We start from the raw sequence: 144,179 nt of genomic DNA, 5'->3' as shown, positions 1-144,179 counted from the left end.
CCAGGGATGAGTACTTAGGCTAATGGCCTGTGGGTTTCTGGGAAACAAAAGGGCAGGTGATGGAGGACAGCCATCAGAAATTGGCAGGAAACAAGGCTCTTTTTGAGCAAAACCATTAAGAGGAACATGAATCATATAGAAAGAATCTCAGAGGCTCTGGAAATATGATTGTGTCCCCATTTATATCTCTCAAGTAGAAAGAAATTGAAAGAGATGGCTGGGATCCCAAATTCCCAAGTCCTTGACCTCCACTGTCACAGGAACAGGAGGAAGAGATGCAGCAGGGATACTTAGGGCAAATGAGCTCTGTAACCCAACCTAAAACTTCAGTTCCAAGTCCTATGTTCTGAAACAATAAAGGATAAGCCAATTTTTTTCCTACATAACAATACTTTATGAATTTAAAACAGGTGATCATGACTCCCCTGAGTTCGAATGAAGGTTTGAAGGTTGAATCAGGAACAAGTTCTGAGGTTCTTTGGCCCATCAATGAATCAGTGATATATATGAGGTATGTAGTTAAGTTCCTAGCCTTATGTAGATGCCAAGGGGGATACAGAATATTAATAACCAACACCATGTAGTGCTTACTTTGTGCCAAGCACTGTTTTAAAGATGTAATCCTCACAACAATCCTTTGATGTATGTACTATTACTATCCGCATTTTACAGATGAGGAAACTGAGGCTGAGAGAGGATAAGAAACAAGATCCAAGATCGTATGTTAAGGGAGTCACAGTGCTAGAATTTATACCCAGGCGTGCTGGCTGCCTAGCCTATGGTCTTAGCTACCAAACTAATGCTGCCTCCCCACAGAAGAAGTGAGAGATAAGAATTCTCCTTCAAGGATATTACACATGAGAGAATATTAAATATACGTAATGTATGCAGTCATGTCCTAAGAGAGATCATGGTCTGGGCTGAAATGGATAAAGAAGATGAAGTGTGAAGGAGCCAATCCTTGGAAAGTGTGCAGGATTTCAATAGGTACAGTGGGAGATGAAGGTTTAGGAAGTGATTATTTTGGGACATTTAGCATCCCTGCCCCACTAATTGCCAGTAGAGATCATCAAGCTTTGTAACAACCTAAAGCTTCTCCATGCATTTGCAAAAGTCTACTTGTTGCAAACAGCTGAGCTACACGTACAATGGCTTAGAGCAGTGGTCTTCGTGTGTATCAGACTCGCCTGGAACGTTTGTTGAAACACAGATTGCTGGGTCCCCATTCCAGAGTCTGATTCAGCAGGTCTGGGGTGAGGGCTGAGAATTCGCATTTCCAACAAATTCCTAGGTGATGCTGATGCTGTGAGGACCTCACTTTGATGACCATTGGCCTTGAAACAGAAGCCAGCAGCACAAGAGAGAAAGGAGAAGGGTATGGCTGAGGGCAGTAGAAGATAAAAATGAAGGAATAGAATCACTATCTAATAGTAACAGCCAACCTCAGTGATAACTGAGAGTCAGTACTGTGCAAAGCACTTGACACATATATTATCTCTTTTAATCCTCGCCACAAATTACAGATGCTATTACTATTATTTCCAGTTTACAGCTTAGAAAACTGAGGATTAAGTACATTAGGAACTTTTCCAGGTTACGTATCTATAGATTTGAAACCACATCGAGCCAATCTAGGTTGCAGTGACTGGTCAGTACTGCTGTCCCGCAGCTCCGAGAGGTGTTTGGATGTGATGTATTAGGAAGAACGTGCTCTGTCAGAGTTCCTAGTCAGTGACGTAGCAAGACAAAAGTGATAATTAGGGTAAATTATTCTAGTAGGATTGTACAGAGCTTAAAGTCTGAGAAGATAGCCATGGCTCTATTATGGCAATACAGGCATGATCAAAATTTCAGGAATGGAACTTTGCATCCTATCTATTTTCAAAGGGAGTAACATGTCAAATGCCACCACCAGGAGTTTCCTTAAGGCTGGATTTCTTTCTGTTTCCATATCTGATATTTAAAAACACAGGTTTTAGCATCAGAAGGCTTTCATTTTGGATCTGTTGCTTACAATTTATTTGTTTATTCAAAAAATATGATTAAACTCCACTAAAAATGGCAATAACTTTTTCTTTTGAAAATTTTGATTGGCTATCATTTTGTTCTGAGATGACAAACCAAACTCCTTAAATTTTTCTTGCTGGCTGCTTTTGAAACCTTCTCTTTGCCCTTGGTGTCATACGGTTTTTTTTTATGATATGTCTCTGTTCATAAGTGCCATTGAGGCGATTCCAGTTCCTAGCGACCCTGTATACAGCAGAGAGGAACCCTGAGTCGTCTTTTTGCACCATCCGCTCACCTTCCAGCGCTGTATCAGACAATGCTCTGCTGCTATTCACATGTTTTTCACGGCCAATATTTTCGGAAGGGGGTGACCAGGTCCTTCTTCCTAGTCTGTTTTAGTCTGGAAGCTCCACAGAAACCTGTACACCAAATACCATGGGTGACCCTGCTGGTATTTAAAATGATGGTGGTATAGCTTTCAGCATCACAGCAACATGCAGCCACCACAGTATGACAACTGACAGATGAGAGGTGTGGTTCTCTGACCCGGAAGCAAACCTGGGCCATGGTGGTAAGAGCACTGAATCTGGACCACTAAGCCACCAGGGTTGGCTATGGTATGTCTGGGTATAGATTTATTTTTATTCTGCATGTGTCTGAGTTGGTGTCTTTCTGGAAAATTCTCCATTATTTTTTCAAATATTTCTTCTTCCTCATTGTCATTATTATTTCCTTCTGGAATTCGGGTTAGAGTATGTTGGACTTTCTCATTCTGTCCTCTAATTTTATTAATCTCTCTCATATTTTCAATATATTTCTTTCAGAAACATTCTGGATAATTTCTTTGAAGCTTTCAAGATCTCTCTTCACCTATTTATAATCTGCTCTTTCACTCATTCATTGTTTAATTTTGTTTACTTTATTGCCACTGTTATTTTCAAATTATTTTTCTTCAGATCTATTTTTTATAGTCTCTGTTTCTTGCTTATATTTTCAGACCTCACTCCTTGAAGTATATCAAATATTCTTATTTTATATCCAGCATCTGATAATCCCAATATCTGGAGTTTTGTCTGTCTGATTCTGCAAAGTTATTTCTTCTGACTTTTACTCATGGTTCTTTGTTTACATGTGTATTTGCAACTTTTGACTTTCAGCTCATATCCCTTGGATCATTATCTGAGAGAATTTTTTCAGGTCATGTTGAAATTGAACTCCTTCAGAGAGGATTTTATTTTGCTGCTTCTATCACCTGAGGGCAGGCGCTAAAATCTAGGACCATTTTACATCAAAATTTCTGTTTGAATATTTTTGGACCACCCAGAAAGTTTTAACTTCATCCAAAAACCCGTGTGAGGGCTGACTTATAGTTCCAAATTCTTAAGAGAGATTTTTTTTTTCCCTCTACACTCAGTGCCAAAGTAAAAAGAGATGCTTCCTTCTGTCTACTTCTAGGAGGAAATTTTATCCCAGTGAGATCTCAGCTTAGACTTTCTACTTTGGGGGTGACCCGGTGTTTGTCTACTTTCTTATGTGCCTTATAGAGTCTTCAAAATATGTGTTCAGGTTCACCAAGTTTCCACAGATTCTCTCAGGGTCAAAGCTGGAATCTGCACTTGCTTGCTTGCCTTCCACCTCCCCATATTACATTGCTTTTGGCTTTGGCATATTACATACTTTCTTGCCAGCTCATCAATGCACTTAAAATATTTAAACACACACATACACACACATAATATTTTAGCTATTTTCATCAGAAAAGTTGTTCAGGATATCTGGTTGTCTAGTCTGATGTATTGCAGAAAATGCAAACTCTAAGTCAAACTCATAATGTGTTTCAAATTATATTAAAAAGAAAAGGAGAAAAAACAGTCATTTTCATTGAAAGATATCATGAAATAAAAATGGGAAATGAGCTCCCTGAGGACAGGAATAATATATTTTTCATTTGTATCTTTAGAGCTTACTGCTATGCCTAAGCTGCAACAAGAGCTCCATAAATAATGAATAAAATAATGTGAGCATTTATATTGCATTGAAGGCTTCAAAAAGTTCGATCAGAATAACTCTCTGTTAAACGTATATGGTTGTATACTTAACTAGTTCCTAAATATTCAGATACGTATATGTATACACACTTATGTATTACATACGATATATATGTATCTATCTCATGCATTTTATACTAAGTAGTTCTAGCATTATAACATAGTCACAGTTATTGCTCAGTCTAGCACATCTCTGAAAAATCCATTAACAGATAAGAACATACTTCAGCAACCTTAGTTAGAGCTAACCCATTTCAGATTCTGAATTCTAAACAGGTCCTTCCTACTCTAGACGATGATTCATTTACCTGCATAAATGTTATCTGTGGAAGTTCCCATGACTCTGCTTCTGTGAACTGAGAGGAGGGTGGGCTGTTGATATAAAATCACTGAATGGAGTAGAACTGAGGAAGGGAGGTCCCTGCCCGTGGTAGTCCCCGTACAATTAAGAAGCTCTTCATAACTTGGCAGAAAAGGGAGATATGGAAGCAGTAAGAGTTTCAAATTTCTGTCAGGTCAGGTTCAGAGGTGTGTGGCTAATTCTGCCAAGCTGGCAATCTGTGGTGTCGCTAGGGACTAAAAATTACATTAGTTTGAGACCGGGAACTGCTTTGATTCTTAAAAGGAGTTTAGAAAAATGTTTACACAGATATTGGAATTAAGCAAAAACTAGTTTCAAACCTGGCTTTGTCACTTACTATCTTTTTGCCAGCAAGAAGGCTATTAATCCTTTCGAGTCTCTATTTCACCATCTGAGAAGTGCAAGTAATAACACTTATAAGATTGTGTTAAGATTAAAAAAGATACGTAAAATCATTAGAGCAGTTCCTCATACAGTGTAAACATACAATACAATTTGGATATTAATAATGGCTATTATTTTTGTCCTTCCTGGAGAAGCCTAGTGTACTGCACTTCTTGCACATTAGAACACTTAGTAAAAGTCTGCAAACTAACTAATAAGGCCAGCCAGCTTTACTTTAAGGGACTGCTCACATTTCTTCCCTGCCTTCGGCCTTCACCATTGGGAAGAACAAGAAGCAGGATGATTCTTTGTTCAATGAAAATAAAGCCATCTAGACATCTATTCATTTCAACCGCTAAAGAACTTAAGCAGTTATTCAAAGGAGGCAAGAGCTAGTTTCTTGCCCCATCAAGGGAAAGAAAAATTCCCCGTCACCTGACGCCAGCTTCAGCCTGGAACCAGCAGTCTCCATTCTGTCTACATTGCCTTGGCAAAGCTTGTGTGCTTCCATTGAATCAACATGCTGACATGCAGCTCTGCTGCCACTGCAGCCACTACCCACGTAATGTCTCTCAAGAAGCCCTATGTATTCTTGCCAACTTCCAAAAAGAGGTTAGAGATAAAGACCAATTTTCTGGATGGCCTGCTTTGTGGCCTTGGTGAGGGTCCTTCCAACTATTTACTTTCTTTGCTTGAGGAACTCCCACCTTGCCTCTAACAATTCAGCTTGTTCTCAGAAAGAAATATGGAGTCCTCAAAAGAATTTCAGTAGACCTTCTGATTCAGGGAAGCTATGCAATATAGGCACACACGGTCAAATAGCAAGCAGAGAAATATTTCTATGGCTAGGGTTACGGGGGGATAGCGGTTCTGTGGTCAGAACACAAAACCATTAATGGAGGTACAGGGTTTGTTTCAAAACTCACCATTCTCCTCCTCCTCCCCATTTTTTACCTTGATTTGTGACTTTAAGCTAATTACTTAGATGTTCTGTACTTTAAGTCTCTCTTCTGGAGATTGGAAGCATGATATTTCTGCAAAGGCATTTTTGTTTTCCTGCAAAATGTCTCCACATCATGTACATTGCTCATTGCTCATTGTATGGGATAAGTTTTTGCCGCATGCACTTTCAGAGCCTCCTACAAATCCCTAACGTCCAGGATAGTGGGTGTAAAGTCAGCTGCTCAATGAGAGGGGATCTTTAGTAATATTATGCAGAGTGTAACATGGCACCCATGATTCTGCCCAATGGGTGAAATTGTCTTCATCTTGAAGTACGCTTATGAAATAACTCTTCCAATAAGAATAGGACAAAATATGCTTCTCAATGTTTTATTGGAGCAGGAGGTGGCACTCAGATGCTATCAGAACAGACAAGAGACAGGGATACCTGACTCTTCCACCTTCTAGCTATGTGAAGTTGGATAAGTACTTATTTTTTCCTAATCCTATTCCCTTATTTTTATATGCTTTATTTTACTAGATAGGACCTCTAGCACAGCGTTGACTAGAAATTTTGCCTTGTCCCCAAATTAAGGAAGAAAGAGTTTTTAAAGACGTCTTTTATCAGTTTCTACCTCTTTTTTCCTGAAAATGGATGATAAATTTTATCAAATATTTTTTCGAGGTCTATTGATATGATCACCCTAGAAAAACTAGGGCTTCTCTATTTTGATTTGTTAATATGGAAAGTTATATTGATTGATATTGAATATTAAACCAACTTTGCGTTTCTGAGATAAACTCCAGTTGATCACAATGTATTACTTTCTATATGTTGGTGGATTTGGTTTGCTACTATTTTTGTTAAGAACGTCTGTGTTTATATCTGTGAGGCATACTGATTTGTAGTTTTCTCTTACAGTTTTTTTGGTTGGTGTCAATGTAGTGCTTTTATTTTCTACAAAAGTTTGTATAGAATTGGTATTATCTTACTTAGATGTTTGGTAGAATTCCATAACACCAGTAATGCCATCTTGTGCCTAGTGTTTTCTTTGTAGAAAGGTTATTAAATACAAATGCAGTTTCTTTAATAGATGCATTACTATTCAGATATCTATTTCATCTTGAACGAGCTTTGGAAATTTGTGACTTTCAAGAAACTTTCTACTTCATCTCAATGGTCAAATGTATTGGCATAAAGTTGTTCATAATATTTCTTTGTTTTCCTTTTAAGGTATCAAGATCTGTAGTGACATTCCCCGTTTCATTCCTGATATTGGTATTTTGTATCATTTCTTTTTTCTCCTGACCTGTCTTACTGGAGGTTTATCAATTTTATTGATGTTTAAAAAGAACTAATTTTGGTTACATCAATTTTCTCTATTATTTTTCTTTTCTATTTCTTTGACATATGCTTTTATCTTTATTCTTTCTGTTTATTCTCTCTTTTTTTGCTGAGAAAGACTGGCCCTGAGCTATCATCCATGCCCATCTTCCTCTGCTTTATATGTAGGACACCTGCCACAGCATGGCTGGACAAGCAGTACATAGGTCCGCACCTGAGATCTGAACCAGCAAACCCTGGGCCGCTGAAGCAGAACGTGCAAACTTAACCGCTGCGCCACCTGGCTAGCCCCAAGTCTTGCTTTTTTATTCAATATAAGAGCCCCTCTGCTTTACAATTAGATTTAATATAATTATTAACTTTAATGTAGATTTCAATAGATCTGGATTTAAATCTACTATCTTGCTATTTGTTTTCTATTTGTTCTATCTTTTCTTGCCTTTTTTTGATTAATTTTTTACAACTTCTTTCTAATCACTCTTATCACTTTCTAGCCAAATCTCTTTGTTTTTTTATTTATTTATTTTTAGTGGTTGCTCTAGAATTTACAAAATGCATCTTTATATTACCAGAGTCTACCTTTAAACAATATTATACCACTTCACATGTGGTCTGACATCCTTATAACTGCGTACCTTCATTTTCCTACATGCTGTTTTTATCATCCATTTTACTCTACATATGTTATAAACTCAACAATTCATTATTATCATTTCTATTTAAACAGTCAGAGTTCTTTCAAAGAAATTTAAAAATGGGGAAAAAAGACTTGTATAATTACCCACAATGCATTTTCAGTGCCCTCATTCATTTATGAAGGTCTGAATTAGCAGCTGGTGTCATTTTCTTTCTGCTTGAAGAAATTCTTTTAATGTTTCTTATAACGAATTAATTACAATGAATTAATGAATTCGTTACAACTATTTAATGGTAATGAATTCTCTTAGCTTTTGCTTATCTGAAAAATTGTTTATTTTGTCTTCATTTTTGAAAAGTATTTTCCCTCGGAATAGATTTCTAGGTTGACGGTTTATTTCTTACAATACTTTAAAAATGTTGCTCATTTGTCTTTAGCTTGCCTAGTGGCTGATGAGAATTTGCTTTCATTCTTCTCTTCCTTCCTCTTTGTGCAATGCGTCTCTTTTTTTCTGTCTAGATGCTTTTAAGATTTTCTTTTTATTGCTGGTTTCCAGTAATTTGATCACGATGTGCTTTGGTATGATTTTATTTATTTTTATTTTGCTTGGGGTTCATTGAGCTTCTTGGATCTACGCATTTATAGTTTTCACCAAATTTGAAATACTTTGAGCTCTATTTCTTCAAATATCTTTTCTAATCATATGCATATTAACTACTTGATTTTGTTCCACAGATTGCAGATACTCTATTTTCTTCTTGTGCTTCGTATTGGACAGCTTTTTGCTGTGTCTTCAGGTTTGCTGATCATTTCTTCTTCAGTGTCTGATCTTTTGTTAATCCCTCCCAGGGTATTTTTTATTTTGGATATTTCTAAAAGTTTTACTTGGATCATTTTTTATATCTTCCATTTATCTCTTCTTTATATTCATGTCTCTTTTATCTTCTTGAACATGTGGAGTTTATTTATAATACCTGTTTTTATGTCTTTGACTCCTAATTTTTTCACCTCTGTATTTTTTTGTGTCTGTTTCTAATGAGTAATTATTCTCCTGATTGTATGTCATATATTCCTGGCTTTTGGCATTCCTGGTAAATTTTTATTACAAATTATACTATGTTTGGTGTACAGTTTTTTCTTTTTTTCTTTTTTGGTCATTCTTTTGAATAGTGTTGAATTTTCTCCTGGCACCCAGTTAAGTCACTTGAAATCATTTGTTTCTTTTGAGGCTTGATTTTCAGCTTTATTTATTGTGACTTCAGAGCAGCTTCTAGTCTGGGGATAATTTAACTTCTATACTAAGGCAATGTCCCTCTGAGAATTCTACTCAATATCTTTCCATTTTTGCTGTTGGGAACACAAACTATTCTAGCTTTGTAGAAGAAATTTTCAACCTCCTGCTTTCTGGTGATTCTTTACCAAACCTTGGTGGGTTTCTTCTCATGTCTGTGCAGATAAGTACTCGTCTAAAGATTCAAGGATACCCCTCTGCAGATCTGCAGAACTCCCTCTCTCCCCTCTCTAATGCTGTGTCCCTAAAACTCTGGCCACCTTGGCTTACTCAAACTTTGATTCCTCTCTTCTGAACTAAGTGAGTCCACTTGAACTATCGCCTACAAACTACCTCCAGTGGTAATCTGGGGATTTGTAGGGCTTCCCTCATTTCTTTTATGTTTCTCAGAGATCACAGTCTTCCACTCCTTTTTGTCCAACATCTGAAAGCCATTGTTTCATATATTTTGTCTATGTGGACTGCTGCCTATGGTTTATGAATATCTGTTTTGCAGTTGCCACATTAGTTCTTGGTCAAAGTCATTTTCTCCTGAAATCCCCAGATGGGAGATCCTTATTATTCATTCATTCATTTATTCATTCATTCTTTACATCATTGCTGGAAAACTATGTGAGGCACTGGGGAACAGAGTGAGTGAGATGCAGTCACTATCATGGAGAGCTACCTGAGTGTGTGGGAAACAAGCTTTCAAAATAATAATTGGGCTATATGGCTACAATGTGCTCATGCCTGCTATTATGGGAGGACGAATGAAGCATAATAGGAAACCAAAGAAGGAATTAATCATAACTAGAATGTTTTAGGAGCAGGGGGAAATAGTTAAGAAATTCTTCACCTAGGAGATGACTCAACTGTGGCACAATTCAATAATTAGTATCCCACAAAAACTAAAAGCCGTAGCATCTGAGATAATGGGTTATAACTCTGTTGGCATTCTTAGTGAACATAACACACTTGAACCTTAAAACTCATATAATAATATTATGAGGGTTTAACCACACTGCACACTTTAATATGGGAGAACAAAACAATTGAGAGATGCAGTACTATGGAAAATTTCAAAACTGCATTTCAATAGTAATTAATAATTTTTGTTTGCTCAACCATCACATGATTATTCCATTTAATCTTTACAACAGCTCTATGAGATAGCACCATTATTATTGGCTTTCTTTTGCAGATGAGGAAGCAAAAGTACAGACAGGTTAAGTAAATTGCCATAAGCCACGCAAATACTACGTGGTAGAGCCGGGATTCAAGCTGAGGATGTCGAGCACTAGAGTTGTGGTCTTGACTACTACACTAGCTGTTTTTGCTCTCAAGTCCAATAGCTGTTCATATCTTCTTTCACAGACATCTGATAAAAATCTTTGAAAATAATAAGCTCAAATAAATATATTTTAAATATTTAGCCATACATTTGCCTATGCTGTGACTTCTATGAATATTCCTATTATTCGTTTATGCTTTATAGAGTGGATTTCCTTTTAGAAACATGCATAGGAGAACAGACACATATAGGATACATGAGTAATCAAAGAAGTTCAGATAGGATCAATATGATATACTGTTTTTCCATCTGTCAAACTGATAAAGATCAAAAACCATATTGATAACTAACGTTGAAAGGGTGGAAAGAGTATGGAGAAGATACTTTTATATATTCATGGCAAGATTGATAATTGATCATTTTCTCAGGATGATTTGGAAATGTGTGACAAAAGCCTTAAAATTGTACCTCCTTTGACATAGTAATTTGTGTCCTAGGAGTATGTCTGAAAGAAATGATCATAGGTGCACACAAATAACCATAAACTACAAAATTCATAATAATGTTATTTAAACAGTGAATAGTTATAAAATTTTTTAAAATATTAAAACTAAAAAATTGGTTAAATTAGCTATTATTCAGTACTTCTTTTTGAATCCTATGTAATAATAAATGCATTACATAATCATACAGTAAATAATGCATCATTTCAATTTTGTACAGATACACACAACAAGTAGCTATCAATGGGTCATAAAATTGTATGTGGCATGTTTTTATTTGTTTTCTCTTGTATTTTCTAAAACTACAACCATGAATGCTAATTATTTTTGCAATCAGAAGCATACACAGACAAAATAAAAATGAATAAATCTAGCATCTACATTCAGACTAAAAGAGAGCCAGCCCTGATGGCCTAGTGGTTAAAGTTTGGCACACTCCCATTAGGCAGCCCCAGGTTTGGTTCCTTGCCACAGAACCACACCACTCATCTGTTGGTATTATGCTGTGGCAGCGACTCATATAGAAGAACTAGAAGGACTTAGAACTCGAATATACAGCTACATACTGGGGCTTTGGGGAGGGGAAACAAAAAAGAGGAAGACTGGCAACAGCTCAAGGCAAATCATCCCCAGCAAAAAGAAAAGCCTAATAAATCCAGACTAAAAGAAAATTTTTGAACTTAGGAAAGTATGACATTCAAGAAAATGCAAGGGGAGAATTCTACAGTAGTCTGCTTAATATGATCAGTTTTCAGGATTACATGGTTAATTGTGATATGGTATTTCCCTTCCCTCCTTATATCAGAATTATTAGATACTTGAGTTTTCTCAATAACTTGCCCAGTGTCTTTATATCCCTGTGAACATGTTTATGTAGATGGTGAAGCATCTTCATTTAAAAGACAAACCCATCAATTACATGCAGTCTCATCTCCACAATTACAAATACTCAGATATTGGGACATCTGTTGATATTATACGACGAGGTTTTCTAATTCTGATGATTCCCTTGTTATCCCTCCATCGCGCTTGGGAACTCCTCATTTCAGGCATTATAGAAAGAGGGCTTAGAGAACAAAGGAGTCAATTCTCAGCTTTTGAATTAAAAATAGAATTTTAATGAGTAGGTTCAAAGAAATGGCTTATATGTGTGCCATAAACAATAATTTTGGGAAGAATGCTGTATGATTTAAGAGCCAATTTTTCTGCCTTAGACTTGCAATAGATTCCTTAAGCTTGGGGAGAAGGCATTGGGAAAGGAAGTAACAGAGTTAGATTTGGGGAAAGAGCCCTGGTACCTTGTTACCTTTTGCCTCAGGGATGTCTCCAGTGTATGTGTGTGTGTGTGTGTGTGCATGTGTGTGTATATGGGCATGGGAATGACAGTAGGGAACCTCAGAACATAACAGATCTTGGAAAGCAAGGAGATTTGGGTCTCCCAAAGGACACGTAGGACCTTTGAGACTATAGCAACATGACTAGACGTGGTGGGAAGTGCAGATGGCTCTGGAGGAGTGCGGGCATGCACCACGTCTCCTACAGCCCCAGAATGGCCGAAGAAATTGGCTCAAAGGTGTGCGGGTAGATTCAGATTATATGGACCCTGAAGCTTATATAATTTGGGGTAATCTCCTGAGGAGAAAGAGTGAAAATTATAAATATAAATTTAGGAATGGGTGTGAATAATTATTTGAGACTTGGAAAATAAATCACAGCAAATTATAAAATTTAAAAAGCCGACAAATAACATAAACATCATCAAATCCAGAAAAGTAATATCAAATGTTTGTTAATAAACTACCTGACATGCCCTTGTACTAATTTATTTCTATAGTACTTGGCTTCATATACTTTGCCCCTTCGCATGACAAAAAATTTGTAATGCTATTCTATAGAGAGAATACAAAGGTGATTTAGTCCTTTCTCTAGGTGCTTATTAATTTTTTTTTATTGCTAACATGTGATGTCACACAGATGTGCTTACTGCGTACGAAGTTCATGGTCTACAAGGAATTCTGATAATGACAAAAATTTTGATAAATTTTATTTTTTTCAAGAACCACTAAAAATGAAAAAGACTAAAGTACATTTATAATTGTAGGTGTTGCATTAGTGAATATATTCCTGATAGGAGAGTTTCCATTTTGACCAGATATTGAGGAGAATCAAATTTTCTGCTTGTAATTTTTCATGTCTGATGGCTGGAAGAATTTTTCACAGACTAGCTTCTGTTCCATACTTTTCCAAACTTTTTTCTCGTCCATGCTACACCTATCTTTGATGCCAGGCACCTGAAGATACGTTTTATATTGCAATACATCCTGCACCTTTGTGTCACTATGCCAGATGAGTTGGCACAGTGGGTGCAAGGAGTATTTCTGGAAGGCAGTTGGGGACAGTTAGAAATAACTGCACATGGAAGTGACTGTGAACTACATAGATACTGGACCAAGTATATCGCTGACTCAACTTCCCCTTTTCAGGATACTAAAAGTGCCCATTGCTACTCTAATACACCTTATGATAGTGAAAATATGAAAAAGAGAATGCAGTAGCCTGTGAGAAAAGAAAGGCAATGTGGTAGACACTCCATTAATTGTGATTTAGTAATATTTGTGACTTGCCTTACTGTGAGTAATAAGCTGGGTGCTTTTCAGAAAATATTATCAATATTCAAAGAGAATTAACTATTTATTGTCAGTTCTTCCTCTGGGTGAGTAACTTGATACATATCAATTATAAACCTACTAATTATCTTGAAAGGGACAATCATCTCTATTTACTAATCTAGGAAACAGAGGCTAAAAAAAGGTAAGTGACAAGTCATAAGGGCTTGTCTTAAGCATACATCACCTATGCTTTATGCATTTTATGAAATTATTGACTTTTTCGTATTTAAATTTTCAACAGCTATGATATTCTTTGTTTAATTTCATTGACTCTTCAGTTATCCAATTCATAGTTCTCCAAGGATGACCAAAAATTGAGCGAAAAAATATATCTTTGGCTTCCATTCCTAATCAAAGTTCTATACATTTTTGAAATATATAGAATCCTCAGAAGACTACTGTTTAAAAATTATGGATTGACAAATTACAGACCTGGAGTTCTCTTTGTGGACATTTTTGAAAATGAATTCAGTTTGTTTAATGAAAATAGAGCTATTCAGATTTTCTGTTCCTTTTTACATCAGTTTGGTAAATTGTGTTATGAAATTAATAAGCCCATTTCATCTAAATTGTCAGATTTATTGGCCTTAAGCTCTTGCGAATAGTATTTTGTTTTCCTTTTAATGTGTAAACCATCTGTAGTGATATAGTTTCGTTCATTCTTATTAATACATTGTATTTTCTATCTTTTGTTAGTCTTGCTAGAGGCTTATTAATTATATTATTTCTCTTGGAAACTTATTTTTGCTTTATTAGTTTTCTCCATTGTTCAATTATTTTTTTTATTTCATTGAATTATGCTATCTTTTTTATTTATTTTTGAGGAAGATCAGCCCTGAGCTAACATCTGCTGCCAATCCTCCTCTTTTTGCTGAGGAAGACTGGACCTGAGCTAACATTCATGCCCATCTTCCTCTACTTTATATGTGGGTCATGTGCCACGGCATGACTTGCCAAGCAGTGCCATGTCCGCACCTGGGATCCGAACCGGCAAACCCCTGGCCACCAAATCGGAACGTGTGCACTTAACCTCTGTGCCACCGGGCCAGCCCCCTATGCTGTTACCTTTATTATTTACTTCCTTCTACTAACTTTTAGTTTAATTTGCTCTTCTTTTCTTACCTTTGTCAGATGGTGTCGTAGAGCATTAATAAGAAAAGGAAGAGAAAAAAGAGAAGAAGAGAGAAAGAAAGAAAGAGAAAGATTACTAAGCAAGAAATAAAATTGTTCCCATTCACAGAAGATACGATTGTTTACTCAGAAATTCCTATGTAAGAAAAAAAGAATTAAAGTCTTAAAGAACAAATAAATGTGTTAAAAATACACAGAGAAAGGTTAGAAAATAAAACTAATGAAATCTGTCAGGAAACAAATATAAATATCACAAAAATAGAAACTGAGAAAAGAAAAATGAAAAGATCAGTTCATGAGGTCTCTCAACTACCAGCAGTTTGAGAAAGAGAGGAAAAAGAAAGTAGAAAGGATATTATCATGGAAATAATACAAGAAAATTTCCGAGAAATGACGTGTCTAAGTCTCTAGAAAGGTCCTACTCAATGCCTAGCACTCTTCCAAGTTAATTGAAAAGATATAAAAAAAGCAAATATATATATATTTATTTATACATATACAAATATACATACCACACACAGACACATATATTCTTCCAAGTTAATCAAAAAGTATAGAAAAGCAAGTGTGTATATTTGATTTGATTTTTTATACTTTTCTATTTTTCCAGTTAATTTTAAAGAGTTTATATATGTGTGATATTTGAAAAGTATAAAAAAATAAATATATATTCACACACACCAATATGTTTGATTTTAAAATTTTTTATACTTTTTTAATTAACTTGAAAGAGTGTATATGTGTATGTGTGTCTATTAAAAAGCATTATTTATTGCCTAAAGAAAGACCAGACAGAAATTCAGGAGAGAGCTTGTTAATCAGAGAATGAAAAGAGGGAACATGGGTACTAATGTTTATTGAGCAGCAGGAACTTATATACGTATATATGTATAACTCTACCTTCTCAATAACTCTATGCGGCAGGCATTATTTTCCTCATTTTAGAAACATTAAAATATGGGTAGTTAATAATCACCTTGGAATTTAAATTCAGATCTATGTGATTCCAAAACACTTTCTCATCCTACTTCAGCAAAAGCCAAGACTCGAGAATTGCCTTTAAGAATAGTTAGGTGTAAATACTATCTAAGTACTTTTGAATATTAATTAGCATAACTTAGAGTATTTAATATATGAGGAAAATCGGAACTTTCTTCAATCATTCATTCATTCAACAAATGTTTACTGAATTTCTCCTTTATGCCAGGCACAGAGACGATCGGATTCAATTCTGCAGAAGGCACAGCCCTTGCTGCTGAGGGGCTTCCAGCCCCGGAGACTGGGGAGAGAACACCGGCGTGTCAGTACAGTGTGGTGGTGAGCACTGTGACGGGGGAGTACGGTGTGCAAAGGTGCCCACAGGATGGGGACATAAACCAGGTGTCAGAATTCACAAAGGCTTCCAGGACAACTTGCTGAGACAGGAAGGATGAGTATACGTTAGCCAGATGAGTGGAGGTGAGCAGCAGGGCTGAAGGGGGTGGAGGTGGTGGATGATGGAGGTGTTCTGGGCAGAGGGATCTAGTCATATGGAGATGACTGATGTCACAGGAGCCTCAAATGGCCTGACACATTGTCTGATACTTCTTGGAACATGGGTGGGTAGGCAGAGAAGCAGCTATTGGATGGCAGAATAATTGGGTAGCATAATCCAGTAATTACTGTAGGAGCACGACGTGAGAGTTATTGACCCAGAAATTTCCCTGTAAAAGGGCTTTCTCTGTCCTTTCAGCTCCCAGAGACAGACTGTGCTGATGTCGGAGGGAAACGTGTGCTTTTCTCTCTCATATCTAAGTAGGTCAGTATTTGCTAACACTCAAGGAGTCTGCATTATTTCCCAGTCGGCTAGAACATTGTGCTAATGAGGAGCAGGTCATAGGTTTAATCCCCTTATGGGCCTCTTAGCTTTGCTCTGTTCTAGCCACAGACAGCACCGCTCACCCCGGGCTGTGCTTTCTCCAGTGCCAGTTGCTGGCAGAGAAGTCTGGTGAGACTTTTTGGACAGATTAGAGAAAACTCATCACCACGCACCCCCTCAGAAGGGTACAGCTTCCAGCGAATGTTCCACTGACAGCACATAATCGATGTAATTGTGGTTTTCTAAGAATGCTTAAAACATTTAATGTTACTCCCACTAAATCTCTAACCTCAGCTCCTGTGGAAAATTTGCAGCCAAGGAGCTGCAATCAGCTAATATTCTCTTCTTTTTTCTCCTCTTCAGAGGAAACTAAGAATATTTATTAAACACCTAGTGAATTGGGGTCCTACGATGCTGGAGCAAGAGGGCCAGAGATACAATCTCTCATGTGTAGAAGTTTAAGTCTAAATACCCATATATTTATTCAGCAATTACTTTACCGTACAATCTATAGACCCAGCTCCATGTTAAACATCTAGAAGAAAAGATGCACTAATTAGCACTTATTGGATATGACTTGTGTGCCAAGCACATAGCTAAGGACTTTATAAGGATTATTTCGTTTAATGCTCAAAATAACATTTCAAAACTCAAGCTGGCCAAGTCCTCCCCCATCCATTGCCTTCCACTATCCTGGGAGAGGAGGTTACAAAGTATAAAAATATGTGGCCATAGCAAAAAACACTATGAGAAATTCTCCCAGAAGAAATTTCCAGGCGAAGAGGTCTAAATAATTACAACAACTATAACCAATATTTATTGCACGCTTATTATGTGACGGGTATTTTTCTGAGCACTGCATATCTTTCAGACTCTTTAATCCTCAATACTATGAAGTTAGGTCCTATTATTATTGACAATTTATCTATGAGGACATTGAGGCAAAGAAGGCTAAAGAGGTAACCTGTCCAAGTTCACATGAGAAGTAAGTGGCTGAGCCAGGATTGTCACCCAGGCGTTGCCTTGGTTATATTGAGCATGTTTTATTGGACTGATCTGCAATTTATATATATTCTTTGGTGACATGTCTATTCTGATCTTTTGCTCCTTTTAAAATCAGATTGTCTTATTGTTGAGTTGTAGTGGGTTTTTGAAAAAGTTTTTTCTGGATATGATTACTTTATCAGGCATATGATTTGCAGATATGTTCTCCAAGTCTTTTTGGTGTCTTTCAAAGGCAAAACTTTTAAACTTTGTTGAAGGTCAATTTATCAAATTTTTTGTTTTATTGTTCATGCTTTTCTTTGTGTCTGAGTTAAGAAATCTTTGACTACCTTAAGGTCACAAAGATTTTCTTTTACTTTTCTTCCTGGAGTTTTATAGTTTTTGTTCTTATCTTTAGGTCTACTTGAGTTAATTTTGTACAATATGTGAGGGAAAGGTTAACGTTCTTTTTTGTCCTCAAGGATATCCAGTTTTTTCCAGCAACATTTGTTACAAAGACTATTCTTTCCCTATTGAATTACCTTGGTAGCTTTGTTGACAATCAATTGACCTTAGCTTCTTTTAGTAATATTTTGTAACTTTTGGTATACTCATGTTTCACATTTTGTTAATCTATCTGTAAATGTTTCTCATGTATGTGGGGTACTATGGAAAATAATAATTTTTATTTCAATTGCCAGAAAATTTTCTTCCCAGGATATAGAAATGCAACTGATTTTTCTTCATCATGACCATGCTCAAATTGCTTGGCATCTCTCTTAAAAATCAATTGCCAAGGCAAAAAAAAATCACTTGCCAACGTATGCGTGGGTCTATTTCTTTACTCCCCATTCTGTTCCGTTAATCAATACATTTATCTTTACACCAATACCAAACTGTCTTGATTATTAGAGCTTTGTAGTAAATCTTGAAATTAGATTGGGTAAGTCCTCTAACTTTTTTTTTTAAAAAAAATTACTTTAGTTTTCTGATTTTCCACATAAATTTTGATTTTCCACCTAAATTTTAGATCAACATGCAAATTCCTACAACAAATTCTTTTTTTTGTTTGTTTGGGGTTTTTTTTGTGTGAGGAAGATTGGCCCTGAGCTAACATCTGTTGCCGGTCTTCCTTTTTATTTTTTTCTCCCCAAAGCCCCAACACATTGCTGTATGTCCTAGTTGTAAGTCATTCTAGTCCTTCCATATGGGATGCCACCACAGTATGGCTTGATGAGCCGTGTGTACGTCCGTGTCCAGGATCCAGACTGGTGAAGCCCGAGCCACTGAAGCGGAGCATGCAATCTTAACCACTTGGCCATGAGGCCAGCCCCTCTACAACAAATTCTTACTGAAATATTTTAACTGGGATTGCCTTGAATCTATATATCGTGTTCATGAGAATTGACATTTTAATAATTTGTTTCTTTTAATTCATTATCTGGTTTATCTCTCCATTTATTTTGATGTATTCTCTTATTATCCTCTCAAGTCGGTAGGACCTGTCATGATAACATCATTCTGATTCCTGATATTGGCAATTTGTGTTCACTTTCTTTCTTTCTTTTTCTTTACTTCCTGCCTTCCTCCTTCTCCCCCTCCTGCCCTCCCTTCCTTCTTTCTTTCATTGTCTAGCTAGATGTTTGACAATTCTATTGATGTTTTAAAGGAATAGCTTTTGACTTTTTAAATTTTCTATAATGTCTGTTTACTATTTCATTGATTTCTATTTTTATCTTTCTTTCCTTTTAATTACTGTATTTTGCTCTTTTTTTCCAGCTTTCTAAGTTGGAAACTTACTTCATTGGTTTTAGATATTGTTTTCTAATATAAGCACTTAAAGCCATAAGCTTTCTTCTACACAGTGCTCTAACTGTGCCACACACATTTTATGTTTTATTTTTATTGCCATTCATTTAAAAATATTTGCTAATTTCCCTTATTATTTTTTCTTTGCCCCATAAATTATTTAGAACTGTGTTGTTTAATATCCAGATATTTGGGGTTTCCTAGATGTCTAACTGCTTTTGCTTTCCAATTTAATTCTGTTACAGGTTGTGATGACTAATTTTATGTGTCAACTTCGCTGTACCATAGTAACCAGTTTTTGGTCAAGCACTAGTCTAGACATTGATGTAAAGCTATGTTTTAGATGTAGTTAACATTTAAGTCAGTAAACTCTGAGTAAAGTAGATTACCCTCATACTGTGGGTAGACCTCATCCAATCAGTTGAAGGCCTTAAGAGAAAAGACTGAGAGGTCCTTGGAGTAAAAAGGATTCTGCCTCTAGGCAGCCTTCAGACTTGAGACTGTAACATCAGCTCTTCTCTGGTGTCCAGCTTGCTGGCCTGCCCTGCAGATTTTGGACTTTCCAGCCCCCCACAATCGTGTAAACCAATTCCTTAAAATAAATAACTTTCTTCCCCCTTCTCTCTCTTTATACACACGTATGCACACACAAACACATACACACCCTGTTCTATTTCTCTGGAGATCTCTAATACATACATAGAAAACATACTCTTTTCAGTTTTGATCCATTTATATTTATTGAGATATTTTATGGCCAGCACAAGCCCTATCTTACTGAATATACCATGTACTCCTAAAAAGTATGTATATTCAGCTGCTATTGGATGAAGTGTTCTATACATGTTAATTTGGTTGTAGCGATGTTCAGATCTTCTTGATTATTACAGATTATTTTGCCTAGTTAATTGTAAGAGTTTCTGTGATGGGGATATTAACAATATCTTACTATGATTGTGTATATCCCTTAAATTTTGTCAAGTATTGCTTCATCTATTTTGAGGCTCCATTATTAGGTGCATACTTTTTATATCACCCTCAAGGATAGTCCCTCTTGTCATTTTGAAATCTCTCTTTAATTTTAGTAATACTCTTTGTCTTAAACTCTGTTGTATATGATATTAACATAGCCACTCAAGCCTGGTAGGTTTGTAAGTCGCATGGTATATATTTTTCCATCCATTTACTTTCCACTCATCTACATCTTTGTATTTAAAATGTGTCTATTGTAGGAAGCAAATAGTGAGTCTCGCTTCTTTACGAACTCTGGCCTAAGTAGACTGTTCACACCATTAACGTTTAATGTATTTTTATGTGGTTTGACTTAGGTCTACCATTTTATCTTTTTTTCTGTTTGTCACTTCATTTTGTGTTCCTCTGTTCCACATTTTCTTCCTTCTCTTGGGTTACTTAAATTTTTTAGTATTTTTTATTAATTGATATCTTGGCTTTTAGGCTGTTTTTTGAGTATAAATTTTTCGTGGTTGCTCTAGGGATATACTTACCTAAACTTTCCCATCTGCTTAGAGTTAATATTGCATTACATCATATAAAGTGTAGAAATTTGGCAATCTTATATGTTCCTTTATATCCCCCACTGGGCTTCATGTTACAGTAGTCATATATATTGCCTCTCTGTACACTGAACACCCCAACAATGTTATAGCTTTTGCTTTAAACAGTGATAAGTATTTTAAAGAGCTCAGGAAAAGAGAGTATTTTTTATTAAGACTATTTTTTTAGAGCAGTTGTAGGTTCACAGCAAAATTGAGAGGAGGGTACAGAGCTCCCCATACACAATCTATCACCCCTACCCCACCACCAGCCTCCTGAATTATCAACATCCCCCACCAGAGTGGTACATTTGTTACAACTGATGAACCTACATTGACACATCCTAATCATCCAAAGTCTATAGTTTACATTACAGTTCACTCTCGGTGTTGTACATTCTATGGGTTTAGAAAGATGTATAGTGACATATATCCATCATTATGGTATCATACAGAGTATTTTCTCTGCCCCAAAAATTCTCTGTTGCCTATTCATCCCTCCCCCCTCAATGTAGATCTTTTTACTGTCTCCATAGGTTTTCTTTTTCCAGAATGTCATACAGTTGAAATCATACAGTATGTAGCTTATTCAGATTGGCTTCTTTCACTTAGTAATATGTGTGTATTTCCATGTCTTTTCATGGTTTGATAGCTCATTTCTTTTCAGCATTGAATAATATTCCATTGTCTGGATGCGCTACAGTTTATTTATCCGTTTACCTACTGAAGGATATCTTAGTTGCTTTCAAGTGTTGACCATTATGAATAAAGTTGCTATAAACATCCAGGTGCAAGTTTTTGTATGGATATAAGTTTCTAGTTCCTTTGGGTAAATATCAAGTAGTGCAATTCTGGATTGTATGGTAAGAGTATGTTTAATTTTGTAGGAAATCGCCAAACTATCTTCCAAAGTGGCTCTACCATTTCACAGTCCCACCAGCAATGTTTGAGAGTTCCTGTTGCTTCACAACCTTGCCAGTATTTGGTGTTATCAGTGTTCTGGATTTTGGCCATTCTAATAGGTGTGTGGTGGTGTGTCATTGTTTATTCGCATTTCCTTGATGACGTATGGTGTGGAACATCTTTTCATATGCTTATTTACCATCAGTCTGTCTTCACTGGTGAGGTTTCTATTCAAGTCTTTGCTCTATTTTTTAATCAGGTTGTTTGTTTTCTTATTGTTGAGTTTTAAGAGTTCTTTGTATGCTTTGGACAACAGTAGTTTACCAGATGTGTCTTTTGCAAATATTTTCTCCCAGTCTGTGTCTTCACTTCTCATTCTCTTGACATTATCTTTTGCAGAGCAGAAGTGTTTCATTTTAAGGAAGTCTAGCTTATCAATTATTACTTTCATGGATGATGCCTTTGGGGTTGTAACTAAAAAGTCATTGCCATCCCCAAAGTCATCTAGGTTTTCTCCTATGTTGTCTTATAGGAGTTTTATAGTTTTTGTGTTTTACATTTAGGTCTGTGATTTATTTTGAATTAATTTTTGTGAAGAATGTCATGTATATCTAGATTCAATTCTTTTGCACATGGATGTCCATTTGTTCCAGCACAATTTGTTGAAAAATCTGTTTTTGCTCCATTGTGTTGCCATTGTTCCTTTGTCAAAGATCAGTTGACTATATTACGTGGGTCTATTTTGGGGCTCTCTATTCTATGCCATTGACCTATTTGTCTATTTGTTTCACTAGCACCACACTGTCTTGATTACTGTAGGTGTATAGTAAGCCTTAAAGTTGGGTAGTGTCAGTCCTCCAAATTTGTTCTTCTCCTTCAATATTGTATTGGCTATTCTGAGTCTTTTGCTCCTCCATATAAACTTTAGAATCAGTTTGTCAATATTCACAAAATAGCTTGCTGGGAATTTGAGTGGAATTGCATTAAATCGATAGATGAAGTTGGGAAGAACCGACATCTTGACAATATTGACTCTTTCTATCCACACACATGAAATATCTCTCCATTCATTTACTTCTTTGATTTTGTTCATCATAGTTTTCTAGTTTTCCTCATGTAGATCTTGAACACATTTTCTTAGATTTATACAAAGTATATCATACTTGGGGGTAGTAATGTAAATGATATTGTGTTTATTATTTCAAGTTCCACTTGTTCATTGCTGGTATATAAGAAAGTGATTGACTTGTATGTTAACCCTGTATCCTGCAACCTTGCAATCACTTACCAGTTCCAGAAGGTTTTTTGTTGATTCTTTCAGATTTTCTATGTATATGATCATGTCATCTGTGAACAAAGACAATTATTTCTTCCTTCCCAATCTGTATACTTTTTATTTCCTTTTCTTGTCTTATTGCATTAGTTAGACCTTCCAGTATGATGTTGAAAAGGAGTGATGAGAGGGAATATCTTTGCCTGGTACCTGATCTTAGTGGGAAAACTTTGAATTTGTCACCATTAAGTATGATGCTAGCTATAAGTTTTTTGCAGAAATTCTTTATCAAGTTGAAGAAGTTCCCCTCTATTCCTAGTTTACTGAGAGTTTTTGTCATGAATGGGTGTTGGATTTTGTCGTATTTTTCTGTCTCTATTGATGTACTCACATGGTTTTTCTTTTTCAGTCTCTCGATATGATGGATTACATTAATTGATTTTTGAATGTTGAACCTGCCTTACATACCTTGGATGAATCCCACTTGGTCATGGTGTATAACATTTTTTATACATTGTTGGATTTGATTTGCTAATATTTTGCTGAGAATTTTCACATCTATGTTCATGGGAGATATTGGTCTGTAGTTTTCTTTTTGTGTCTTTGTCTGGTTTTGGTATTAGGGTAATTCTGGCCTCATAGTAGGAGTTAGGAAGTATCTCTCTGCTTCTGTCCTCTGAAAGATATTGTAGAGAATTGGTATAAATTTTTCCTTAAATGTTTGGCAGAATTCACCAGTGAAACCATCTAAGCCTAGGGCTTTTTGTTTTGGAAGATTATTAATTATCAATTCAATTTCTCTGATAGATATAGGCCTATTCAGATTGTCTATTTCTTCTTGTATGAGTTTTGGCAAATTGTGTATTTTAAGGAATTGGTCTATTTGACCTACGTTATCAAATTTGTTGGCATAGAGTTGTTCATTGTATTCCTTTATTATCTTTTGAATGTCCATGGGATCTGTAGTGAGATCTAAATGAAAGAGATGTCCCCTCTTTCATTTTTGATATTAGTAACTTGAATACTCTCTCTTTTTCTTAGTTAGGCTGGCTAGAGGTTTATAGATTGACCTTTTCAGACAACCAGCTTTTGGTTTCATTGATTTTCTCTATTGATTTCCTGTTTTCAATTTCACTGATTTCTGCTCTAATTCTTATTATTTCTTTTCATCTGCTGACTTTGGATTTAATTTGTTCTTCTTTTTCAAGTTCCCTAAGGTGGAAAGTTAGATTATTGATTTTAGTTCTTTCTTCTTTTCTAATATATGCAGTCAATGCTGTAATTTTCGCCCTAAGCGCTCTTTAGATGCATACCACAAATTTTGATGTTATATTTTCATTTTCACTCAGTTCAAAATATTTTTAAATTACTCTTGGAAATACTTCTTTGACCTATATATTATTTAGAATTATGCTGTTTAATCTCCATTTATTTTTGTATTTTCCAGTTATTGATTTCTAGTTTATTTCCATTGTGGTCTGAGAGCAGACATTGTATGATTTCTATGCTTTTAAATTTGTTAAGGTGTGTTTTATGACCCAGAATGTGGTCTATCTTGGTGAATATTCTGTGTGATCTTGAGAAAAATGCATAATCTGCTTTTGTTGGCTGAAGTAAACTATAGATGTCCATTATATCCAGTTGATTGATGATGTTGTTGAATTCAACCATGTCCTTATTGATTTTCTGTTTGCTGGATCTGTCCACTTCTGAGAGAGAGGTGTTAAAGTCTTCAACCAAGATAGCATATTTATCTGTTTCCCCTTGAAGTTCTGTTAGTTTTCTCCTCGTGTAGGATGATGCTCTGTTATTAGGCAAATACGTGTTAAGAATTGCTGTATCTTCTTGGAGAATTGACCCCTTTATCATTATGTAATGCCTGTTTGATTCCTGACAACTTTCTTTACTTTGAAGTTGGCTCTGTCTGAACTTAATATAGCTACTCCTGTTTTCTTCTGATTGGTGTTATCATAGTATATTTTCTCCATCAATTTACCTTTAATCTATATGTGTCTTTATATTTAAAGTGGGTTTCCTGTATTCAACATACAGTTGGTTCTGTTTTTAGATCCACTCTCACTATGTCTTTTAATTGGAGCATTTATTTATTTATTTAGGAAAATTAGCCCTGAGCTAACATCTGCTGCCAATCCTCCTCTTTTTGCTGAGGAAGACTGGCCCTGAGCTAACATCTGTGCCCATCTTCCTCTACTTTATATGTGGGATGCCTACCACAGCATGGCTTGCCAAGCAATGCTATGTCCGCACCTGGGATCTGCACTGGTGAACTCCGGGCCACCGAAGCAGAATGTGCGCACTTAACCACTGTGCCACCAGGCCAGCCCCATATTTATTTATTTATTTATTTATTTGAGGACGTTTAGCCCTGAGCTAACATCTGCTGCCAATCCTCCTCTTTTTGCTGAGGAAGACTGGCCCTGAACTCTTTATATGTGGGATACCTGCCACAGCATGGCTTGACAAGCGGTGCATAGGTCTGTACCCAGGATGAGAAATGGCAAACCCCAGGCTGCCAAAGCGGAAGGTGCAAACTTAACTGCTGTGCCACTGGGCTGGCCCTTAATTGGAGCATTTAAACCATTAAAGCTCAAAGTGATTATTGATATAGTTGTGTTAATATCTACTACTTCACTACTGTGTTTTATTTTTTGCCATTGTTCTTTGTTCTTATTTTTGTCTTCCATTCTTTTTCTGCCTTTTATTATCTTAATCGAGAATTTTATATGATTCCATTTTCTCTCCTTTCTTAGCATATTGGTTATGCTTATTTCTTCCCTTTTTTTACTGGTTGCCCTAACGTTTACAATATACCTTCACAGTTAACCCAAGTCTACTTTTAAATAATACTATACCACTTCATGGGTAGTGTGAGTATCTTATGATAACAAAATAAACCTAATGCCTAATCTAAAGAGAGAGATAAGATATATCCATAGGCATACATAATGAAATACATTGTTGGTATTATTATTTTGAACAAACTGTTATCTGCTAGATAAATTAAGAATAAGGAAAATCAAAGTTTTAATTTTGCCTGAACTCATTCCTTCCTTGATTTTTTTTCTTACTTTATATAGACCTGAGTTTCTGACCTATATTATTTTCCTTCTCTCTGAGGAACTTCTTTTAATGTTTCTTGCAATGCAGGTCTACTAGCAACACATTCCCTCAATTTTTGTTTATCTGAAAAAGTCTTTATTTCTCCTTCACTTTTGAAGGCAATTTTCACAGGGTACAGAATTCTAAGTTGATGTTGTTTTCACTCAACACTTTAGATATTTCACCCCACTCGCTTCTTGCTTGCATGATTTCTGAGGAGAAATTGGGTGTCATTCTTATCTTTGTTTCTCTGTAGGTAAGGTGTTTTTCCTCTGGCTTCTTTCAGGATTTTTTGTTTATCTTTGTTTTTTTTTCTCTAGTTTGAAAATGATATATCTAGATGTAGTGGGTTTTTTTTTTTTTTTCTTTTTCCTGCTTGGTATTCTCTAAGCTTCCTGGATCTGTGATCTGGTGTCTAACATTAATTTGGGGAAATTCTCAGTCATGGTTTCAAATCTTTCTTCTGTTGCTTTCTCTCTTTCTTCTCCTTCTGGTATTCCCATTATGTATATGTTATACTTTTTGTAGTTGTCCCACAGTGCCTAGATATTTTGTTCTGTATTTTTCAGTCTTTGTTCTCTTTGCTTTTCAGTGTTTGAGGATTATATTGCTATATCCTATAACTCAGAGAGTCCTTTTCACTTCTCCCTCTGTTTTCTTGCATGCTGCCCACTTTATCCATTAGAGCCCTTAGCATATTAATCATAGTTGTTTTAACTTCCTGATCTGATAATTCCAACATCTCTGCCGCGTCTGGTTCGGATGTTTGCTCTGTTTCTTCAAATTGTTTTTTCTGCCTTTTAGTATGCCTTGTAATTTTTTCTTGATAGCTGGACATGATGTACTGGCAAAAGGAACTGCTGTACATAGGCCTTAGTGATGTAGTGGTGAGGTGAGGAGGGGGAATTGTTCTATAGTCCTGTGATTAGGTCAGTCTGTTGGTGAGCCTCTGCCTCTGGAGTGTGAACTTCACAAGAGGTTCTCAGTTTTTTCTCCCTGCTTTGGGGGGACAGGACGGCTAGAGATAGCTGGAGAGGAAGAGACACAGGGGAATAGGCAGTGGGTGGAGCAGTCAGAACACACACAGCATTTACCAATTAAGTTCGTTGTCTTTTATGGGCATGGTTTGTGGTTCCCCAAAGCAATTACAATAGTAACATCAAAGATCATTGATCAAAAATCACCATAACAAATATAATAATAATGAAAAAGTTTGAAATTTTGTGAGAATTACAAAAAATGTTAAACAGAGACACAAAGTAAGCAAATACTCTTGGGAAAATGGCACCAATAGACTTGCTGGATGCAGGGTTGCCACAAAACTTCAATTTGTAAAAAAATCCCTCAATACCTGCAAAGTGCGAGAAAACGAGGTGTGCCTGTGGCTGCTTTAAAGTCATCGTTAATTCCAACTTCTGGCTCACCTGAGGGTTGGTGTTTTTTAATTGTTTCCCTTAATATTGAGTTATATTTTTCTGGATCTTTGATTGTTGAGTATATCGTGAATGTGATAACCTAGACTCTGGCTTTTCTTGTATTCCTCTAGAGAATGTTGATATTTTTATTTTAGCTGACAATCAACCTATTTAGGATCAGCCTATCAGGCCTATCTCACCTTTTTGGGTGATGTTCAATTCTCAATTCATTTCTCAAAGCCTTTGCTAAGTTGGTTCGGGTTTATTCCACACCTAGCATGGTTCAGGGATCAAGCTGAGACTTGTGGAGGTGGCTCAAATGTCAGTGCAATTCTCAAAGCCTTTGCTATGTTGGTTTACTTCTGTTCCACATATGTGTTGTACAGGAGTGAAGCTGAGACACCCGATTTCTTTAACAGGAGTAGGGGTAGCATTCTCCAGAACTGCGCTTTCTCACCTTCCTCCCTCCCCCTCCTTTTTCCTCTGGCCTGTGTAGCCTGCTTTCCAGAATTCCTCTGGCCAGAAAGACGTTAGGATTTCTTTCAAACTTTTAGTTGCCAACACTGTGCTGCTTGGGGACTGGTGCCCACCCTCAGAGAAAAGAATCAAGAGAAAATAAAAACAGAAAACTCACCACCATGGAGATGTTTCTCCAAGTTTCCATTCCCCTTCATAGTCTTTTTGCTTTTGACTTTGTTCAACTTTTTATTTTGAAATAATGTAGATTCACAGGAAGTTGCAAAGAGAGTTCAGAGAGGTCCCATATACCTTTCACCCAGCTTTCCCCAAAGGTTACATCTTATATAATTGTAGTACTGTATCAAAGTCAGGAATTTCATATTGGTGCAATGTGTGCATAGTTCTGTCGTTTTATCAAATGAGTAGATTCATGTAACCACTACCACAAGCCACAGAACTACTCATTCACCACAAGGATATCCCTAATGCGACCCCTTTATTGTCACACTAAACTCTCCCCCATCATGCCTAATCAGAGGCAACCATTAATCTGCTTTTCATCTCTATAATTTTATCTCTTCAAGAATGTTATATAAATGGATCATACAGTTTGTGAACTTTTGAGTTTGACATTTTTGTGTGTGTGTGTGTGAGGAAGATTGGCCCTGAGCTAACATCTGTGCCAATCTTCCTCTATGTTATATGTGGGACACCATCATGGCATGGCTTGATGAGCAGTGCATAGGTCTGTGCCCGGGATCCAAATCTGGGAATCCTAGGCTGCTGAAGTGGAGCAGGTGAACTTAACTGCTATGCCACCAGGCCGGCCCTGTGAACTTTGAGTTTGACTTTTTTCACTCAGCATGGTGATCTTGAGATCTATCCAAGGTGTTGTAAATATCAATAATTCATTCATGTTTATTGCTGAGTAGTATTCCATGGTGTATATATATACCATAGTTTGTTTAACCATTCATCTATTGAGGAACACTTTGATTGTTTCCAGTTTGGGGCTATTACAAATAAAGCTGCTATGAACAAAAATATGTGGAATTTTTTGCAGATGTAAGTTTTCATTTCTATGGGATAAGTGGCCAAAAACTCAATTGCTGCATCATATGGTAAGTCTATGTTTAAGCTTTCAAGAAACTGCCAAAGTATTTTCCAGATCGGCTGCACCATTTTTTCTTTCCACCAGCAATAAATGAGAGATCCAGTTTTTCCACATCCTTGCCATCATTTTAGCTGTTCTAATTAGGGTGTGTGATAGCTCACGAGGTCTTAATTTGCATTTCCCTGATGGCTAATGATGTCGAACACCTTTCATGTTCTTGTTTGATGTCTGTATACGCTCTTCAGTGAAATATCTCTTCATGTCCTTTGCCCATTTTCTAATTGAATCGTTTATTTTTCAGTTTTGATAATCCTTCACATACTCTAGACTTGTCCTTTGTCAGAAATATGCTTTGCAAATATTTTTTCCCATCCTGTAGCTTGTCTTTCCATCCTTCTAACTGGCTCTTTTACATAATAGAAGTTTTAAGTTTTGATGAAGTCCAATATTTGATTTTTCTTTTGATTTCATGTCTAGGGACTTCTGAAATTTTCTCTTCTGTTATTTTCTGAAAGTTCCGTAGTTTTATGTTTTAGATTTAAATCTATAATCTATAATCTATTTTGAGTTAATTTTTGTATAAGGTGTGAGGCTTACATTTAGTTCCTTTTTTCACCTATGGATATCCAATTGGTCCAGCATCATTTGTTGAAAAGATTTTCCTTCCTCCGTTGAATTTTTCTGTACTTTTGTCAAAAATCAGTTGGCCTTATTTGTGTGGGGATTATTTCTGGTTTCTCTATTCTGTCCCATTGATCCTTGTGTCTATTCTTCCATCAATATCACAGATTCTTGATTACTATAGCTATATGATAAATCTTGAGATCAGGCAAAGAAATTTCCTCCCACTTTATTCTTCCGTTCAGAATTATTTTAGCAAATCTACATCATTTGCTCTTTTATATAAATTTGAGAATAATCTTGTCTTTATCTAGGAAAAATCTTGCTGGGATTTTGACAGGAATTGCATTAAACCTGCATATCAAAGTGGGGAGACTTGACATCTTTACTACAGTGAATCTTCTAATACATGAACACAGAGGAGTTCTCCATTTATTTGGATCCTCTTTGATTTCTTTCATCAGTGTTTCATAGTTTTCAGTATATAAGTCCTGTACATATTTTGTTAGATTTACGCCTACACCTAAATATTTAATTTATTATAGAGTGATTGTAAATAGCATTGTATTTTTAATTTCTGTTTTCACGTTTGTTGCTAAAATGCAGAATTACAATTGCTTCTTATATTTTGATCTTTTATCCTGCACTCTTGCTGAACTCACTTATCAGTTCTTGGAGTTTTTAGTAGATTCCTTGGGATTTTCTACTTAGACCATCATGCCATATCATTCTGTCTTCTTTCCTGATGTTCCAGGATTCCTTCTTTTATAATTTCCATTATATTTAGATAACTTTCTTAAGTCATCTTTTTAGAGAACAGTTCCGTTAGTTTTCTTTCATTTGAGAATGCCTTGATTTCCCCTTCATTCCTGAAGCATATTTTCACTAGGTATAGACTCTGTTTAAAATTTCTTTTCTTTCAACACTTGAAAAAAATTGTGTCACTTTCTTCTGACTCTGTGGTTTCTGAAGAGAAATCCACTGTCATTTGAATTGCTTTTCCCCTATGGGTAGTGTGTCATTTTTCTCCAGTTTCTTTCAAAATCTTTTTTGTCTTTAATATTCAAAATTTCAACAATGATTTGTCTCAGCATAGATTCTTTGGATTATCCTGGTGGAGTTCACTCAGCTTCTTGAATCTGTAGGATTTTGAAGATTTTGCCAAATTTGGAAAATCTTTAGCTGTTGTTTCCTTGAATATTTTTTCAGTTCTATATTCTTTGTCTCTCCTGAGATTCCAAGGATACCAATGTGTCCATTTTAGATTTCTTGTTATAGTCCCACATGTCCCTGAGACTCTGTTTTTGTTTTCGGTCTTTTTTCTCTGTGTTCAGATTGGGTAATTTCTATTGTTCTGTCATCAGGTTCACTGATTCTTTCCTCTGTATTTCCATTCTGATGTTGAGCCTGTTCATTGGGGGTGTTTTTAATTGAATTTTTTAGTTCTAAAATTTCCATTTGATTCTTTTCATGTCTTCTATATCATTGCTGTCACTTTCTATGTCTTTGCTAAGAGTTTCTATTTTTTCACTTTTTTCCAAGCATGTTTTTAATTGCCTTTTCAAGAATTTTTGAATAGCTGCTTTAACATCCTTATCAGATAATTCCATCATCTGTAATCTTCTTGATGTTGGCATTTGTTGATTGCCTTTTTCATTCAAGGTGAAATTTCCCTTGTTCTTGGTAACATGAGTGATTTTTCAACTGAAATCTAGGCACTTTGGGTATTACGTCATGAGACTCTGAACCTTTTTTTAATCTTTTGTTTCAGCTGGCTTCCTCTGACAGGGTGTTGGTGGGGGAAGGTGAGTGGTGCTTTGTTACTGCCAGGCGAAGGTGGAAGTCCAGCTTTTCCACTTAGCCTCTGTTGACACCCAGGAGTCAGGACTCGTTGCTATTGCTGAGTAGGGTTGGGAGTTCAGGTTTCTACTGAACCATCCTCATTGTGAAGGGAGGGATATCTTGTTATTGCTTCCCATGTGACTGCCACTGATGCTGTGGGCAGGTGGTCTTGTTACTGCTGAGTGGGAGTGAAAGTGTTAACACCCGTTTACCTTTGTCGGACTCAACCCCAGTGGGGAGGTGGGAATGGAAGTCCAGTTTCCATTGTGATCTGCCCTGATACCGTAGTTGGGTGGCATTGTTAGTGCTGAGTGGTGATTCATGTCCTGACCCTCTACCAGGTCTCATCTGACACCATCCCAGCAGGGAGGAGGAGGGTACTTTGTTACCAGTTGGTATGATAGAAGTTCAGGCTCCCATCTGGTAGGAATGAAAATCCCACATCTCCACTTGGCCCTGTCTGACACCACCCAGTTGGAGGGTTGGTTACTGCTTTATAGCCTGGTATGAGTGAAAGTCTAGGCTTTTCACCTAACCTTTGCTGGAAGGGATGGGTTGGGGCCGGGCCATAGTCTCTTCTGTGATATTTGGCTTAAGTGAAGAGGTTATTATCTAAAAATTTTGTTTTCCTTAGCTGTACTTTTCTGATCTTTTGGCTAAAGAGTGTAAACTTCCCTTGGGGCTTTTTTATCTGTGCTTATTGATGTTTCCAAATTACCAACTTCTCCTGTATCCAATCTGGAATGGAGGAGACAAAAGGAAAACCCAAAGAATTTATTATTGTGCCATTCTTTGGGTCCCGAGATCACTAATTGGTCTGTCTTCTTCTGTCTGCCTTTCAGAGTCTTCCTATGTTTGTTTTATATGCAATGTCCAGGGATTTTTCAAAGTACTCAGCAAGAGGAAAAGGGTAAATATGTCTACTTCTATCTTCCCAGAAGCAGAAGAGTTCTTAATTACTTTTGAGAGTTCTCAGGTAGTTTATTTTCTTTATGTTTCCCAGAGTTTATAGTTGTAATCAGTGCAAACGATTGGCTATAGGGATTTTGTACGGCCACAAAGGATTTGGAATTCTCTGCTATTTTTTAAAGAGTTTAAAATATGAAAAAGAAATGTGTTTTATATCTACCAATATACTTACAATTTCTGGCATTCTTTACTCTTTTGTGTTAATCCAAATTTCTATCTGGTTTCATTTCCTTCTGCCTACAGAACTTCGTTTAACATTTTGTATAGTGCATATCTACTGTCAATAAATTCTCTCAGCTTTTGTTTGTGTCATGAAGTCTTTATTTTGCCTTCATTTTTGAAAAATATTCCTGCTAGGCATAGATTCCAGATTGACAAATTTTTCTTTTACCACTTTAAAGACGTGGCTCTATTGCCTTCAGATTATGTAGTTTCTGATTAGAAATCTACTCTCATTCTATCTTTGTTCTACTCTGTGTAATGTGTGTGTCTATTTTTTCCTCTAACTACCTTTGTGAATTTCACTTGTCACTGGTTTTTAGCAACTTGATTATGATGTACCTTGGTGTGACTTCCTTTCTCTTTATTTGATTTGGTGTTTGATGACCTTCTTAGGTGTGTGAATTTGTGGTTTTCTTCACATTTGGATATTTATTATTATTATTGCTTCAAGTATCTCTCATTTTCTGAAACCACAATTATAAGTATTATATTTTATGATTGCTTGCTACTGTCCCCCCTTTTACTGAAGATCTGTTCATTTATTTCAGGTTACTTTTCTCTTTGTGTTTTGTGTAGTATAGTTTTTATAGCTTTGTTCTCAAATTTACTATGCCTTTCTTCTTCAATTTTTAATCTGCTGTTAATCCTATCATCTAGTGTATATTTCATTTCACATATTGTATTTTTCATTTCTAGAAGTTTCATTTGCATTTTCCTATATCTACCATTTCTATACTCATTATGTTCATGTTTTCCTTTAAGTCCTTGAGCTGATTTAAGATTTATAATAGTTCTTTTCAGGTGCTTCTTTAATAATTTGGCTAGGCGCTTTACATAAACAAGTATTAATTTTTACTTAGAGCATTATTATTTCTATTTTACAAGTAAGGAAACTAAAACTAAGAAACGTAAACTAATTTTCCCAAGATCATATGGCTAATAAGTAGAAAAGTACAAACTAGAGCTCAGGATCATCTGATTCCATTTTCATCCTCATAATTACTATTCTATCCAAAATTAACTCTCTATTAACTAGTTGCTTAAACCTAAGCAAGTATTTTACTTCTGTGAGCCTCAGTTTCCATGACTATAAAAACAGAGGTGAAAATACCTACTTCATATGAAAAGTACTTTTCCTCTAATGTTATTTTTGCTACAGTTGGGAGAAGGAATTTGAATTTTATTTTAGAGGACAGCCTAGCAATAACAGAGCTAAGTGTTTGCATTTGAGTAGATGTGGGATGGGGGAAAGACACCTCACTGGAAGGCTCTTGTAAATCGGGGAGCATGAGAACACAGGGGCATTCTTTGTAGAGGTCCTTGAGTAGGAAATAAAGAGCATTAGTGTCCCCACTCTTTCATAAATATGCCTAGTACTGCCTGGATATATCTGAGCAGCTGTGATTTTGATCATTTTCTTTCTATCAATTTATCATTTTGACATGAGTATAGTGTAGAAAAGAGGGATTGTACACTGGCCATCTTAAAAACCTCTTCCAACAGTGCAGATGGTGATAATGATCAAGATGGCATCTGCTGGAGAGAGTTTTTGTTGTTTAAGATAAGGATTTATTCCTAGATTTGTAACCCTTCACAGAGCCTACTTTATGACTGGAGAGCTCAGTTTGCTTGCCCTGTGTATATAGGACACGTTAATGAGTTCCATGATAGATATGTTTCCTTTTTTATTTTTGTTTGTTTTTTTTTCTTTGAGCTACTAGTCAAAGGAACTACCCTAGGCAAGAATCTTGAAAATTCATTCAGGGTTCACTATTTGCTTAGTATCAACTCTACACAAGTGTGTTGCTACAGACTCTGTCTTAGGGATATAGAGATACAGAACATGAAATATGTGCCCCTAAGGCATTCATAGTCTAGTAGGAAAGAGAAAATATAAATTAAATATGATATAGTAATAGGTATAGCCACAATGTGTGGGAAAACCCATTAAGTTTTCTTATATTTCACAAAGCATAAGTTAACATGAGGTACTAGTAGGTATAAGCCATAATATGTGGGAAAATCAAAAATTAAGTGTCCCCTACCCAGCTGGTAAAGGGATAGACAGACAGTACTCTGAAGGTGCCCCAGAGAGGATGATGCTTGACTGAATTCTGAAAGATGAGAATAAGTTTGTCAAGGGCAGACTTAATGGCAAGGAAGGAGGTTTCCAACAGAGGGTGGGGGAGTGTTTGTGAAGACTTGGAAGTGTGATGAGTATAGTACCTCTGGTATCTGTAATTTGTTTTGTCTGGGGCTCAGGGGAGATAAGACAGGACAGGTAGGCAGGATTCAGACCATGAAGAGGCTATTATGCCTCCTGATCACAAGGGTGTCTGAATGTGAGAGCGTGGGTGAGGAGGTATTAATTCATATCCACACTGGCAAAACAACTCAAAGTACAAGGCTGGTTGCTGACAAATCAGTTACCTCAGATTTGTGTCTGATCCCACACAGGGGGTGATGCAGAAATACCAGTGACTGACTGGGCCTAAGCATTCAGACAGTGGGGAAATCTGCTGAGTAGAAGCCTTTGCAGTCTGACTACGTGATAAACAGCTTTGCTCAGAGCTCTACCCTCTGGGTAAACAGTGGCCTGTTTCTGAAAGGAAGCAGCCCAGCTAGGGGTGGATGGTGTTGGCTCCTGAGGCAGAAATAGCACTGCCTGGGCTTGTACAGTCTCCTTAGTTCACAAGCAGACAGCGAGAAGTTGACAAATCCAAAGAGGAACAAACATGGTGGAAAGAGAACTGTCAAAGGCTGAGGAAATGTTTAAAAACCAAGCAAGGTAGTAAGGAGAGGAATGCCTTATATTAATACCAACCTTAGTGCAGAGGTCTAGTATTTAATATTCTTTCCTCAGCTTGCTAATTACACCTACCAGATGCCGGGCTTCGAGCTAAGTGTGTTCCTTGCAAAATAATAACAGTAACTGACATATTTTGAGTGCTTGTTTTGTCCCATGTATTGTTCTGGATACACTTCATAGCATTACTCATTTAATTCTTACATCTACCTTATGAGGGAGTTAAAAATACTATTGCCTTGTTACAGATAACGAAACTGAGTCTCAGAAGTAGAGTTTGCCTAGTATCACACATGTAGCAACTAGTTTTGCTGTGATGCTGAAAGCTATGCCACTGGGATTTCAAATACCAGCAGGGTCATCTATGGTGGACAGGTTTCAGTGGAACTTCCAGACTAAGATAGACTAGGAAAAAGGACCTGGCCACCCACTTCTGAAAAAATTGGCCATGGAAACCCTATGAATAGTAGCAGAGCATAGTCTGATATAGTGCTGAAAGGTAAGAGGATGAAGCAAAAAGACCCTGTACACATGGTCGCTAGGAATCGGGATTGACTTGACTAGACTAACAACAACAGGTACTAACTAGTGGATCTTGGATTTGAAGCCAGGCAGTGGAACTTCACAGAGCACACGGTCCTTTTCACTTTAATTCTATGAGACAAACATCATTACTTCTGCTATATAGATGGGAAAACTGGGGCTCAGAGTAGTTAAGTAAGTAGTGGAGCAGGAATAAGCCTCAGTCTCTGACTCCAGTGCTGGTTGTCCTGGCACTCCACAGCTCCCAACACTGGGAACATGTCTAGAGCTAGCTTCTGCCTCTATGGGACTCTTCCCTTGCTGGAGCAATATCTGGACCTGAATTGTATAAGGAAACTGGGCTGTGGGAAGGTCCTGTCAGATTATCTAAGGAGCTCATATGCTTGTCCTCCAGAGAACAGGTGTGAATGCCTGTGCTGCACAAGGGTGTTGGTCATACAGTGTTAGCCAAAGAATCAGCAACATCCACCAGGCACAGGATCACCACCATGGGCCCACCTCTTGTGCTCTCACAACTAACCTCATACAACAGAAGACTTAGGCCTCAGAAAAAGAAGCAGGGGAAGTATTCCAGAACCAGCATGGACCACACTCTCCCCAACTCTCTGGGGAGCTACTGCAGGAAAAGACATGGAAGAACAGGCCCCCCTCCACTCCAGTCCCTCAAGCCTGGTCGGTGCAGGAGATGTGGGGAAGAGATAACGAGTAAACAGATTTGAGTTGGGAATTTTAAACTGGAGTAGACATGATTTTTTGTTAAAAAACAAAGGAGCAACTATGGAACCTGGTAAGATTTGGAATCTGCTCAAGGTGTCATTAAGGGAAGGAAAAAGGAAAATCCAGACAGCACAGGCAGTGACAGTAAAATGTAACACTGTTTTATGAGACTGTTCAATAGGCCAGATGCATCAGTCATCTACCAATGCAAGCATTCCATCCTAGCCTGCCCTTCCCATCATCAGGTGCCCTCATTTTACCTCTCTTGCCCTCAGAAGAACTCCAAGTTCAAGTCCAATGCTCACTACCATAGCAGTCCTCTGCCACTTCATGGTTGAAATGAACAACAGTGTTATATCTCTAGGATTCACGTCATGTTCCCTCCCAAACCAGATTTTTAAACAACCTAAGATCGAGTCACAGTGGTTGTGCAAAGCCTTCATTGAGTTTTCCTAAAGCATCAATGGCATCATGAGTCTGACTCTAAACACCTCCAGTGGATGGATCCCATCACCCTGTTAAGCTGGCTTCCTAAGACCCTTCTCATTCATCATGGACAGCGCACGAACTGAGTTAGGAGTCCTGTATCTGTTAAGCAGTTGGGAGAAACAGCCTACATGTCCTTCTCCAGAAAGGCTGGATGTCCCAGGGATAGGAATCAGCAGCTTATAGGGCTGGGGGCAGAGATGGGTAACTGAGGCCTTGCACTTCTTCCTGAAAGGCACAGCCCTGAGGCAGAAGTCTGTCTGTCTGAGATGTCTGTGCCTCCGCGGATGGAACAAAAACTATGGTAGACAGTTCAGAAGACCATGGGACTATGAAAAGGAAAGCAAGTAGCTCCAAGCTTTCAGACTGAGATGTCTATTGGAAGTTTAATTCTTGTGAGAAAGTTTGATCCCCACCAGACCACAGACATCTCCCCTGAGAAGAGAAAACTGAGCATACTAAGCCAAGCCAATGCACAGAGCTATGTTAGGACTCCTAAAAGAAGACCAAAGGAGAGAGTGTGGGGATGGTCAGGACATCCTCTGAGCTGGTTCCCATGCCACTGATACCCTTATGGGTTGCTCTCCATGGCCTAGAATTGATCTATCATCTAAGGATGGGTCCTTCTAAGTCCACCTTTATATTATTTTTATTTTTGACCTGTACCCCATCTCAGGGAGAGCAAACTTCCTATGCTAATCATCACCATAGCAAACTTAAAAGTAATCATTACCTTGAAATATCCAAGATGGTCAATCCATGCATTCATACATTTATTTATTCAGCAAATATTTATGGTGTACCTCTTATATGCCAGCTACCTGAGCTTAAATCCCCACGATCTTGACATTCGCAGACCCCTTGGGAGGCAGAGGAGGATGATGTCTCAGAAAAACAGAAGCCTTTAATCCAGCCGCAGAAAGTGGGTGTGAGAAGCACAAGGAGTGAAGCCACAAATTTTAGGACAATCAAGGTCTTCCTGAAGAAAAGACTATGAAAGAAAGACATGACTTTCATTTTTCAGTCCTAATATTCTGGATGCTTAAATCACAGAAGCATATCAAGTTTCGTTGTGGAGACCTTTGTGTGAGACAGGCAGTGTCATCTACTCCTTTCAGTCCACGTTGGGAGTTAGTACATCTGGACGGGGCTTTTTGCACATTTAATGGGACTGAAATGTTGGGAGACCACAGGCTACTTGGATTTTAAGGCAATAGTAATTTTTATTTTCTATCCAGGTGAAAAACTGTGATTTTTTTATTGTTTCAGAACGAGAGAGTAGTGGGCTTTTACAATTTACATACCTATTTTCGTGTCTGTTGGATAGTTCTAGCACATTTCCAACATTTAAGATATATTTTTTGTCTGGAAGGAGTTGGGTGGGGATTCCTGTCCTAAGCCTTTGGGTGAGGAGAAAGTTCAGGAAAGTTTGAGACGCAATGGTAGCCTTAAAGAAGGGGTTGCTGCCCTCGTGCTGTCTCAGACTGTTTAGTGAAGTGATTTGGATTGCACTTTGCTTTTAGCTCCACTGTTGTGTAGGTAAAGAAATTACAGCATGAGCTCACCCTTGGCCCCCAGCCCTGGGCTATCATGCCAGTAAATCTATGAGAGTAGAGTCAGCACACCAAATGTCTCTATCTTTATTCTAATCTCAAAATGAACTGGACTCAGAAAATTTTTTTTCACAGGCGATAGGAGGCAGGCAGGACATAATGGCCGGCTGTTGGATATTATGTGGATATATGTGGAACTTTCCAAGCGTGTTTTGGTTTTTGTTGTTGTTGTTTGTTAATTTTTTATTGAGGTAACATTGGTTTAAAACATTATATAAATTTCAGGTGTACATCATTATGTTTTGACTTCTGTGTAGACTGCATTGTCTTCACCACCCAAGTCTAATTGCCATTTGTCACCATACACGTGTGCTGCTTTACCTTTTTCACACTCCCCTCTTCCCTTATCCCCTCTAGTAACCACCAATCTAACCTCTGTATCTATGTGTTTGTTTGTTTGTTTGTTGTTTTTTTAATCTTCCACATATGAGTGAAATCATGCAGTAATTGATTTTCTCCATCTGATGTTTTTCCCTTAGCGTAATACCCTCAACGTCCACCACATTGTTGCAAATGACAAGATTTCATCTTTGTTATGGCTGAGTAGTATTCCATTGTATATATACACACCACATCTTCTTTATCTGTTCATCCATTGATGGGCACTTAGGTTGTTTCCAAGTCTTGGCTATTGTGAATAATGCTGCAATGAACATAGCAGTGCATATATATTTCTGAATTAGTGTTTCTGTGTTCTTTGGATAAATACCCAGAAGTGGTGTAGCTAGATTATATGGTATTTCTATTCTTAATTTTTTGAGGAGTCTCTGTATTGTTTTCCAGAGTGACTGCAACAATTTACTTTCCCACCAACAGCGTATGAGGGTTCCCTTTTCTCCGCATCTTCTCCAACTCCTGTTATTGCTTGTCTTTTTAATAGCCATTCTGATAGGCATGAGGTGATATCTCACTGTAGTTTTGAATGTATTTCCTTAGTAACCAGTGATGTTGACCATCTTTTTCATGTGCCTGTTGGCCATCTGTATATCTTCATTGAAAAAATATCTGTTCAGATCCTCTGCTCATTTTTTACTCTGATTTTTGTTGTTTTGTTGTTGTTGAGTTGTAGGAGTTCTTTACATATTTTGGATATTAACCACTTATCAGTTACATGATTTGAAAATATGTTCTCCCAACTGTTAGGTTGTCTTTTTGTTTTGTTCATGGTTTCCTTTGCTGTGCAGAAGCTTTTTAATTTGGTGTAGTCCCATTTCTTTATTTTTTGTATTGTTTCCCTTGCCTGAGGAGACATGATATTCAAAAAGATACTGCTAAGACCGATGTCAAAGAGCGTACTGCCTATGTGTTCTTCTAGGATTTTTATGGTTTCTGGTCTTACATTCAAGTCTCTAATCCATTTTGAGTTAATTTTTGTGTCTGGTGGAGTTTTTTTGTGTTATAACCATAAGGGAACATGGCAAATATTTGCTATGTCTTTGAGCAAAACACAAACCAGAGCCCTTTTAATGCTGCTCTCTGTGCTTCAGGACCCTCTGCAGTCTTGAGCCTGCTCTTCCACTTGCTCAAGTTGGTGGTTTGTCCTGCAAAACAACCCGGCAGCCCCTGGCCTGTTCTCCCTCCAGCAAATGGGCCAGACTGCAGGTTTGCTTTGCCTACGGCCTCCCCATGGGGCAACAACTCCAGTTCTTTGCTCAATTCAAGCATCTTAAATGAAACTTGAGCACTCAGCAGAGCCCCACAGGGCAATACAAGAATCTGGATGGGCTCCTAGCCTGGCCCCGCCCTCATCTCCCCACGCTCAACCCTCCCCGTTGGCAGCTGCAATGAAAAGGCCAATAGGAACTATGAACTCTTCTTTTTCCACAGTTCTGGCTTGGAATCAAGTTGCTGACACCAGTGACTCCTCTCCTGAAGGAAGCATTGGCACTGGGCTGCTGGAGGTGACACCATCACGTATCCTTTAAAAAGTCAGGGCAGTGAAAGCTCAGTTCTGGGAAGGTGGGATCAGAGAAGGGGCATTAAGTGATGATTAAGATGGCTAGAGAAGATAAGGGGAGAAAAAGCTGGGTAGAGATGGAGACTCAGTTAGGGAAATTTTCTGTGATACTCCAAATGCCTAAGGTACCCCTCGTGAGGACTCGTCAAAGCACTTAGCCCCAGGTTCATAATCTATTGGGTATTTTTCAGACATCTAGACAAGAGGATGAACTCCTCAGCCTTAGCTATTCGACTCCATATGCCATATCTAGCACAGGTATATCACCGAGTAAGCACTCAATAAATACCTATTGACCTGAACTGAAATGTCAGCATGAGCAAAATTCAGCAGGTGCAAGAGAGAATAAGAAGACAGGGGAGAGGTGGGAATAAAGCTGGAGGGGAAGTGAGTATTTATTTTCTCTTCCTGCTGGTCTTGTAGCTAAATTCTTTTGGGTGGTCAACAAAGATTTCTGAGAACCTTCGCATGGGCTCTGCTCTAGGTGCAGGGGGTAAGATGACAAATGTGATCCTACTAACTGCCTCCTCCCTCTCAGCACTTGTTTCCTGAGCAAATGGAAGCCATAAGACTTTTCTCACCTATCCACTGCAAAACTGACCACTCTGCCTATATTCAGACTCATGTATCTGCCCATTTTCCTGTTATTGCAGAAATGATTCCTGCTGCTACCAGGAGCCAGGCCCTCCCCTGGGCACTGGTTCCTCTCTTCATTCATTTGCTCAGGGAGTTTCCTCCTGCTGTTATCCTGACATTATTCCTTTTCTGTCCTACATTGACAGTTTCTCCCTCTCCGCAGAATCATTCTTATCTATACAGCTTGCTTTACTATCTCCCATCTTAGCTGTTGACCCATTTCTCTGCCCTTGTTTATAGCAAAGCTCTTCAAAAGAGTATATTATATTATATTATCTGTCTCTTGCTCATAGCCTACTATATTTTCCTTGACCCACTCCAGTCACATTTGTATCTTCAAACTCTGTTTAAAATGCTCTGGTCAAGGTCACCAATGATTTCCATCTTACCAAAACCAACAGTCTGATCATACCATATCTTGCCCAATTTGTTTCAACCACTCTGTTCATTCTTGCTGTTCTCCAAAGAACCAAACTCTTTCCTCCTTTCTACTTGCTGCTTTCTCCTCCTGGCACGTGCTTCCTTCAGACGTTCACCAGGCTTTCTCCTTCGCTTCAATGGAATTTTTACTCAGAGAAGCTACCCTGACATCCTAGCTGAAAATAACATCCCTCCCCATCCTGTGCCATCCTCTGCTCCCTTATCCTGTTCTGTCTTTCTTCTTAAAACTTACCATTGCTGAAATTATGTATTTATTTGCAAACTAGTTCATGTATGATTCCCAGTAGAATATAAACTCCAAGAGTATAGGTACTTTGTCAGTCTTGTCCCTTCCATATCCCTGGCACCCAGAATAAGGCTGGCACACAGTCAGCCCTCAATGCATAGTTGTTGAATGATGAATGAGTAAAGGCACAACCTTGCCCCTAAGGAGCTCATAGTTTAATTGGGAATAATGATGATGATGGTACATGATAATAAGTGAATACACACACACACACACACACACACACACACACACACACACAGAGTTATACAATCATTTAATCTTCACAATAACATAGGAAGTAGGTGGTATCATGTCATTTGTAGACAAGGAGGCTGAGGCTTTAGAAGTGTTATATAACCTACATAGGGTTATGCAGCTGGTCAGCCAGAAGAACCTCAACTCAAACACGGGTCCTCTGACTCCAGAGTTGTGCTCTTCAACTTTGGGCTTTTTGACCTTGCGGTTTGACAGCATGTGAAAAGGTCACCCCATCTGTTCAGGTTGTCTTAATGTGGATATGGCAGTTCCGCCTACTTGTGAACAGTGAACACCCATTTATGCTTGCTTAGTAGAAAAGAGTGCTGACTTTACTCATTTTGCTATAAAAGCAGTCTCTGTGCCAGAAGCCAAAATACACAGGGTTGGTAAATATTTTGTACTTGGTTACAATCAAGGACCCAAATCCAATTAATGTTGGCTCAGTGTGATATGGTTGTTCCCTAGTTTTAGGAAATATGGAGGTATGTTCAATTCTAATTTGAAGACATTCCTTGGTCATGTTTCAGCTGAGCGTTTAGGAAATTAAAACCTTTTGATGCATTTGGGCTTGTTTCTGAGTTCAGCACAGTTTGTCCCCGTCATGGTTTATAGTCAGGTTTGTTGTGAGGCCCTGGCTATTGGGTTCCGTGGTCTGGGTTTCCTGTAGGCCCATGACCTGTCCTAGTGAATGTGGAGAAGCCTAAGAAAAGCTCTGCCCAAGACTGCGTGTGTGGAAAATGATCTTAACCTGAGTCAGGCCAGGAATGATAGCCTTCTTTGTGGCCAGCCACAGAAATAATTTTGAAGTTTCTAGCAACCACATTAAAGAAATAAAAAGAAACAAGTGAAACAATTTTAATAATAGATTTTATTTAGTGCAGTATATCCAAAATATTGTTATTTCAACATGAAATCTACCTAAAGAATTAATAAATCTGGTCTGCATTCTACACTCACAGCATATCTCACTTTACACCACTACATTTCAGGGGTTCAATAGCCACATGTAACTATTGTATTGAACAGTGTATCTCTCCAGAGTAAGAATAGATTTTGATTTTTTTGTTGATAATAATTTAATTATTATTAACTCTGGATATGCCAGACACGTAGCATCTTTGCCTGGGAAGGGAAGTTAAATTTTGTATAGTCTCATTATCTTTTTGATGCTCGAGTCTTTTCTAAAGTACCACCCACAAGGGAGCCTTCCGGATCTGCTTGCACAGTAACCAGGGACTCATGCCCTCTAAAGTAACTCATGCCATCTCTAGCCAGCTTTTGTAATTATAAAATTAGCCTTTTTATTGAGCTGGAAATTCTCCCATTAGTGTGTTTCTTGTGGTTCTACGTTTATAGGCAGAGAGTGAATCCGATTCCGTTCACGTGACTGTTTTTACATTTGATGATAGCAAGCATGTCTCATTGAGTCAATCTTCTCCAAATAAGCTGCCTTATTGTTTCCATCATTACTCCTAGTGGCTTAAAGTCTTCTCAACATCCTGTCCTGTGAACAGGTTCCAGATTATCAATGTCTCTAAGTGTGATACCCAGAGCTGAACATAATATCCATGTGTGGGCCCTCCATGCCAAAATAGCTTGAGACCATGAACTCTCGGCCCTATATATACACTTCTACTGCACATTATCACAATGCACTGGTGACTATACTGAACTCCTTGGCCACAAAACACCTCAATATAGTCCCCATGCACATCTTCCTTATGTTTTTATGTGTACAGTTATATCTGGACCTAAGGCAATGCCATAAAATGGACAGAGTCCACGTATCATCAACTCTGGAGAGCTGGGGAGAATAAAAGTAAGGAAAATGATGCAGGGGATGACATGAAAAACTTTTAAAAAATTGATGCTCTTTCGTTTCTTTACAATCTGAACTACCAAGATATTTTTGGATACACTATCCGGTATATTAACGAGCTATTTCAACTTATGACCCATCATTAGCAAATTTTGATGAGTAAACTTTTTATATCTTTATACAAGTCATCAATAAAAATATTGAGTATGTTATATCCTAACACAAAGTCTTACAACATTAGGGCTTCACTAAGTAGTACATTTTGGGTAAATGTGTTCAGTTTAAAACTACCTTATTTCCATTAAACTGGTTTGTATTTCTCCACTGTTATTTCCAGACCTTAGAACATTAGATCATTGTTATTTTCTGGCCCTCCTGGAACTGTCTTTTCCACATCTTTGCCTGGAAAACTTCTGCTTATCCTTTGTGCTTTATGTTAGTTATCACCACTTGTTCCAGGTTAGGTACCATTCTTACGGGCTCTGACAGTGGTGTATGCTGTCCCATCACATCTATTGCCACACTCTTGTAATTTTCTGTGTATCTGCCTATATCTCCTACTAGACTGTAAACTGTCAGGAAAGGGATTGGCACTGATATATCCTAAGTGTCTAGCACAGTACTAAGTAGATGCTGAGTAAATACTTTTTGATGAAATGAATAAATCTTTGTGACCACATGCAGAGGTAGTTATTAACCTCATCTTACAGATGAGGCAGTTGAAGCTCAGAGAATTTAGCAAGCTTGTTAAGGCACAGAGTGGCATCAAAGCGGTGGTTCAAGGCCCAGGATTCTGAATCTGGATCTAAGGATCTCGTTATAAAACCGATTACACATGCCTTTGATATACTTTCCGATGTCTGAAGTTCCTTAACAAATGATAGTGCCTTTGTGGTTTCACTGGAGATAAAATTTAAAGTGCAAATACCAGGAAAAGAGAAAAGCACAATAGATTGACTTCTGGTAACACCAGAGTGTTAAATACTGATGTCAGATGATCTCTTAGGAATCGATTCTGACTTGAAAGGAGATTGAACCTAGTGTTCTTGTCTCACAAGTCTATGCAAATCACTTTTTGTCAGTCTGTCAGTTTCCCAAAGTAAATGTTTGCTAATTATTTGGTTTCCAAGCGGTTAGGTAAGAACAGGCCCCCATGCTTTGCTTTTTCATATGAACCACCATAATCAGGAATTATTTAATTAGTTTAAATGGTATTGTTTTTCTGCTTATAAAAATTAGACATGTCTATTGTGAAAAACTTGAAAAACTTAATTTTAAAATCATGCAGGAAAAACCTACACCTAACCACATCTTTCTTACTTTACAAATAATTATACATTTTCTCTAATTTAATATCAATCTCTACATGTTCTTTTTTCACTTAGCATGTTGAGGATTTTCATATGTCATTAGATATTCTTTACTATCTGATTGCATAGATTCACTCTATGTATATTCCATAAATGTATCCAATCAATTTCTTGTTGTAGATAAATAGGGTTAATTCCAGTTTTGGATTCTTAAATAATATGGCAATGCTCATCCTTGGACATTAATCTTTGCACACATGACTGATTAAGGAGAGATTTTTTTCCCTCATCTAATTGGTCATATGCTGTGCTGGGCCTTATTAGGATAAGAATTCTCCAGAACGGGCCCCTCACCTTAAAGTGCTTATAGGATTTTGACCCTCAGCAGTAATCAGATTGAATCACGGATTAGAATTCCTGACTCCTGAGTACCTAGATTAGATCTGGCTCCTTGGGGCTCCTTCATTGCTCTCCCCATTTTCCTGTGGCATCCTGGGAGCTGAGCTCCAGGGGGTGGCTAAAGGCCTCCTTGTTTTCAAGCTGGACCCCTTATCTCTGCCAGAAGCACCACTCCTGTGCCACAATACCAAACTAAGAAGAGTTAGTATCGAGAATGAGAACAAGCAGAGGTCATCTCTGCCCCAAAGGCAGTAGTAGTGATAGAAAGAGAGAGAGAGAAAACCGAAGTGAGCAAACAAGTGAGATGAACATATACCCTCTTTTGAGGCTTTTTTTAAAATCCCAGAGAAAGAAAGAAAAGCAATGGCCTAAATTAATACTGCCCTGGGGGCAGGCTGAATGGGCCTGACTTGAGCCAGTAGCTTGTCACCCTGCTGCCATTATGACCCTTTCAGGGTCCAAGAAAATGCATGGATGAACTCACTGGGTTGAACAACATGTTCAGTGTCTTGAGAACAAACAGACTTTTCTTTGGTGTTAGTTACAAACATCTTTTCTTTCCACTTATTCAGTTCAGTTCTCTGAGAAGCAAGAGCTAATCTCCTGTGAAAGTTCAGGGCAAAGACACGTGACACAGCTCCAAGCTGCCTTAGCCACATGCCCAGGGAAGGCTGCTCATTGGCCTTGGAGGGTCTGTGACTCTGTCCCGGCCCACTCTGCCCTATGTCTGGGAGAAGGGTCATTGTTCAGAGCCTTAATTTTCTCATCTGCAGAATGGCAATAGGAGTGGTCCATCCAATTGACTGTGCTAATTTATAGTTCTTTTATTTTAGATGGATTCTTTCAAATATAGAGCACTGGTTTGTGCCATACATCAAGCCAGATACTGAAGACACAATGGCACATATTCTGCCTTTAAAGAATTTAAAGAGGCCGACCCGGTGGTGCAGTGGTTAAGTTTGCACGTTCCACTTCTTTGCGGCCTGGGCTTCACCGGTTCAGATCCCGGGTGCACACATGGTACCGCTTGGCAAAAGCCATGCTGTGGTAGGCGTTCCACGTATAAAGTAGAGGAAGATGGGCATGGATGTTAGCTCAGGGACAGTCTTCCTCAGCAAAAAAAAGAGGAGGATTGGCAGTAGTTAGCTCAGGGCTAATCTTCCTCAAAAAAAAAAAAAAGAATTTAAAGTTAGTGAGTATCCCAGATATTAAATGGGATTACAATTCAATATTAAAGGGACTATGACAGGAGAAGGACAAGTAACAATAGCACTTAAATTGGCCAATAACCCAGGCTTGAGTAAGAAGCCCTTGAAGAAAGGCATTCTTATGAAATTGGCATTGATCCTGAATGCTAGTGGATGAGTGAGGCAGCGACAGAAGAATTGCAAAGAATTTACAATCCAGAGATAGCCTGTTTCCTTTGGGAAACAAGGTAGGTAGGTAGAAATGAATGAAGCACCCTGGGAAGCAATAAGAGACAATGCTGAAAAGGGCAGAAGCCAGAAGAGGCAAGGCCAGTCTGCACTGAGCTGACTTTAATTTACACATAATTTTGTTTAGATAATTTTGTTTACCAGGAAAGTCTGTGTTATAACACACTATCAAAGATTGCAATAAAGAAATTAGGCCAAAATTCATACATTCAAACTTTCTTGTGTGTTTTCTTTCGTTGAACCCCAATCATACACATCTGTACCATTTTATGATTCTCCCCAGACACATCTTGCTTCTTTCCATTCTTAACTCTCTGTCTAGACCTTTTGAATATTATCCTTATACTCCAATAACATCGAAAAATTCTTAAAGAGAGGGATGTGTTTTGTATGCTTCTGTATGTAATCCCTACAATTTGAGGGCAGTTTACAGATTATAGCAATCCCAAAGAGCAGCATTGTACAAGGAGGACATCCTAGCACAGAGATTAATAGACTTGCCCAAGGCTGCACAGCTCCTGAGCAGGGTTTAGGAGCCAAGCCCACACCCATACTCTCGCCCAAGCCCAGGCATAGTAACTTACAATCATGGGCAGTAATAAACAGGTACTGGTTTCTTAATTGGAGAACATGTTGATGTACTTGAGATAGTCAAGTTCACAATCCAGACATATATGCTTATCTGTAGGTCTGTTGAAAGGCAAGGAGAGAGCCAAGGGTAGAAGAAGGTAATTGGTGATTCATGCTTTTAGTTTGATTAAGATCAGAAATTTTAATATTACCAAGAGCTTATTAAAATTAAAGAAAAAATTAATTTTAAAGAACCACACTATACTTTCTCTTGAACATTACATTCTTTCTAATGAAGTAATTTCTCTCCTTGAAGAAAGCATTTGAGAATAATGACTGCTAGAGTAGACTTGGTCTCTGAGTTTCAGATTCTATGTCACCTGTCAACTGTGTGCTCTTTGCGGCCTAGGGAGGGCAAGCAGTGACAGCTTTACTTTAAAAACCATTTCTCCTACACAGAGCTAAATACCACACGTGAACACATGTACATACACAGGGACTATTAAACAGCTTCAAAGCGTTTGTGCACTTTGCTCCGTCATTCAATCCTTCTTTCCTATAGCTTCCTTCTTTGACTCTCATCTGACTCTTTCTATTAAACTTACAAATACACTCTAGTCTTTCTCATCCTAAACCAATGTTCCCTTGATTCTTCTAACTGCTTTCTAATGTCCACTCTATCCTTCTCATCCAAAGTTCCAGAATGTCATCATTCCTCAACTCACTATAATCCAGCTTGCACACTCAATACAAAAATCAATGACTACTTTGTTTCCTCACTTACTACACTCAATAAAACCCCCAGCTCAGCCCATTTTGCTCTTAATGCTCTCTTGAATCCAAAGCTTCTCTTTGTTATCCCTTCTGCCACTATAATAGTTCAGATTCTCAACCTCTCTTGCCTGGCAAACTATAAGATTTTCTAGTGCATTTCCCTAGGGTGTGGCTTGATGGTCTTGGGACTGTTAGAATTGTTATGGTCTTGTGTATTTGTCAATAGTTATAACACCCTATAATAGCAGCCGTGTCTACCATGCGATTATAAAGTAATGAGGCAGATTCTTTAAGATAGTCATGTTGGTTCAAACTTAATTCATCCAACAAATATTTATCAAGCACGTATTATGTGCCAGGCACTAATCTAGAGCTAGGGATACAGTGGTGAAGGAGACATAGACAGTCCTATGATTGTGGAATTTCATGAGGCTGCACTGAGAGACACTGGTCAAAAATAAGGACTCTGTGGTGAGATAGTGCTATGTTCAAATCTTGGCTCTATACCTTATGAGTTTGCCAAGTTCATTCAATCGTTCATTCATCCTTTTATTTAATAATTGCTTACTCAATGTCAACAATGTGTCAGGTAATGTTTCAGTTGTTGGGAATATAGACAAAGCCCTGGCCTCAAGGAGTTTATGTTCCTGTGGGGAAGAAATAAGGTTAATAATACATATATGCATATATCATAAGCAAGATAATTTCAGATAATGTAATAGCTATGAAGAAAGTAAAATTAAGTGATATGATTGAGTGTGATCTACTCTGATTCTTATTTAGAGGGATCTACTTTAGATAGAGTAGTCAGCAGAGACCTTTCTGGCAAGATGATATTTTAGCTGAGACATGAAAGTGGCCAGTGAAGGTGAAGAGCTCATATACACTCTTAGTTTAACAACAAGACCTCTAAGTATATGAAAGATGTGTCTCATAGACCCTCTTAGTTAAACCACTGTGTTTCTAAGACTCTGAAGGGCGTTTTCCCACAGTAGCCCCACTGGCAGCCCAAGGTTGAGAAGAGTTTGGGTTAAGAGATTTGTGACTATGGCTTTTTGTTTGCTGAAGTGAATTTTATAAATTGGTACATAAGAAACCCACAAAGTTTTTAAAGGAATTATATCAATATAAATTGAAAGGGACAGAAACAGTACAAAAAGAAAAGATTTGGATCCCTAAATTTCTATGAGCAAGAAGCACACTGAGAAAATTACTCAGCTGCAAACATAGGCAAGAATGACTCAGGGGGTGGAACAAAGAGAGCAGAAAATGGACCTGAGAGTCACGGAGAATTTCTAGGAGGATGATAATGGCCTAATCAAAGCATAGACAAGTTCCTGATTGAATTTCAGAATTGCTATAAACCAGTGACTGCCATGTGCTTTCTATTGCCCTCCTTTTTGAACAGGACTGTATATTGCAGTTTTCCTATTCCTTCCCACCACTGTAGGGTAAGGATAGGAAAATGTCCCTTTAAGTCCTTAAGTCTATAGATTGTGACTAACCATACCCAGGGAAATGGGCCTAAAGAGATTTATCTGTTTCTGGATCTAATTTGGAGAATGAGATCCTGGATCTCAGGCCTGAACCCAATGCCATAATAAGATGAGACTTTTAAAGGAGGAGAAAGTTAATATATTTTGCATACACGAAAAATTTAAATAATTTATGGTAATAGAGATGACGTGGCAGTTTTGAAATATAGCTACAGATTCTTTAACACTCCTTCTACTGAGAGAAGGGGTCTAACTCCTCTCTCCTTGAACCCGGGAAGACTTGTGACCGTTCTGACCAATAGAGTCCAGTTATCCCCAGCAAGGTAACAGACAACTTAGTGAGGCCATCTTGGATTTTACAGACTAACCAGTCCCCCAGATGAATATGACGAAATGACCCCCATCAATACCACGTGACAGAAAAGATTCACCAAGATGACCCCTGCCCAAATTCTTGAGTCACAAACTAATAAAATAGGAATAAATGGCTGTTGTTTTAAGCTAGTGAGTTTTGGGATAGTTTGTTACACAGCAGTACATAACTGGAATATCACTCAAGGCTGGCTTTAAATGTCCTATCTCTATGCTTCTAAAGAACCCTATGCTTTTACCACTCTGTAGCATAATTATCTGTTCACTTGCCATTATCACCTTCCTGGTGAAACTTCCTTGAGGATGGCAATGGTGTCCTCAGCATCAAAAAGTGGCTTACATAGTAGGCATCCAATATGATATTTTTTGTTACTGTTCCTACCCAAGGACTTCAAAGACTTGCTCTAAATATATATCCATAGTCTCTAAGGTTAGAGTAGTTTGAGATTCTTCAACATGTTTTTTTGTTGTTGTTGCTCTAGTCTCACTAGGCTGAGTCTGGGTCTTCTGACTTCCACAGTGTCCTGTAGGCTGTAGGCCTGGTCTGTCTGTGGATATTTATATGAGGGGCACCCACTAAAATAAGAAACAGGTCCAGAGTAGTTAGTTCCTCTGGAAATACACATGGATTTGAAACCAAAATGGATAATTACTGTGCAGAAACATGTTTTGAATTTTGCCTCTCCCAGAACCTTTGAAAAATAGAACATAATGTGTAGCCAAACCTCAAACACCCCTGGGTTTGCACATCTCTAATAATCCCCTCCAGATACATTTACTCTCACATAATGGATTTCTGGTTCCAAGATTTTTCCAGTATGAAAAACAACTCCTAGAGAAAATTGCTCTTCTGTGAGCAGCAGCCTGCCTGATACTCCCACAGCTGCATGGTTCACCCCAGAATTTTAGACCTGATCCTCCAACTTCCTGTTTCACTTTATTTAAATGTATGATGAGTCTACCTACTGAGAAAGCCTGAGAAAAGCCAGGCTTAAATCTTAGCTCTGTCACTCACCGGCCACGTGATTGTCAGCAAGTTACTTAATCTCTCTGAGGCTATTTCCATACAAATAAAAGGAGGGAATACTAGTGTCTGCTTATAGGGTCATTGTAAGCATTAGATGAGTTAATGCGTTGAGAACACTCAGCCAAGTTCTGACACGTACAACTCTCAATGAATTAATGAATGGTAGTTGTTACTATTATTATTACATCCCCCCCTGCTCTGCTCTCTCAGTAGAAAATTACCAGACTGGAGGGACCAAAATCTCCTCAAGATTGCCTGACTCTTTTCAAAGAATTTGGACTGGTCACAATCACCCTGGAAACCTACTATCTTGCTTCTTTTCTTTAGAGGAAAGTGCCAAACCAGCACTTGGCATAAAAGTGTGAGGGAATCGATATCACAAAGGAAAAAATATATATATCCCAGTTTATTTTTCTTTAGTTCATGACCTGCTCCATTTTCCTGTGATTTCTACTGTTACCGTGTCGGATACAGACTTCACGTAACAGTAGTTACATGACTATGTTTTCTAAACTACAGATAAGCATCCGTAGTCTCACAAACACAAGTGTTCTTAAGGGGGCAACATGATTCAATATTGTAAATCAGGACTGCTCTAGAAAAAACATGTAGGACATATGGTGACCATACCCCTAGTTCTCAAAGCCAGATGCCGACTGGCTCCAAGAGAAGAAAACCAAAACAATCAGAAATCTCCTGTATTTGCCAAAACAAATCTTGTGTCTTTCCCAATGTTATTCCTGTAGATATCTTTGTTTGAATTGGGCCTGTTCACCAGTTCCATTTCTGCTACCATCTCTGGGGATAAAGGAAAGAAAACACCTTTATGTTCACTCATGTTAGCAAGGAATTCTTTTTTGGGTGGACTTTGGGAGCAAAGGAAATTGGAAAATCTTTTTTTATTTTGTAGTTTCCTTTTTTTTTTCTATTTAGAGAGTCTTCTGCTATAGCTTTTCCTTCTAGTCCCTCACTAATTAATAATCATAATAATAAAGTTATTATTATTAAACATATTCTATGTAATGAACATTTACCATGAATTTGCTCCTAAATATGATTGTCCATTGTGAGGACAATGGACTTGCAAAGTAAATGTCATTGTCGTCAGCAATTAGAGAGCATAAGAAACTTGCCCAAGTTCACTGAACTAGTAACAGGGATTTGAACCCAGAAATATCTGATTTACAAATTCTCTGCAATCTGTGTTGCCTCTCACAGATTGCCTTTCAAAAATCAGATTTAGCTTCAATTAACACATTCTGAGCATCTACCAGGTGCTGTGCTAAAATACTTAATAAACTACTTCATCTGATTCTCACAGCAATCCCACGAGATAGGTGATGCTATCACCAATTTTGAAAGTGAGACACAATCTCAAGAGATTAAGAAATTTTCCCAGGGTCATCTAATTTGGAACAAGTGGAGCCAGGAATCAAATCCACTTTTTTTTTTTTAAATTGCAGATTCAAAACTCTTTCTAAATCTCCATATGGCTCTGGTAGCAGAAGTACAAAATGGGATATGTTTAGAAACTTGAGTACCGGGAGGATATTGAATGAAGAAAGCAGACATGGAAGACGGGATGTAGTACTTTCACAGAGTTCCACCCCTTAGTATGAATGAGTTTATCATCCGTAAGTAGTGGGAACAGAGCTGGCGAGTACAGACGAGAGTAGAAAGGGGCAGAAAATTAGAGAAAGGAACACTGGATATCAGCTCAGTATCAACTAAGTCTTAGCACTGTGTAGGGCCAGCCTTTGTCATTTTAATTGATCATCATTTTAACCAACAATATTTATTAGAAAAAGCTTCAGGTGACTTTCAATTTTTGGAGAAAGTAGACACACAGATTAAAACTAAGAAGCAGAAAAAGAAATTGGTATCAAAAGTAGATGTCAGAAGGTAAAATAATCTTGATTTTGGTCTAAGAAGCAGAGTACCTCTTTTCAAGTGACTCTGCTATAAACGAGACAAAGAGAAAAACAATGAAAGTTAAAATCTTAAATAATTTCCAGTTGAGATTATGGAGCTACTCCCTCCTTCCAATTTACCTCCTCCAACATTTTAGCTGCTCAAATACATTCAACTTGGTGTGGAGAAAGTGGGAGGGAATCAGTAACATTCTCCATGTTCTTTTTGACCTCAGGGTTCTTAATTCTTATTTTCTGAATGAATTCCCAGCAACCCCAATTTTGGAGATCTTCATGTGCCTCAGAATAAATGTGGAATAAACAGAAAATTTAAAACATCACAATAAAATCTCCCACAATCCCACTATCCTGACGTTGTTAACATTTTGACATATTTCTAATTTGTTTTCCTATCTTTTATTCCAAAATTGAGAAGATAAAAAATAAGCCTTTTTTACTGAAAGTACATCAGAAGCATTTTCCATATTGTTAGTGCCTGAGGACGTGCATCTTAATCACAGTAATAAACCTGCATCCACATAATGCAGTGTACTTAAGCAATCCTCTGTGGTTGGATATTTAGACTGACTTCAAATTTTCACCGTTATAAATGTGGTGTTCATCTTTGTACACAATCATCCCATGGCCCATTCCTCTTTTAGCATACTCTTTGCTCAGTGTTTCTCAGCTTTTTCTGCCTTGCAGACATGAGTGATGGTATTCACATATGAGACTTTTCCTAGGGTTGTCTTAGACTTACCTAAGGTCATATCCAATTTCTTGTGTTTTAATTAAATGTAATACCTTTACATTTTTCTTCCCCTCAAGAAAGCACAGGAGAAAGAAGATGAATAAAAGTGATGTAAGGGATTTCTGTGAGTCTGCTATATTTTATAAAAGAAACACTATTTAAATTTCAACACATTAGCATTAGTACTAATGTATTTCAAGCACATCTTATAGTTGATTGTGCCTCCTAATTGGACAAGCACTGTTTAGCTGAACTTAGCAAGCAACCTTGTACCCTTATAGGAGCTTGGGCATGCATTTTCTCATCAAGGACCACACCTAGGCTATGATTCCCATCTTTAGGAATAAATGGACTCATAGTAGTAAATTGTAAGCTGTAGACAGAATTAGGTCTTCATTTTTGAGAAGGGAGTAGCTTGAGATTTGGGCAGGGCTGAATAAGCATAAATGGATATGCTTATCCATCCCCATCCCACCCCCGTCCAGAGATTCTGGTGCAGTTTTTCTGGGAATGCCCCTTTCCCATGCCCCCTGACTCTGAACCAGAGCTTTAGAGGGTAAATCTAAGCCTTTTTCTTCTCTCAGGCCAACATCTGTGGTCTGAAATACTAACTAATTCAGCTACCTACCTGTTCAGCTTTGAATAGGGCCAAGATGGATTTTTTTCTTAGGTTGGAAGATGTGTGGGCATTTAAGAGACCTGAAGAGTAGATAAGTTGAGGCACTTGGGTGGTAACCTGCTCTTATCTCCTCCAGAGAAGGTGTTCTACTTGAAGCACTTGTAGGATGTGACCTTTTCACAGTTAAAAAGGGCACTGTCGTCTAGATGTGGTATTGGCAAATCAGCCCATCTTGATGGGTCTGAATGTTTCACCTTAGAATAGTCTAATCACAGGTAAAAGACGTTTACCTACCAGAAGATTTTTAATGCTATATTAGTTGACCCTTTTGGCTGCAATGACGGCACTAACTCTTGAACTAATTTTTTTAAGGGAATTAATTTTGTTCACTAAGTCAAAGAAATTGTTTAACAACCAAATTATAGGAAGGTCAGGGAAGCTGCTGGACAAGGAAACAACTAGAACCAGAGATATATATGATATCAGAACTCTCTCTCTCCCACCCCTCTCTTTTTCTCTTCCTCTCTCTCTCCAGTTCTTACGTGAGCTTCTTTCCTCACGGGAACTTCATTCTGTGTCATTGCAAATTAGTTTTGCCCACATTGCGGAAAACATGGGAGAGGGGGTGGGGGCGGTAGTTCCAAGTTTTAGATCTTACAGTTTCTACCTCTAGGGAGGACTGGCAGACTTTTCTACCATCTCACCCCAAAACTACAAGGAAAAGACTCATTGTTTATTTGGGTCAGGTGTTCACACAAGGACCAATAAATTGTGAACAAGGAGATGCCATAAGAAAAATGCCAAAGACATTAAGAAGGCAAGCTTCAGGGCTGCCCCGTGGCCGAGTGGTTAAGTTCACACGCTCCACTTTGGTGGCCCGCGCTTTCACCGCTTTGGATCCTGGACGCGGACATGGCACTGCTCATCAGGCCATGCTGAGGTGGCGTCCCACATAGTACAACCAGAGGGACCTACAGCTAGAATATACAACTATGTACTGGGGAGCTTTGGGGAGAAGAAGAAGAAAAAGAGAAGATTGGCAGCAGATGTTAGGTCAGGTGCCAATCTTTAAAAAAAAAGAAGAAAAAGGCGGCCAGCTTTTCCTGGATGTATTTACTGTATCAGGCTGCATGGAGACCTTATATTTCAGATGATTTGCTGAAGAAGGGAGGGAAAAGGGAGTTGAAACTGGAGGGAAGAGGAAAGGAAAGAGAATATTATGGTACATAGGTGAGTCACTTATTTTTCCTGGTGGTCATGAATCTCTTTATCCCCCTAACTCTCTGGCACTAACGTTCACAGAGAGGTCAGAGGTCATCTTCTCCAGCTTAGAGAAGCAGGAGCTGGGTATGTTTTGCAGGGTGTCAGTTTTCCCTAATGTGTTCCCACTGCAAAACAGCAGGACCGTTTGTTCTTTCCCACACCCTGGCGTTCTGCAGACCACTACCTTCCAATGCATCCAATTGAAAATTGCATGCTAATGGAAACATATTGTAAGCATTCAAACCAGGTTCTTTATTAAATGATCACAGCACTGGTTGGTATTCATTTGAATAATTTCCTGGGGTTGTCTGTGGACTATGTGTGCCTATTAAAGGTTTTCAAGGCATGTCACTTTGTTCCAGAATTCCCAGCTTGCCACACAATTCTTGCCACAGAATCTAAGCAGGTTTCTGCTGAACTTTGGAGGGCAGACAGGATACTCAGTCTTTCAGTGTCAACTCATCAGACCACACGGCTGTGAAAGAAGAATGAATATCCGAAAATAAATTCCTTTGTTTCTCACACACAGCAGGGTTCAGACATCACTTTAGTAAGTAGAAAATAATCACCTTGGAAAGCGTTGTACGCTCTGATGGTCAGGAGTTTCCCAGAAAAGCCACAATGTAAAAAGTAATAGGTTTGGGAACAGACAAGTATGAGACAGGTCTCTACTGATCTGCACCATTTATATCTGAGGTTTCAACATGAGAAGCAGGGGTTGACATTTACAATGTTTTTTATAGGAGCACCCTGCCCAAGTCCATGCCAAGAAGAATAGGTGTGATATGGGTGCAGGGCCCTGAGCAGCTGACATCTGGATCCATGCTTTGAACTCTAGACTCGTGTAATCCGTTTGTTTTGACTTTAACCCTTGGTGGAGATATCAAACTCAACAAGCTATAGACGCCAGTCAAGTTACATAAAAAATATTGTAGATGGGATCAATAAAACTCCATCTAAAATAGAGAGCCTATGGTTACTTCTAATAGGTTGTTGTTATAGGCTTCTTATTGTCCAAGCTCCTCTTTTTTTTTCTTCTAAGAGAACCCGTAAATCCAGCCCTTTTAAATACTGATTGCATATGGCTGCCCAAATGTATGAATGGACTGTTTTGGGTCCCTTTCACCCTTTAGGACTCAAACGTTCAGCTATCTCTATGTATTTTTGAAGTTCTGGCCTTTGGACCCCATTTAGCATTCTATATTTCTGCTCTTTCTTTGGTGTACAGAGAAGTTATCTTGTCTTTGAGCAAGCCTACACCTGTTGATCTTTCATCCACTACTTTATCTTTCTTTGCTGTGTTCAAGCAGGGAAGGGAACTCAGCACCATTTTGACAAGACACCTGGGTTCATGCTCTTTCAGATACACCATACACCGTTGGTTGGGATGCCTTATTCTGTTATAATTCAATCCATCTCATCTGCAAGGACTGAATATGTTAAATTCCCTGCTGAAATTCACATACCATATGTCGACAGCAGTCCTTTCCTCTCCTGATCTAGCAGCATCATGAAGGGAAGAAATTAGATTAGTTTGGTATATTTTTTCTTAGTAGACTTCTGCTGTTTTCAAGCAATCAGCACTTTCTTTGCTCAATGCTATCAAAAATGTATTTGATAATTTATTTTAGAATTTTGCCACAAAGTAGTACTAACCTCAGTGGCCTACCTTTGCTGAGATCTTTCTTTCTCCTCCTTTTTAAAGTTAGGACAGTAGGTACTTGTAGATTTTTGAAACTTTGATTATTCTTGTGATTATTAAAACTAAAGCCTTCTATCAATGGCACAAAACTGGAAGGGAAGCTAAAATGTTTAGGAACAGTATCCAGACCCAGAATGATCTTAACAAGTTAAAACAATGAGCCCAATTTCATGAAATACATTTTAGAAAGTATAAACTCATATTTAAGCAAGAAACGAAAAGAATTATGAAAAGAAATCAAAGATTCTGATTGCCTGTCAGCTTCAGTAAGAGTCATAAGTGTGATGTGGCTGAAAAAAAAAAAACAGAAATAAACAAAAACAGGAAAAACCACAACTTAAAAAGTAGTATAATATTCAAGAAAAGGGGGGGTGACATTTTAAAAAACATGAAGCTCAGTAGAAGAGTACATATGTTAGTTGATAGAAGCAGGATTACCACTGGCTGGAATTACAGAATTTACATTTATTATACAAAAAAAAAAAATCTAGAATCCTATCCTTGTAGTCCCCAAAACTCTGCACATTAAAACAAACTTGCTTACAAGACAAGGAGAGTATGTCATATGAGGTCCCAAAGCAGCTTTATTTTATTTCAAAACCAAACTACCTTTCTCCTCAGTCCTCCTTCTACAGTGTTCTCTCATTGGAGGCACTGCCAACACCCGAGCGTCCATGTCACGTATGACACTCTTGACCTCCCTTTTCCAGTCACACCCAGCACCGAGTCACCAGGCCCACATTCCTATTTCCACTGATCTGAGACAACTGTACCTTCCAGGTGTTCCATCACACCTGTGCAGACCCTTATCTCCATGGCTATCACACGGCGCTCGCATCCATCCCTGCTCTTGCTGGTCTGTAAGCGTCTTGAGACCAAAGGGTCTGTTTTCTTCATCAGTGTGTTTCCAGTGCCTGCCATATTGCTCAGCACAGTTTTTTCTCAGTAAGTATTTGTAGAAGTATATGCTTAGTTTAACCCGGAGAAATCATGAAAAACCTGAAAGACGTCTTCCAATATTTCTACACAAACATATCAAAGAGGTGTGAGACCACATGATGGGGCTGAGGAGCAGTACAGTGTCGTGATGAAAAGCACAGACTGTGGAGTCTACTGCCTGAGTTCAAATCCTGCCTCCTCTGCCCAACGGCTGTGTGGCCTTGAAAAAGATATTTATCCTTTCCATGCCTCATAGGTAAAACAGCACCTACCTCACTGACTTCTTGTGAGGACTGATTGAGTCAAAACATGGAGCACCCATCAAAACATGTCTGCTATGAGTAAAGCTTCAATACACATTAGCCACAAGGCTAACCAGGATTCCAACAGAGACACTCTTCATTTGTGTCTCATTCCATACTAGTCGTCCTCAGTCCATATCCCTCCAAAAGCAGGGTCTGAAAGAAGGTTCACATGCAGGTAACTTATTCTGAGAAGTAATTTCAAAGAACAGGAGTGTGGGCCAAGGAGGAGTAAAACAGTAAAGAAAAAAAAGCTCTAGCCTGCTAGGAACCCTGTGAGGAGCTGTGTGGAATGTGCCTTGAAATGGAAGAGAAGAGAGGGGTATTTATCCATAGGCTCCTGTATCCACTGATTACGGGTTGCCCAGGGGATGTTAAGTCTCTTTTATCTCCAGTTTGCACGTGTGTCAGAATCGGCGAGCAGGTCTCACAAGTGTCCCACTAGGTGGAAAAAAAGAAGTCTTGGGAAGGTGGTAAGTATATAATGTATATATAATATATAATGTAACTGAGATATATAATGTATATATATAAACATATATAAATATATACATATATATTATATATACATTCTCTCTCTCTCTCTCTCTATATATATATACACAGACACAGACAGACGTACAATGGAACCAAGGCAAATTGCAGTCCTTTTACACCTGGGTGCTGCAGGTGCCTCGAGTAAACAAGTGAGCAGAGAGGATGTGAGGTGGGCACAGAGGTACTGTCCCTGTGGTAGTGGTGAGAATGATTCTGCTCCCCAGGAGTCGGGACAGGGCTGAGCTTGATCAATCAGAAGATTCCGTCCACCTGCCACAGTGGATATGCAATGCCACGTTCACCAAAATCCTGCCTCTACCTCAAACAAATGCTGATGGGAACAAGGCAGGGAGGGGGAGAAATAGCATGGGCTAAGATTGGGATCCAGGAGGGTACATCTGTCGCTGTGTATTTCACTCAAATCACCTGTGCTTTACCTTGTCCAGCCTATTGTTTTGAGTTGCTCTGAGGCAGAGTCAAAATGGAAGCAGTTCTTTGAGAGCTAGAAAGATGGTAAAGAACAATGTCTATTCCTAAGACAAAAACTATAATGCCAGGTTACAGATTCAAAGACCATGACTAGATATCTAGCTCTGTTTACTAACGAATTGGCCAGCTGTTGATTGAGTTTTTAAGGGAGTTGTACCACCAGAGAAATCCTAAGCCTATCACATCTCAACCCTAAGAAACCCCTAAAACTTCGGATTTGCATCAATAGCAAGTGCACTGTTAAATCTGTCAGATCCGATAAATGCAGGGCAGTTTCCCAAAGAAGAATCATATGACACTTCTTGGACACGGCCACAGAGGACAAAGATTAAGGAAGGTCTCCCTGGAGCAGAAGCTGGAATCAGCCAGAATGACTGTCCAAGATCTCACTATCTCATTCCACTGCATGCAGGGATTCCCGCTAATTCTGTCCACCTGTGTGGGATATGCTGTGGAACAGTAACCTTTGTGTATTGTCTTAATTTCTCTCCTTTTCCAACTGGGAATTTGAATTGTGAATATGTTATTTTCCCTCCCTATTGCACACTCTTTTCTTGAGGGAGAACGCTTTAATGTAGTACTTAGTAATGAGTTATGGGTCCATGAAGAGCCACACCTGGCCCTGCCCTAAAAGAATGCTTGTCAGTTGGAGGACCTCGATTACAGCTAAATGCAGGAGCTAGTGGTAACTGATGTCTCTCTTGGCAGAGGAAGTATGTCTTTTCTTTCCTGTTGTAAATGGAGTAATTGACATCACTGGGGGTAGAGGGGGGAAGGGGGAATGTGCTAAATTGTCTGTCCATGAAGAATGGGGTGAGTAAAATATTTTTCTTTTGGGTAATTATCCTTCTCCCACTTCATAGTAATTCTGTTCAGCCCATGTGGTTCAGAGGAGACTGATTCCTCTTCCCCAACCCCCTCAGTCCCTAGGGATGGATGTTTGACTTAGAAATGATGGACCGGAATCCTCCATGCTCGCAGTTACAGTCTGTGAGAGACACATCAGCCCAGTCAGTCTTGGAACCACTGGATGCAGCTATGCTTCAGCAACTCTGGAGGACTTTTCAATTAATCCATTCTTAAAAATCATGATAATTTGAGTTGGGGAGCTATGACTTTCAACTTAAAGATTCGTAGCTAGTCCTCAGCTTCTTACATAGGAAATATTTCCTAATATTCAGGGCTGGCCAAGAATGGAGAGGATTATTTTGAATTCCCTTTCCCTGGAGGTTATCTGGTAACTGGCTAACCACTTCTACATGAAATGCATTCACTTGCTACCCAAAGGAAGACAATTCAGGATCTCATCCAGGACTCTATCTAGCTCCAAGTCCATAAGCTCTAGGTGATGTGTCGTTCTTTCCATCAAGGCCCAATGTGACTTTTCCTGGTGCTCAGAGATGTCTTCCCAAGGGTTCCTGAATGAAAAAGAACAGATGAGGATGGTTCTTGGGTAAACAATCAATAATGTGTTCCATACCACTAAGCAGAGATTTTTGGGGAGAGCATCTTATATACTTTTTAAGGTTCCATTCAAACCTGATATGCCCTTATCCTATGAAATAAAAATAGAAAAAAATCAACTGTAAAAAAGAGGCTTTTCCTGGTCTATTTTGTTTAAATTATATCTTCTTTCCTAATCCATCTTTAGGATTAGTAGGTAATTGCTATAAAGCCCCTTTTCTACTGGACATTAATCGATCTTCACTTTATAAAGGGGAAATGAGTGTTGAAATTTCTCAAGCTTGATATAAATTAATACAGCTTGAGTTTATCTAATTTTGGTGAGGATTACTGTCATAGAGTACAGATTTTTGTTGTAAGGCATCTGTATAAAGACATTTTAATTCCTGGAGCAACTTAGATTGCAAGAGGTTGAACATTTCCTTCTGTTACTCTTTTAAAAAACAATAGTCATAGTGCCTGTGGCTTGTGAAGTTTTATGGGAAACCATGAAGAGAAGCTGTGGTATGAAAGGATGCTTATTAAAATCCTACATACATTATGTATGAATCTGCACTTTTTTTGACCTCCTCTCCTGGAACCGTCCCAATCCAGATTACACCAGGCTGAGCTGTGAAACTCAGAGAAAACTGCAACCCTCTTTAATTGGGACATTAGGAAGTTTCAAAACACCAGTTCAAGAAAGCCTCTCAAGGCTTTAAGTTTCTCAAGTGCTTGTGCAAATGCCATGCTCTACCCTGAGAAAGATAGCTGCAGTCAACACTGAGTATGTCAGGCTGGTGGCCTGTCAAAAACAGGGACTGAAAACCTTAATTTAGAGTCTTTATGGATCTAGCAAGATGAGGGAAATAATAAATGCACATAGAGGCTTCCCCTTTTGGATTTACAAACTATAGATTCTCCACTTATCAGCCTTAGCAAACATAAATGAATAGGTGTTTAATATAAAAGGAAGATAGAAGTAACATGGAAAGAACAGATGCTTTTTTCAGACACATTTAAAATTCTCAGAACCAGCTGGTTTGGAATTCTGGAAGGAGCCTTAATCTTTTGATCTGGTGAAAGGCATCTTTGCAGCTTGAAAGGGAGAGAGACAAAAGGGGCTTGCACGTCTTCTCTAATAGCTGAAAGCTCCCATTTGGTTAGAAGGGGATGGTTTAAATCAGGCATGCAAAAATAAATTATTGCACCACCCACCTCTTCTCCTACTCAGCTGCCTGAGCCAGGAGTTCAGGCTGGCAGGCACCCCCAGCCTCAGAAAACAACTCAGAGAAGATGAATCTATGGCAGGGGTTGGCGGTGGTGGTAGAAGGACAGTGAGGGGGCCAAGGCTAACTGCTTGTAAACATGCCCCCACACTTGAGCAGTGGGAAAACTTTTCTTGGAGACCTGAATACATATAAGTCAAAGACAAGCATCAAATCTCTGAAAACACAATTTAGAAAAATGCATTTTGGCTTTTCTGTAGATCCAAAAGCATTTGACCCAATTCCTAACATCATTATCTGCCCTATAATCATTATCTGGTTGAACTTTTATGTGCAGCTTACATCCCGTTCTAGGTATTAGCTTAGCAAAGGACTCAGAGAAATTCATTCCATTTTCTTTCAGAAAGAATTACTGAAAATGCCAGGCATTGTGCAAGGGGGTCAGGACAGAATTTAATCAACCCATTTCTGCCCTGAAGGAATTTAATGGCAAAAACATAAATACAAAAATAATTAAAGTTCTAGTTAAAAATTAGTGACTGATGTTACCGGTTTATCTCCTCTCCTTCAAATTCTGATAAAATAATTGTAAAGGAATAGAAAAAGGTATTAATCCATGAAGACAAAAAGAATAGAGGAGACAATGGCAGGTAGCAAAGTGTTGGAACAAAGAAAGCAGATAGAAGTGGCAGATTTAGAGGAACAGAAGAAGTTACAATCCAAGGAAGGGCCCGCTGAAGGGCTACCAAAAGGAAGGGAGAGATTTGCCCGCTAGTTGTTACTAATACCTATTAGGGGTTGGGAGGTGGGAACACTGGACATGACTACCAACCCTACTTTAAATTCATGACCACCAACCACTACTTTGAAATTTTCAGTACTGTTAGCCTTGGTTGATGGCTGATCATGTATCAAATGAATTTCGGCCATTCTAGGTACGATGGAGCAGAGAGGAAGGGAAATTGATGAGGAAGTTCATTCACTGGTTTGCCTGGTAGAATGCACCTGGGTTCACTTGTGTCTACACTAAAAGTGAACTGATTTGGCTTTCATCTTCCAAGTGTTCCATGGCTGCAGCAAGCCTTTAAAAAAAAAAAAAAAAAAAAGACTGTAGAGAAACATGCTTTCTTGTTAGCATAAAATAATTAGCTAAGTACAAATAGGAAGCAAACCAAGTGGTGAGGGAGTTCCTGTTGTTTACCTCCTTTCCAATTCTGGACTGTAGTTTCCAAAAGCAACAGGAAGACAGTTTTGCCCCAAGAATTTTCAAACCACATAAACCATCCCATATTCCCTTTGATATGCCCTGGCTACCCAGACTTTCAAGAAATCAGTTCAGTTTGCTTTGCTTCTAGAAGTCATGATGTATGGTGTCTCTTCGGAAAGGTACACTCTCACCCCCTGAGCCTGTGGAAGGCTCTGATGCAGGAAGATAAAGGGCCTATAGTTTTGCTTTGAATTTTCCCTTGCGACACCAACCGTAAAATGTGAGAACGTTGAGTTATGCAACTAGGGCTGGTCAGTGGGTGGGGTTTCCATTCCTGCTTTTTGGATAATTCAATGAGAAACAGATTAAATATTCATAGCTCTGCCCTCAGTCTCTTTTTGCAGAAGCCAAAATCTGTCAGGCTGTTCGTAGAGACAAAACCAATTTTGCCAATGTCTGCGGTAAGTTTCCCAAGAGTGTAGAGGTGATATGAGCCAAACTGACCAGACCCAAATTGAAATTAAAAAATATATTTCTTTTAATTAAGATATTTTTCTGATTACATATTTATTGCCAGTTATTTGAGAAATTCAGAAAAATATAAAGAAGGTAGAATTGATGATTTGCTGGATGATTAATTAATAGAATCTATGTTATGAGGAAAGAGGGTTATGAGTGATTCCCCAGGCTTCTGACTAGGACAGCTTGGTAGACACTGGAACCTCTGAGACAGAGAACATTCCAAAAGGAACGTATTAGGGTGAAAGATAATAAATCACTTAGGGTGTTTGAGCTTGTGTTGTGGGAAGAACACCTGAATGGTTAGGTCCACAAAGGAGTGGGAGAGGCTGGTTGGAGCACAGAAGAGAGATAAGAACTCTCTTCTTATCTTATCTTCTTAGTAAGTCCTCCGCAGCATATATAATGAAAGCCATGGGAGTGGATGAGATAGCCCAGGGGTAACGTGAAGGGTAGGAAGAGATGTAGAGACAAGCAAGTGGGAAGGAATTCTCAAAAGAGACTGGAGGGAGTGGCCAAAGAAGTGGAGTGAAAACTCAGTGGGAAGTGAGAAAAGAAAGCCAGTCAGTGTAGACAATATTTTTAAGAAATTTATTTTTGAAGGGGAGGAGGGAGATGTCAGGCATGTGTATGTGAAATTGACTCCAGAGAGGATGAGAAATCCCCTATTCAATCCCCTTGCATAATACAGAGTAACTGAAACACTATAGGTAATTCTGTGACACCAAGCCTTAACTTCTTGTTCATACCCACTTGAAGAAAAACACTACTTTGTTTAAACCCATCACTCTACCTACTGCATACCAGCACTCATTGAGCTCAACACTGCTAGAGAGTCAACATTATTCCTTACCAATATTAATACTGAGAGCTCAATCATTTATGCATTCATTCATTTATCCTACGAACGCTTGATGAGTTCATCTTAGGCATTAGGCATTATGCTAGGTGTTGGTGAAACACTGGTGGCAAGACAAACACAGTTTCAATTCCTCCAAGAAAACTTCCAGATTCCCCAGACTGGACTATATTCTCTTTCTCTGAGGTCCCTTAATATCCTCTGTATATACGTATCCTTCATCTCTCATGTAATAGAATTATCTGTTTATGTTTTGGTCTTGCTCAATAGATCTTGAGCTCTTTGAGGCTGAAAACTGAGCATTATTCATCTTTATGTTTTAAAAAGTGAATATATGAAAATGCACAATTTTAACCATCAACCGTGAAAACCGTTTGGACAGTAAAAACAATGAATGGGAATTTAAAAATATATATTCAATAAAGGGAAACACAATAAGTGTTGATGGACAAAGGGAAGTTGAATGGATGAAGAAAATGTGGACTAGGTATATACAATGGAAAATTGGTCAATCATAAAAAAGAAAAAATCTATTTGCAACAACATGGATGAAGATGGAGGGCATTATGCTAAGTGAAATAAACCAGACAGAGAAAGACAGATACTGTATGCTATCACTTATATGTGAAACCTAAAAAACAAACCAAACAAGTTGAATTCATAGAAACGGAGAGTAGAATGGTGGTTGCCAGGGGCTGAGGGGTAGGGGAAATGGGGGGATGTTGGCCAAAAAGTACAAACTTTCAGTTATAAGATGAATAAATTCCGAGGATCTGATGTACAGCATGGTGACTATAGTTAATGATACCGTATTGTATACTTGAATTTGCTAAGAGAGTAGATCTTAAGTGTTCTTAGTGCACACACACACACAAAGTAACAATGTGAGGTGAGGGATTGTTAATTAACTTGATTGTAGTAATCATTTCACAATGTATATGTATAGCAAATCATCATGTTTTACACTTTAAATATATATAATTTTATTTGTTAATTATAGTTCCATAAAGCTGGAAAAAATAAGTCTTGCTGGTAAGAATAAAGTAATAAATGTATTCACATTAAAAAATTTATATATATCCTACAAGAACAGAGCCTTTAACTCCTCTGTTATTGCAGTTGCCATATTTCCTGGATTTTCCATGGCAGTTCTCATTTAAACTATTCTCTTTTCTTTCATTATCACAATATAGAACTTACTAAGTGTTCTGAATTTCACAGAAAACATGATGTCTTCTATAACTCAATTTCTTCTGTGGGATTTCTCCAAGAACTGCCATTCTTTAAATCTATTCATTCTTCTGGGGCATATTTATTACTAACCAGTTTTATAACTTCTCTGAACTTCAGCTTCTTAATATGTAAAAATGGGGATGCTAATACTTACCTCAAGGTTCTGCAGTGAGGATGAAATTAGGTAATGTGTATACAGCACTTAGCACACTGCCTGGCACACAGCTACTGCTAAATAAATATCAGTTTGTCCCCTCATCCTCAGTAGCTAAATTATTTGTGCAAAGCTCGTTAACCAATCAGTAAGTTATTTGTGAGTATTCACTCTGGAAGTCACTGTGGAAGTTAAGGAAACAGAAGAGCACATTAAGACCCTTACCAGCTTACTGGAAAGACTTAGGATAAACAGAGGACAAATAAATGCTAAACTGTGTGGAATGATGAAGAGCCTTAAGTAGACTTTACAGAAGAGAAATAATAGAGAATCAGTGAGATTTGGCTAGAGTAGGGAAAGATGGTACTAGAACTCAGTGGAAAGCCATAGAAGAGCATTCCAAGAGAAGAATGAATTTTCTTTCATGTATCTCTTCTAAATATTTGGCTGTGATGAAGATGATGAGACTCAGCTTAGGTCCTGAGAGAAAGAATGCCCTGAGTGGTGATTAATGTCTGCTGTGACTATGCCATGGGCTTCCCCAAGACTCATGCAGAAGCCAATTGCCAAGCCTACCCCAGAGCATCATGGAATGGTGAAGAAAGAAAACTATTCTTAGCTGTCCTCTTCAGAGGCTTTCCTTTCCTTTTTTTACTTTGTTTTCCTCAGACTCTGGCTTATAAATCACCTCATTCTCTGACAGGCTGGTTGGGCAGGACTGGCTGCATTCTGGAAGCTTGGCAAGCTGCCGGTCAAGTTCTTGCAATCTACAAAAGGCGAGAGTTTTGCCTGGTGACGAGCTAGGGCTGTGAGTTTGTCAGTGGCCTTGTGGGAAACCTAATTATAAAGTGTCTGACTATTCCTGTCCTAAATATGCCACACTGTGAAAAACGATGGCAAGAATATTAATCCCAAGAAGGCTTCCCTGGGGTTCCTCCTTTGGAGTAAACTGGGTTACCTAAAGGTGACTGGTAACTCTGTCATCAAACGTGCATGCTGATAGGTCTGGAACCTGGAATATTCTGCCATCTTTTAAAACCTGTCCTCGTGGTCTCCTAAATTGTGATATCAATAAGGAAGCTTTTATGAGGAAGATCAAGCCACCTCACACACAGAAGAGACCTCCAAGGTTTATTCAACACTGAGCCATATCAGTAAGGGAAGGATGTAAATTAGTCTTTTTGAAAAGTTCTAGATTTTCTATTTTGACATCTCCTTAAAAGACACTTATGTTCTGTGAGGAAGATAGAGTTGGCCCTCTGAGCAACCCAGCAGAAAATGAGATCATAGAACTTTTCACACAATTTTGCTCAAGGCTGATATCAATTTATGCATGTGCATGTCCTATATGTAGGGTCTATAACACATCAGCTACAAAAAAGGGACTGGGTTCCCCTTTCTCCCTCACAGACAGCAAGGGAACAATTTATTCAACATACTATTAGGGCTTATCAACGTGGCCTACTACATGTCACAGTTCCCAAGGCAAACCCATAAAAAGAAATGGTCATCACAAAAAGAAAAAAAACATTGCTGAATTGCTATGGGAACAGACAGATAAGTATGTCTGATGTGCTGCTGGGAGGTATGCTCAAGAATGTAAAAGCACACATTTACCAGGTGGATGGTGGGGTGAGGTGGGTCTACATTCCAGACACAGGAGCAGCCCCTGCAAAGGCCTGGATGCGTGACAGAGCCCATCTCATTTGGCAAGTCTGCAGCAAAGGGTGTAGGGGGGAAATTGTGAGAGATGGGAGGCCCAGGTGTCCCAGAGAAAGTGGGAAACCTAGAAGCCACTCCACTTTGTCACAGTGGCAGATGGCTCCTTGTCGTCTATTCCCTTTGCCCTGTCTCCACTCCTCCTATCAAAAGTGCCTTCAACATTATAATGACAGCTGCCCAGCAACCACTGTTCTTTCTTTTAGTAACAGCAACCCAATTTTCCCTGGAAGACCATCCATTTCCCACTCTTACACCTTGTGGTTTGGGTGCAGCTGGGCCTACTTCCTAACGATGGGAACCAGGACTAGCCAATCAGAGCATGGCATTCTTCTGGCCCTTGTAATTGGTTTAGGAATGAGCATGTGACTCAAGCTGGATCACTGAGACTTAGTGCTGGGAATTTTGCTGCTTTACTGGAGAAAGGAGAACTCTATAAATAACACTATCCTCATTCCACTGGGGAACCTGAACTGAAATATGTAAGCCTGAAGCTGCGGTTAGTCATATTTACCACCCCTTGGAGAACTGGCCTGAGAATGAAACCAATATTGAGGATAACAGATAGAGAAAGACAAATTACATATATTTTTTGAGTACCTGCATCTAGCTATGTTTGAAGTCACCTCAGCCGCTTGGTTTTTCAGTAACACAAAAAGATAAGGTCTTTTTACAATTAGATACATGTTACTTGCAAACAAAGAGGCCCTAGCCTCTGTCACTTCGATGACTCACAGTGCCATGGTGCATTTATTAATTGGATTTGACTGAAGAACCTAAGTCAAGAAATCTTTAAATGCTCCAAGGAAGATAGTCACTCAAACAGGAAATGTTGGACTGTCATGGCTCCATAGCCTTAACTACTCTGATTTCCCTCTCTACACACGGTTTTTAAGAAATCTTTTCCAGGGCCATTCATATGGAAGGAGAACTGTTCAACTCAGAGGCTAGGAAGTCCAGCCTTCAATGACAAGGTCCCTCTTGAGGATTCATCCAGAGCATGATAGTTCCCAAGGTCCTGCTACTTCCACCATGCCCTATGGTCACCTTAGGTCTAGACAGTTGCTGTTTAATTTACACATTCCACTTTCCTTGCCCTGCCATAAAACATCACTGCTGGAAGACCTCCCCCACTCAGCGGCTGACAGCAGCTATCACTAGAGTCTGCTCAACCACTGGAGCTAAAGAGGTTAAGAGCATCTGGAATCAAAGAGACCTCAGTTCAAGTCTGGATTTACAAAACATTTGCTATTTGACTTTGGACAGTTAGCCTCTATGAGCTTCAATTTCCTCATTTATATAATGGGGCTAATAATTAATACCCAACTGGTAGAATTGTTTGGATTAAAGTTCAAACAATGATAGCAACAACATATCAAGCATGCCCTTGAAGTTCACCATAGTCAGACCTCCACTTACTTTTCCAATCTTTTCTCCATTATCCCCTCCCTACCCCATACAAACTCAGTTACAGTCAGACAGACTCAGTCATCATACCTGAATGTGCTTTGCACAACTCCATCATTGTGGCTTTGGCTCTATAGTTCTTTTCACCTGCAATGTCTTAGTGTCCATCTTCAAGACCCAGCTCAAATTTTACCTCTTCTATGAATCCTTCTTTTACCAGGTCAGCTCCTTACTCTGATCTCCTGCGGAATTTCTGGTCGAATACATTTACCATCTTGGAATGGATTTTTGCTTTCTCTCATATGTTGTATCTCCAACTGTATCCTATCTAAACTTGTTTATACCCTCCCCCACCCAGTGGTTACACATAGATGGTACTCAATGAATATTTTCCTAATGCTTTATCTTCCTGCCCATTATTTGTTGTTGGGTAACACTGCAATTCTAATAAGTAAATTTAAAAAGAGGACCTACCTCCCCAGCTCTAAAACTCCCACAAAAGTCTGTGCAGCTTGAGTTAAGGCCTGTCTTCTGCTTTTGAATTTGCAATTGGAAACATATGGTGATTTGGAAGCTAGCCATTTTTTTCTTCCTTTTCACTCTCTCTCTCTCTCTCTCTCTCCAGAAACCTTTAAAACCTCACTAAATATGTCAAGAAACAGCAATGAAAATGTCAAGAAATTGTAATATTGCTTATTGCAAGACACACACACACAAACACACACACACACACACACACACACACACACACACACACACCCCATAGCTGGTGTGTTTACAAAGTTCCAAGTTGGAAAAAACAAGTGCTAATTTTAGATTTTGGTTTTTTCCTTTAAGTCATAATAAGAAAAAATACAAACATCAACCGAAACCCCAGTGCACAAAACCTCTTAGTCATACCCACCAGGCATTTTTTAAAACCAATTTTCAAGAGAAAGGGTTCTAATTCTTAGCTCACTGAATCATGATTCCTGCTGCCCTGATGAATAGAAGGAATTGAAAGCACCACCAATGGAATCTTGTGGCCAAGTCTTAGATGGGGAAGCCAAAAATGGGAGCTATGTCTTGCATGTTGTTTTCTAACATATTTCCCACCTCGTTGAAACCCTGCAGTGCCTAAGACCCTTTAGATCATAACCCAGAAGAGAATGAGCAGTTTCATTTCTCATTGACAGCAAAACCCGTCTTTTGACATCCCAATAATCATCACAGCAATCAGTGGTGAATCATGTACTGAAATTTTGACTCCACTTGGGAAATCACCAACTGGTACAGCTGACTCCTTCTTAACAAAGCTCTGACTTTCTAAACACTCTGGTAATAATAATATCAGTTTTCATTGCAGTGATGGAAGACAGTTAGGGAGGAAGAATGTTTTTTGACTGTCTCGCTTCTTCAGGAGGAATTCCACACTCTTGGGCCACTGGTGTCCCAAAAGCAATGCTGTCTCCTCCAGAACCATCTCGGGGGACTGACATCCTCAGGCTCTTAGCCTGTGTTCCCTCTCTTCCCTGGTCCTTATAAGCATTGTAAATGTTTTGAAGCCAAGGCAAACAGAATCTTCAAAAAGATATGTGTTTCATGTGATCGTTGGTCCTTTAGATCATTAGTGGAACAAAAGTTTTTTACTGTAATTACTGGGGTTTCAGTGACGGGAGACCTCCATCACTAGCCAAACCATTATTCAAGAGCTAGTCCAAATTTCAGACATTTGTGAGACCTTCCTTGACCATCTTAGTCCTCTGGGAGCCTTCTCTCCTCTCAGCCCTTGGAAAATTTATTGATTATACCTCATTTGTTATTCACAATGAACTTCTTTATTTTTCATGTGGGCAAGACTTCTCTTCCCAAACAAACTGGTAGCGTCTTGTCTTACTTTAGTGTGGTGTTTAAAGGAACCCTGGAGCCAGACAATCTGGGCTCTGCCACTTCCTAGGCATGACATTGAGCTAGTTACACAACCTTCTGTACCTCACTTTCTTATCTGTGAAATAAGGATAATAATAGTATCTATCTCACAGAAATAAAATGAATATTAAAGGAGTGAATGGATGTCAAGTGCTTGGAACAGGCCCGGAAAATAGTAAACACTAAATAGTGTTATATATTACCTCCCTCAGTATCTCTTATAGCAGTCTGTACTGTAAGTGATTTATTCATCTAACAAATATCTCCTGTGTACCTACTATATTTCAGGAATTATTTTAGGTGCTCGTAATACAGGGATAAACAAGATTGACAAAGTTACCCTTCATGGAATTTACTATCTTGACAGAGAGACAGACAATAAACAAGCAAATAATATAACATAGCAAAATATAATATAGGATATGATTTCAGGTAACGATGTGAGTTTTGATGAAAAGCAAGCAGGATAGAAGATAAAGTGTGATGTGGGAGCAGTGTGGGCCAGTGGGCAGGGGTTTGTTTTAAGTGATCAATAAGCACTTAGTTGTCAGATCTGGAGAAAGAGGTTGGGTGACCGTCCGGTGGAAAGTTCAAGGCTATGCACAGCAAGTCCGTTTCTGAATGTCAGATTAGAAAGAAGACTGAAAAATGAAGGAAAATGGTAAAGTTGACTAAATCTGTCCTGGGCAGCCCATCTCCTGACTTTGTTTTTTCTACCCCTTCTCTTTAGTTTTACCTCTTAAAGCGTGTTCACCAATCATAGCTACCCAGAGATGTGCAATGAAATTTAATCAGTGATTTAATCTCCAGCACTTCCCTTTCATTCTCCCATCAAAATTTTCCAGTTCTAAGTCCTCTTCCCTGAGGCCTTTGGTTCTCTGTGTTTCAAGATTAGAGCAGATTTATCTCCTAAAATATTCCGGAAATGTTTTCTAGTGGTGCTTGTGTGTAAAGGGGGAAAAGCCCTGTTGCTCTCTGGCTATATTCCTGCTTTAATGATGGCTCTCTGAAAATATGGTCTCAACTCAAGTAATTTGTCTAATAATAGGAATTTTATGGTAGCAAGACTGGGGGAAGATACCTTAGGGGCAGGTAAGACCTTGTGATAGCTGCGAAATCTCACAATGTAGGCATCAGCTTTGTCTTAGGAAGCATATTTTTGGGGTTAATTGTGATTCTGTAATCACATAAACCTAGGTACAAGTCTTGGCTCTGACAATTCTTGCTATGTGATTTTCAGAGAGTAACTGTTCCTCAGCTTCTTCATCCATAAAATGGGTAGACTAACACTACTTCCCATCTTGGGTTTTAATGAGGATTAAATGAGTTAATACACATAGCATATTTCATACAGTATCTGATATATTTCAAGTGCACATTCATATTTCCCAAAAATCTGCTTATACAAATACAAAGTCTCTTTGTTTGACCTAAAGAGGGATTAATTTACACAGCTGCTTTTTCAAATGGAGCTTTTGACAGCAAATGTGAATATAGTTCCTTTCGTGACCTAACCCCAAGCAGGAAATGGCTTCTTTAGGTTGGGCACATTGTAATTGTGGTAAATCTGTATAAATCTGTAAATCTGTAGAAGGTTATTCATAACATGTTGTGTTTTGTTTGGTGGTTTTAAAATATTCAGAAGAAAAGAGGCTGAGCCATCAAAGAAGCTAGGTTACCAATTAGAGACTACATTGCCTGAGAGAAGTTTGAGGGAGTGGCTTAGAGGAAACAGGACACTAAGGAATGCTCCTTGCCTCCTATAAAGGAGAGGGTCGCCATCATATGAGAAAGATGGCAAAAGGGGCTCAAGGTGACTTTGGGGAGAAATTAGGTAAAGTTTGTGTCCTGGGTTAACATGGCATGGAAGGGGCGGGAGTAAAAATCTTTCTTTGTATTTCCTTCAACCAGGCACCTCTTCTACCAGTCCAGGAGCATCATTCACAGAGGGGAGAGTGCGGCTTGAATGGAAGCCTTGGAGCATAATTCCATTGTGTTTTGTGTGAATGGGGTTCCTGGAGTTGTGCAAGGCAGCAGCCCTGTCTTTAAGCTCTTGCTTAAATTACATTATTTGTATTGCTCACAAGAATTAGTCACTGGGAGTGTTGTTTTAGTTACATGGTGTTTGCCAGCCCATGAAATGAATTAATGATTCTCAAAATGTGGTCTCTGGGCCACCTGCATCAGAAATTATCTGGATTATTTTAATGCGGATTCCTGGGCCCACTTGGAACTTCTGACTCTTGGAGGATGGAGCTCAACAATCTGTTTTTCATAAGCACACCCACTTATTCTAAGACACACTAGAGTTTGAGGTCCAAAGAAATAGAAATTGTTAACATCAGGGACATTAGAGGGAATTAAAAACAAAACAAAACAAAAAACATGAGTAAGACAGTTTGGCATAATTGCTCCCTCTTTTCTGAACTTTAGCAGTACACTCATCACAGATTTTCTCAGGTCCACTCCTATAACTAGTTTCTGGTTGTTATTGGGTTTAAAAAAAGGATTTCTTTCAGATGCACCCCTCTGTGTCCCAGAACCTGGAGTAACATATCCTAGAATGGATTGAAGCAAGTAACATATCCTAGAATGGACTCTTGCTACCTAGAGAGTCACTTAGAGGGGGAGGCTCCATTGAAAAGGCAAGAATTTAGACTGAAAAGAGCTTAGCTACAGTCTGACACAGAGCAAAGAGAAAAGACTTTCCATTTCCTAAGTGGGAAATAAACAAACTAAAACAAAGAAAAACAACAATCAGAAATCAGAACAAGAACAAAGCCTCTCTTTTAAAAGCAGCTGCTGAATGTCGTGCTTAAGGACACTCCAGACTGCCCAGAGGCTCTGTGATGTTGGTTCAGAGCAGCGATGACACATTCTCCATTCCCTCTCTGTTTGGTGGCTGAGGGTTAATTTCAGTCCCTATTGGACTTTGGGTCTGTGGTGGACTCTGGGATCCTCAGCCAGATTCCCCTTCAGGAGTGACTGACTGACTCTCCCAGCTGCTGGGAGCATGGCTGGCTGGGAGCCCCAGTTTCCCTTTGGGGGATCACCTCAGCTCCAGAGAGCTGCCTGGCTGAAAGCCGTGCACCTTTTCAGAGCAGCTCACATACAATGACTGATCACAGTGGAGCCATAAAGGCTCAGCCTCCTTGCCCCAGCTTGGGACAAATGAAGTGTCACTCCAGTTTCAGAACTCCCCTTAGGGTTGGCTGAGACCTCCAATGAGACTGAATCACAGCTCAACTTCTCTGTTCAATTCTTCCTTCTCTTCCCTTCCACAGGTGTTAATCCTAATAGTACTTCCTAATAAACTTCCTGCATGCTAAATGCCATCTCAGAATCTATTTCCTGAGGAATCTACACATGTCCCCTCTTCTGTGCAGCCAGGGAGAAGTTAGGTCAAGGGTAATGGCAGGAGGGGACTCATTTATATTATTTTTTCCCATATCAGTCCCTGATCCTGGAAATACATAAGCATGTTCCTATTGGTCCATGGAAAGTTCTATCCGATTAGATGAGTTTGACTGACATTTCATTCTTAACATCGAATTATCTGAGTTGTACCATCTGTTACTGAAAGTCACACCCTAAAAGACTTGCCCCAGAAATTTTACCCTGCCATTCCCATTACCATGCATATCGCCCAGAAAAAGAATCAGAGGATTTGTTAGACCTACTGAATCAAAGTGACAGGGGTTCCTTTTTATTAGAATGAAAAACATAGTTCCCATTGACTGATTGATTGATCCATTTCATTCATTAATTCACTCATTCATTCATTCATTCATTTGCTCATTCAACAATGAGCAATGAGCTCATTCAACAATGAGAGTTTTGGGTGCCTATGTGTGACAAACACCGATCCAGGCTTTGGGGACCAAAAGCTTTGGTCTCTTGGAGTCTACTTTCTAGATGAAAGGAGATGGAAAAATAAATACACACAAACAAATAAGATGATTTTCATGAGTGATAAATGCTATGAGGATAATAAAAGAGGATAATATGATAGGAAATTACTCTGAGCAAGGGTGGGAATAGGGAGTGATCCTTTAGATACATTCCTCAATAAAGTCTAGGTTGAGGAGGCAATACTTAAGTAAAGGACTAAGTGGAAAGATCAATAAGAAGTGCAAAGACGCTGAGGTGGGACCAAACTTAAAGGGAAAAAATGTCTGTGTGCCTAGGATATGGCAAGAATAGGGGAATAAGATGAGGGCAGTGAAGAGGGCAAAGTGTGATTATCTAGCGCATTGGAAGTCATGGTAAGAACTCTGGGTTTTATTTGAAGGGCAATAAGAGAACACTAAAATGTCTAAAACAGAGGAGTGACTTGATCTGACTTGCATCTCAAAAAGATAACCAGCTCCCGAGAGGAAAAAGTTATTGTAAGGGAGCAACAAAGAATCAGAGAAACCCATGAAGAGGTAGTTCCAGGAGCGTGGTAGGAAATCATGATGCTTGGACCATGGTAAGATCTGCAGAGATAAAGACAAGTGGTGTGTTCAGGATGATTTCAGAGACACAGAAGACAGGACATACTAGTGGTTTGGATGTGGTATATGAGGGAGAAAATGTTTAAAAGAATCACGATTCCTAGGTTTTCAACCTAAGGAATTGGATGGGTTCTGGTGCCATTTTTGTGAGATGGGAAGACTGCATTTGCGTACTCATATAAATGATTAATCTGTTTTGCCTTGAGCAGCCACTGTCTTTTCCTGACAGAAGGACTGACAGAGACACTGCTGGATTTTTCATCCTTCTAACAGCCTCCCCTGCTACCCCTGGGGTATTGTGTACACCATGGAGAGCCGATCTGCACTCTTGCCAGAATCTTTCTTGAAATTTGTTATGCTTCAGTATTTCAGGACACTTTATTATAAATGAGTAGCTAAAGGCAAAGTGTAATTAGGGACGAGGGTAGTGGGGCATACAGTGTTGGCACCACTATGAGCTCAGCATCCCTGTACAGGTGCCAGTTCTTTGTAACACTGGCATTGCTGTCCAACTGCCAAGATGTAACCACCTCCCTCCACTCATCCTGATGGGTAGGGGGACAGGTAGACCAACCAAATATGATAGTTTCAAGATCTCAAACCAGATAATACTTATTCCAATCGTGGACCCATCTGTTATCAAGCATCAATAAAGGAACAGATTAATACTTGGTTCATTCAGATTCAAATGTTACTTTCAAGGACAGTTGTGAAAAGTAGTCTTTTAATTGAGATTTCATTCAACTTATTGACTAGTAAGGACTTTCAGAGTCCCCTATATTTATTTAACATTAAGGCATTTTCTCATATGGAATTGCTACTTTAACTGTGGAAAGTTTTTAGATTTCGTGAGTATATCTTTGTTCATAGATGTACTTTTTTCTCTAGGCTGTAGTTATTGGAGATCTCTTCTCTATTTTCCTATTTTCCCTTCACATTTTGTGTTGCACTGGGTTTGATTAAGTTCTCTCTTTTTCCATTGCTGTTCAAGCCAGAGCTTAAGACTTAGGGATATGCATTTCATGGACTGATTTCACTGCTGGTTTTATTATATCTTGCTATCCTTATTTTCCCTTTTTATCACTTTTCTCATTATTTTGCTTTTATATGTCTATGTTTGGGAACTCTTGAACACAGCAGAATTTATATTATGCATACATTTGTATTCATACATGATTCATATGGCTACTGTCAAGAATTCACTTTCTCTTTAGAGCCCACAGGAAAGGTCTTGGGGCAGAGGATCTTTCCAATGTAAAGCCACAATTCTCAAGCTGGGATATGCAGCAGTGTTCAAGGAAAAAATGTGAAGTCTGTGAAAACAAAGTCTATTTTCTGGCATGCCAATTTTAATTGCTGATTTTGAAGATATTATTTCATCTTTAAAAAGAAAGAATGCATTAAAATGAAAGATTTTCAAGAATTTTAAAGATTAAATATGAAGCTTATTAGGGCTTGTGAAAACCAAGGACCGTTTATTCCCCACACCTCCGTGCTACCTCTTACTTAGATTCTTTTATTCACAATAACATAGGAGTTCTGTGATCTCAAGAGATACAGACCAACTCTGCCCTTTACCAAAGGTAGAATTTCTTTGGCAGTCAAAGTGGTCTGGATTGCTGAGCTAACATAGTTCCCTCACTCTTTGGAGGGGTTCAGAAGGATTTGCCACAAACAGTAGTCAAGCACTGTGGATATGACTGCACAGTGGTTTTAAAGAACCGGGGTTTCTGATTCTGATTGAACTTTCTGTGGAGGTAGACGAGGTCATCTTAAATGACATCCAATCATAACTTACCATAACTCTAAACGAAGCACAAATCAGAAAACAAAGATAATCTCCAAAATAAGGATTTTAACAAACATTTGCAGAAATTATTTCTCCTCTTTAGGTAGGTATCATTTAAGAGAGAGCTTGCCAGAGTTTGGGTTCCTCCAAAATTTCTCTCTAACACAAGCATTTGGATGCTGGTTCTTTATTTGAAAGGAGATCCTAGGTTACTGGAAAGAGAGTTGGAAAGTTAGGCAGTGAAGACAGAGAAGTCAATAAAGGGCATGCTAATGAGCAAGTTACCCCTAGGGCAACTAGGTTCAAACCCACTGGGGTTCTCTGAAGGATTCTGTGTTACTTTGGTCCTGCAAGAAGTAGATTCTACTACAGAATTAGATATGCAAGAGATTTAGTCGACAAAATGCCAGTGAAGGATAAAGGGGAGGGAGACAGAGGGGGTAGGGAGAGCCATCAAACCACAATGGAGATCTCACCCCTGCGAAGGACAGAGGGAAGGAAGGAGGGTTAGGGAAAATGAATCTCAGACTACAGTGCAGTGCTAAGAAAATTACAGCTAGCCAATAGTGAGTCTGGGTTCAAAGTCATCCATCAGAGGAGATCCACATCTCCCAGAAATGGGCCTGGCTTAGTATCCCTGCTGCTCTTAGTTGTTGGCTAAGAGGTAATGTGTGTGAATTGTGACTTCTGTATGAATACAGCCTTTTCCCTCACAGGCATTCCCACCAACAAATCTCTCACAAGTTTCATCCTGTCTTGATGTCTGCTTCCTGAAGGACCTAAATGAACAGAAGCGGTACCGAGAGTTGTCTAAGAAAAAAGGCAGTAAAATGGGGATTTGGGACTGGCATACTCATTGTTTACCAGGCAGAGAGGTTGCCATCCTGAGTGGTAGGTGGGGCATGGATAGTCCCTGGCACCAGGTGGCAGCTAACAATTTCACAAGTGGTGACTTGGGAGAATGTCCCAGTGGAAGAGATAACCATCGCAGGAGCAATGATTCAGGTATTTGAAGAATCTGGAAGAAAATGCCTGCAAAGACACCAGAGCTGGCTGATTACTGCTAAACTGTATTGATACCCTGCAGAAGAATAATGAGGAACTGAAGGTCATTAAATAGTTAAAGGCTAAATGTGAGAGCCAGAGGGCCTCTGGTAGTTTACAAACAAGCACACATCTCCTAGAAAAGTAGACATTGCTGAGCAGCAGCCTAAAGATCTAATAGTTAGAATCACAGAGCTCAAAGAACATCTGTATGCTCAGACAAGGCAGCTGTCATGTCAAGGTTAAGGTCCTGGTTGGGAGAACTTGAGAACCTGAAACATGAGATTGGGACATCTGGATAAATGCTCCGGAGGATGTTGGTTCTGCAGACCTCTATAAACCCTCAGAACCTGTAGAGGTGGTTCATTCTTCCCCAGCAAGAGCTAGCATTTCCACTGCACTGGAAGATGCTGCAGAGGCCTCTTCCCTGCAGGGCGACAAGTGTTCTCCTCAGGAGCTACCCGTGCCTCTTATCCTGTCACACTTATAGCTAGGGTTAAATCTCAGCTAACCCAACCGGGAACTTGCTGAGCCTCCTAAGGATGGACAGAAACACTATACCCAGGAAGTTTCATGAGTTAGTGAGCACGTACCAGCAGTACCACTAGGATAGAATTTTGAGAGTATTTGATCAAGGCTAGAAAAACAAGAATTCATTGATCTGGGTGCACTTCCTTGGGACACAGGATTTAACACCTGGCAAGGACCCCAGAGAATGGGGTAAAATTGCTGCTAGGGTGGCTCTTAGAAGTTTAGAAAAAATGTTGACCAATGCTGAGTGAAGTAGCAGTACCCGATTTTCCCTGGTAGAGGGTAGACGAAGGAATAAAGAGGCTGACAGAAGTGAGAATCCTGGCCTGGGTATATTTTGTGAGGCTAGAAAACCTGCCAGAGGATTATGCTTCCCAGGAGGGCCCAGGGGATGCAACTTTCACCGAGGCCGTCAGGAATGCACAGGTGAGCGGGCCACCAGCACTACTGAGAAGTTCAGTGGTGGTGTCCTCTGCAGGCTGGGGCTGATAGTAGGAAAGGCAATCATTGAGCTTTAATAGCCATGGGAATGATGTGATTCCAAAGTAATAAGGGCCAGATGGCAGTACTTAACTACTAGAATCCAAGAGGCCACAATTACCATGATTGTGGAGGTGGGGTTTGACACACCAGGGGTTGTGGAGGTAGTTAAAGGAGCTTGACATCCTTAGGGGCAAAATAGATGTTGCTAAACATATACAAACAAAAATAAAAATAAATAAGTAATGGATGGATGGATGAAGGAAGGAAGGAAAGAACAGGAAAACAGGAGACTGACTTAGGGTATTTACTCCAATAAAAAGTTGTGATCTCAGAGCTGAGCCAATTTTCAGATCAGAAACTCATTAACTGAAGAAGAGGCCAGGTCCCTAGGAAGCTGTACCCTGTGATACCATGACAAATATAAATTATGATGATTCTCTGAGTCTTTCCCCAAAGGGGCTTACTGTTATTTATTCAGGTGACTGTATATTGGGTAAATGGAAATACCCAGATATTTTGAGGACTATTAGACACAGAGTCCAAGTTAGCACGGGTAGTTGGAGACCCAACACACATCATGGTCCCTCTGTTAGAGGGGCTTGGGAGAGCCAGGTACTATGGAGTCCTGGCTAAAATATGGCTCCTGGTGGACTCAATGTGTAAAGGCACCCACCCAGTGGCCTTTTCCCCATCCTGGAGAGTATAATTGAAATCGATATACTTGGCAGTTGGAATAACCCCCACATTGAGTCTTTGGCTTGGCTTGTAGGGTAATAGCTGCTACAGTGGAGAAGAACAAGTGGATACCTCTGAAACTGCCCCTGACCCTGGTCACCATAGTAAATGAAAAGCAATAATGCATCCCTCGAGGCCTGGTAGAGGTTAGTGCCACCATTAAAGATCACCAGAATGCATGCGTGATGGTAATCATATCTATGTGTAATATGCCAGTCTGGCTCCTGCAGAAACCAGATGGATCCTGGAGAACGAATGACTTCATTGGCATAACCAATTCACTGAAGGCATGACCAAGTAGTAGCCCCAATTGCAGCTGCTGTGCCAGACATGTATTATAGCTAGAGCAGATTAATAAGCCTTCAAATCCACGGTATGTAAGATTGACTCGACAGATGTGTTCTTTTCCATTGCAATTAAAAAAGAGGATTAGAAAGACTCTGCATTCATGTAGGACACACAACAATATTCATAATGTCTGTTGGCTCATCTGGCTGAAGTGGCAGGATTTTGCCTCAGGGCTATGATAAGTCTCCCATCCTCTGTCATGATATATTCATAAGAGATCTGAATGACATGAACATCCATCCAATAGATTATCATTGATATAATATATTGATGATCTCATGCTGTTCACATAAGATGAGCAAAAGGTGACTAATTTGCCTATAAGACACATAAGCTGCAGAGGATGGGAGATAAATCTTATGAAGATTCAGGAAAACTGTTACTTCAGTGAAGTTTTTAGGAGTTTAGGGGTAAGGAGTATAACCTCCAAAGTAAAAGACAGATCAATGCTTCTTCTGTCCTCTACCACAAAGAAGGCAGTGCAGCATCTCTTAGCTCTCTTCAGAATCTGGAGGCATCACAGTCCATACTTGAGATATTGTTCCAGTCTGCTTCTGAGGCTGTCAGCTTTGAGTGGGGCCTGGAGCAAGAAGGGACTCTGCAGCTGGCTCTCACTGCAGTGCAGGCAGCCCTGCCACTTCCATCATGTGATCAAGCAGACCCTGTAGTGGCGGAGGTGTCTGTGGTGGGGAAAGACCTGTTATGGAGCTTATGGAAGCCTCAGGGCAAGAATCACAACACAGGCCCCTGGGATTCTGGAGCAAGGCCATGCCATCTGCAGCTGAGAATTAAAAGCCTTTTGAGAAATAGCATCTGAAATTTTGCCCTGGTAAAGACAGAACACTTGACCATGAGACACCAAGTGACCATACCACCGGAACTGTCCACTATGAGTTGAGTTGAGTTCTGCTGGATCCACCAAGTCTTGAAGTCAGAGAGGCCCAGAAGTAGTCCACTGGAAGATGGAAGTGGTACATTCAAGATTGAGCCTAAGTAGGATCAGTGGACATGAATAGTTACATTAGTATGTAGCTCCGACTCCCACATCACCCATCTCAATTGCACTAATTCATACCTATGGCCATGTTTGGTCAGAGATGTCCCATACAATCAGCTTATGGAAGAGGAAAAGTCCCAGGCTCAGTGTATAAGTGTCAGCTTGGTACCTGTGTGCAAGCCAAAAATGGATGGCAGCTGCCTTGTAGCCACAGTCAGGGGTGACCTTGAAAGACAGTAGAGAGGGGGATAATCTTCTCAATAGATTGAGCTGTGAGCAATGCATCTGGTCTTCCACTTTTTGTGAAAGGAGAAAACGTCCAAGATGAGAACATGTACAGACTTTTCAGCAGTAGTCAATGATCTTGCCATTTGATGAGGGGCTGGGAATAAAAAGGAAGATTGGAGATAGGAGGTCTGGGTAGATGCAGTGGGCATGGAGCATGAAGATTTTGTTCCACATGTTAACATCTGCTAGAAAGCATCCACCATTGAAGATGTGCTGAACAACCAAGTAGACAAAATGACTCAACTGGTTGACATTAGCTTTCATTATTAGTCACTCCAGAATTGGCACTTTGTACACAAGAATGGAATAGCCAGTAGTGCAGACAAAGCTACATATGGGCCCCAAAACGTGGATACCCACTTACCAAGACTACTAGCTCCTGCTGCCTCTGAATGTCCGAGCTGCCAGCACCAGTGTGCAGTGCCAAGCCCCTGATACAGCCCCATTGCTTCAGAGGCTACCTTAGTGTCAAGATGACTACGTGGGGCCCTTTCATTCTGAAAGGGCCAGTGGTTCTTCCCCCAGGGATAGATATATTATCTTAGTGTGGATTTGCCTTTCCAGCCCACAGAGTCTCAGCTAGCACCACTAATCAGGGCTTATGGAATCCACAGACGTAGATACCCACACAGCAGGGCATCCATCCAGAAGCCTCTGTCACAACAAAGGAGATGCAGGGGTGGAAATTGAGGGCTGTATTTTCGTGGTAGCCACAAGACTATAATTCAGAATTGTCCAATAGAGAGGTGAGAAGCTGGGGTATTTTTTACCAACTCCAGTCCCTCACTAGCTCAGGTTGCTCCTGGGACACCAGCTTGGCCTGCCCTGCTTTCACACTGAGCATGCTTCCACGGCTATTTGAATGCTTTCAAGCAAAGACACATAGAAAGATACCCATATGCCTGGAAACTATTTGCCTATGACTTCCAGGGAAGGTTGAGAGGGTATGAGCAGGGCATCAAAAGTGTTTTCTACATGTTCACAAAATCTTGGAGTAATTTGTGTTCCAGGATGGCCAATTCAACTATACCCCAAGTTGGATGTGCAGAAAAACAAATCTTTATTTTGCCTATAATTAATTTGCCTTTTCCTGAGCCCCCTCTCATTGGTGAATGAGAGAAATTATTAGCTAAACGTATAATCTGGTTTAAGCCTAGCCTAATTCAATCATTTAAAGCAGTACTTTCAGATAATACTCAGTCTTTTTGCAATAAAAGAAGCCCTTCCATCATCTGCTCTAGCATCCATGCCGTAATGGGGAAAAGTTGACACTTCACTCCCCAGGCCTCTTCCCGTCTGGCCTCTGAGGTGATCCCTTGTCTGTCTCAGCACTCTATATCCTACTGGCATTTGGGGCTGGGGCCTGAGGCTGGAGTAACTTCTAGTGTGATGTCCCTCTGCCAAAGGTTGTGCTTCAAGGTTACCCTGACCTCTCCAGGGCTTCTACAGGGATCTATCTGAGGATTCACTGTGACCATCACTCACCTTCCCACTCAACATAGCAGTCCCTTCAGTCACAGCTCTCGGCAGTAGTCTGGCCAAGGCTCCTCCAAAGTCAGTCATAGGTGGTCTAGAAACACTGAACGTCGGGGCCTTTCTCTGGCTCACCATCCTGCACCACCCAGTTAACTGTGAACGGGCTGTAACCCAGGCCGGTGACACACAGCTCTGCCCTCAGTGTTATCCTCACTTATCTACAGCGCTCCTCCTCCACCATCCTCCACCCACAGAATATATATGGATGCTGCTGGGCTCCTACCTCCCTCTTCTTTCCTATCATCCCTCCAGGAGGAGAAGGTGAGTTTTTCCCTAAGCTGTATTTTCCCTCTTCCTGCTTCTGACTGCCTGGCTGAGCCTTTGATGGCAGTCGTGCTGGGAAAGCTCTATGCACTGATGTCTCCAGGCTTGAGCTCTGATAGCCTACAGTTCAAGCTAAAGGAAATTTTGGAAGTCTTCTCTCAACAGCCTGCTTGCGAATTTTTGTAGTCCTGCTGCTCAATCTTATTTTTGAATGTCAGAAACTGAATACTAACTCAATATTTACCTTTTGTATTCCTATTCCAGCAAATCCTAACCTCTCCCCAGTGGGTGGATACTAGAGGTTGGAGCAAGGTAAAAGAGAAAAATAACATTTTTAATATAAAAACTATTTCTCTTATTATAATTACTTAAGAAAAATGGCTCTAATGTATGAACTTTGATTTTCTTATAAGAAATATATCATTATTCAGTGAGGTTGGAGAGTCTCAAAATTTTCCCAAAGGTCCTTCATATGAGACTTTGACCTCCAAAGAATTTAGGGCTTGGGGTTGGGTGCTTTGGGCTACTGTCCCAGAATCCCTAAAGATACATGTTTGGTTACTACCCCTTCAGGTCAGAGAGAAAGATAAAGAGACAAAATGACACACTGAAGACCCAAACCCAGGCCATCTTCCACTAGGATCAAAGACTCTATTGGGCACACCTTCATCTCCCGTGTTGACTGCCATTGTACCCATGGCTTCTTGTTTCTCCCATTCCAACCAGCCCAATGAATCATATGTAGGAAGCTTTATTTCTGGTGGAGGCAGATCCAGATTTTGTGGGGCCCAAAGATTATACAATTTGAGGGGGTTTCTTTAAAATAAAAAAATAAAAACTTTTGGGTACAAAATTAGATACAGTTGTGAATATCTATTTAGAATGAGGAAAAAACCCACAACAAATTGCAATTAGTTTTTTTAAAAAACTGACAAATACTATAAGCATCAAAAATAAAAAAAGCATACTAGTTTTATTAATTATATTCTGAATACATCCTCCATCATAATTACTGTTTTACATTTTTGGCTGCATACTCTTTAACTGCTTCTTCATGACACAACAATTGTGTAATATTATTTTCTATAAAAAGAATAGAAAATTAATTCAGCCTTTCCTCCAGCAGAGTTTGCTCAGGAGGTTTGGGAGGGGAGGAACATACAGTTGAGAGGGCCCAAGGTCATGTTGCTATAAAACATATCCTTTGGCATGGTAGTGTGTGGGTAAAAGAGATTCAAGGCAGAGATTGTAAATAAAACAGGTTTATCCCACCAATTGCAAACTAAAGGTGTCCCCCACTCAGCTTCTCCTATGCTGGATCTCTGAAATGCCCAAGGTCACTCCAACACCATCCAACTGAAGGGGATGTGTGTTGGAAGGGAAGTCAGAGCAGAAAGGGACAGGATTCTTATCTGTTGGAGCTATGATATCTTCCTTTATAAAATTTTACAGCAACTGACCATGGAACATACTTCTAGGACCCCTCCAAGGACCTTGGAAGAGGCATCTGCAAATGAGGGACCCTGGCCTTGAGCTTCCTCTTTTTCCTGTAAACCCACTGCTCCCTGGAAATATATTTGATAGAGCCAATCTGTTCAGTTTCCTGTTTCCTAATTCAGGACCCACTTTGAGTGAGTCCTTTAGGAAATCTTTCCCAATCCTCAAAGGCTAGGTGAGTTTCCTCCCAGTGGGGCTTTGAGCAACGTTCTGTTCCTTATGACAATATGCTGAAATTGCCTGTTTAATTTTATGTCTTAACCTAAGTCTCTCACTCTCTCAGGGACCATGATCACACCAAAACTTCACTTCTTCCCCACTCCCCCAGGGACCAAAAATCTTTCAAGGCAAGACCACATTTTGTTCATCATTGTATCCCCATCATGTAACACACAGTCTGGCATGCAGGAGGTGCTCAAAAAATATCTGGTGACTTAATAAACAAATAGAACAATGACAGGAGGGGCAAGGCATCTACTTCAGTGATTCCTAAGGGAGAACTCACTTCTTGACAGAGACCAACCAATGGGAAAAAATCCTTCTGGAATCCAAAAAGCCCTTCTCTATGACGGTTCCCTATTTCCTCTTTCCAGACCGCCTTCTGTAACTACATCTGACAGAGATCAAAGTATTCCTCTAAAGCTGCCAGTACGTAAAACACATCACTGTCCTAAAAGACGAATCTTTCAAAGATTTTAACCATGTGAACTCTTCCTGTCCACCACTATGAATTATAGAGAGAAACAAATTGTAGCGTGGGGGATTAAAGGTTTGGATCCTAGCCTGACATCATCTCCATTATAGCCTGTTACTATTGCCTTTTAATTTTTAATTCTTCGAAGATCATCTCCACCTGTCATCACATTAGCATATTTTTGCAAACTGGAAGTGTAATTAGGGAGATAGGAGAGCAGAGTAATGTATATTAAGTGTATGTCTCTGGAATCATAGATTTGGATTAAAAACAAACATGGCTTCATTGTTTATTATCTGACAGCAGGGGCTAAGAAGCTCCGGAGTAGAAGACCGAACTCAGCTCTTCTCACTAATGATACTTCCCACTATCTGTCATGCCATGCAAAGCTGATTATCTTTTATGCTGACAATGCTCTGTGGATTTTACATTCACAAATGTCTCTGGACTGGTTTTGAAACAATCCTTTTGTCCTTGACATCTTTCCATGGTTAACCACAGCTTATGGGAGGATGTCCATAATCAATCTTGACTTTAAATGACAAATACTGAGGTTTGGTAAACAAAGCACAAAAAGGGGAAATTTTAGGGTGTAGTGAAAATATTTGGAGTCAGAGGACCTGAATTTGGATCTAGATTGTGTCACCCTAGGCAAGTTTCTGAGCCCTAATTTCCTCACTTATGAAATTTTGATAATAAAAATAACTACCTCATGAAGTTGTGGAAATTGTCAGATAATGAAGGTAAAAGGTGATTTGTAAAATGTAAAGTGCAAAACAAAATTAGTTCTGATTTATGATGTAATATTTTTTGCTGTATATTACATGCCAAGAAAAGCTACGTAAAGGTTTATTTGAAAATTTTCATTATTTAGAAAAAGTAATCATTGTATGAGATGAAAGAGGAAGTCTGATGAATCCTCAACTGATGAAGCCAGGTACACTCAGAGAGTGTCTCCAATTAATTAAAAGGAAGAAGGCCTTTGAGTGATGAAAATGATTGAGTTAGAATAAAAAACTCACCAAATGCCCTTAAAGTATGAATGGGCATACAGTTTTTAAAGAAGTCTGTAAGAAAAAAGAAACTGGGAAAAAAAGGTTGATTTAACTTTATCAGAAATCTGTGCAAAGTGGATAGATTAAATAAACAAGAGTTACATGTTTCTTGTTGGCCATCAGCATGGTATTTGTTGTTGATACAATAACATAGTAAATTTAATGTGGTTTATTTGTCTAAAAAGGAACAGCTTATCTTTTGTTTGGGACATAGAAGCAAGCTGAATCCTGATCTGTGTTATTTCAGTGTCTAGTTGATTTGTACTTGAGGCTTCCGGAGCAAAAGCTTTGTTTCTAAATACCTGGCAGAATCCCGCTGCAGGGGCTAGTGATAAAATGGTGGAGTAACATCCCCTGTTTGCTATTTTGAAAGATTAACTTGGAATTACCTTTGCTCTCAAGAAATATCATTTAGTTCAAGAAACATTTGTTAAGATTTACTATATGCCAGGAATTGTTCTAGGTTCTGAGAGGATAAAGATGAATAAAGAATATGTTCCTAATTTTGTTCTTAATTTTGTTGTTGCAGTTTTCTTCTACCCCCCTGGTCCTCTTTTCTTTTAGTCAACTTTGCAGTCTGCCTTCCTAACCTCATGGAAGGAAAGGCTGAGCTGAAACATAGAGAGGAAGAAGTTAGCCTAGGAATTATAGAAAATGACACCTCCGGGTAATAGAAAGTCTTGGGATAAACAACAGAGGATCATACACTGGAGACAACTCCATCCATCCCTCACCTGTCCCATTGGTTGCTCTTTCCATTAAAGTCTTGAGAAGGCTACAACAACATCCGGAGCACTGCTAGTTGACTGACTGGTTGATACTACCTATGTCCCGAGACTCTGCTCTGAACCTATCGACTAACTTATATAGAGACATTTCCTCAACATCTCAGGACACAAATAAACTTCTGAGGTGGAAGCTGGGACTCAACATCTAGGGGAATGGTGGGGACACAGAAAATGTGGAAAGATTGCTAACTGTCTCCCCAGTACCTGTTGTTTCTTTTCTTCTTTTAGGGGTAGACATCCCCCAAGCCCCACACACACAACACACAGATCTGTCCTTGGTTTAAGCTGTTGTACACATGCTTACCCAGCTAGAGAGCCAGAGACTCCATTTTATAGATTCCCTTATAGCTAGATAAATCCACATGTTTAGGATGTGAGCAGAAATCATACCATTCTGGGGCTTGAACATGGACTTAGAATATTGACACATACTCCTTCATCCATCTTTCCCTTTCCATGGGCTGTAACATTAACTTGGCAAGACCGAGATCCAGCCCTGTAAATAGAACACCTAAGGATGGCAGAGCAACAAGGAAAAAAGCGGGGTCCTTGAAGACTGCATGGCTCAGAGCATCTCCTCCAACAGCACCACTCACTGCTGGACTGTTACCTTCTCGTTTATTTAAGCCACTGTGACTTTTGACCTTATTTTTTATAGAAACCTAGCTTTTACCCCAAAACAGAAAGAAAAGCCCATTTCACCTGGGTAGGAATGAATGAAACCAGCTTCCTCCTAGAGGTACTGATAGTTTATTAGAAGAAAGACACATGGGATCAGAAGAGTCATCTCCTATGGCTGAAACGTGAGAAGACAGGTAACGTATTACAGATCAGAGGGTACAGGGCTGGGGTAGGGCTGGGTCAAGTGAGACCCAGTGTCTCTCCCTCTTGCACAGTTCTGGGAAAACACTGGCAAATTCATGCTGCTTGGGCTTTCTTTTTATTATTCTTTTATTTCTTTTTATTTCATTAGTGCTCTTTCTTCAGGCAAAAGACTATAATTAATTCGATATGATGACAATCTATGCATGCCCCATTACCACACAAGATTATACGATTACACATGGATGTTCTCAAACAATGCTAGCCACAGAGTTGAGCCCGTTCGTGTTTCACTCTCAGAAGGTAATCAAATTTCCATGTTCTTATGAAGGAAAAACCAGCTTGGTAGAGTGCTGAAGGTTTACCATCCAAAACTGGATCTCATAACTGAATATTGTTGTTGGCAGAGCATGAAAACATGCTCAGTCACAAGAAAATGGAGCATTTCTTGTGTGAAAAATGTGTCACACTCTTGATCTCATCTTTCACCCTCTCCCTACCCCAGAATTGAATAGTGTATGATGATACATTTGGCTGGTGGTTTTACCTTTGTGCATGATGATGTTTTGAGGCTTGAACCAGCTGAACCTAGAAGCAGCCTGCTGGTCTCTGAAAAATTTTTGTTTTTCACTACAAGTAACCTCAAAAGCTTAGCAGTTAATGAGATACCCTTCTCCATGCAAGTTCTTAAAAATAAACTGAAATGGAGCTTAGAAGGAGTAACAAGTGTTCAAAATTTCACTCCCAACCCCTACTTGTCTCTAAAATTTTGAGCCAGGGTACTAAAACAACTCCCTCATTTGCTGCTTTCTGTACTTACTTAAAACAAAATAAAAAACAAACTTTTTTATTTTGAAATAATTATAGTTTCACAGTAAGTTGCAAAGACAGGGTGATCCTTTGTACCCTTCACTCATTTTCCCTTACTGGTTACATCTTATGTAACTATCTTGCAATATCGAAACCAGGAAATTGACATTGGGACAATATGTGTGTGTAGTTCTATGCCATTTTATCACATGTAGATTCATGTGACCACCACTGTGATCAAGATACAGAACTATTCCAACACCACAAAGGCTTCTTTGGGGCTACCCCTTTACAGTTACATCCACTCCTCTCCCCTATCTTTCCTAAACCCTGATAGTCACTAATCTGTTCTCCATCTCTTTAAGAGTGTCACTTCAAGAATGGTATATAAATGGAATCAAACACCATTTCCATTTAATGTAATCATGGATATGTTAGGGCTTAACTCTACCATTTTGTTTCTTGTTTTCTGTTTGTTTCCTCTGTTTTTCATTTCTCTGTTTTCTTTCTCTTGCCTTCTTATGGGTTACTTGGACAGATTTTAGAATTCCATTTTGATTTATTCAAGGCATTTTTTGATAGATCTCTCTGTACAGATCCTTTGGTGGTGGCTATAAGCATTATATTATACACATATAACTTGTCACAGCCTACTGATGTCAACCTTTTACCAGTTTGAAATAAGTCTAGAAATATTACCTGCCTTTAAATCCCTTGACCTTCTCCCATTTACAATGTAATTGTCTTAAATATTTTCTTTACATACATCAAAAACCACATCAAACAATGTTATAATTTTTGCTTCAATCATCAAACACAGTTTAGAAAACTCAAGAGAAGGAAGTTTATTGAATTTACTCATATTTTAAAACTTTCTCTTGTTCTTTCTTCTTCCTTCCAGATGTTTGGAGTTCTTTTTTTAAAATATTTTCTTTTCAGTTTCAAGAGCTTCCTTTAGCCATTCTTTTAGGTGGATTGGTGGCAAAAATTTTTCTTAGATTTCCTTTATCTGAGATAGTCAATTTCTCTTTCATTCCTGAAGTATATTTTCACTAGATATAAAATTCTAGGTTGACAATTCCTTTATTTCAGCACTTGAAAAATGCTGTGCCACTTCCTTCCATCACCAATAGTTTCAAATCCATTGTCATTGGAATTGTTTTTCCCCTATAGACTGTGTGTCATTTCTGTCTGGGTGATTTTAATGTACTTTCCTTGTCTTTAGTTTTCAGAAGTTTGAGAATGATGTGTCTTGATGTGACTTTCTTTTAATTTATTCCATTTAGAATTTGCTCAGCTTCTTGAAGCTTTAAGTTTATGTCTTTGGCCAAATTTGGTAAATTTTCAGCCATTCTTTCTTTGTTTTAATACCCTAATTTTGCTAAATTAACCCTTCAGGGTTTTTTTCCTATGAGTTGGGCTTTTTTATTTTTTTCCAACTTTATTGAGATATAATAGACACATAACATGTCATTTTAAGGTGTACAACATGTTGATTTGATACACTTATATATTGCAATATGATTACCATCATAGTTCACCATTATTTCTTTGAATACTTTCTCATCCCTACCTTTCCTGCCTTCCTTGTGTCTGATGATACAAATGTTAGATCTTTTGTTATAGTACCTCAGGTCCCTAAGGTTTTGTTCATTTTTTCCTCAGCTTACTGTCTTTCTGCTGTTCAGAATGGATAATATCTATTGTCTTATCTTCAAGTTTATTGGTTCTTTTCTTTGTCCTCTCCATTCTTCTGTTGAGCCCATCCATTGTGTTTTTATTTTGGTTATTGTATTTTGCAGCTCTAAAATTTCCATTTGGTCTTCTGTATATCTTCTCTTCCTTTGCTATTTCTTCATTTGTTTCAAAAATGTTCAAAATTGCTCAGTGGAGCATTTTTATGATGTCTGCTTTAAAATTATATTCAGATAATTCCAATATCTTTGTTATCTTGGTGTTTGTCTATGTTGATTATTTTTACTTATTCAAGTTCAGATTTTCCAGGGCTTCTGTGTGATAAATGACTTTTTTATTGAAATCTGGACATTTTGAATATTTTGTCATGAAATTCTGTACCTACTTAAATCTTTTCCTTTAATGGGCCTCTTTTGACACTGTTCCAGCAGGGGATTGGGGCTGCGGGTGCTGCATCATTGCTTCAAGAGGAAGTGAAAGTCCAAGGGCCTTCTCTTACACGACACGTGCAGGGATAGGTAGGAGGGCCTCGTTGCCACTGAGTGGGGTCCCCATGTGGCCACCACTGACATCATGGAGCAGCGGCTCATTATCACTGGAAGGATATAAAATTCTTGGCTCCCCACTCTTCTCTGACACCACAGGGTGGGAGGTAGGGTAGGAGTGACTCGTAGCCAAGTACAGGTAGAAGTCTAGGTTCTCTGCTTAGCTTTTGCTGAGAAGGGTGAAGCTGCAGGTTTTTTCCAGGGTGTTTGACTGGGGGAGGATCATTTTTTTTCTAAAGGTTTTCTGTCTTATTAGGGTGCCCTGTTCCTGATCCTTTAGCTAGAGACAGCAGGCTTTTCTTGGGGCTTTTGTTGTCTGTTCCCATTGGCATTTCCAGGTTTTTGGCTTCATCAGTTTCATGTTTGGGATATAAGAGGCAAAAACAAAACCCAAAAAACTCACTGTCATGTTATACCTCCAATCCAAGGTGTCCGGCCCATCTGCCTTCTTCATTCCACCTTTGAGTCTTCTTGTGTTTGTTTTATGTATAATGTCCAGGGTTTGTAACTATACTTAGCAGGAAGAATCAAGAGAAGAGTATCTACTCACTCACTTGTTTTTATCCTCAGTATTTCCCTAGCAAGGAATAACCATAATGGCTGCTATGTTTTGAGTTGTATCTACATGGCCAGCACCATGTTAATTCATTTAATTTTCACAGTAATCCTATGAGGAAAGTACAGTAGTTACTGCTGCCATTTTATACATGAAGAAACATACTCGAAGAAACTGAAACTCAGAAACAATCATGTAAGCATTTAGAACAGAGCCTAGCACACATATTAATAAAGGTTAGGGAATATTATTATTATTTATTACTTTAGAGTTGTTAACTTGTCTAATGGACCAACCCATAAGTGGAGAATTAGAACTCTGAACTAAGACAGAGCTCATGCTTGTTAACTCTAGGCTATAATTTCTCTCAATTTGAGTGCAAACATCTGGATTAAGCAATTTCTGGTGCACCCCAATCTATATCTTTATCCATCTCCCTATTTCACTGCCACTGTTTTCTTCTCTTCACTTTCTCTAGAGCTATAGTCCCCAAATTTCTTTCCACTTATGACCTAATAATAATATACCCAATATGGGTGTAATATGTATAGGGCTGACAAAGTCATTTTATATTTATTACATTTACTATTTATTCAAAACCTCATAACAACCTCATAGGTAGGTATTATTAATTATCACTCTACTTTAAAACTGAGGTTCAGAGAAATTCAGGGACTGGCTCAAGGTCACATGGTTAGGAAGTGGTTGAGATAGGACTCAAGCCCAGTGCTATTTCTACCACCCTATGCTGCATCTGTAGCTTGCAGCTCACTTTCACATCCTCCATGTAGCTCTACATGCTCAGAATGTAAAGGTCTTGGAGGAGGGGAGATAGGAGGGAAAGGGTCCAGCAAATAAAGAGAAACCTCTGTACTTATAGATTCTTCTAAGAGCTCTGGAGCCATTGAAGATATGTTGGAAATACCACCATATAAGAGCACACCTTTCTCTTGTTGCTTGCATCTCTCATGGAGTCATGTTTTGAGATCTAGTGAAGAATGGAACAGTTAGGTGCAGGGAGGAAATACAGATGGTTTAGAAGCAAACTGGTCACAGAGAGGGTTACTGCAATAGATTCCAGTCAACAGAAGAAAAATAAAGGCAGAGACAGGATCAAGAAGAGGGGATTAAGAGGGTACTTAGAAGACATGTTTGATAGATATTGGTGGTCAAAATTCAGTGGGGGGTGTGTGTCTTTGAGAGAGAAAGACAGCGAAGGGGGCACATTCTGATTTGAAAAACTGTATGAGTCATTTTGTTCAAAATTGAGGTCAAGGAAAAACAGTTTCAAGGAGGATGGTAGTACGTGGTAGAATGCTAAAAACAAGACAAGGAAAATAAGGATTGTATCAAGGTAATTGGGTTTGAAAATTAGAAGGTAAGTAATGACTTTAGAGAAATACTTGCCGTGGATCAAGATAGAAGCAGACAGAATTAGTAGGGTGAGGTGGGAAAGTTGAGAAACTATTGGGAAGTGAAGAGAGACTATTCATGTGATGACATCGTGGCATGCTCATGGGCTTCGGAATTGGAAGATCCAATTTCAAATTTAAGTGCTGCTTACTTGCTATGTAGCCTTTGGAAAAATCACTTTACCCACCCAAGTCTGTTTCCTAGAAGATAAGCAGCAATGTCACAGGGTAAGGCATGTCATGAAATAGAAGCTTTTTTTTCCTCTTTTAAGTGAATCCCCCAACTCAATGACACCTTCCAGTCCAGCTTAAGTGGGATTGATTTGACATTTGATCGAATCATGGTTGAATGTTGTGAGAGTACGTAGAGCTTTCTATAACTCTATTTGGTTATACACGGAGGTTATACACGTGGTTATACACGGAGAGGCTGTACATAAAAATAACCTTCTTTCCAATTGGCCCCAGATTGGCAAAACTTGTCACTCAATAAGTTAATGCACATAATTATTATATACAATGTATTTTCTACTTTGGCACCTCAAAAAATAAAAAAAAGCATGTGTGATTCCTTCAAAAGATATTGAATTAACACAAAGTCTTTATCTTGAATTTTCTTTCATACTCAACATTTACTGAGTACTAACAATGGGCCAAACCCTGTGGATATTATGAAATTATTTACTTCAAGTTTATCTTGTGCAGAAATATAGGATCAGCTCCCATTTAATTTAAGTTGAAGATACTATGTAGAGGCCATAGTTTGTATTTTTTCTAAACTTGCATTTCAAGTTAACTCAATAATAATAAAAATTGCCACTACTTATTTCTAACACTCACCACAACCTTGGAAGTAGGTGTAATTGTCACCATTTTAACAGATGAGAAATCTTTCTTTTAAAAATGGCAAGACAAATTTAAATGTCCATTATAGAGCTAGGCATAGTAGCTGGTGAATAAATACGTGATCATTGGTATCCTGTAACAGCATCTTCACTATCTTAAGATCAGTAGAGAACTAAGTGTGCTCTCACTCATTGCAGGCATGCAAACAAGCATGAACTGACAGCCATGCCATAAATAATTTCCTGGAATGTCCTATACCTCCACCCTATTTTTCCCATCTATTCGCTTATTCATCCATTTATTTATTCAGCCATGAGAATAACATAGTCACTAAGTTAATGCTTATGTCTGTTAGTCTACATGTACTATGATTACATATGCACATTCCGACTGTACTTGCAAGGCTCTGACATAACTGCAAACAATAGTAGGAACACCTAACAGTGTTGAGGTGGAAGTGGGTCCTAGGCCTGAGATACCCTGGAATCCTTCAAATGACATGGGTGCCAGAACAAGATCCTTGTTATTGATCAAATCTTAGTCCATCAGTTCTCCAGAATGCCATACTTTATCCTTAGGATCCCAATTGGTGTTGAAGGCTCTGTTGCCTCTCTTTAGCAGCTCCATATCAGGGTACCACCATGGGGTTCACCCCTCTGCAATGCCCTGCCAAGCCATATTGGAGCCTTAAAGCAAAAGGAAAAATCTGTAATACTGATCCTGTCTTTATTTATTTTCATCAAGGATTTTGGGGGGCATTCATCTGGATTTTGAATTTGAGGTACTCCCCCTTAAATTTTATGCCCAAAGCTAGTGCCATACTTGCCTCACCCTCGTTCCATCCCCACCCTGCCCTTCTGCAAAGGAATTAAGAATGACTTGGGCCACATTAGCACAGAAAATGGCAGAGTTCCAAATATGTATTCTTGAACTGACCCTCACCACATAGTTCGCATAGGAGACAAAGTTCAGCTGGGGGTCATTCTTTACTCAATGTGCTCAACACTCCATGGCTATATTCCCCTTCTACTGGATTTCAAAACCTTCCTTAATCCCTAGAGATGGAGCTAGCTATTGTCCAGAGGAAATAATGTAAAATAGCCTCACTGATTTAACCAATGAGAAAATAAATCCAGACAACTAAATATGCAATGTTGGCTTCTAGAAACTGATTAGAGTCAGATCTGCCCACACATTGCCATCCTAGGAAGGAGGACCTTTCCTAAACTTTTGCCAAAAAGCAACAGAATTCTGAAAAGAGTCTGTTTCTTGCGAGGTTCATCCATTCTAGAAAATAGACAGGACTGAAGCTAGCTCAAAAACTATTTACCAGACTTAATTATTGGAAGAAAGAAATTTGGATTTTATAATCAGTGATCAGTTCTCCACACTAATGGGAAGGGCTGGATAAAGGAATTCCAGAGACGCTCCAAAATTCCCAATGGTGCCAGCAATTTTGCTTTTTTAAATTCTCTCCTTTTTGTCCAATTCTCTGTTGGATCTGATGATAAGTAGCAAAAGAAAACTGGTTGATTTGGACTTGACCTCCCCTTCCAACATTTCCACCTCTCAGTTTGTAACTCTTAGGTCTCAACTCAAAAGCATTACGAAGGATTTCTTGATTAACCTCAATCTGAATTACTTTCCTCTTCCGTGGTGCTCACATAGCACTTTCCTTGGATATGCTAAAGCGTTTATTTCTGCTTTGGATTATGGTTATGCTTTACCACTTTTTAACAGCTGAACATAGGCAGTTTGATTAATCTCTTTACCTCAGTTTTATTTGTAAATGGTGATAACAATTATTCTACCCGACTATTATACAAGACCTGCATTCAAATTATGAATCCATCAGCTTCCAAGTCTGCCTTGGGTATGTTATTTAACTTCTCTATGCCCATTTTATTCATCTGTGAAACGGGAATAAAGATGGCACCTTCCACAGAAGTTCCTAGGAAAATTTGGAGATAATGCACATAAAGCAAAAAATTATTAGCCGTTATAATTTTATTGTTGTCATTGTTGTTTTCTTGATTAGACTGTAAATTCCTAGAGGGAAGAAATCTTGTTCGTGCTCCTCTTCCTATCACCCAGAGATAGTCTTAGCTAGTGGTCAATACGTGTTTGTGGAATGCTACATATTTTCTGTACCTACCCCAATTAGTTTATATTATTTGTAAGGCCTTTATTATACTCAACTTTTTGTTGAAATTTATTTATGTATCTTCCCTTCTCTTTTGCAATGTGCTTTATGCAAAACAATCACTCAGAAAATACCATATAAATAAATGGAACAATACCAACAAATTCAAAGCTTCTCCACAACACAGAATCACAAAACTTTCCTTGATAACCAACTGCAATGCCACATTTAAGAGGGACGAGTTAAACTGTGAGTTAAAAGTGATACTTTTCAAAAATTTGAAATCACCAAATGAGCAAATAATGAGCAGAAGCCCTTTTCTTGCATAACATGGACATTTGTCCTTATGCTGCACTGACAGGCCATGTGCAAGCCACATCTTTGAGTGTCAGAGTCCTGCCCTCTCCATCTAAAGAAACAAAGCAGGCTGTTAGAACAGGTTTCTTTTTGTTTCAAATGATGTCATTCAGGTCCAGCACGAGGGATCTGCTGTCTGTTCTCATTTTTTCTGCTCTGAGGAGCTCTCTTGGCTCCCCTTGACATCGGCACAACAGAGGCTGAGGGCTGGCGGGGAGATTGAAAGGGCTGATACACCACGAGCTCGAAAAACACATGACAGCAGAAAGCTGGGCTATTACCAATGCTGATCAGCTCAGAGGCAATGCAATCAAAACCTTCAATTACACCTGGGTGATTTAATCAACTCCCTGTCAAACTCAGGCTGGAACTCCTCTGGTACTGTACAAATACAGTAATTACCATGCCAGCTTACAATAAGATATCGTTTCAGTGGATTAGAAAACACATTCTGTTGTCAATTACCAACAGCCAATTTATAGACCCTAAAACAAGCAATATTTTTTAATTGCTGCCTTTGTGTCATTATCACAAAATTACTTCTGTTACGAGGCATTAAATCATCTCAGCAACGTGGGGAGGGGAAGCGGGAGAGAAGATTGAAAAGTTTTCACTCTGTTCTTTCCTGATGAAACGGGAATAGAAGCATAAAACTTGTATCCCACTGTGTGGGATTTGGAAATAAAAAAACAATCAAAAAGATTCTCGACTACGCAAACAATCACAAAGAAATCCTGAAGCTACATAACGGATCAGAGAGTAGGAAACCAGGAGTCAAGATAAATCTGTTTTGACCTGTGCTTTTTCCGTTCTGCCCTGGCCTCTTTTTCTCCTATTTGCCTATCTTCCAAAGCTTCATTTTGTAGATGTATTTCTTTCTTTTGAGGGTAGGTTTCGGTTGACACCAGATGTGGTCACTGTCACTGGAGATCTGCAGATTTGAAAGATCTGAAATTTTTCTATTCTACCCACCCCCTCCCAAGCCCATTTGTTCAGTCCAAAGAATAAAAGCTATCAGCCTTGCCAGCTCCACTCAGCTTGTCCACAAAGCCCTACCATTCTTCTCTTCTTATGCAAAGGAAGCATCTGACACACCACTAGCGACTCGACTCACTCCACCTACCCCATTCTATCCTCAATAAATCTTGCCTGAGTTAGTTGTAAAAGGAGGCACTTTTATTCTTCCAGGCAATAAGATACGGGCAAAATTTTATTATTTTTATTATTATCTTTATTATTACTATCACTAATAGCAAACATTTTATAACACTTCATCTCAGGTACTGTTCTAAATACAAATATTATAATAATCCTATAAAGTATGTATGTATTATTATTATTTTTCCCCTTTCACAAATGGGGAGCTAATGCGTTGAATGTTTAAAATTTTTGGCTGCAGTGATATAATGGAAAGAACATTGAATGTGTCTTAGGAAGAACTGGCTTTGAAGCTTGACACTGTCACTTTAGCTGTGTCATATTCGGCCAGTCACGTATCCACTCTCAGCTTTAGTTTCCTTATCTTTGAAAAGGAGAAAATAGTAACAGTAATATTTATTAAGTAGGTCATGCATTCTTTTACATGTATTAACTCATTTAATCCTCACAACAACTCCAGTTGGTAGAAACTATGGTTATCCCTATTTTACAGGTGCTAAAGCTGAGGTGTAGAGAGGTAAGTAGCTTGCCCAAAGTTGCACAGCAGGGAAGTGTTGGACCTCCTGAGGTACCTCTCTGAACCATTACCTTATATTGCCTCTTAAGTTAGTCATTCCTCCTATGCTGTTGATACTATACTCTCATACTATACCTTACTATCTCCAGTCAAGTCCTCTCTGTTAAGATCCAGATCTATATTCCTAATTTCCTACTATACATCAGTGCTGGGACAGTGTCACAGCCATGTCCAAGTCCACATGTCCCAACCTGAAGGCATCATTATCTTGCCTCCCAAACCTGCCCATCCTTCCATCTTTCCTATTTCCTAGAACGAATACCTTCATCTACCTGGTTGTCCAAGTAAAAAACCTGGGCATAATCCTTGGCCAACATCTCTTTCTTGGATAATTGCTACGATTTCCAGTTGATATTTCTGATTCTAGTCATGTCACTTTCAATTACACACAGCTACCTCACCAGCCACTCTCTGCTCCTGGTCTGTCAGTGATTATGTCACTTCCCTGTCTTCAGAGGCTTGAAATTATTATCAAGGTAAACTCCTATTATCTAAAGCCCTTACAGACAACTTTACTTACTTAAACAGCTTTACCTTTTCTTCAGGCTTCTGTATTCACCTTCTTGGTTTGTACCATGTATATCCCTCAAGATCGTATACTTCTCTTCATGGTCTGCCTTCCTTCCTTTCAGCTAGGAGGCACCCAGTGAAGTAGAATGCTACCATCAACTGGATATTATCTCATATTATTTTCTGACTTAATCAGGCCCTATCCAACTATAGTTTGAAAGCATTAAATAAGTAGGAAATTTCAGGGATTAGAGTCAGAAGGAATGGGCTATAGAATCTTGAAATTTTCTCTTCTGGAGAAGATCATATAGCTCATCTCGTCAAACCTCCTTCTTTTCCAAAGGAGAAATGGTGTCAGTATAGGGCAAAGGTGATAGGTAAAGTCCATGGGGTGTCCAAGTTCACAAAAACTCTGTGAATAAATACATAGCAAAGAAGCTGTCTTAACTCCCTGTAGTTTGAGGCCCAGAGCTCTGCTTTTGAGGACACATCTTCTCTCAATAAAGGCATAGATCTCTGCCTGGCATATTCCTTCTGGGTCCTGTTCATGTAGAGAGTCATTTCCCAGATAGTATTCCTCAAGATACCCTGTGGAAACAAACAAACTGTCTCCCACGGCAGGATATTGTTAAAGTGGCCTACAGCATCCTCTTCTGGGAAAGACATAATGAACATTGGCATGTTGAAGATTCTTAGAAATTGTGTAGTAGAAGGCAACTTTGATTAATTAATTAATTAATTGTGTGTGTGTGTGTGTGTGTGTGTGAGGAAGACTGGCCCTGAGCTAACATCTGTGCCAATCTTCCTCTATTTTGTGCGGGATGCTGGTACGGTGTGCCTTGACAATTGGTGCTAGGTCTGTGCCCGGGGTATGAACCTGCGGACCCCAGATCACCGAGGCAGAGCTTGCGAACTTAACCACTATGCAGCCTGGCCAGCCCCCTGTTTCTTTAAATCAGATTTCTCAAACTCACTGACCATAGATCCCCACTTTGTTTTGGGGTTAATACTAATTAAAATCTCATGAAATTGAAATTAAGTAGACGTGATGATTAGGCACTAGGCACGTTTCAAGTGCTCAGTAGCCACTTGTGGTTAGTGCCCACCATTTTAGACAACACAGATTTAGATAATTAGGCCAACTAAACTAATTAGTTAGGTGATAAAAATAGTACTATTTTGCTACTACTTCCATATAGCAATTTTGTTTACTTATAGCTCTTTCGATGCCACGTTCCAAAGGAGGGATGATCATGGAAGGTAATTTAGGCACTGTGCCATGTCAGAAATATTTGGGATAGAACCTGAGGGTGAATCTTCAGTTCTACCAGATAGGTCCTCAACAAACATGGATCTGGACATTCCAGCATGGCTTGTTTACGCGAAAAAATAGCATCTCACTTGCTCACACCCAGTTCCTGGAATCTGCTCTGAGTACTGGTTGTGCAAATAGCTGACTCTATCAGTCATTTTAACACCACACTAGGGAGCTGGCATGAGCGAAACATGTTACTCCTTGCCCCAGGATGATGGAGTTCGATTTGCCACTGTGGCTCCTGGCCAATTCTGTGAAGGATGCCCTTGAAAGTGCTCCTCCTTATAGAGAAGGAATGAGAGAGAACAAAAATAAATAGCACTACGTGGACTCATAAAGCTTGTCAAAATCTTTCAAGCATGGCATATTTGATGATTCATGGGGTTTGCAAAGCCTTACCAGATTAAAACAAGAAATGTCAAACAAGTGATCATTCCATAGCTTCAGAACCCCGTGTGCAATGTACTCCTACTGGAGGAAGGCATGGTTAGGGAACTGCGTGCACCCCCACCCCAACACCCACACAACATAATCCTAGTGGTGGAAAGGATGGTTAGGAGAACTGCGTGCTCCCCACCACCACCACTCACACCATCTTGAGGTAGGACAGTGTTCATCAGCAGAGCAGTGAATGCTATTGTTTCCACCATATTCTTTCTCCAAAGATAAAGATCTTATAAACTCCCTCTGGAAATTTGTTAAGAAACAATTTGCTCAAATTTCTCTCCCTGTGGATGGAGCCCATTTACTCTCATGAAGTCATCAGCAGAAAGATAGAAGCACTGATTCATCAGCCCACTTATCCTAACCCTTCACAATTTCAGAGACAGTTGTGATAAAGCAATTTTCCTTGTGCTGTCTCTTGTCTGTGATTTTAATGTTAACCCCTTTATTCATAAACAGCTAAAATTCACCATATTTCCACTCTTTGCACATTCTCAATACGATGCCTTCACCTTTCTGATCTGTGACGAGCCACCACACTTAATTAACCAATGGAAAATATCAGGGCTTTTTCATACTCAGGAGCTAGACTGAGACGATTCCTGGAGAGAGGGATTACTCAGCCCCTGAGTTCAGCCTAATCAGCCGCCAGAGGAAGACTCATCACTTTGATGAGCCCTGGCTGCCACAAGGAGAGATTATTATTCATTTACAATCTCCTATTTGACTATAATGTGTGCTGGTGCACTGGATGCAAGCTTCTTCCACACTTGTCCTGCCTGTAACCCAGCCTCCCACTCAAAGTCTCTCTCCACATTGTTACAGAAAAAAATAATTTTCTTCACTTTTAATAAATGTTTGTTGAACGTCTACAATGTGCCAGATACTGTAGTAGGCACTGGAGAGGAAATGATGAACAGAGTCCTTGCCCTTGATTATAGCCTAGTGAAGGAGACAGAGAAATCAAGGAGTCATAAATACACATGAGTATATACTAGAGGATTAGATCTAGTAGGGGTTGGGGGGGAGTGGGGATCAGGAAAAGCTTTCTCAAAGAAGTAATGGCTCAGCTGAGATCTAAAGGAGGTGAAATTAATTACGCAAAGGGGAAAGGTGTACTGGAAGAGGAAACTATCTGTACAAAGGCCCTGTGGTGGGCAGTGCGTGGTGTGGTCGCAGAAGATCAGTGAGGCCCATATGCAGCAAGGACAAGGAAAATGGTTTAAAATGAGGCTGAACAGGTAGGTAGGGGCCAGACATTGCAAGGCCTTAGAATCCTTGCTAAGAACTTTGGTCTTTATCTCATGAGTAATGAGCAGCCCTTGAGAGTTTTAGGTAACAGGGAGCCATTGGAATGCTTTCAGCTAAAATACAAAGTAATCATGCCCTTTTTCAGCTCAAAACTTTTATTGTCTTTTTCCTACCTGTCTCCTTACACAATAGACCTTATGTCTCAGCCACACTCTGCTGAACTTGCCACATACCTTCTGGGATTCTGTGCCTTTGCTCATGTTGTCTCTTCAGCCTGAAAGGAAGATATTGCATGTTCTTTGAAGGCAGGAATGATGTCCCATTCGTGCGTGTTCCTGAGGCCTAGAGCAGAGCCAGACACATAATGGAGTCTCAATAAATGCTTGTGGAGTGAGTGAAGGAATGAATGCCTTTACTGTTTTATTCATCTGCTGAATATCTGCCCACTTTTAAAAGGTCTTGATCCAAATTTAACCTCTTTCCTGAAATCTTCTCTAATTCTCTAAGTTGGAATAAATTGTTCTTACCTTGCTTCTCCCCCAGGCCGTTGTTTATACCGGTTACATCACTGTTTTTTAAATTATGTCCTGTTTTAAAGAGCAGATGCAGAGAAGCACAATTGCAGGCCCACCTCAAGAATTCTAAGTCAAGACAGATATATTGAATGAGGGGCCTCAGGTCACCTGAGAGAAAGCAACATGGCTTAGGGGCTTGAGAACGGGCAGACACATCTTGTGATACGAGTGAGGTTGTATCTAATCTAACTCATCTCCTTAACCTTGACCTAAATTGTGTCTGGTGAGACTAAGATATGTCAGAGCATAGATGGTGGGTGAGATGGATGGCACTGCCAACCATCTCCTTGCATTAGAGACTATGAGAGAACCTAACCCAAGAGAAGTCAGGCTGAGACACTAAATCTAAAGTCCTAGAGGTAGAGAAAAGGGCTGATTCCAAGAACAGGATTAGCTTTCCTATAAGGATTTGTCTTGGGGCCCAGTCCCCACAGCTCCTTTCCCAGTTCCATGAGGGAAGAGGGGATGTCAGATGTTAGTAAAATTAGGAAGAGCTGTGTCAGAGACACTGCAAGACAATAGGGCATGGAGGCTTGCCATGTGGCAACACCAGGAAACACTGAGCCCTCTGGGTCTGGGGGGTCACTCCTCCCTCATAATGGTCCTTATCACCATGAAAAAAAGTCTAACACCAGACACTGAGGTTGAGGGAGCTTTTGGAGTCAGAGGACGGGTAACAAACACTGTGGGACTGGACCCAACTTCTTTCATGATTATCTTGGAACTGATAGGGACCTTGATTTCTCCCGTGACTGGTGTGACTTGGGGAAAACAAGTTATGTACTGCTGTTGGATGTTTGATGAATATTTCCTCCACTGGAGGAACCACCCCTTACCTCGCCAAGGTAAGGAAGCCTTCATAGTCCAAATGTCTACAAGCCTGAGAGCTCCATCTTAGCAGAACCCCAGGCAGCCTCTACAGAGTCCCTCCTCCCTTTCCTTAACAGTAACTGAGGTTCCTTGAAGGAGCTTTTTCCAGTTTTCCCTAGACAAGCCTGTTAGCAGTGGTCACCACGTGGCATCAGCTCGGTTCCCTCTCCTGTTCCAGTTCCCTTTTGTCCCCATCGGCTGCCTGCAAAGCAACAGGGAGAAGGCTTTCCGCAGCCACTGCCCGCCCCGAGAACGGCAACATCCACGCCTGGACTGCTCCCTCCAGACGCTCTCCAAAATCCCAATCCTCAAGGGGCTGCGGCTTTCCTGGAGTTGATTGTACCTGGGACTGAGGGTAGTGACCTTGGGATGGAATAGAATTGTGTGTCACAATTTGTCACCCAGGCCCCAAAACAGCTGTATTTGAACTGAGCTGCATGATGAAATTTCTCTTGAATGGTTAGGTCGGTTTCTCCTTCTGGCCCTTCTCCACATGAGGCTCGTGACCACCCAAAGTGAACCAGGGAAAGCTCCTTTTTGAGAAGGCTGCTATGTTGAATCTACTGGCATTGTGACTAATTACTCCTTAGTTTATTTTTTCTAGACTTTTTAAGTAACCGAACTGTGAGTTGTTCTTTTTCACTACATAGCATAAGAATAGAAGGAAGAGGCTCTGTGAAGTTTCTTTCCCTAGTAAGGAGATTTATGGTCAAGTGATTATTAGGGTCTAATGGTGGAGTCACACTACATGCTTTTAAGGTAACCTGTATTGTCTACCCATGCCAAGGCTTCTTCATACATTAAACACACAAACACACACACACAAAGCCTTACTTTATACAGAGGAAGAATATGGGCATTATCCTATCTTCTTAATTCTCTGCTTCCCTTCTCTTCCCTCAGGTGTACAAAAGAGTGGCTCTTTTTGCAGGCATCTACGTAGAGACAAGTGGATACTGAGGGGAAGACGTGTTGGAGAGTCCTGCTTTTCACTTCTTACTGGTCTACACGAGATGCTTTGCGCATAGTTGTGCTTATGTGTAGGGGGCGTGAAGGGAGAGGACCCATAGATGCCTGTTGAATTATGCATTACAGTTGGAGTATGGGTGAGGATGACTAAGAGTTAGGCAGATGTGGCTCAGTACAAAAGGTGATCTTCCTTATGCTTCAGGGTGTTTTGGAATTATGTAAGATATTTATATCACATAGATGAACCCACGGAACATTGCCTGGCATAAGGCAGGTGCTCAATAAACATTAGTTCTCTTTCTCTTCCAATCTTTTCCCTTCTGGAAATAGACTTTGTCTAAATCACAGCATTTCCATCCTGTTCCTTTTTTCAACTCCCCTTACTTTAAGGCCTTTGAGGTTTCTTTTGCCTATCCAAAATAAAATAGCTCTCAGAAGAAAAGATCTGATATTAATTCACATCTTGGTATAAATATACACTGTTCGTACTCCCCTTCTTGGACTGCATTTTAAGCCCTATATCAAATTGTAGAATAGACGACTTTAATCTTCTGTTAAAGGCATTTCAGGAGTCAGAAGGAAATTGGAGAAGTTATTTTTGGGAAGAAAAGGGCTCTTCCTCCATGTTCCTAAATTATGCAAATATAAGATTCTGCCTTTCCCCCCCAGGCATAACAGAGGGATTCTTCTGGATATTTGATGGGTGTGGGTGCTTATGGGTGCATTCCATGTAGGAACAAGGCCTAGACACCACCAGTTGACAACAGAATACAGCTTAAAAGCATGTGGTATGCATCTTCCTTTAGAAGCTAAAAAAGAGCTTGACCATAACCCTTCTCACTATGGAAAGAAATATCACAGAGCCCTTTCCGTCCATCCAGTGCCAAGTAGAAAGAACAACTCAGAATTCTTTTGTTAAAATCATCTGGAAAGCCAAAACAAGAATTTTTCACATTGGCTGTAGATTCAACATATCAGTCCTCTAAATAATGAACTTTCTTCACATGAATTTAGATTGAAGTCGCTTTTCAGTGAACTTTCATACACCTCCAGAACATATTTGTAAAGCTTTCAAAACCATTATTATCTTAGCAGCTTTCTCCAAAATTCTTTTTTGGGAAGGAACTGCTTTTATATAGAAAAAAATACCTTAGCAAGTCACTGGGGTTGAAAGTGTGGTACCCTATGGGCATAGATAAGTAAGAGACAGTCAAAAGGAGAAGGAGAAAAAAGTGAATGACAGAAAAAAAGAGAAAGAGAGCTTGATAAATTGTCTGCCAAGAATGAATAAGATGGGAGAGGAGTGTGGGGAGAGCCCAGCAGCATGAGGAAAGGCACGTGCCCAAGTTGGAAGGTATCTAAAGGACTTCTTTAAAGAGAGAGATGGCTAATTAGTGAATTTAAGTTGTTTGTGTTGCTTTATATTTATTTCTCCTCTTTCACAAACCTTCAAAAAAGGCCCATGTGAGTGGATTTTTGTAAAAATCAAGGAAAGAAGCTGTGTTCCCTATCTGGTCCAAAATTAGGTCAACTTAGGATTCACAGAGTGAACTGAAATTCAGTGTAACTGGCTCAAAGGTGATTATGAGCATGTAAGTCCCCTGGGAATTTGCAGAAATCTTAGGAAAGCATTGGACTTTCCACGGAACATCATTGGGAAAATTAAGTCAGTCATATCTAAGTTACCTAAGTCATATCTTCATATCTTAAGTTATCATCTGAATTACAAATCTCTTGCGCAAATGAGGCCCACATGTGATGTTCTGAGCTTCCTGGCCCATAATTTGCATTTTCAGACTATGATCTTGTAAATAAATCTCAAGGAGGCTCTTGGAAGGGCAATGGGATTTTTTTAAATAGCTCATCTTACATACACTGGAAAGATGTGCCTTTGAATGAATTTCTCTGATTAAAATATATTTTCCAACGCTCCTGAGGTTTGGGAACGGTTCTCTTTCTTTCTGGCTCCTTTCAATTCTGCACACAACAAATAAATCAGGATCTGTCTTGTTCACTCCACAAATCTTTAAATGAAGACTTTGAAAAGGATGAGGGAGGAAAGACAGTGAGATACTAACTTATGTCTGCTTGCTTTCAGGATGAAAAGGCTCGGCTCATCCCTGAAAATTCCATGGGGAATTGGAAGGAGGGAGAGAAACAAGATCACATTGTTTGCACAGAGTTCTTCAAAAAGGTTGTATCACGGGGTCAGATTCACACTCTGGGTAAACCTGGAAGAAAAAAATCCTGGGAGATTCCATAGGATGTGAGAGCAGGCCAAAAACTTTGTTGCTTATCCTTTTCTCCCTCTGTTTAGTGCCTTAAACAAAACTACAGGTCCAATATATTTATTCAGAAATTAACACTAAGAAAGATCCTTGATTGCACAATGCCACCGTTTTGTAAATAGCTTTAATCCACTTCGCAATCCTTCCGGTTGTTCTAAATTTATGCTCCTTGTCTTCCAAGGCCCATCATTTTCGTGAGTCACCCAGTCATGGAGAGAGCAAGTGTTTAAAGGCCGGGATCCAGCCAAACAATGTCTGGGCTCCTTAGTGTTTTCACAGACTGCTCTGGCCAGTCTGGTAATCACTGTCTTGTTTCCTTATGGGAAAAGCTGCAAAAGTTTCAGGTAAAGAGGGAAGGCAACTCATATGTATTGAGAATCTAGTATATGCCAAGCACGCTGCTTTATACCTTAAACGTCAATCCTGATTGCAACCCTACATGGTAAATATTATTAACCTCTCTTTTTCACATGAGGACACTAAGGCTTAGAGGGATGATATAATCACCCTAACGAAATAAAAGCTAAGGTGAGGTCAAGGTTGAATACTGGTCTCTACCTCCTAAACTTTGTTCATCCTACCCCAACACACTGCTTTCCCATGTTGCAGAGCCTCAGCCAAAGACAGCTTTAGGAATAAATGAATCATAGGAAAGGCCTCCGCCCAGCCATCGTTCTCATATTTCTGCAAGACCTAACTAGCTAATGATGCCCAGAGCATGTGTTAACTCAGCCCTGGCTTGGTATAATGTTTCTGGACTTATTTACAGTATGGAGTTCATTCTTGATTCATGAGCTGACTCTGTGTGCTGTGCTGTGTCCTCCAGGCTGGAGTTACCTCTGGCACCACAGGATCAGTGCTCCTTCTTTCAACACTTGGGCTCACTGGATACTGACTCCTTCCAAATGAAGCAATTAGCTGAAGTCTACTAAAAGAAATTTCTGAAACCAATGATTGCAAAATCCATTAACTACACAAAATTTGGAGAGAGAGTTTCCTTCCATTACCTAACTGGAGTTCAAGTTGTCAAGGCAAGAAAATAATAATAAGCAAATTATAATAACCAAAGCCTACTGGGCGGTCAATTTTCTTTAGTCTATTATTTATAATAATCAAAAAGGAATCAGCAGCCCCAACATTCAAATCACTAGCTAGTGATTCAAATCACTAGCAGGTATATGAATCTACACCTAGTGCATGTGAAATCTTTGGCTGCCACAGGACAGGAGTGGGGCTGCGATAGTATCAAATGATTCAATTTAAAAAAAATAGTTATTTTAAGCTAGAATACATACTCAGATGGTGACAAGGGAGAGGAGAAAGAACTATTTTTAATTTAGTCCCTTCTATGATCTAGGCATTGTGCTGGGATGGCATATATATATATGCTATCCTTATATTCTCATAACAACCATATGAGGTAGGTACTATGATTATCATTTATAGAGGACATGGATGATGGATGTTCACAATAAGTTTTTTAAGTAACATATTCCAGTGTGGACTCCAATCATTTAAAGCTTTCTTGATATCCTACCTTTCTGAGTGAAAAAACCAACCTGGCAGTTGCGCTAACCCCACCTAAGTGCCCAAAAGAGGCAACTGGAGATATGGTTTTCATTCTGATTTCCAATTCAGGATCATGGGGTGATTGCATGTGTTTATTGCCTCTTTTTGCTGGGACCCCATTAAGAGGATATTAAATTAACCAAAAAAACTTCACAATAGTAAAATGAGTAGGAGAAGGATGAGTGATTTCAGTGAATTTGTAGGATACAGAAAGTGAAAGGAAGAATGTCAAGTAATGAAGTTGAGGGAAGGGAGACACAAAAGAAACCTTGAATATGAGCAGGATACTGCAGCACAGGAGGTAGCTGACCTAGACAGTGAAATCAAGAGAGGCTCTGGACTCAGAAAGGTGAGAGTAGAAAGATAACATGGACAATGTGGAAGGTGGTCTCAGTCACATCTCTCCCTCACCTCCACATGCAATATAAATCCAGGTCCTTTCCCACAAGCAAAATCATCAGAGGGGTTTTCTCTAACAGAATAGAGTAAACTGTTAGGGGAAGAATGAGGGTAGCCAGTGTGGGTGTTAGCGACCCAGAGGATAGCTCTGGTCATTCCTTATCAGAGCCCAATGACGGGCTCTCCACCGTCGTTGTAGGCCCCATAGCATTCAGCTTGGAGAAAGCCTGCCAGCTGACGCATCTTGCGGGCATATGCAGAGCTGCTAGGAAGTCTGCTTATTGCTCATTTTTATATCTGGAGAGACAACCAAAAATCACCAGACATTTGAGAAAGTCTGGACCAAGAAAGAAAAACACCAAGATAAATAGACATATCAGCTTTTCCCAAGAGGAAAAAGGGAATAGAAGAGAACTTAAAGAACAAAACTAATTTAGTACACTCAGAACTACTCGAGAACACTGGGCATGGATAAAACAAGAAAAGGATGATATATATACATATATATATATTTAAAAGGCATAATCAAGAAAGGATTTTTTGGAAGTTAAAATATGAAGCTGACATGGAATATTCAATAGGTGGGATATAAGGCAAAGTTGAGGAAAGCTCCTAGAAAATAGAACAAAAGGTGGTTAGGAGGAAAATAGGAGTGAAAATCAAGAGACATGAAAGGTCAGTCCTAGGAGAGCCAGCATTTCATTCACAGGAATTCTAGAAAGTGAGGGCAGAGATGACGGAGCAGGAAAGTATCAAAAACAAAAGTATGAAACAAAAATTTCCCAGAGATGATAAGAAAATCTCTCCATAAAGAGCTTATGCAGGGCCCAATGTCATGAACAAACATAGACTCCCCTCAACACGACAGAGTGAAATTTCAGAACACCAAAGGTTAAGAGAATGTCCTCCAACTTTCCAAAGAGAGGGATGGGCAAAAACAGTAGCTAAACTCTCATAGACATAGGAAGAAGCCAATAGCTACAGGTCTAAAGTCTACAGGAAACAGCAGTTTGAGCATATTATTTAGGATAACCACCAGAAAACGCCAAAAAACAGATATTTCTTAAAAATTGGTTATCTCTGAGGAGCAGGACTGCTGGAGGTGAGGCCAGGGCCGTGGATGGGATTGTGGCTTTGTAAAAAGCATGCAAGTATTACTTCGGATATACATATCTCATATGATATATATTTTTAAATAACATATATTATAAATATGTATAGTTAATATAGAATATAGCCTATATGTTATATCAAATCCTATATGTAGTTTATATATATATACAATCTGTGTGTGTATGTATAAAAGTAATACTTGCAGGCTGTATGTTTCTTACCCTTTGGGAACTAACTCATCGAGCAATATCTCTTACATCATAACACCTAAGCAAGATTTGTTCTTGCCTGTATGTATTGCACTGCACACATAATTACTGATGAATTTGATACAGAGCCGTAAAATCATATCCCACAAGGTCTCCTAGTGGCCTGGAAAATAAACAAGCCTCCTACCAACACAACTTTCAAATAGTCAGTGGCTTAGGCCGAGCCAACAGGATATAAAAACAGTTGGTTGAGAAGTGGAAACTTCAAGTTGAAAAACATTTGGGATTTTCTGATCTCAACTGAATGTTTTTTTAAAAACCAAATTTCGTCAAACCTGTTTGTGTATATGGGGAGTGAGCCATTAGGCACTAAGGAACATTTGACTCTTCCTGCTGCTAAACATGCTGGGAGAGAGAAAATTCTGGAATCTGGCTGAATTATTTTGAGCCTTGATGAATTCCTTTAGGGAAAGAGAAATAGTTTCCCAATCGGTCCCTTTGCAGCATAAAGAACTGGTCTCATATGGGAGATAGCCACCAAGTAATGGATTAGAGTCCTTGCTTCATGGTAGAGACTAGAAAAAGTCAGGTCTGTGGGACCTAAAACATTTCGCAAAAACTAAAATCGAATGTAATGTGGAAAAAAGAGAGAGTTCAAGCGAATGTATGAGAGAGGGGGAACAAGCAGGAGTAAGACTGATTAGATTCCTGCTCAGTATGTGAGAAATGCAGAAATGCTACATAGCCCCAGTGAGCACTGCATTCATTAGGCTGGATCAGCAGCTGTTTGGGGCTTAAGTTGCCATTGGTGGTGTTTTTCTTAGCCTGGTACCTTTTGAATTGACTATGCGGAAGGCATTCCTGCGAGTTAGAGCATGGTGCAGACTGTGCTATCTCACTCGCAGCTGATAATTTCCCTAGAGGCAGGTGAGATGCAGGAAGACAAAACCAAGGACTCACAAGGAAAATTGCATTAGTGGAGAAATGAAAAGCGCAAGGGGACCTAGTAGGCGAAGCTGGCCAGTAATGTAATAATTCAAAGACCGCAGGTAAAAACAGCCCCCCGGGATGGTGCAGTTCGTCATGCACTCAGTCAAGGAAGAAAAACAAGAAGCCAAAAATTGTGGTGAAATTGTTTTCCTCAAAGAGGAGTTGCTATAAATATAAATGCCGTGGGATAGAAGGAAGAGGAAGAGTAACAGCAAGCCTGGATTCAGATGAGATGCAGATTCCAGCTCAAAGTATTCACTCCCAGGTATTGAGGAGAAAACCACCAAGGTGATGGGAGCTTTGGAAGATCTCAATGTCGTCATATTCTAAGATGATCAATTCAAGGAGAATCATAAACTCATTGATACCAATATCTTTTTGATCTGAAGACTTTTCTCTAAGAATGGAGGATAAGAATGTAATTTAGAGGAGGATGTTAGGGGAAGCCACTCAGGCACAATACTACAGGTGGGTGTGCTGGACAGGCCCTAGGGTGCCCCCCATAATTCCCTCCTCTTTATGTCCACTCCCTATATAATACCTTCCTGTTGAGTATGAGTGGGATACACTCCTACCTATGACTTACTTCTAGGCTATGGACTATGGGCAAGGTAATGGGATGACTCCCAGGATTACTTTCTATTATATAAGACTCCATTTTATCAGACTGGAGCAAGAAACTCTCCTTGCTGGCTTGATGAAGTAAGCGGCTATGAGGAAGAAGTCCATGTGGCAAGAAATGATGGGTGATCCGTAGGAGCTGTAGGGAGGATCTAGAACCTGAGGTCAGCCTCTAGTTTATAGCCAGTCAAAGGCTGGGGCTTTTGGTCATATGGCCACAAGGAAATGAATTCTGCCAACAACCTGAATGAGCCTGGAAGTGAAGTCTTCCCCAGTCGAACTCAAGATGAGAACGCAGCCCAGTCAACACCTTGTCTGCAGTCTTGGGAGACCCTGGGAAGAGGACTCGGTTCAGCCATGTTCAAACTCCTGACCCACAGAAATTCTGAGATAATAAATATATGTTGTTTTAAGTCAAAAAATTTGTGGTAATCTGTTATGCAGCAATAGGAAACAAATATAGTGAGGGAGGAACAGGTAAAAGGAAATGAAGAATGACGTCAGACACCTTCTTCTAAACAGGAAATAGCAAAGCAACCATGATGCCAGGTATCCATTTCATCACTATTAAATAAGCTTTAGGCTTCCCTAAAGTCCACTGCCCCATGGTCCATCAAAAACTAGGCTTTTATCACCTCTGAGTTGTTCCCACTTTCCTTGAGATAGAATCCATATGTTGCACCATTGGTCAAAGAATAACAAAAGATATTGTTCCTAGCTTTCAAGTACAGAAATCCGGCCCTGTGCAAAGTTGTGAAGTGGGTGTGTTTGTTCCCCTGCTCCTTTGGTCTTCTGCTCTCAAGCAGAACTCTTCCCCCAAAAGGCACAAGTAGCCTCTTGTTACTACTCCCTACCTGCCCTACCCCATGCTCCATACTTTTCTGAATTTCTTCTTTCCATTAAGTCTTGCTTGCTTCTGCATCCTATTCCTCAGATCCTGCTTAATATCATTGAATTCACGCTATGGGTAACCACGTGATATCAGCTTAATAAATTAGCTCACCTTGATAACATCTGTGCTTTTTAACAGATGACTTCAAAACTTTAACCAGGGGGGAACTCAAGAACTGATGAGCATATATACTGCCCAGGGAAGTCTTTTAGGGCCCTGCAAACCACACCACATGAGGACAGAGGAAAACAGAGCTTCTCTGCCTGCTCCAGAAGTTTGCCTCACATTTCCTTCCCACTGGGGTCCTCTTGTTGTTTGGAGCCTATGCTAAGTGGCCGTTATGTTTATTCCAGAAGCAGTAATAGCAGCATCTGTCTAGTGCCTGGCAGGTGTCAGACTTTCCCCCACATGGAAAGAGGGATGGACAGCTTGCCTTATGTTCATCACAAATATATTTCTCACATCTTCTGAGTTCTGTCAGTATTCACCCTTACTGCATATATTTCTGAGCTGCAGAGAAACATACCTTCTTTATGGAAGCAATGGAAGAGAAGCCAGCACATGTAACCCAACACAGGCTTGCTGAGCTTCCATGAGGAAGTGGAGTCTCCATGCCAAGGAAGGCCCTCTGTTTCCTTCTACAAGGAAGAATCAGAGAAGCTTTCCACCTAAACTGTACTGTCTTTGTCTCCAAGCCCTTGGACAACCCACTCCATTTGCCTGAAACTCCTTCCCGTATCCCATTTGAATCCAGAGTTAGTATAGGGGCATGTACACCCAGACCCCTGCCTTAACTGTGATTAGGTGATTAGGTGATTAGGATACCTATTCTGAGCCCTCTTAAGAGCAGCAATTATGACATTTAATACCCCATCCAAGACCTGTTTGAATAATCTGTCTCTCCCACCAGACAGCAGGCTTCTTGAAGATACAGCCAGTGCCTTATTGTCTTTTATCTTCAGAGCTCAGGACAGTGTCTAGTACTACGTGAATGGCTTACAGATGGAGAATGAATGAATGGTCAAACATGAGGCAAGGACTTAATCTGTTCAGACTAAAAATAAGAAAAAGAAAGAGAAAGGAATTGGCGGTTCCACAGGTCAAGAGTTGAGAAAGAGGTCGTGTTATTAGGTGTTCTGCATTAAAATTGGCCCACAGATCAACTGTCCCATGTAATTATTGGGCAGCAAAGGCACATTATGGCATTTTCCAAAAGGGTGGCTGTGGAAATCTCTCAGCTGAAGGCAGGAAGCCAGGGCGTTATTAACCGAAATGTTGTGGGTGAGAAAGTATTATGAAACCCACAGTGATATAAGTAGGTTTCACTTTCAATGCAGTTTCTGGGTTTTTTTATATTCAAGTATTTTATAAATGTTTATCTATTATATATTTTCAGTTTGACATTAATGAGACCTAATTTTGCCCCATATTTGACTTCCTGTAATATGTTATCATTTATAACTATTCATAGAAAAGCTGTTATTTGATTTATTCTAAGTGTGTCATGTCATGTATTTTCAGGGAATATTAAAGTTATATTAAGTAACTGACGGTTTTCACTTATTTTTTAATAAAAGACATTTTCTTCTCCCATGTTACTTGCTTTGCCCTCACCACAGTTCTGGAATGTGTGCTCCGAGAGGGAAATCTTCACTCTACTCCAAGGGAGCGAGACTGGGGCGGTGAAGTGCTTCCAAGGAGGTCTCTCCATAGTGCTCTCCTTCCTGGCACCTACCCACCTCCTTACACCCCTTCAGAGAACCCACGCCTCTCCCCTCCAGGGTGCATGCCCCATCCCTCCTCCCCACGGGGTGCTTTCCTCCTCAGCAAACCTTTTTCTTATTAACAGAGCAGACCTGCATTGGAGGGCAGCTTCCATGAGCCTTTACACTGAGGACTGTCTTTATTTCCCCTAGATACTAGCTCACTTTTCCTAGACCTTTAGCCTAGTAGTTTAGAGTCTAAACTTCAAACCCACTGACTGATCCTGATTTTCCAGTTTCTTCTGGATAATTCTAAAATTTAAACTTTGCTCTAACCATGCTTCTACACCATTCTGTTTAAGGTTCCAAATAATCTCCTTTTTACTAAATGCAGTGACCTACCTTTTCCAATTTCTTATTCCCTTCCACATCTGTCATGTTGGAGTCTCAGCACCAGAGATATGGGCTCCACGTGCTCTCTGGGAAGACTAAGGCAGAGTTTTAAAGGTTCAGGTATATCGGGATCTTCCTCTGGTCCTCGCTTCCCTGTTCCTGGGTATGGAGTCCCCGCCTATTCCTCACAAGCACACTTCCACCTCAGGGCCTTTGCACCAAACTCTCTTCTCTCTGGAATACCTTCCTTTGGATATGTGCATAGTTAACCCTCTCACCTTCTTCAAGTTCTTGCCGGCTCCACCTTCTATGGCAATGCTCTCTACTGGCCATTGCTCACATTCTGAGCTGCAGTTTCCTGCTCTAATCCAACCCCATTGCTTTCTGTCTTTTGGAAAATGCTCACTATTTCCATTGTGCTGAGAATTCTCTTCTACTTTTGAGAACAACAATACATATTTTTATTAATTTAAAAAGTATCTCTTCTATCATTTCTATGGATTTAATGTGGAGAGTTTGCCATCTTGAGAACTGAGAAAAACTTGAAGGAGGTAAGAGGGTTAACTATGCAAATATTTAAAGGAAGAGCATTCCAGACTGAAGAAACAGCTGGTGCAAAGGCCATGAGGTGGAAGTCTGCTTGGCAAGAATATGCAGAAGCCTGAGGTATCTGGTTCTTGGCTGGAGTAGAGTCAGCAAGGGGAAAAATAGCAGAAGATGAGCTCAGAGAGGGAAGGGAGCGTGAGACATAAGTAAGGCTGCATCATGTGGAGACTTGAGGCCATTGTGTGGACTTTGGCTTTTACTCAAGGAAGATGGGAAGGCATTGTAGGATTTTGAGCAGAGGAGTAAGATAACCTAACAATATTTTAAGATAATAACTCTGACTGCCATGTTGAGAAAAGACTCAAGGGAGAAGAATCAGGATGCTAGTGCAAAAATCCAGGTTGGAGATAATGGTGGCTCAGACCACAGTGGTAGCAATGGCAGCAGTAGGAAGTGGTGGGATTATGGCTATACTCTGATAGTAGAGCCAACAGGATTTCCTGATTGGTGGAATGAGGAGTGAGAGAGAGAGAGAGGAATCCAGGATGACTCCAAGGATTTTGGTCCGAACACTGAAAGATAGAGTTGTCATCAAAGGTATGAGATGGCTGTGAGTGGAACAGGTTTGCAGGAGGTGATCAGGAATGCTACTTCTGACATATTGAGCTGAAGAAGTCAACTAGGCAAGTCTGGAGTTCAATGGAGAGGTCTGGAATGAAGGCATATGCTTGAAATAGCAATTAAAAACATGAGGTTGGGTAGGACCACCAAGGGAGTCAGTTTGGTGGGAGAGACGAAGAGGAGCAAGGACTGAGCCCTGGGGCGCTCTGATGTTAAGAGATCTGGGAGATGAGGAGGATCAAGACAAGGAGACTGAGAAAGAGCAGTCAGTGAAGTAAACGAGAAAAAAAGAAAATGTATTTTATGCATATGCTGCATTTTAATTCAACACATTATGTAGCAAACTGGATGGAGAAATTGGAACTAAATTGAAGATCATTCTTTACTTTAAGGAAAACGATATGATGCAATGGATAAACTATTGGCCTAGCACATGATGCAAGTGGCTTTAAAATTACATTCCCTACACCTCACCCCCGCAAGCCCAACACAGTACCAGACAGTCTGCATAAAAATCTACCTTGGGTCTTTCTAGTTGTTGTTGAAAAGAAAGTTACTATATTACGTAAAAAATGAATGAAAATAAACTAAGTTGTTAGCAGTGGTGGGGGAATAGCAATTGCTTGCAAGTTATGAATATTCTAGGACTTGGATCTTCTGTGACTCAAACAAGAAATGGTCTGCCTAGGGAGAATGCCTAGTGGCTAGGTGCAGCTTCTACCTTCTAAAAAAAAAAATAATACATTTTATTTTTTAAAGCAGTTTTAGGTTCACAGCAAAATTGAGCAGAAAGTCTAGAGAGTTCCCATATACTCCTATCCAGGTTCTACCTGTTTTCCCCCACACCTACTCTGTGCCACAGGCAAGTTGTTTAATTGATGCTTCCATTTTCCCACCTGTAAATTGAGGATAGGATGAATTATATTAAAGCTTTGAGATTCTTTCAGGAAGGTGTTCTGTAATGTCAAGGCCTTATTAGAGACCTTAAGAAGAAGGTAAGAACTTCTCCCGAATTCTGGGAAGCCAGCAGCAAATGACTGGAATTTAATGAGTTATCAAGATGGTGTGTTATTTAAAAAGCAATGAGATCAGTGCTTCCACATCAGTAAATATGTGTGATCGCCCCAGGAGAGATGTGCTGCCTACAATCGCCAGCACATAAAGGTGATTGTACAGGCTCTGGGCTGCAGCTTCGGTCTCACCACAAGGCAGCCAGGTCTCCTGATTTGTGACATTGCTATCAGAGCAACCAAGACTGTCTTGGCCCCGTGACGTCCAAGCAGGTGGGCTGAGCTGGAGCCTTTCCACCAATTCCTGTGCTCCTTCCAGGCCCCACGAATCTCTCAAGGGGTGGTGAGGTAATGGTTAGATCAGCATACAGCCTTCCTGACATGACCCCAGGCAGTAGGGCGATTCTGTACACAGAGGGCAGCCGGCCCTTGCCGTCAGAAAGTGCTTCAGCTTGCTCACTGATGACTGTTGAGCAGGGTAAATTTAATTTCTTGCCTCACACTTTCCACAGCTTCTCTGGCCAAGTTCTTGAGGCTTTGAGAGAAGAGGGAGGTCAACTGAGCTAATTACCTTCAAGAACTGTCGCCGCACTGCCTGCGCAGGGAATCTCAAACCGCGAGGCCACAAGGTTTCTAAGTCTCAGCGTGACTTCAGTCAGATACCTGAAAGGTAGCTGCTGCAAGAGAAAGCAAGGAAAATAAAATCAATAAGCTCTGGACCTGACAGGAAATCCAACACTCCAATCAAAATGTGGCTGGAGCTGAAGACTCCATCTTGAAAGCAAAGTCTCATTGTTAGCAAAGGGTTCCAAAGGCAATTCTTCAGCATGCTCATCCTCATCATGGCAGCAACACCAGTTGCTATTTTTCTAATAGTGGTGCATAAAGATGAAAAAGGATGTGGCGTCTGCTCTCAAGAAATTACAGTGGGTATCATAGAAAGATCATGGGCTGAATGTCCAGGGAGAGAATTCTAACTCTGTCACTTAATTGATTTGATATTCTGAGCAAGTCATTTAACCACTCTGAGCCCTAGTTTCTTTATATGCAAAACATCAAACAATAGTATGTGACCTGCAGGGTTGTGATAAGCTACAAAAAGTGGGGTCAAGCATGATGTCCTAAAAGTAGAAGCTATATTCCCACGGCACTTAGCACGCTGCTTGGCACATAGGAGATGCTCAAAAACTGGTAGCTGCTTCTACTAAAAGCACTTGACACTGTGGAGGGCACACAGTAAGTACACTGTAAATGTTGCCACTCTACTTCATGCTTACCTACTTCTACTACAATGTAAAGAATTATTTCAATCTTTTGCGAGGTCATTAATCTCACCTTGATACTCAGGTCTTAACTTTGCTTGCTCCCGAAGGGCAATATATTTCTGACCTAGTCACTGAAAAGAAGACCTACTGTTGGTGTCTGTGGAGACCACAAAGAGCTTATGCTGCCTGACTATACAGCCTGGGCATGAGGCTCTCTGCCCCACACCTGTTACAGAGGTGAAGAGCTTGGTGCCTCATACTTCAGTAAGGTCTTTCCTCCAACTGTCTGAAAGTTCTCTCCGGAAATCAGAGATTCCCTAGGTGTAATGTCAAAGCTACCATCTCAAGTGAGGTCAACCAAAAATAGAGGGACTGTTAGTAGAAGACATTCAATTAACCCAGCATCAGGCAGTAGGTAGTCTCACGTGCAACTGTTAGGTGCATCTGACAATGTCTCCGCCTGGCCTGCAATCACACTGCGAACCTCCCATAGACTCCTGTTTGCTGCACATAACTCCCAGGACATACCTGCTTTCCTAAAGCAGGGGGCTTAGAATCAGAGTGGAGGGAGCGTGGTCCCTGTCCCGTGATCATCAATCTCATCTCTGTCCATGTTAAGTAGACTTGTTTGTGCTAAACTCTAGAAAAAGGTGTCTTAGTCTGTACCACATTCTTCTACTATTATTCACCCCAACATTTGACTTAATAACCAAACTCCTACTCTACCTTCTTTCTTGGGCTGGATATCAAGACACCAACTCTGAGTCACCCACTTCAACTCCAAGCTTTTCCGACTTCTTCATTTCGGCTTGATGCCTCGTAATGGATCCTGATTGCACTGCTGGGCTGCACAATGATATTCTTGTCTACCTGTCCTCTTTTTACACACTGGACTACTCACCATGGTCCATCAGCCTCTGTGCCTCTCCCTGTTCTTGCAGCCCCTATAGCCCCATTACTGACCTATTTGATTTGTTTAAAGGGATTTGAACTACCTACTTCAAGTAGTAACTGTTTTATATGTTTTATCTTCCCAGTGAACTTGAAAGAAAGAATCATATCATATTTTTTTTCTTCTATGCCTTGTATAACTATTCAGGCATTGCCCAGCAGGCAGTCAACAAATGACTGGTAAATTAAATATTCCTTACCTGGGAAAAGAGTATGATTCTTTCCCTCTATTTAGTTCCACTCAGTTAAAAAACTTTTTCATATGCCTTCTGTGGTTAGGAGGGATGGCATCTACGGAACTTCTTGGGAATTCCCATTCCCTATTTGATGCTGACTCTTAGATTCTCACTGATGCTTATTATATTTTGTTAGTTAACTTTCCAGAACAGTTTTATCCAGGTGTCTGGAAAAGGAATAGAGTTGGAAGTTATAGCAGAAAAGATACCTACTCTGTGCCTTATTCCCCCGACTTCAAGTCCCAGATGTACTCTGGAGACTTCAAAGCCCAATGGAACTTGATTATTGACTCCAAGAGCTGAGCAGTGGCCCTGAGTCTCATCTACCTAGCCATTCTCTTCTTTTTATTCTCAGAAAGAAGCCTGATTTTATTCCAGGTGAAAATATTCCCAACTAAAAGTTCATATTTATCCTTCCTTGCAGCTGGGAGTGGTCAATGAGATGGAAGTAAAAATTACTGAGTGGAAATCCTCGGAGAGTGCCTTAAAAGAAGGACAGGCAGTGGGCAGGAACTTCCATTTTGCTCTTCCTCCTTGCCTTTCATTCTTGGACTGAAGCTTCAATGGCCACCTTGAAACATGAGTTGAACTTGAAAAGGGAAGATGCATACCAAGGATGGCGGAGCAGAATGATAGGAGAAGAACGACGTTGGATGATGGTGATGCTCCCCTTTCTCCCTGGATGGCTGCCTTGCATTTCCTTGACAGGAGAAATAAACCACTGTCTTCTTTAATCTATTTATTTTAATTTCCATTGTAAGTAGCCAAATCTACTCCTGATGCAGTCTTTCTACCCTCGTCCACTCAAGGGTCTATGTCAAAGATAGAATATTCCTAAAGGGATTTAACAACCTAACTTCTTTGTGGCTCTGGATGAAAGCTGGAGACATGGAACTTGGTGAGGCTTTTATGAGCCCCAAATACCTGCTTAGAATTGTGCCATCACTGTAGAAATACAAAGCACATTCTACCTCACTTCAGTAAGGGGTATGCAGCAGAATCTGCCAAGCTTCCATGGGTCTGAAGTTAAAGGTAAGGAAAGTTCTGGCTGTTCCTCTTGCCATCACTACTGGTTATAGTCTTCTGCTGTTCATTAGATGAAGATGACTGTAGGACACGGATTATATGCAAGAAAACAAGGAGGCTTCCTCTGGAGCTGGGAAAGGTAGTGGCGAAATGGTTCTATAAGTCAGAAAAAGACTCAGGAAGTCCTGAGCAGGTTCAGAATTACTCAGACCAGTGTTCTCCAGCTGAATGTAGTTCTTTAATACATCACCCTTTGCTTGTTAAGAGCTGGTAAGAAGCGAGTTCTGTAGGTTTAACTTGCAGTAAGACATAAGGTAAAAATAACATAAATAAAACTCCTGGTAAGTGCCTAATGCATAGTAGATAGTGGATAAATATTAGCTGAAAGAACACATAAATAAATTAACTAATGAATAAATGCACTCTAATTTCTGGTAATATGGAACTATGTTGTTTTAAGCTTCTGTGCCTTTGCACGTGCAATTGCTTCTATTTAGCCCACCTCCTTTCTTTATCTGAGTAAATCCTGCACATTCTTCAAAGTCCAACTCAAATACTACAAAGAACATATCTATGATCATCTCCTCTGCACCACCAATGAATTGGCCACTTCTGTCACTATATTCGTTCTATTGAGCTGGAGATATGACACTGCCTTCAATATTGCCCTTATATGACAATTGTGCATTTATTTTTCCCCTAATATCAGGGAAGAAACAGAAAAGTATCAAACCTATCCTGAGTACCTCCTGTGTACAGCCACTGGGCAAGGACATTTACTTCTTTGCCTGCTCCCCACGGTCAGCCTGGGTAGCAGGTAACAGTCATTATCCCCAAATGGCAGAGGAGGGATGTCTGAGCCATCTTTTGTAAGGGCATTATTTCTTAGAGCTTTTGCGGGTGAAACAATAAATGTAAACTCCAATTCCTTACCATACAAGAAAAGGCCTCAGCAGCCTCTTTCAGGAGAGCCCCTTTTTCCGATCCACCACATCACCGCCTAAGCTCTCTTGTAAACAAAGAAAATAACTTCCCAGGGCCCTCAGAGAAAGTAAGTGGGCCACTGAGATCAGAAGGCAGCAGCAGCAGCAGCCAACAGAGCCTTCCCATTGAAATTTGACCTGTGGAATCTGCAGTTTTCCAATAGATCCCATACTGAAGGACTTGATGCACTTAAGACAGAGCTTGAAGGGCTTGCTTATTATCCTACTGATTTCTTTGTCTCTCATCTCTCCATAGCAAGAATGAAAGTTCGATGAGGGCATGGACTTGGCTTGATATTTTGTCCTCAGCAACCAGAATAGTAATACTTCTTATTTTACTAGTTAAAAATCACTTTGGTTAAATATTTTTTGTCTTAATTAGAAAGAAAACCAAGGGATGAATGTTTGTCAATCATTCATGAATCAACATAAATTGCACAAAAAGATAATTTGACCCCTAGAAGAGATAAGCCAGTGGGGACACAGATATGTTAATGGAGTGGAGGAGAAGAGAAACTTGGGAGCACAGATCATGGAGAGGAAAGGTAGGACTTTGAACTGTAAGGGATATCATCAGTTTCTTAGATGACAAAGGAAAGGATGACACAGAGCACAGGATAGGGGACCTGAAAGAGATGGAAGGGGCCTAAAGATCAACCCTCCCTCCTTCACTATTTTGTTAAAGGTCCTGGTAGGAGCTACGTGGATGCCACCAAAATCATCCCATGTGCTGCCTTCAAAAGTGTAGACCTGCCTTTACCATTCTCAGGCATGTGATAGCTATTTTTTAGATTATTTTCAATGGGAGAAAAGCTCTATTCCTCTGTGGCTGAGGAAATGCAACTGTACTATTGTGGAAAGAATCATAGTAATTAGTAAGTTGTGTACAAGGTTGAATGGGGCATTAGCATGTAAAGGTCATAAGATCAAACTGCATGTGGGCAAAGAACGTCTTTTATTTATCATTCATCGAGCATTTTTAGAGCACCTACTCTGTTCTAGGCAATGCACTCAGCATAAGGTGCAAACAAATAAAGCCCAGTCACAGCTTTTGAGAAACTCACACTCTGGAGTAGGGTGTGGGGAAAAGGAACAAGAGATAAAATGAATAATTGCACAGGCCTCTCTAACACCTTGCTCTGGACGGGTTTATTCACATCCTCTAAACATCTTACTCAACATTCAAAAGCAAGATAAGTCCTTTAACAAGGGCATCCAGGAAAGTAAGAAGTCTAGATATTTATTCTTAATAGTTAAGGACTCAGGAGTCAGAGACCTGGGTTCAAATCCCAGTTCTGCCACTTGCTGGTTGTGTCATCTTGGGCAAAACACCACTTCTTGCAACCTGTTTTCTCATCTGTAATACTATATAGGTTCTTGTGAGGTGTAAATGAAATAACGTATCTAAAGAAATGAGTTATAGGGACTGACCTACAGGAGGATCCCAGATTTGTTAGTTGCTGCTGTCCTGTGTTCCTCAGCTCTGATGAGCTGGGCATATTGAGAAATCTGCTGATAGACTTTGACAGAGCTGAAGTCACCTGCATCAAGCAGGTAGTTTGCAGGAAGGAGGTTAAGGGAACAATGGTGGAGGATAATGAGGACACCTGGGCAGGCTACCTTGAACTGGGATCTGCAGCATGCAGCACAGCTGGGGGCACTGGGACCACCAGGCACCAAGAGTGAAGACTGACAGGCAGCCCTAGGAACCCAGGAGAACATTTATTCCATGACCATGTGGGTAACTTGGATACAAGGGGCTGAGATTCAATGACAATCAATGAGTGCTAGGTGCTGGCAATATAAAGGTAAAGAGGACTCTGTCCAGGCTCCCCAGCTCCTGGTCCACTGGGGAAGATGACATATCTACATATGCAGATGTGTTTACACAGTGTGGTAAGTGTAGTGATGGAATAGTATACAAGAGCTTATGAGAAAGTTTGGACAACTCATTTTTTTTATGCCTGTGAAATGGAACAGCAATAATATCACTTACACTAGATAGCTGTCGTGAGAATTAAATAAGAGAAGAAATCCATGAAAATATATGTGCATATGTAGACATATATGTATATGTATTATATATATTAAAAAAGTATATAATATACTTGCACATATAAGCAATTTGTTAATTATGTAGTGCTATGGAAATATTAATTTATTTCAGAATTGATCATGTCTACTGTAGGCTTTCAGGAAAATGATAAGTCTTACGTTTCTCTTTATCTTTGAATATTGCTGAGAACAGTTCTAAATGCATAGTGCTAAATGTTTGTTAAAATAAATATAACCAACGTTGAGACTATCAAGCTATTGAAAATCCCCCTCTTTTCTGTCAATCTCATTTTGCACAACACTTTCCTCTCTAGAGCTACTCTTTGCAAAACAATATTGTCTAGGAAACCTGGGTTTTCATATGCATGGATGAGTAGCTTTCCCACTGACTTCAGCAAGAGCAGCAAGTTCATCCAAAGACAAAATTTGGCCTGGGGCAATTGCAGTGCACCAAGTTTCCTGTGCCAAAGATCACCTGTGATCAGAAGATTACCTGGGCATTAATGACCAGCTATGAGAAGCTGACTACCAGACCCAGCCTAAGAAATACAGGACACTACACTTCTCACCCACTTTTTATCCTGAAAAGAACCACCATCCGAAATTGTAGTATTTTTTCCCTTGAATTGCTTATATGCGGAATCAGAAAACATATGTAAAGAACAATCCAGGGGCTGGCCCCGTGGCCGAGTGGTTAAGTTCGAGCGCTCCGCTGCAGGCGGCCCAGTGTTTCGTTAGTTCGAATCCTGGGCGCGGACATGACACTGCTCATCAGACCACGCTGAGGCAGCGTCCCACATGCCACAACTGGAAGAACCCACAACGAAGAATACACAACTATGTACTGGGGGGCTTTGGGGAGAAAAAGGAAAAAATAAAATCTTTAAAAAAAAAAAAAAGATTTAAAAAAAAAAAAAAAAAAGAACAATCCATACGTCAGGCTCAGGTTTCTGGAGATACATTAGAAGAATTCCACAAAACTAAGCTTTCTAGGTTACTGATGACTTCTCCATTCTTGTTTCCATGAGGCCCAACTGAATAAACTGTACCTATTCTTCTTGAGACAAATTGTCATCTTTCTTTGGGGACCCACGCAGATGTGTCCTTACACAAAACCCCTTGTTACTTGAGGTAAATTGAGTGGGTCCAAAGAGTTTTGACTTAAACAATTAAAGAAAGTAGCCACAGAGCCACAAATGGAAAACAGGACACAAAACAATCTCTTAGCCCACAGCTTTAAAAACCTGGGAGCAGATAATCAGAACTTGAGCAGATAATCAGAACTTGATTGCAATATGATTATGATGATTAGTTCTAAGTGAGAGCACTTTCTCCTTCACAGAACTGCTAACCCTGTGGTCAAAATAAAGTGATTATAAATATATTATGCCCCAAAGCAGATACTATTATTAGTTATTATTAATACTATTACTATTAGTTTAGCTCTGTATTAGTTTTTGTTGGTGGTGGTGGTTGATTGATAAACCTGAAGGTTTTCCTTCCTTTCTTAACAACTCATTTTTGCCTAGATATAAATGATAAAAAATTAAAATAATGTGATTTAGACAGCAAGTTACAAGAAAACCTTAGACATTCACTTTACTCATTCAAGGTTCCTCTGAAACCATATCCTACTTAAATTTCAAGACACAATTCAAATGCTGTCTTCTATTATCTCTACTCCTGTGTGCCAAAATGCAATTCTCCCTCCTTAATTCTCCAAGAGCTCTCTGCTTGAAGATTCATTTATAGGACTTACATTTTTTTTAGCTATTTGTTATAGTCAGTAAGACTTATCTGCTTGATTACGAACAATTTGAGGGCATTGTTCTTGCTATTGTTAAATTTATCTTAGAAACTCCAGTTTCTGGTGCATAGCAGATGCCCAATAAATATTAAACATGTGATCTTTAAAAAACATAAATCCAGACTAACTAATCTTCTGTTTAAACCCTTCTATAGATTCCTACTGCATTTGGGATAAAACACAAACTCCTTAGCACGGCTCAAAGGTTTACATGAGAAGACTTCTGGTTTCCACTTAGAATGTAGAAAACTGGAGAGTCACTCTGACGCTTAGAACAAGAAAAACCTGGATAATTTACAGAATCATAACTCTTCTTGAACACTTCAAAGAGCAGAAGTCACAAGGTAACCAACTACACTGAAATCTAAGAAGACAGGTGTCTCCAAGGAGAGATGGTGAGGAGCTCTTAATTACCTGGAACAGATGCTGCATTCCACATAAGCTAGTAAGAAAAAGATGGTGAGCTGAAATTTTTAACAAATTATGAAAGGCCAAGCACAGGCTGGCATTAGAATATGGAACCCCTAGTAGCTGCAGATACAATAGCAGATTTTTCCCCACAGATCTCACTGAGTGTTCATATGAGAGACGAGGTCAAAGCAAGAGACTGGAGAAAATCTCCATTATGGTGAAGGTTTGGGAAGGGGAACAGCAGCTACTGCAAGAAAAGCACCAAGCTACTCCCAGACTGTTCTTCCCTATCTCTTCTATGGAACAAAAGCTTTAGGAAGCAAACTCTGTCATGCTCAAGGCATAGGTGAAGAACCATTGCAGCTGGGGAAAGGACACAGAAAACATTCTACCCCTGGGGAAGGGGCAGGAAAGTACCTTGGGCCCAGAATGTTGGAGATCCTTTACCAGTAAGGAGGAGCAAGGTCACTGAAAAGCTCCCACTACAGAGACCCAGGAACAAAGTACTTGCCCAAGACTGGGGCTAAACCAGGCCAACAGAAAACACCTCCACCCTGGTCCCAAAACCAGACTAGAAATCACAGAGTAACAAACAACAGCAGCCTACTACGAGGTATGGGACAGGAGCATGGAGAAAGACTGTGTTTCCAAGGATGACAGGGAATGTCTAAAGCTGAAGGTAGAACAGGAACACTGAGAAAAATCCTCCAGAAACCAATCCCTAACCCTAAATACAAAATAATTCTAGAAGAACTTGAAGCTGTGAGGCACCGAGGGTAAACATAGCAACAACAAAGCACAAACCCAGCTCAACTCCTGACTAGACTGACTCAACCCCTGACACTTAATACCTAGCAAAAGAAGATGCATGCTCATTCCCAGGGGTAAATAGTGTTTATCTCACTCTCAACTGTCCCACATAAGATGTCAGGCTTTCAACCACAAATTATGATTCACACAAAGAGGCAAGAAAAAAATATACTGTTGAGAGACAAAGTCATCGATAGAAACAGACTCAAATTTGATCCATATGCTTGAACTGTCAGATGGGAATGTAAAAATAAATATGACTAATATAATAAAAGCTGTAGTATGTAAGGCAGACAACATGCATGAACAGATAGATAATATCAACCAAGAGATGGAAATCATAAGAAAGAATCAAATGGAAATGCTAACAATGATGAATATGGTAACACATATGAGGAATGCTTTTGATGAGCTCATCATTAGACTGGGCAAAACCAAGAAAAGAATCAGTGAACTTGAAGATAGGCCATTAGAAATTACCAAGGTGAAACACAAAGGGAGAAAATATTTCTTAAACGTAGAATATTCAAGAGCTATGATACATGAAAACCAAAAAAAACAGAAAGAGAGCGAGGTATGGTACAGTATCAAATAGTCTATACAATTGGAATTCTAGAAGGAGAAGAGAAAAAGAACATAAGTATCTGAAGATGTGAAGGCTGAGAATTTTCCAAAATTAATGAAAGATACCAAACTACAAATCCAAGAAGTTCAAAGAAAATAAAGCAGGATAAATTAAAACAAGTAATTAAAAAACAACACATAGACATGTCATATTCAAATTTCTAAAAACCAAAGGCAAAAGGTCAACCTTGAAATCAGACAGAAATACACACATTACATCCAGAGGAACAAAGATGAAAATTCAGCATATTTCTTGTCAGAACTATTTAAGCTAGAAAACAATGGAATTCCATCTTTAAGTGCATGGAAAAAATTGGCAATATAGACAATTTTAAATACAGTCAAAATACTTTTCAAAAATGAAGTCATAGTAAAGGGTTTTTTCCCAACAATTGAAATAATTTATTCCCAGAAGACCTGCTCTATAAGAAATGTTAAAAGAAGTTCTTGAGGCAGAAGAAATATGGTAACAGACAGAAACTTGAATCTACACAAAAAAATGAAGAATGGTGTAAATGGCATTAATGAAACTAAATATAAAATTGTTTTTTCTTAGTTAATTGCTCTAAAACATGTTTGAGTACTCAAAGCAAAAATAGTATAGCAATGTATTATGTATTTATAGTATGTCTAAACATAAAATATACTATAGTGTATAAAAATAGCACAAAGGATAGGAGGGAGAAACGAGAATATACAGTTGTAACATTTGTACACAATACTTGAAGTGGTAAAATAGTATTTGAAGATAGACTGTGATTAATTAAAGCTCTATATTGTAAATCCTAGGTAACTACTAAAAATGTTATTAAAAGGTGTAAGCCAATAGAGGAGATAAAATAAAATCATAACAATACTCACTCCAAAAGAGGGTAGCGTGAGAGGAATAATAATTTTAAAGATAGAACAAATAAAAAACAATGGCAAGATGGTCAGTTTTGTTCCAAGTATATCAGTAATTGCATAAACAGTCTAAACACACCAATTAAAAGACAGAGGTTGCCAAACTGGATTAAAAAGCAAACTACATGCTCTCTACAAGAAACTTTCTTTAAATCAAAGAACTAAGTCACAAATAACGGTTGTAAAAAGATATGCATATAAATGTATATATGTACACAGAAACTATTCAAAAGAAAACTAAGGTGACTATATTAATATCAGACAAAAATATAGACTTCAGATCAAAGAATATTAGCAGGGATAATAAGAAAGAGTATTACATAATGTTATAAAGGATCAATTCACCAAAAAGACATAACAATCCTAAATGTGTATGTGCATAACAACAAAAGTTCAAACTATATGAAGCAAAATCTTATAGAATGGGAAGGAGAAATAGACAAATCTACAAATTTAGTTGGAAACGTCAAGATTATTTTCACAGTAATTGGTAGAACAAGTTGAAGAACATTGATAAAGATGTAGAAGACCTAAACTATGCTATCAAACAAGTCCCTGAAAAGATGCTCAACATCATTAGCCATTAGAGAAAGGGAAATTAAAATCACATTGAGACACCACTATGTACCTATTAGAATGGCTAAAACTTCTAAAACTCAAAAAACTGATGATAACTAACACGAGTAAGGATGTGAAGCAACTGGAACTTTCATGCGTTGGTGGCAGGAAAGCAAAAGGACACAGCCACTTTGGAATACAGTGTGAAAGTTTCTTAAGTTAAACATACACTTACCACACGGCCCGGCAATTCCACTCCTAGGTATTTACCCAAGTGAAATGAAAGTTTGTATCCACATGTAAACCTGTATCTGAATGTTACTAGTTGCTTTATTCATAATAACCGCAAGCTGGAAACAATCTAAATGGCCTTCAACTCCGCATCATGGAATACTACTCAGCAGTAAAAAGCAACAAACTACTGAAACACACAACAACATGAATGAATCGCAAATATATTACACAAAGTGAACGAAGTCAGACTCAAAAGGTTACAAATTGTATACTCTATTTCTATAACACTCTAATAAATTAGACTATAGAGTCAGAAAACACATCAGTGAGTGCCAAAGGAGAGAAGAGTTCTTACTATGAAGGGGCAATAGAAGATTTTCTGAGGTTTCACAAAACTCCTCTATATCTTGATTATAGTGGTGATTACATGACTATATGTGCATATCAATACTCAGAGAAATATACACTTAAAAAAGGAAATTTTGGGGTGCCAACTCTGTGGCATAGTGGTTAAGCTCAGTGTACTCCACTTTGGCAGCCTGGGTTTGCAGATTTGGATCCTGGGCACAGACCCACATCACTGATCAGCCATGCTGTGGCGGTGACTCATATACAAAATAGAGGAAGATTGGCACAGATGTTAGCTCAGGGCCAATCTTCCTCAACTAAAAAAGAGGAAATTAGCAACAGATGTTAGCTCAGGGTGAATCTTCCTCAGCAGAAAAAAAAAAAAAAAGGTGAATTTTGCTCTATGTAAATTATACCACAAGTTTTTTAAAAGAAGGAAAAATCTTCTACATAATCGGGTTCCTGTTTACCTCTCCAATCTCATATTCTGTTACTGTCCTCTTATTCACGACACTCACTGGCTATCTTTCACTTCCTCAAATGCGCCATGTTGTTACCGCCTCATGACCTTCACATGTACAGTTCTCTTCATCTGGGTAAATGCTACTTATCCTTCGGTCTCAACCTAAATCCTGGATTCAAATCCAGGATCCACCTCTACTGGCTGTGTGACCTTGGGCTCATTAACTAATATCTCTGTAGTTTCCTCATCTATAAAATTGGAGATATGAGTAGTATTTATTTTGTAGAGTTTCCTTGAGGATTATATGAGTAAGCACACGTGCCTGGCCCAAAGTAACATTATATAAGCTATGTTACATAATATTATATAAGATATTATTATAATTCCTCGAGACATCTTCCCTAACTCCATTGTTAATCTCCTCTTATTTTCCTTCATAGGCATAATAAAATCTGTATTAATATATTTATCTGTTTGTTTGTTTAACATCAAACTCCATAGAATGTAGAATAATATCTGCCCTGTAGACTATATCTATCTTATCATTATCTATCTATCCACACTATATATGTCCCTGACACAAGGTAGGCACTTAACAAATATGTGTTGGATGAGTGAATGATTAGAAGAATGGCATCCTAGATGAGCATGTTTCTCATAACTTGATCTCTGTCTGGGATGCAAACGCTGCTGTGATCCTGACTATGTTCACAAAGTGAATGGATCATAAATATTGTTGCAGCTTAGTGGCTCTTTTTAGACAGAGCCTAGACTCAGCTGCCACACCATGGAGTTACATGACACTCCTTTTCCTCCTTACCCCACTCCACTGCATCCCCCACACAATGCATCCACTCTTTTAATTTGACCGATGACTGGGTAGATAAGTCAGGCTGCCTCTAACTTGCAGACTCAGCCATCTTTAATTCATGAAGGAGAGAGTGGGAAGCTGCGTGCTGACCTCAGATGTCACTTCAGTTCTCTACTCCACCTTTATAGAGAGCCATGCATTTTGAACATTACCAAGCAAGCCTTAGTAAAGCCCATCCTTTGATCCCCTTGGCATCTGAGTGTTTGTGAGTATTGGGGGCAGTGGTTCACATACAGTATGAGGTTTTGCTCTGTGAAGGAAAAGACTTCTTAAATGAAACAGAAACTTGTCAGCCAGGGTCCTACACTTCTCTACTCTGAGATTGTTCTCTGAGAGAGGCTGACACAAGAAAGGAATGTCAGTTTCCTTACTGTGTGGAGAAAGATCACCAGAAGCCCAGATGGAGGCAGCGCAGAGGTAGGTGGCCCAGAGGAGACTGGCAGCTACAGAGACTGTGGTGCATCAGGACACAGAGCTCAGGGCTCCAGGGGAAACTGGGAAGCAGTGGGCACAGCACAGCAGAACAACAGATAAGAGGGATGCCTGGGTTTCCTAGAGCAGAAGGCCTTAAGCAGCGGCTCCGCTTTAGTGTCAGGCAGTCCACTCCCCCCTCCTCAAAAGCTCTTAGAGAAAGAGCGGACTTTCCCAAGCCTATAAACTGGTGGGGACCAGGGACATTTTGGGTTACACCTGTAAGCCCCCCTAAAAACATTCAGAAATATTTGAGGACGAGCATCTCTGAAAGGAAATGGACTACCTCTGTGAACAGGTTTGGGGGGAGCGGCAGGGCTATTGAAATTTAGGAAACATTGTTGTAAATGTTAATACTTTTTCTCACCCACCAGCTGGTGAAGCTGGATAGATGTCAGTTACACTCGCTGATTGACTGAGCTGTGATCCCATCATCATGGCCACTGTATCATTCCATCTGGCATTTAGACTCTGTGATTGGGATTGTTTGGGAAGATGGCCAAAATGATCATATCCGGTTCATTGCAGTCTGTTTTAGCAGGTGCATGTAAATCCAATCCATGGCCCAAAATATATTAATCCAGAAGAAATAAGTTTCATTTTGGATTTGATTTAGAAGAGACAATATCAAAGATGAAAACACTTTACATGAATTAGTGAACATAACCAGTGTGCTAAATTATAAAATTCAACTTATGCTGTTTAATAGAAGACTGTTTAGAGTTATGGACGTTTCCTATGGGATCGTATCTCATGATTATCATGCAAAAATATAAAACCCAATTACAGTTCATGCTGATAAATGCTAGGTTAGGTAAAGATGCTCCAAGGTCATAAAATTCTGCAATGTGTAATATTTGCCTAGGCTGCGATGAGACAGTGGACTTCTTTTGTTTCTTTTAAAAAATAACTTTTATAGATCACGTCACCAAATGAGCAATTAATAAGAGAGAACACATCATTAAACTCTGCTCTCAGGTAATTTATATGCCACAGTGTTCGTTGTTCATAACCCAGGTTTTTCTCAGTGAATCATAACACTGTCTTAATTATCACTACCATTCTCTGGTAATTAGTTTCATTCCTTCTCATCCAGGAACAGGTCTTAAACCAAACCTTTGAACTCTTTTGCAAAGCACGTACGCTAGGTGTTACGTGGGTTGTCATCTTAGGAGCAAATTAACTCAAGTTCTCCCTCACAATGTTCTTAGGTAATAAGATGTTCTTAGGTTCCCAGATGCCAGGAACAACAATGAGAAAAATGACTTCTTTTGCCGCAATTAATGTAAACTGTTTAGATGCTCAGCAACGCACAGCTTTTTGTTCTGGATTTTGTAAAGAGGTTACTCAAAGCTAAACATTTCTGGATCCCTTGGAAAAGCAGAGTCTCTTATGCATATAATCTGTCCTGGAATTGTTTCTTTAGACAAACAGTCTTCAACCAGTTGATGTGAGCCTGACTTCATGCTGAGTTAACTTTATGGTGGGGGAGGGCAAGAGAGGGGTGGAGTGGTCCTCTTGGCCTTGTCTTAAAGAAAGATGCTGGCTGTAGCTATTCACACAACTACTGTGAATGGGGTCATTTCTTTTGAAATGTAGATTTTTTGTTAAAAGAGTCTTTGGGGCGACCATGGTATCAGACGATCTGCCTGCCTGAATTGTGCACTTTTCAACCAATTGTTTTGATATCATATAAATCCAGTCACAAAGAGAAATGAATAAATTTTGCGTTGGTTAGTCTTTCTTCAAAGCCCCGAGATGATCTTAGGCAGTGAACTAACTACAGCTTTTATACTAAATGGATATATTTGAAATGTCCCTGGGCAGAGAAGGCAAATATAGTATAGGGCCTGGCTTTCCAGACCTTAGTGTGTATACAAGTTGCTGGGGTCTTGTTAAGATGCAGATTCCGACTCTGTGGGTTTGGGATGGGACCTGAGACACTTAATTTCTAGCAGTTTCTCAGTTAGTGCCAATGCTGCCAGTCTAAAGACCTGGAAGTGGGCCCAGTAATCAACATTTTAACTAGAATCAGACATGATCTTGTGATGAGAAACACCGGATTGTGGTTTGGAGCACAGGTTTATAGCTGGAAAGACCTGGGTTTAAATCTCAACTCATCTGCTCAAACAACCACGTGACTTAAGTCACTTAAGTCCTCAGAGCCCCATCTGTAACATGAGAATAATCACGCCCACCCCACAGGGCTATTGTTGTACATAGACATATGTAAACGACATATTATATTCCAAACGAGTAGCTCAGAGTTAGCATAGAGCAAGCACTCAATAAATGGCATTGAGATTATTATCCCTGTGGCTGAGCATGGTTATGTGGCCAAGATGTGATTCGAGGTCCTGGTCCACATTGTCTACCTGAGCTGACACCTCAACTCCAAACTAACAATTGTTCGTTTCGCTCTTTCTTTCCATTAGGGAATGCGAATGTTCAACATTTTGATTTTTAGAATTTCCAGATGCTAAAATATACATGCAATCATAAAGTAAATGAATTTCAGGGGTAAGTTATATTGGTACATAATATATATACTCCCATAAATAATTTTTTGAAATTATGAGTTGCAATGATTTCTAAATATCATTCTTTGAATATCTTCATGCCCAAAAAAGTGATAAAATAATTTAAAGCCTACCCCCAGCTGTAGTTTGCAGGCCTGTGTCTCACATATGGAGCTGGACACCTGGGCCCTCATTCCTGCTCCCCAATGCGGCTGTTCCCTCTTCTGTGCACCATGGTCACTTCTGCTGCTTTTCCCGGCTGGCAGCACCTTAGCAGGTCAACCAGTGCTGATCCCCTGTCTGTTGGGTCCCCATAGGTCCTCCAGCCCCATCACCAACTCTCTGAGCTCTTATGGTGCTAGAGTTGTCCTATGTGGGGCACGGAAGTAGGGACTCAGAGGACAGAGAATGACTTCAATAGCCTTGGGCAGCATTTTGTTTGAGGTGATCCTGAGCTGTATGCCCATCTCTAAATGAGTTGTAGAATTTAGTGAAAAACTGTTTTTTGCTTTTTTACATGCTTTGTTCTAGAACTCAGACAGTGACTGGGAAAATAGAACAAAACACTGTGATCAACATTCACTGTATCACCTTCCCTCTGACAATAAGATCTATGCCGGGGTGGCCCCCACTCCCCCACCCTAACCTAGAGGGATCTCAGCTCCTGACTGCTGCTGTACAGCCCCAACAGTACCCCACACATGCTCAGTTGTGTCTGCTCCCAGTGCCACAAATCTTGCCTTCTTTCCCAGGAGACTTCTCAGAACCATGTAAATAGGTCTCTGACGGCCAGTCTCACCAGCTTACCAGACATTCATAGAAGTTTCTGAATATCCTTTCTCTCACGTCATACTTAGGTTCACTCTTCTATTCTGGTTCTGAGAACCTCTATCAAGGAAAATTAGGGGAAAGGAAAGAAAGGCAAGTAACATGTATTCATTTCTTCATACGTGAAGGCACATTGTTAGCTTTTTTACATATAAATTCTATCTACATAACAATCTAATTATATAGTTTGGTTTTCCATCTCTGTTTAACAGATGAAGAAATTGAAGCTTAGAGGCATCAAGTACTTAATACTGCATTAATAAGCATCTGAGTTGGGATTTCAGCCCAAGTTTGGCCTCAGAGAACATGCTATTTCTCCTACATCACAAAGAACTATAAATTAAGAGTCGAAGTGCCCACGGAAAGACAATCTGTGAGTGTGTTGAATGCTAATGAACATTAGTCAGTTGGTGGACATTAGCTATGACACGTTTGCCAGGAATATGACCCTCTGTTTTGCAAAGAGTCTTGCTATTTATAGGGCATTGAAAATTGCTTCATTGAGTTCTGGCCGCACAATCACATTTTGGTACAATATTACTAGTTACTAAATTCTAATGTTATAATACCCTATCTGCATGATGGCACACAACTGATTAGGAACTGAAATAAGCCATTTAAAGCACTGATTACCCTTGTGATAGCTAAAAGATCTAACATCTCTAAACTTTTACAGAATTAATTGATTTTTTAACTAAATGGATTAAATCAACTGGTTGATTTAGTCTTTGAAATTCCAAGAACCCAAACTTTTCTCATTTTTTATGAAGCATAGGAGAAAGATTAATCTCTACATCAGGTGGTCCTTTATGAAAACAACAAGGATCTCTTAAAATTTTATTTAAAAAAATCAAAATAATACAAAGTGCATGGTGTTTAAAAAAATTGTTATGATTCAGAGAAGATTATAATGTGAACCCTCACTCTTTACAGTTAAAGTACATTTGGCTTTAAGTCCAGGAAACACAATTAAAACTGGCTTACAGAATTAAGAAATATATTGTCTTACATACCAAAGTCCATACAGGGGGAAGGCTCCAGAGGTGTGTCTCAGGATTGTGGCCCCACTGCTCAGGAACCCTTGTTGTGTAGCTTTGTCCCCTCATAGTAGCAAGATGGCTTCAAGCTCCATCTGTGTAGAGCATGGAAGAAAGAGGTTGTCTCCCCAATTAAGGAACAGATATCCTTCTCTCCAGTTGGATTAGGCCCCTCCTCCCATCACGACTGAAAGTAGCCAATGAAACTTCAGGCACTGTTTGTCCAGATAATCTTTTTCTGTCTTATCAGATCCAATGCCCTTTTCGAAAACAAATTTCTCATAATCCCCTCTTTCCTAGCCTGATAACACATGATGGATATCACGACCCATCTACACACAAAATTTCAGAAAGTACTTATAGTAACAAGGTTTCTCAGACAAGCTCAGTCATGTCTAGACCCTTAGGTAAAACTGAATAAAACACTCTCCCAAACCCACATTCATCTAGTATGTATAAGCTTTTGACCTGAACATCCTAACTATTTGTCTCAGCTTTTGCTTTGATTTCCGTCTGCCTTGACCAGTGCTGGGAGGGTCTGGGCTGCCATCAATGCTCTCTTTTGCCACTGAGCATTAGGGGACAGGGTGTCCTATTGGAGAAAGGATCTTGAGCCCCTAATCTCTTCTTTTCTGTCTGACTTATCAAAACTCGTCGATTCCTACTGATTTCAATTCAGGGCATTGTTCAAGAAACTGCTATTAAAGTAAGTGAAAGCTCTCAAGGAAGGAAATGTAGACAAGTGCAGATGAAGATACAAAGTTCACCATCCTTTGTGAATATACTGTTCAGAGCAAGATCTTAGAGACCCCATAGTTTTGGATTTCCTAAATTCAGCCTTTCCCTGGGTCAAGTTCTCTCTACCTTACTAAAAGGGAGAGAGGAGAAAATGAACATTTATTAAACTCCTACTGTGTGTCAGGGAGAATTTCCATATGACACATCATTTAATGCTGACGAGGACATTCTGAGGCAGCTGCTTCTGCACTCATTCTGCACATGATGAGACTGCATCTCCAAGAGGGTAGAGGGCAGCAAGGAAATGTGGGGTTGCAAGTTGATCTGAGTCCTGGGACAGTCTAAAGCCCAGCCTCTTTCCAGACATCAATGAAGTCAGTCTCACCTTGTCTGCCATTTTATTTTTATTCTTATTTTAAATTAGAGTATCCTCGAGTTCCCCTGGTCCCAGAAAAATTGAGACTAATCTAATATCCAGGTCTCCAAGTCTCGCCTCCACATTTGTTGCTTAAATTACTTTCCCAGTGGTCACCTGACTCTGCTTAGACAATTCAGTGTTAGGAAAGTCTGCGCTACAGAGGCAGCCGCACCCATCTTCAGATGCAATGGTTGTTTGAAAGCTCTTTCAGAATTTGGCTCTCCAAAACTTGGCTCACTGATGCTAGTTTTGCTCTCTGAAGCCTCCTTAGAAAAGTCTGATTCCCATTTCATATGGTGGCCCTACAAATATTTGAGCCAAAGATTTGATCTTATTTCAGGCACAAGGGATGGGTCCACAGCAGATCAATTCATGAACCCTTGAGGTATTGTCTTATTTGGTGCCCAAATCTCTCCGCTTTCTTCCCTACATCAAGCTTTGGCTGACATATCCATTTGCAAATGGTTCCTATTTTCTAGCTTCCTGTGACCTACTCCATCTTTATCCTGGCCTCTGACTAATTCTTTTCTCATATACCTAGGTTTGATTTTTCTTCCAATTAGTGTTAAACTCCATGCTGGCTCTTGCCCAATGGTTACACATTTGCATTGATCACAATGAACATTTCACTGAATATGCAAGAAGGGCGGCTTGACAGCAGTAGAGAAACATATAAAAAACAGTTTGATTCTCTGCTGTTGCCTTAAAGTTTATTCACTAGAGATAAAAGAAAAACTGTACTTTACAAAATATTTTTGAGCCTTAGAAACAATTAGAAACCTTAGAAACCTTAGCCTTAGAAACCTAAGAAAGAGAACAAAGAAAAGTTTCATTTGAATTCAGGAATGCTGTAAACCAGCAGTTCTCAAAATGCAGTTCATGGGCCAGCAGCATCAACATTATATGAGAATTTGTTAGAAATGCAAATTCTTGGGCCAGCCCTTAAACTTATTGAGTCAGAAACTCTGGGCGTAGGGCCCAGCAATCTGCATTTTTAACAAACCTTCCAGGTGATTCTGCTGCACACTAGTTTGAGAATTGCTGTAAACTAACAGAGCTGGTGTCCTTGATAAAAACAATTAATATCTTCAACATTCTTTACAAATTTGCAAAGCACTTTCACCTGCATTATTCAAATTCTCTAAACTCTTCTTGCCTTTCACGAAAAACAATGAGATTGAACCAGATCATGGATGGCAAATAATTTTCATATTAGTTGTGAACTCCGATCAATTAGTAATGATTCCTTGGAGAATAATGGCTTCAGAGTCACAGAGACTTAGAAAAGTTATTAACTTTCAAATTTCTGTTTCTTCATCTGTAAAAGTGGAATTATTTTACTACCTACACACATCCAGCTCAATGGGAAAATATGCTCATTTGTTGAAGTCTACCATGAGCAAGGGAGGAGGGAGTAGAGGCATTTGTACCACAGAGTTGCTTATCCTGAACTAGAAATTCTCCATGCTAAATTCTCTAACTGTAATTCTAGGGAGGGAACTGAAGGAAATAAACCCTTTATTTAAACAAAAGTCATCCAGTTTTAAGCAGAAAAGAGTTCCTAAGAAAATATTTTATTATATCTGGTCCCCAAGAAGATATTGATCAAACTTGGGGACAAAATCTCCTTTTATCATTTCTGCTCTTGGGTCCTATATAAAACTAAAGAAAACAAGTAAAAATATATGAATAGCACAAAAGTTATCACTTCTTAAAAATACAATTTTCTGATCCCTAAAAATTCCAAGTGATATCACTTTTGACACAAAGAAATGACACAAAGAAATTTATAAGGTCTCAAATATTACCATATTAATATAACAATTAAGATTCTAAGATAACTAACCATGGTCCAACCTAGACAGATTGACGTTAATGCCCAGACACTTCTCCAGAGACCCTTTCCTTCAGGCTTCCTGTATGTCTTGCAGTATCATCTATCCCACATCAAGGAGCTGATCTAGCTAAAACCTCATCCTCTTAGTAAAAACACCCCAAACTTAAAAACCCCCGTTTAAAACATTCCTCACCCACTCGGACCCTCCCACTCAGTTCTGATTCTAGTCTGAGGGATGATCTTAGCTCATCGTTGACACAAAGTGAGGTGATGACTGACACCTTTGAGCTCCAGTGGATGATTTACGCTTTGCTGGCTCAGATGATCAGGTCCACTGTACATCTGTGGAATGACTTAATTAATGTCTTTGTTTATAGTCTCACTCCACTGAACCACACATACATGTACAAAGGGAAGTGGTTTTGCAGAAGTCCACATATTATACTTTTCCAATACAATGATAGATGAATCAGATAATAAAAAGATGGACAACAGAAATTAGTACACATATTGTAGGAGATTGGGCATTGTCTAAATAGGTCCTGTTAGTCACTGTTCCAAGTAAGGCACTGCAGAGCATCCTGAGAGTTTTGAACACACTCTTAAAAGGCACTAAATAAGTTGTTTTCAATATAAAATCATCCACTCCTAGTGCACCATAAGAAACCTCTGTATACTCGTGACTTGATTTTTCCAAAGTAACATAAGAACAGAGCATTGTATTTGGATTTGGCCCAAACATACGCCTTCAGTAATTTATTTAATTGCTTATAGTTTTGGTTTCCCCATACCTTTCTTCTTAAAGTTACTATAGACCAGTTCAAGATGTCAATGTAGGAGGGTCCTGAACTCACCTCCTCCCATGGATACACCAAATCCACAGCTAAGTACAGAACAATTTCATCTGAAAAAAAATCCCCAAAACTAGCTGAGTAACTCCTACACATGGGGCAAACAAGAAAAACCCACAAGTGGTGACTCATAATTGAGAGGGAACTCACAACCCTAAGCTTCTCCCTGAGGAGCAAAGTGTTTGAACCCCACATCTGACACCCTAACTTTTAAGACGTGCACCTAATAGACAAGTCCCCAAAACATTTAGCTTTGAAAGTCAAAGTTGCTGTAGTGTGCTGCTTTTTAAACCATGAAGTGCTGTGCAGATGATGATGTTTCCATATTGGATTTTCACTGTAGATATTAACAAATCCTAAAGTAATCATTTCAAACTGGAGCTACAATAATGGCACTATAGAAAGTTCATGAGATTTGGATTTTTTTGTTTTGACAGTTGTTATGTGATAGTTCTGTTTTCTTTTGTTTTTGCTCTAGCAAAGCAAGAGAACAGGTATAAGGCAATTTGCAAATGGGTAGAAAGCCATCAAAAGCTCTGCATCAAGGTCCTCTTTTCTAGGCACTTCCCCACTTAGGCCATGCACAGTGTTCTGTAGCCTGGTTATTGCTCCCCAGGTCATTGGCAAACAATGAGTTTCAGAGCCCTGGAATTAGCAGCCCCAGCTCTGAGAATTTTGTCCAGAAGAGCAGCTCTGGCAATTCCACTCAGGCAGTGATTTCCATTGCTTGAGAATTCAGCTGCATGCACAGAGGACTCACTAGGCAGAGAGCTGAAGAAGCTGGAAGAAAAAGCAGGCTCCTCTCATCAGTTGGCTCCATGCCCAGGGCATCAGGCTACTGCCTGAGTGATATCACTAAAAACGGGGCATGATAACTCCACCTGTCTCTAAATATATCACTCACTGGGATTGCTCCTTATAACTCATTACTCAAATGAGATAATGACATAATGCACACAATATCCGTGACATAATTTATATAAAATCCTTAAGCATGGTGTCTGGCACATAGTGAGATGTCAATAAATTTAACTGTTAGAAATATTGTGATTAGTTGTCCATATGAGATGAGGCATTCCAGCTACTTTAGACAAGGAGCAACATACAGAGCCATGAACAGTCATCAATACTCAGTTCCATATTGGCTCTTTAGATTCAACAATGAGCCCTGGGAAGACCTCCAGGAATAGGACACGGGAGAAATGGGATGGAGTGCTTTGATTTGAAAGATGCAGGAGGTTGATAAAGGATGGCAGGGTCAGTAGAACACAGTGATGGGACAAGATGAGGATACCAGAGTCCTGCTGGGAAGGTAAGATCTGAAAGCGGAGGAGAAAGATGAAAACTATGTGGAGTAACAGAAAGAATCCCTCTCAATAATCAAGAGACGTGCCTTCATCCAAGCTCAGCCCCTAGCTAGCTGTGTGATTTTCACAAGTCGCTTAGCCTCTCTGGATGTTTGTGTATTCAGCTATGAAGTCACAGGGTGGAATTAGATCACCCCTTAGGGCCCTTTCAAGAGCACCAAAGGCAAAGCTTTCATACCTTTCCTTAAACCAGACTTTACATGTAATAAGTTCACAGTATAGAAGGAAACTTTGAAGAGGTCTATAAATGTGAAAACTCTCAGAGCTATGTAAGGTGACTTACAAATGAATCAAGAGCAAAAATCTATACTTTACAAAACCACATGCAGTGTCTGTTGTCTCAGAGCTCCGGTAAATCTTATCCACATCACACATCCCATTGAAGTTTAAAACCGGTAAAGGCACCTTAAAAATAAACTTTTAAAATAAATATGTTTCAACTGATAGAGAAGAGACATGTCAAAACTCTGCAGGCATTCAGAGTTTGAAAATATGTATGGTCTAACTTTGCATGTTTTTACTCATGATATATAATTTATTTTGAAATTTTGAATAATGTTGAAGAAGGGCGTGACTGCTATATTTATCAAAATAAGGAGGTGAAGAAAAGAAAGCAAAGAACTGTATGTTTAAGGTCAAGAAATTTTTATTTTTCTCTTATTTTCTAAGGAAATTAAAAGCTTTCTATCAATCTCCCTGCGTTCGTAAAATAATGAGTGAAGTTTTGGAGTGTTCATACATAAGAGAAGTAAAAGGGAGTCTGAAAGTTCTTCCAAGCTCAGTCCAATGATTTATGATGATAAAGAGATAAAAATAGAACATGATATAGGATTATGAGGACCCTAGCTAGATTCCTGAGCCAGTGCCAGAAAGCTGGAGTGGAAAAAAGGAGCAACCCATGGGAAACTTGTACACAAATGAACGCCCTAGAAATTCACTTGAGCTTCAAAAACTTTATAGTTAACACTCCCCTTCTCAGTCCCCATCAGCTTAAGTGAAGAGAGCTTTGGCTTAAGGTGCAATTTAATAGCAGTGTTCATCTAGTCTTCACAGACTGGGAGGACGCTGCCACACTTCCATTCCCAGGGTATGCTCTTTGAGCTGCTTTGCCAGCTGGGGTGATGGATGGGTTGCAACCATCTACCCACATTCTCTGGCCCAAAAGTAAACACACTTGACTACTGGCATAAATGCTTAGGCAGCTCTCCAAGGTCAGAAGTATACTTTATGGGTCCTGGCTCAGATTAAGGCTCATATATCTTCATAGGGATGTATCCAACCAATATGGCAGTGAACAATCTTTCTGATTATTCTTCCTAAAATGCCTCTTTGATAATTTCATTGTACTAGTCAAAAACCTTCCACGATCACAGGATAAAAGATCAATATACAAAAGTAAAATACATTCCTGTATGCTGCAGCAAACAATTGAAAAATGAAATTCAAAAACACAATATTTAGAGTAACATCAAAAATCATCTCATCTTGGAAATAAACCTAAAAAAATAGTGCTGAGAGAAATTAAAGTGAACTTAAATAAATAGAATTTTATATTATATGCATGAATTAGAAGATTCAGTACTGTTAGGAAGTTAGCTCTCTACAAATTGATCTGCAGATTTGTATTAGTCTTGATTCTCCATAGAAACAGAACTAATACGATAAATAGATAAGATAGATGGGTGACAGACAGATAGATAGATAGATAGATAGATAGAGATGAGAGAGAGAAAAACTTACTATGAAGAATTGGCTCATGTGATTATGGAGGTTGAGAAGTCCAAGATCTGTAGTCAGCAAGATGGAGAGCAAGGAGAGCCAAGGAATAGTTCCAGTCTGAGTCCAAAGACCTGAGAACTAGGAGAGCTGATAATGTAATTTTCGGTCTGAATCTGAAGGCAGGAGAAGATCAATGTTCCAGCTCAAAGATAGGCAGAGAGAAAGAATTCTTTCTTACTCAAACTTTTATTCTATACAAGCCATCAGTGGATTGGATGAGACCCACCCACAGTGGGGAGAGCAATCTGTTTTACTCAGTCTGTTGATTCAAATGTTAATCTCATCCAGAAATATGTTCACAGACACACCCAGAAATAATCTGGGCACCCTGTGGCAAGTCAAGTTGACACATAAAATTAACCATCACAAGACTCAATGCAATTCCAATAAAAATATAGAGTTGATTCTAAAGTTTATATAGAAATGTGATGCACCTGAATACCGCAAATAACTTTGAAAGTGAATGACAAGTTTGGGGGCTCATATTACCTGAATCTAAAGCAAACTATGGTGCTATAAAAATCAAGCAGGTTTGGAAATAGTGTAAGGCTAGACAAATATATCAATGGGATAGAATTAAGAGTGCAGAAATAGATCCAAACATATTACTGGTCGATAGACTTTCAACAAAATCTATAAGTAACCCAATGGAGAAAGGAAAATCAAATAATGATGGAAGAACTGGATAAACATATGGGAAAAAAAATAAGCAAATAAACCTCTCGCCCTATCTTGCAGCACACACAAAATTTAATTCTAAATGAATCATAAATCTAAACATAAACCCTAAATCTATAAAAATTTCCAAAAGAAAACTTAGGAGAATATCTCTAGATTTGGGCGTAGATAAATATTAGACAAGATGTCAAATCTATAACCTTAAAAAATTAAATATCAGACTTCATCAAAATTAAAACTTCCGTTCATCCAAAGATAGCATTAAGAAAATTAAGAGGCAAGTCACAGACTGATTAATACTTTTTGCATTCATATATCTGATAAAGAACTTGAAACCAGAATATATAAAGAATTCCTACAACTCAATTAGAAAAAGACAAACAGCTCAATAAAAATGAGCAAAAGGTTTGCACCCTGAACAACAACCAAATCTATGTGAATGACCAATGAGCACATGAAAGGTAGTCATTACCATTGATCAAGGGAAATGAAAATTAAAAGCGTGA

General features: G+C 39.4%; 1 long non-coding RNA gene across 2 annotated transcripts; it reads right to left on the bottom strand.

Annotated features, from left to right (window-relative positions):
• Positions 1–56,435: 56,435 nt before the first annotated feature.
• On the bottom strand, positions 56,436–136,300 carry LOC139083825 (uncharacterized). 2 transcript variants are annotated; one of them, XR_011540788.1, is made up of 4 exons: positions 135,982–136,300; positions 118,177–118,282; positions 103,071–103,179; positions 56,436–61,591 (listed from the first exon to the last, which is right to left on the bottom strand). It is a non-coding gene; the product is annotated as an uncharacterized lncRNA (long non-coding RNA). The 2 variants fall into 2 exon arrangements; XR_011540787.1 differs by having other exon boundaries at positions 56,436–56,679.
• Between the last annotated feature and the right edge of the window lie 7,879 nt (positions 136,301–144,179).

Source organism: Equus przewalskii, chromosome 6 (assembly GCF_037783145.1).
Source record: "Equus przewalskii isolate Varuska chromosome 6, EquPr2, whole genome shotgun sequence".
Classification (NCBI taxonomy): domain Eukaryota; kingdom Metazoa; phylum Chordata; class Mammalia; order Perissodactyla; family Equidae; genus Equus; species Equus przewalskii.
Note: the sequence above shows the minus strand (reverse complement) of the source record. Positions and strands in the feature narration are given on the sequence as shown.